At 42.3% G+C, this 143,412-nt stretch overlaps 7 protein-coding genes and 1 long non-coding RNA gene across 8 annotated transcripts in view; 2 read left to right on the top strand and 6 right to left on the bottom strand.

Annotated features, from left to right (window-relative positions):
• Positions 1 to 3,841, bottom strand: part of LOC120061381 (14-3-3 protein beta/alpha-2) — a 4,270-nt gene extending 429 nt beyond the window's left edge. Inside the window, exons 1-6 of the mRNA XM_039011157.1 lie at positions 3,749 to 3,841; positions 1,886 to 2,187; positions 1,662 to 1,785; positions 1,290 to 1,453; positions 875 to 970; positions 1 to 631 (exon numbers count right to left, since the gene is read on the bottom strand). The exon at positions 1 to 631 is cut by the window's left edge and continues 429 nt beyond it. Of these exons, the coding sequence (XP_038867085.1) occupies positions 575 to 631; positions 875 to 970; positions 1,290 to 1,453; positions 1,662 to 1,785; positions 1,886 to 2,179 (735 nt within the window). The 5' untranslated portion in view covers positions 2,180 to 2,187; positions 3,749 to 3,841 and the 3' untranslated portion in view covers positions 1 to 574. The remainder of the gene's footprint in view (positions 632 to 874; positions 971 to 1,289; positions 1,454 to 1,661; positions 1,786 to 1,885; positions 2,188 to 3,748) is intronic.
• A 22,623-nt stretch (positions 3,842 to 26,464) lies between these two features.
• Positions 26,465 to 27,803, bottom strand: LOC120061392. Its single transcript, XR_005478325.1, has 2 exons — positions 26,965 to 27,803; positions 26,465 to 26,573 (listed from the first exon to the last, which is right to left on the bottom strand). It is a non-coding gene; the product is annotated as an uncharacterized LOC120061392 (long non-coding RNA).
• A 555-nt stretch (positions 27,804 to 28,358) lies between these two features.
• Positions 28,359 to 29,849, top strand: LOC120061385 (protein BTG1-like). Its single transcript, XM_039011162.1, has 2 exons — positions 28,359 to 28,784; positions 28,932 to 29,849. Exons 1-2 carry the CDS (start codon positions 28,667 to 28,669, stop codon positions 29,276 to 29,278), a joined length of 465 nt encoding a protein of 154 aa, XP_038867090.1. The 5' UTR covers positions 28,359 to 28,666; the 3' UTR covers positions 29,279 to 29,849.
• Positions 29,850 to 32,973: 3,124 nt separating this feature from the next.
• ognb (osteoglycin, paralog b) lies at positions 32,974 to 35,747 on the top strand. Its single transcript, XM_039011155.1, has 6 exons — positions 32,974 to 33,177; positions 33,572 to 33,653; positions 33,955 to 34,119; positions 34,246 to 34,448; positions 34,643 to 34,735; positions 34,910 to 35,747. The coding sequence occupies exons 1-6, from the start codon at positions 33,079 to 33,081 to the stop codon at positions 35,078 to 35,080; spliced, it is 813 nt and encodes a 270-aa protein (XP_038867083.1). The 5' UTR covers positions 32,974 to 33,078; the 3' UTR covers positions 35,081 to 35,747.
• LOC120061387 (small integral membrane protein 4) lies at positions 35,626 to 36,909 on the bottom strand. The gene is made up of 2 exons (XM_039011164.1): positions 36,582 to 36,909; positions 35,626 to 35,971 (listed from the first exon to the last, which is right to left on the bottom strand). Exons 1-2 carry the CDS (start codon positions 36,736 to 36,738, stop codon positions 35,880 to 35,882), a joined length of 249 nt encoding a protein of 82 aa, XP_038867092.1. The 5' UTR covers positions 36,739 to 36,909; the 3' UTR covers positions 35,626 to 35,879.
• A 39,296-nt stretch (positions 36,910 to 76,205) lies between these two features.
• On the bottom strand, positions 76,206 to 118,818 carry LOC120061375 (coiled-coil domain-containing protein 71-like). Its single transcript, XM_039011147.1, has 2 exons — positions 118,649 to 118,818; positions 76,206 to 78,765 (listed from the first exon to the last, which is right to left on the bottom strand). Exon 2 carries the CDS (start codon positions 78,736 to 78,738, stop codon positions 77,677 to 77,679), a length of 1,062 nt encoding a protein of 353 aa, XP_038867075.1. The 5' UTR covers positions 78,739 to 78,765; positions 118,649 to 118,818; the 3' UTR covers positions 76,206 to 77,676.
• Positions 118,819 to 125,042: 6,224 nt separating this feature from the next.
• Positions 125,043 to 127,972, bottom strand: kctd6b (potassium channel tetramerization domain containing 6b). The gene is made up of 3 exons (XM_039011158.1): positions 127,831 to 127,972; positions 126,859 to 126,978; positions 125,043 to 126,603 (listed from the first exon to the last, which is right to left on the bottom strand). The coding sequence occupies exons 2-3, from the start codon at positions 126,883 to 126,885 to the stop codon at positions 125,917 to 125,919; spliced, it is 714 nt and encodes a 237-aa protein (XP_038867086.1). The 5' UTR covers positions 126,886 to 126,978; positions 127,831 to 127,972; the 3' UTR covers positions 125,043 to 125,916.
• A 788-nt stretch (positions 127,973 to 128,760) lies between these two features.
• Positions 128,761 to 140,079, bottom strand: abhd6b (abhydrolase domain containing 6, acylglycerol lipase b). The gene is made up of 8 exons (XM_039011552.1): positions 139,955 to 140,079; positions 139,361 to 139,517; positions 139,084 to 139,197; positions 138,769 to 138,901; positions 138,485 to 138,642; positions 129,541 to 129,595; positions 129,260 to 129,360; positions 128,761 to 128,940 (listed from the first exon to the last, which is right to left on the bottom strand). The coding sequence occupies exons 1-8, from the start codon at positions 140,077 to 140,079 to the stop codon at positions 128,761 to 128,763; spliced, it is 1,023 nt and encodes a 340-aa protein (XP_038867480.1).
• Between the last annotated feature and the right edge of the window lie 3,333 nt (positions 140,080 to 143,412).

Raw genomic sequence — 143,412 nt, 5'->3', positions numbered from 1 at the left:
AGAATTGAACTGTTAGTTAAATACAGGATTGAACTGCGTGTCAGAACTTCAAAAGCAAGCAATAGTGGAGTGGGGAAGAAAATGCAACACTTAGCATCACAGTGTTAGGTGAAAATTAACTGCCAGTTTAATAACCATACGATAAAACCTTCAAATACCATGACGAATCACACTAAAAAAAAATGACCATAAAAAAAAAAAAGAATGAAAAATGTTTAACCAGCTAGGTAGGACAAAGAAATGAAGGAAAGATGATTAGAATTCACAACCCCCCGGCCCCCAACACAAACAGTCACACACAGGCGCACAGACATATGATCTAGCACGCGCGCACACAAACAAAAACATGGACTCACTACTCAATACAACCACATTATTTTCACAAACAAAATGACAACCTGCTAACAACTGAACATTACCCTGTCGCCTCAGTGACCTGAGAGGGTTAAACTAGTTGGTCAGGAACAATTCGGGCTGCTTGTCATACAGAAGGGGGAGGGGCTGATGGAGTGGAGGGGGATGTTTATAAGCCGTTTGTGTTTAAGAGTGTAGGTGGATTAACAGTGCAATTCCATTAGTTTTCCCCTTCTCCGGTCTCTCCTTCGTCTCCCTGGTTTTCCGATGTCCACAGCTGCAAAGAGAGGTAAAGATGTGTTACATTATATTCCCCAAATTGCATTTGGTACTTTCCACGTTAGAATGAATAAAAATTTAAAAAACAGTGCCATAGCAATTTACAAAACAGATGCATATAACTGGAACCATCAATGAAATTACTATTGAATAAATGACAATACAAGAGAAAGATGTAGCAAACCATTTACTATTTATACAAAAAATGTGATTACATAAATAGGAGACAAACAGAACTTACAGTCAGGTTGTCCCTTAGTAGTTGCATGATCAAGGTGCTGTCTTTGTAGGAATCCTCGTTTAAGGTGTCAAGTTCAGCGATGGCTTCATCAAATGCCTGTAAAGAGTAAATTACACTAAGAATAGGATGCAAAACTGCCACCAGCTATTCCAGAATCGACTATACAAATGTACACTGCCATTAATCATTTTGGTTAAATTGTGGCATGCAGAAATAACTGTAGCAGGGGTGCCATTTTAAATCCAATTTCATTTTTTGAAAACTGAGCCAAAGTCCCTTCATACAAATGCAGAAACTGTCAAGACAAGACATGCTACAATGGCTCTGCATGCTTTGAGTGAAGCTCTGTGCTATTGATTGTCTTGGGGGTAAAAGATGAGGTTGCATGACTTGGCACTTGAAGTCGCTCTCTCACCGTTTTGGCCAGGGTGCAGGCCTTCTCTGGGTTGTTGAGGATTTCATAGAAGAACACAGAGAAGTTGAGGGCCAGGCCGAGCCTGATGGGGTGTGTGGGCTGCATCTCCTTCTTGCTGATGTCGAAAGCATCCTGGTATGCCTGCTGGGAGTTATCCACTGTGGCTTTAAAAAGGAACAAGGAAGAAGATGAGTTTGAGCAATGCCATGATTCCAACATGCACTTAGCGCATTTCATCACATCTTTAGAGAATATTTTAACATATTCCTGTATGCACACATCTGATCCATTAGGAGTTTCACGAGTCATGACGATGTGATTTGGTGCATTGTTCCATTTTATGTAACTCTAAATGAACTCTTGCTTACTTACTCTTCTTTGCGTCTCCAGCTGCTACCTCAGACAGGTATCTATAATAGTCGCCTTTCATTTTCAGGTAGAACACCTTGCTCTCAGCTGCAGTCGCATTGGCAATTAGGTACTTGTCAAGAAGTCCCTGAAATACATTTTTTGTTGTTGTTGAAATCAGCATATCTGCCTAGAGAGAAATGTAAAAAGTCCCCTTTCACAGGGTAGACCACAACAGTTATTCTTACCAGCACGTCATTGCAGATGTCCTGCAACTCGGTCTCAATCTTCTCCCGGTACTCCTTGGCCATGGCCTGCTTCTTCTCGTTGCCCTCCGTCTTCTGCTCGATGCTGGAGATGACGCGCCAGGATGAGCGGCGTGCCCCCACCACGTTCTTGTAGGCCACTGACAGCAGGTTGCGCTCCTCGTTGGAGAGTTCCCCGCCCTGCTCCGTCACAGACTTCATGGCCCCGGCCATGTCGTCATAGCGCTCTGCCTGCTCAGCGAGCTTAGCCTTTTGTACTAGGTCGTTCTTGTCCATTTTTCAGTCTGTGTGAGAAAGAAACATAGTAAGGTGGGACTTTTTCTTCTGGTCTTATGTCTGTGCAGATGAAGGAAAGGACTATTGAGATTAGATATACCTATGTCATATAACTGGTCAATTACAGCATTTATTCAAACTGCTGAGAGGAGACACCTGCAAGAGGGGGCAGTAGGTTCCTTCTTGGTTAGATTCGGACATTCTTATAAATTCATGGCTAGGGGAGTATTATATCGCCTACTTTCATACTACCTTTTGGGCCATGATTATGCAATTTACTATGAATTCAAATACGAATGCAATTGAATGTAGCTCGTACTAGTAGCTAAAACAGGAAGCTAGCCTAACGGTTAGAAGCGTTTTGCCAGTAACGGAAAGGTCTACTATGACTGCACCTATCCAGTGTGTGTGATTTTTTATATATATAAATATATTGTTTACACTCGGCCTTCATTTTTTACTGGTGCATGGCCGCTGTTGTACGAGTCCGAATACCATACAACTTCGTCATGGTGGTGTGTTCCTGAAAATGTTCTCGCAAGGAACTTGTCTAGTACTGTGGCAGCAATGCGTGGGGCCGTTGGGCTACCTAGCTACATGTCGTCGAGTTAGATAGCTAACGTTAGCTAGTTACTCCAGCTAGCCAATTCTGACAGAACAACCAATCGACCTTTCGATATCTCTTCACCCGCCCCAAATCACTAAATATTATTTAGTCTCGATAGTTAGATATTGGTTTGCTATCTGACGTTTTAGTTATTACTAGCCAAATTAATACTTGATTAAAACGGTGTCTGGATGGCGGAGATTTGCCTAGCTAGCTTCAGCTAACTAACGACGTTGCGGTAAAACGCTTGATGTAGCTTACTAGCTGGCTAGCAAACGCGACGGCACTTCTCAAACGGCCTAACTTTGGTTTACATTATTGTTAAACGAAACCATAATTTAACGTAGAAGGCTAACAGATAATTGTTTCCTTATATGTGTAGCGTTGCCAACAATCTACACAATTATCCCGCTAACGTTGCGGGTCAGATTGTGACATTATTACCGAGCCGCAAAGGCCTGTGCCCAGCCTGCTAGCGGATAGCTAGTAGGGATGTTAGTCGAGAGATCAGCTAGTAGCAGCTAAGCACGTCAGAAGAGTGGAGAATGTCAAATAATGGCTAGCGGGAAAGTAGCAAGCTAACTTTCGCTAGCTGAAAAATACGATGTTCAAGGGTTATCGACTTCTCGTATGTCCATTTATATAGGGACCAGTCAATTGTTATTTTGTACTACGATGTAACGTTATCCAGCTTCTAACGAGTATCTTACAGTTAGCTAACGATTTTCAGTCGCGTACATGGCCTAGGTCAGCAAGCTTGCAAGAACAAAGTGTCATGATTGCCAGTTAGCAAGTCCTTGTTCGGCCCACTTCAGAGGAGCGCTGTCTGATTTAGCGAGCTAGCATGATGGCTAACGAATATAATTACACCGAAACGAATATACTGTGTAATATTTAACACAATAAATAAAGACCTAACACATAAATGCACTTTCATCGGGTCCCCGATTATACAAACTCACAATATTTACGGCTCTAATTCCTGTTTTATTTCTCTGAAAGATGCAGCCTCCGTCCTCCGTCTCGCTCCTAGAATCGTTCAGGGCAGTACCACTTCCGCTATATTGACGCTTCTGTTTCCTCTAGCTAGCTAACTACATGTCAAACCGAGACTTCAACCTTTGACAGACATTACATCTATTGGTTTTAATCAGGTTTATTAAGCTACCTACTATGTTTTATTATCAAAGCACTCAATGGGAGAGACTCAATCTCTTATTTAAACCAGTACAGTGCAGTGTGTAGCAAGAGAAACAGCTGTACACATCTCTTCAATGTAGCACTGAATTCAATGCATGTTGGACCCATTCTATGGATGCACCTGCCACTGGACATTGGAAGAAGTTATACTTCCCTATGACTAATAGTTGAAGGACAAATCTCATCACAGCTTTGAAAAATTGTTGAAAAATACATGAGATTTGAAAAATTGTTGAAAAATACATGAGATTTGAAAAATTGTATAAAAAGAAATGCACTAGCAATTGGCCAGTGTTTTAAGATATACCAAGGCCAGGTGTCTTTTTGCACTATAGATCAGCTTGCACACTCCTACATACTGTACTCTACTCATTGCAGTGTATGTGCAATTGACATTCAGGGCATTTTACAGTGGAGCATGTTGAGCCTGTATGAGTCAATATGACTCAAAGCTAAATAGACATGCTTTGGAATGTGGATGAGCAGAGTGGCAAACAGTGTTCAGTATCTTACAATGACTTCATTTCAAATAATACAGTTGACTCATACATGTACATTGCATAAGTGCAGTGCTGTTCATCAGTCATTTTGCCTGCTTTGGTTTTGTGCATGCCCCAAGTTATTGCATGATCAGGGGTCCAATGTAGAACAGTTTAGCACTTGGTGAAGAATGCATGACAGCCTGAAGAAATTCATCCTGTCCCCAAGGGCCTTCACAGTGTCATACAGGAGAACCATTGAGAGCATACTGTTGGGCTGCATCGCAGCCTGGTACGGCAACTCCACCACCGCTGACCGGATGTGCTACAGAGGGTGGTACACTCAGCCAATCACACCATTGGGTGCACACTGACTGCCCTCTAGGACACCTACAACACCATGTGTTGCAGGAAGGCAAAGAAGATCATCAGGGACCCCGCACCGACTGTTCTCCCCGGTTCCATCACTCAGGCGCAGGCAGTATAGGAGCATCATGGCAAAAACTGAAAGACGATCCAATATCTTATACCCCGAGACCGTCAGGCTGCTGAATAGCCCCCACTGGTCAGCCACCTGCTCCCCCTGTCACCCTTCGCTGCTCCCTATGAACATCCCCCACCTCAACAGGCCCTGCCCCCACCTAATGGACATTTATTGTGCTGAATAGCCACCACTAGTCAGCTACTTGCTCCTCCTCCACCCAGACTTGACCTGCACTGTTGGAACTCAAAACTTAAGATTTTCACTGTACCTTACAACCCTTTGCATGTGACTAAAACTCTCTAGTGTCCAACTTCCATTCATATACACAACCTATCATACGTATTCACCCCCCCTTGGGTTTCCCCCACATTGTGTCAAAGTTTGATTAAAATGTATTTACTTGTCATTTTTCTTTTCAAAACTCTTCAAGCTGTCAAGGTGTTGGGGATTATGACTAGACAGAAATGTTCAAGTCTTGCCATATATTTTCAAACAGATTTAATACAAAACTGTAACTTGGCCACTCAGGAACATTCACTGTCTTCTTGGTAAGCAACTCCAGTGTAGATTTGACATTTTGTTTTAGGTTATTGTCTTGCTGAAATCTAGGATTTTGCCAGTCCTTAGCTCCATCCAATTTCTTTTTATCCTGAAAAACTCCCCAGTCTTTGCCGATGTCAAGCACACCCATACCATGATGCAGCCACCACCATGCTTGAAAATAAGGAGGCAGTTAATGAGTGTAATGGATTTTCCCCAAGCATAAGGCTTTGCATTAAGGCCAAAAAGTGTTTTACTTTGCCGTGTTTTCCCCCCTCAGTATTACTTCAGTGCTTTGCTGCATACAGGATGCATGTTTTGGATTATTTGTATATGTGTATTCTTTTCATTCTGTCATTTAGGTCATTACTGTGGAGTCACTATAATGTTGATCCATCCTGTTTTCTCCTATCCACAGCCATTGAACACTGTAGCCGTTTTAAAATCACCAATGGCCTCATTGTGACATCCCTGAGCAGTTTCCTTCCTGTCCTTCAGTTCAGAAGGATGACTATCTTCAATTTGTCTGGGTGGTTTAATACATCATCCACAGCATAATTATTAACTTGACCATGCTTAGATATTCAATGTCTGATTTGTTATTGCTACCCATCTACCAATTACTGCCCTTCTTCTTGAGGCTTTTGAAAAGCTCCCTGGTCTGTGGTTGAATCTGTGCTTGAAATTCAATACTTGACTTAGGGACCTTACAGATGTGTGTATATTGGGGACAAAGGAAGGGGTAGTCATTAAACAATCATGTCAACCCCTATTATCTGAGTGAGTCCATGTAATTTATGTGATTTGTTAATCCAAATTTTACTCCTGAACAACTATATTTTAGTTATTAAATTTGTAAAATTGTAGAATTTAATTTTAACATTAAGAGTATTTTTCGTATATCAATGACAAAAAAAAAATCTATTTCAATCCCACTTTGTAACGCAACAAAATGTGTAAAAATCCAAGGGGGTGAATACTTATAACCATCGGGGTATGTAATTAATCACCCTCCCCTTCCTTACCACAAAAACAATATGGTCATTGGAAATGCATTTTATTGATTACACATGTGTATGTTAAGTATTTGCACATAAAATGTGTACAGAATGTTTGTGCGATAATATACCAGTTTTCCTAACACCTGTCCTATTTTGATTCAGTGCTGTCAATCATGAAGCCTGACCTCAAAATAACTGGGGAAAAAACCTTGAAATTGTTGACCACAGTAAAAAAGAAAAAGATATACAGTTGAAGTCAGAAATTTACATACACTTAGGTTGGCGTCATTAAAACTAGTTTTTCAACCACTCCACAAATTTCTTGTTAACAAACTATAGTTTTGGCAAGTCAGTTAGGACATCTACTTTGTTCATGACAAGTCATTTTTCCAACAATTGTTTACAGATTATTTCACTGTATCACAATTCCAGTGGGTCAGAAGTTTACATACACTAAGTTGACTGTGCCTTTAAACAGCTTGGAAAATTCCAGAAAATGATGTCATGGCTTTAGAAGCTTCTGATTGACTCTAATTGGAGGTGTACCTGTGGATGTACTTCAAGGCCTACCTTCAAACTCAGTGCCTCTTTGCTTGACATCATGGGAAAATCAAAAGAAATCAGCCAAGACCTCCACAAGTCTGGTTCATCCTTGGGAGCAATTTCCAAACTCCTCAAGGTACCACGTTCATCTGTACAAACAATAGTACGCAAGTATAAACACCATGGGACCACGCAGCCGTCATAGAGATGAACGTACTTTGGTGCGAAAAGTGCAAATCAATCCCAGAACAACAGCAAAGGACCTTGTGAAGATGCTGGAGGAAACAGGTACAAAGGTATCTATATCCACAGTAAAACGAGTCCTATATCGACATAACCTGAAAGGCCGCTCAGCAAGGAAGAAGCCATTGCTCCAAAACCGCCATAAAAAAGCCAGACTACGGTTTGCAACTGCACATGGGGACAAAGATCATACTTTTTGGAGAAATGTCCTCTGGTCTGATGAAACAAAAATAGAACTGTTTGGCCATAATGACCATCGTTATGTTTGGAGGAAAAAGAGGGAGGCTTGCAAGCCAAAGAACACCATCCCAACCGTGAAGCACGGGGGTGGCAGCATCATGTTGTGGGGGTGCTTTGCTGCAGGAGGGACTAGTGCACTTCACATAATATATGGCATCATGAGGTAGGAAAATTATGTGGATATATTGAAGCAACATCTCAAGACATCAGTCAGGAAGTTAAAGCTTGGTCGCAAATGGGTCTTCCAAATGGACAATGACCTCAAGCATACTTCCAAAGTTGTGGCAAAATGGCTTAAGGACAACAAAGTCAAGATATTGGAGTGGTCATCACAAAGCCCTGACCTCAATCCTATAGAACATTTGTGGGCAGAACTGAAAAAGCGTGTGCGAGCAAGGAGTCCTGTAAACCTGACTCAGTTACACCAGCTGTCAGGAGGAACGGGCCAAAATTCACCCTTATTGTGGGAAGCTTGTGGAAGGCTACCCGAAACATTTGACCCAAGTTAAACAATTTAAAGGCAATGCTACCAAATACTAATTGAGTGTATGTAAACGTCTGACCCACTGGGAATGTGATGAAAGAAATAAAAGCTGAAATAAATCCTTCTCTCTACTATTATTCTGACATTTCACATTCTTAAAATAAAAGTGGTGATCCTAACTGACCTAAGACAGGGAATTTTTACTAGGATTAAATGTTAGGAAATGTGAAAAACTGAGTTAATGTATTTGGCTCAGGTGTATGTAAACTTCCGACTTCAACTGTATATATAAGAATACTTCGCAAAATGTCAGAGGATGAAATGGGGGGTAGATTAAAGAAAATTGAATAATTAAGTCAATAATCCTGGGAGGAGTATACCGGTAGTGATTGAAAGCAGTGGATGAAGTTGAGTTGTCTTATTTTGGTGGTCTGTATGCTATCTATCTTCCAGCTCTTCAAAAAGTGAGCACCTGTGTCTCTTCATGTAATAGACCAATGGTACCTAGATTCAGACCCCATGAGTAGCTGTAGAGAAAAAGAAAACATACCGTCATTGGCATCCATCACAAGTATCAACGGCATTAGATAAAAAATGTATGACCTAGTTGCCCAACAAAGTAGGCAGCTTAGAGAACTATAATTGAGAGCCACACACTTTCAGTACCATTAATTTCCTCTGATCGTGCTCAGGTTCTGCTGTCCACCTCAGGAAGGTGCAGACATCTTTGGCCACCTGGCTCATAGTGGCTGAGGTGCCTGTGGAGCGATGTCATTAGGAAAAAGGGTTGCCGTTGAACATGCCCAGTGCATATCTAGTGGTTTTGTACAGGTGTGTGATATCCTAGTCTGATAAAGAGAAGAGTCTAATCTACACACAATGTAGACCACTCACCATCCTCAAACTAGAACCTTGTTGTAGATGGGAGGAGCTAAGCCAATGGCCTTGCCAGGGAAATTACGATTGTAGTAGAGGTCCTCTCTCACGTCGACCCCTGCAGGTGGTCACAGTACCCTGTCAGTAAGGAGAACACATAGTTCTCTCCTCCATGTCTGCAAGGAAAGCCGGAGGCAGATTGTGAATACTGCACACTCATAAGACCATTTCCTTCACAACTGTCCTTTTTTTTAAATTTCACCTTTATTTAACCAGGTAGGCCAGTTAAGAACAAGTTCTCATTTACAACTGCAACCTGGCCAAGATAAAGCAAAGCAGTGCGACAAAAACAACAGTTACCCGTGGGATAAACAAACGTACAGTCAATAACACAACAGAAAAATCTGTATACAGTGTGTGCAAATGAAGTAAGGCGGTAAGGCAATAAATAGGCCATAGTGGCGAAGTAATCACAATTTAGCAAATAACACTGGAGTGATAGGTGTGCAGATGAGGATGTGCAAGTAGAAATACTGGGGTGCAAAAGAGCAGAAAAACAAATATGGGATGAGGTAGGTAGTTGGTTGGATGGGTTATTTACAGATGGGCTGTGTACAGCTGCAGCGATCGGTAAGCTGCTCTGACAGCTGGTGCTTAAAGCTAGTGAGGGAGATATGAGTCTCCAGCTTCAGTGATTTTTGCAATTCGTTCCAGTCATTGGCAGCAGAAAACTGGAAGGAAAGGCGGCCAAAGGAGGAATTGGCTTTGGGGATGACCAGTGAAATATACCTGCTGGAGCGCGTGCTACAGGTGGGTGTTGCTATGGTGACCAGTGAGCTGAGATAAGGCGGAGCTTTACCTAGCAAAGACTTATAGATGACCTGGAGCCAGTGAGTTTGGCGACGAATATGTAGTGAGGACCAGCCAACGAGAGCATACAGGTCGCAGTGGTGGGTAGTATATGGGGCTTTGGTGACAAAACGGAGGGCACTGTGATAGATTTAATCCAATTTGCTGAATAGAGTGTTGGAGGCTATTTTGTAAATGACATCACTGAACTCAAGGATCGGTAGGGTAGTCAGCTTTACGAGGGTATGTTCGGCAAATAGGAAGCCGATTCTAGATTTCATTTTGTATTGGATGCTTAATGTGAGTCTGGAAGGAGAGTTTACAGTCTAACCAGACACCTAGGTATTTTTAGTTGTCCACATATTCTAAGTCAGAACAGTCCAGAGTAGTGATGCTAGTCGGGCGGGCGGGTGCGGGCAGCGATCGGTTGAAGAGCATGCATTTCGTTTTACTAGCATTTAAGAGCAGTTGGAGGCCACGGAAGGAGTGTCTTATGGCATTGAAGCTTGTTTGGAGGTTTGTTAACACAGTGTCCAAAGAAGGGCCAGATGTATACAGAATGGTGTTGTTTGCTTAGGAGGTGGATCAAAGAATCACCTGCAGCAAGAACGACATCATTGATATATACAGAGAATTGAACCCTGTGGCACCCCCAGAGACTGCCAGAGGTCCAGACAACAGGCCCTCCAATTTGACACAGTGAACTCTATCTGAGAAGTAGTTGGTGAACCAGGTGAGGCAGTCATTTGAGAAACCAAGGCTGTTGAGTCTGCCGATAAGAATACGGTGATTGACAAAGTCGAAAGACTTGGCCAGGTCGATGAAGACGGCTGCACAGTACTGTCTTTTATCGATGGCAGTTATGATATCTTTTAGGACCTTGAGCGTGGCTGAGGTGCACCCGTGACCAGCTCGGAAACCGGATTGCATAGCGGAGAATGTACGGTGGGATTCGAAATGGTCGGTGATCTCTTTGTTCACTTGGCTTTCGAAGACTTTAGAAAGGCAGGGAAGGATGGATATAGGTCTGTAACAGTTTGGGTCTAGCGTCTCCCCCTTGGAAGAGGGATGACCGCAGCCACTTTCCAATCTTTAGGAATCTCAGACGATACGAAAGAGAGGTTGAACAGGCTAGTAATAGGGGTTGCAACAATGGCGGCGGATAATTTTAGGAAGAGAGGGTCCAGATTGTCTAGCCCAGCTGATTTGTAGGATCCAGATTTTGTAGCTCTATCAGAACATCTGCTGTTAGGATTTGGGTGAAGGAGAAGCGGGAGGGGGTGGCTTGGGCCAGTTGCTGCAGTGGGTGCAGAGCTGTTGGCCGGGGTTGGGGTAGCCAGGTGGAAAGCATGGCCAGCCGTAGAGAAATGCTTATTGAAATTCAATTATCGTGGATTTATCGGTGGTGACAGTGTTTGCTAGCCTCAGTGAGGTGGGCAGCTGGGAGGAGGTGCTCTTATTCTCCATGGACTTTATAGTGTCCCAAAACTTTTGTGAATTAGTGCTGCAGGATGCAAATTTCTGTTTGAAAAAGATAGCCTTTGCTTTCTTAACTGACTGTGTATATTGGTTCCTGACTTCCCTGAAAAGTTGCATATCGCGGGGACTATTTGATGCTAGTGCAGTGCGCCACAGGATGTTTTTGTGCTGGTCAAGGGCAGTCAAGTCTGGAGTGAACCAAGGGCTATGTCTGTTCTTAGTTCTACATTTTTTGAAAGGGCATTCTTATTTAAGATGGTGGGGAAAGCACTTTTAAAGAGCAACCAGGCATCCTCTACTGACGGGATGAGGTCAATATCCTTCCAGGATACCCGGGCCAGGTCGATTAGAAAGGCCTGCTCGCAGAAGTGTTTTAGGGGACGCTTGACAGTGATGAGGGGTGGTCGTTTGACCACGGACCCATAACGGACGCAGGCAATGAGGCATTGATCACTGAGATCCTGGTTGAAGACAGCAGAGGTGTATTTAGAGGGCAAGTTGGTCAGGATGATATCTATGAGGGTGCCCATGTTTACGGATTTGGGGTTGTACCTGGTAGGTTCATTAATAATGTGTGTGAGATTAAGGTCATCTATCTTAGATTGTAGGACGCCCGGGGTGTTAAGCATATCCCACTTTAGGTCACCTAACAGTACGAACTCTGCCGATAGATGGGGGGCAATCAATTCACATAGTGTCCAGGGCACAGCTGGGAGCTGAGGGGGGTCCATAACAAGTGTCAACAGTGAGGGACTTATTTCTGGAGAGATGGATTTTTTAAAAGTAGAAGCTCGAACTGTTTGGGCATAGACCTGGATAGTATAACAAAACTCTGCAGGCTATTGCAACTCCGCCCCCTTTAGCAGTTCTATCTTGATGGAAAATGTAATTGGGGATGGACATTTCAGAATTTTTGGTGGCCTTCCTAAGCCAGGATTCAGACACGGCGAGGACATCAGGGTTAGCAGAGTGTGCTAAAGAAATGAATAAAGCAAACTTAGGGAGGAGGTTTCTGATGTTAACATGCATGAACCCAAGGCTTTTACGGTTACAGAAGTCAACAAATGTGAGTGTCTGGGGACACACAGGGCCTGGGTTAACCTCTACATCACCAGAGGAGGAGTAGGATGAGGGTACGGCTAAAGGCTATAAGAACTGGTCGTCTAGTGCGTTGGGAACAGACAATAAAAGGAGCAGATTTCTGGGCGTGGTAGGATATATTCAGGGCATAAGGTACAGGCAAGGGTATGGTAGGGTGTGAGTACAGTGGAGGTAAACCTAGGCATTGAGTGACAATGAGAGAGGTTGCATCTCTGGAGGCGCCAGTTAAGCTAGGTGTGGTCTCCGCATGTGTGGGGGGTGGGACAAAGGAGCTATCTGAGGCATGTTGAGCGGGACTAGGGGCCCCGCAGTAAAATAAAACAATGAGAGCTACCATAAACAACAGTATACAAGGCATATTGACATTAGAGAGAGATGCATAAAGCAATCACAGGTGTTGATTGGGAGAGCTAAGACAACGGGTAAGACAACAAAGGGTAAACAGCTAAGACAACAACAACGGGTAAATGGCGATGAATGGGCAGAGAGGGTCAGTTAGCTACACACAGGGCTTGAGTTCGAGGCTGGGGCAGACAGATAAACAAAATTAAGTACCGTGTTAATGAACAGTCCAGCAGGCATCAGCTGTGTAGCCGAGTGATCATAGGGTCCAATGAGCAGCAATAGAGGAAACAGGGAGCTGTTCGGTAGTCGTTACTACGCTAGGCGAGCGGGAGTTCAGAAAGCTAGCGGGCCGGGGCTAGCAGATGGGTCTTCACCGACAGAGGCCGGTTGAGAACACATAGGCTGAATTACGTCAGCAGACCAGCAGTGATGGATCGGCGGGGCTCCGTGTCGACAAAGGGTCCAGGCCAATTGGCAAGAGAGGTATTGTAGTTGGTGTACATCGTTTGCTAGCTGAGAGATGGGCCTAGCTCGAGGCTAACTGGTGCTTGCTTCTGGACAAGGCCGTTAGTCACAATAGCCACTCGGTAGCAGCTAGCTAGTTGCGATGATCAGGTGTGATGGTCCAGAGCCTGCGGCAGGAATCCGGTAATGTAGTGGAAAAAAGCAGTCCGATATGCTCAGGGCTGATATCGCGCTGTGCAGACTGGCAGGTATTATCCGGGCTAAATCGGCTGGTGTCTGAGCTAAAGGTAAAGACCACCAGCAGTGGCTAACAATGACTAAATAGCTAGTAGCTAATTAGCTGGCTAGCTTCTTATGGAGGTTCCAGTTATAAGGTCTAAAAAATATCAGATCCGTACCACATTGGGTGAGGCGGGTTGCAGGAAGGTATATTTAATTCTCAAATGAAAAAAAAAATGTGATTTCAAAATATTGAAATGCACACAAAAAAAAACAGAATATTTACACTGGACAAAAACAAACATGTCTTACTGCTACGTCATCTTGGATTCGTCCTTCAGCTATTCACTTGTGCTTATAATCTATAAAGGCAGCAAAATTGGCGAAATGGGCCATAACAGGTAGGGTTAGGTGAAAGCTACAAATGTCCCTAGATTCAAAGCAAGGAACTAAACCTGTGTAAACAGTCATATGTACATTTTAGATCTTGCTTGGGGTGAACCTATTTTAAGCAGCCTACAGAATCACCTGGCATTGACTATGTAGCTGAGGTCAGGGGGTAGGGCGCCATTGTTCGACACACAGGCAGCCTCTGGGTTGGGGTATGACTTGGGGAAGTAGTCCGACAGCTTCCCTTGACGTGTCAACATCTCTACAGAGTCGTCAGGGCCATCTACGTGGAAAAAATGTTTAGCATCAACATTCATTTTTTTAATTTCTCATTAGTAGTTATAAAAACAGCTGATTACTCTATTTTGGAATGTATGCTTAAGTAACATAAGTCAGTTAATCTCACCTTTTAAGCAAGCACCTTAACTTCAGCCTATGTCTGCGAGACTTCAACAAGGTTTCGGAAGGCCATGTATTCCATACTATGACAGGCAGAAAACACATGCTTGTACACCTGATATCCAAGTCAGATACTGTGGGACAAAACAACAGAGGCATGAGAGAATTGTGTAACCTCAACGTGTTTCTCAGGGAGCCATGTAAACATCCCCTCACATGAGTGATAATAACATAAAGGAGGTGATCTAACCTGGCATGATCAAGAGATGACAGCATGCCACTGAGTCCATGGGTAAGCTGGTGGGTGAAACTCCAGATCTGAGGCGTTCACCGTCGGGTGAAGCATCTGAGCAATACTGTCCCTCCTGCAGTCAACACACCCAACGACGATAGGGCCATCTTTCCTCTGGACAGACTGGCAAAAGACATGTTGCTTGCCTGTGGAAAAGGTGAAATCAAGGTGAATGTCAGTAGGCTACATACAGGGAAGAAAAGGGTGAATAGATAGCTTGGTCTTTTAGTTAAAAAATCCATGTCCTCAGCTTTTACATAAGACAACCACTGTAGAGCACTACCAATATAACTGAGTTTCAAACAACTTAACTTGAGCTAGAGACTTGACTTGTTGTTAGAGTTCGCTAGCTATAGTAGTAGCTAGAGGTCCTATTGGCCCATCTTCCTAGCTAGTTAGCTAGCTAGCCAGGAAACTAATGTTACCGGTGAGATGACCTTGCGATATTCAAAACAAAATTCCATTACAAATCCAATATTATCCAATAGAGAAAGTCTGTAATTAAAATATAGCTAAGATTACCTGATTAGTTATGACGACATTCTTCAGAAGAGTTCTGCTGCTACAACACACAACTATCCCATGAACCGCAATGCTTGCACCCTGCTTTATTTTGCTCTGAAAGTTTCCTTCCCTCTGCTTAGTGCAGCGTGAGTATGTCCACCAGGTGGTGATCAAGGGGAGTTACCAAACAATCACAGTGACATAACTGTCCTTCGGCTTCTTCTGTAACTGCACTGTTACTGGTTAAGTCTATAACGACACGTCTGACACCCAAATCGATATTTCATTTCAGAATGTATAAACAATTTGGTATGGGTCAGTTTTAGGCTTTTGCTAGTCGGTTTAAGCGTCAGCTGGCATTATATATTTTATCCCACTGTTACTGTAACCAGCCATACATACCAATGGCTGAGACTAATATAGATCTCCGCAAACTCAAACAAGGACGTGACAAAGAGAAGAGTTTTGAGTTGCGTTCAAATACTCATACTAACAGTACTATTTTTTTGTGACGTAAATTGAGTATGTCGTATGCTTATTGGATATAGTTAGTATGCCAAAAGTTCCCGGGTGTCGTACTTCATTCGCGAAAATACAAAGTATACAAACAGTGGACACTATTTCCGTGTTTTATGGCCCATAATACAATTCTTCCTAAAAATGGGCGTGGCTTCACTATGTTTTCAGATTTGAAAAAAATGTCGGGGGAAAATGCAGCCGAAATCCGACAAGAGCGGATACAATTTCATTGCTTTAACTAATTATGACAAATGTTAAGAAAATATTGAGCAATGTAATAAAGTAATTACTTTTCAAATAAGTTACGCTACATGTTATGTTGGCTACGCTGTCCTTAAAAACCGCAAAGCATATCATTACTGCAGTAGGTAGCTAGCTACATAACGTTAATTGGCTATTAATACATCGAACTTGCCAGTATATTAACTATATGCTATCTAACTAACTACCCAACGTTTATTGACTTGATTATTCACGTCATTCTTAGCTAATTGGTAAATGGTACATTCACTATTGTTATTGCGTCAACCAAATCTGGTATCAGGATAAATGTGATGCAGAGTCACCGAATACACTATAAGTACTTTTATTAAACTCAAGCGATAAATGGTAAATGCAATTTTCGTATATACGGGTTCTCTGTATCACCACGCAGGGCAGAACAGAGAACTAACTTATTCATACAGAGTTCTTCTTATATACTAAGACAGAGTTAGTTCCCGCTTCTGAGCTGGCCTGTCAAAGTAGAGGCTGAGCGTGGTCTAGACTCGCTCAACCTATCGTTGGCGCACAGGCTGGTCCCAGCCCCCAGGTGCTCCAACTGTCCAGCGTTGTTGCTCTAGATTACGCACCCACATCCTAGAAACTGAGGTCACAAGCTTGGTTCCTGTTTTTCGTGTCCTCACTTATCACAGACAGTTCTGCAACATTGTTGAGCTATTTACACCTGCATAGAAAACATACTGTTCCCACTCAAGGTTAACCACAGCCTCTCAGCACACTATCTGGGGCAAAATGTTACTTCCAGCACACACTCACACCCCCATGATAGGCCAAGCATATTTTCACACTATCTACTCCAATTTCAGAGTACTCGAGTCTGTCAGAGTGCAGAATAACTGATTATTTTTTTGTTTAACTAGGCAAGTCACACATTTTTTATTTACCGGCCAAACCCAGACAACGCTGGGTCAATTGTGCACCACCCTATGGGACTCCCAATCACAGCCGTTGTGATACAGCCTGGATTCGAACCACGATGCCTGTAGTGATGTCTCTAGCACTGAGATGCAGTGCCTAAGACCACTGCGACAATCGGAAGCCCTCACGCTCAACACCTGTTGAAAATGGCCTGTGTTGGCAAAAAAAATGCGTAATTAAATTGTTGCAAGCAGCACAGTGACTGTCACCAATGCTCTGGATAACATGAAAAAAGCCTAACCAGCTCTGCTTGGGGGAGTAAAATGGTCAGAGTGAGGCCTTCTCTCATTTGTATCTGGAAGTAGCTAGCTTGTGTGCTTGACTGCTGTTGTGACGGACATTGGATCAACCCCTACACCTCGACCAAAGCGTACAGTATGCGCTCCGAAAGGGAAACGCTCTGAATTTACAAACACACCCAAAATGTATAGCTAGTCATTTGTTATGCTAACAAGCTAGCAAGAGGTTGCATAGCAATAGCATCAACTTCCGGTAAACAGGAGTAGCACTAGTATGCTCAACTGAAAGGATACCGTGCATTTACAGTATACTAAAATGAACTAATAGTATGTTTATTCAAACAGCTATTGTGAAATCTCACTGTGTGAGTGCCTTCTACCAGGCCCAGGCTTGGTAGCTGGCATGTGTGCATTCAAGCCCTATTGTGACCGACTAGGTTTGAACTCAGGTCTCGAGACACAAGATCGTGTTTGATGCTGAATGTAAGCATAGGCATTAGCTCAGGGAGCTAATTAACCCATGAATGAGGTTCTCATGAAAACATGCCCTTTCAACCTCCTCCTTCTCGCAGAGACCATGAGTTTGAGTCAAGTACACAATACTTTTAGCTGCTTGGCTAAAGATTATTAAAGGCATTAGATCAGGAAGTCCACAGGTCATACGGATCAGTTTTGGATTAAATAAATATGTAAAACGATTACCCATTTTAGATTATATTGCCAACCCAAACTGTACTGTGCTGGCTTGGATACATTTTATTGTCAGATTGTCCTTTCCAGCATGTTTCCAATTGTGGTGTATGCTAAACCAGGGGATAATGACTGCCCCTCTCATTGAAGCCACTGAAATACAAGGCCAACCGTGGTACTGCAGGCAATGTTTGCAGAAAACAGGATCCTCCATTATAGTGAATGGGGAAATGGCCATTTTCGTGGTCAATTTTCATGTAAATAAAAACATTTACCGAAGACAATCATTGTACCAATAATTGCTTTGAATATACCAGATGTATGTCATTGAACCCATTATTTAGTGTAACATTTCAGCATGTCAAACAAAATTATGAAACTAGCTTGCTAAAAAAAAATATAGAAGATATTGACTTTAGCATTGGCAAGTTGGCTTAGTCTCGTAGTGAGGACCCTAATAAAATGGAAATTGCTTCATAAACATATTTTGGGGAATTCTGAAACGTATTGAAATAAATGATCAAACTATAAAACTAGCTAGCCACCTATGGGTAACTGTAGCTAGCTAGCTGCCTAACAGGAGTGCTAGATAACTCCCTCCATGAGACTCCATCTTAACTGTCTTAATTTGACTTCAATGTGCTATTGAGTCTCACATAGAAATAAAATCTAATTGTATTTGTCACATGGGCTGAGATGCTTTCAAGCCCTTAACCAACAATGCAGTTAAAAAAATAATAATAATGAATTTTGTCACATGATCAGTGTCCATTATATTTACAGTCATTGGCATAAACAGAGGCAATAAAACAGAGCAAAGAATATTTATGGTGGGCTGTCTATCTCAATTCAATTTCAATTTATTGGCATGGGAAACATATGTTTACATTGCTAAAGCAAGTGAAATAGATAATAAACAAAAGTTAAATAAACAATAAAAATGTACAGTAAACATTACACTCACAAAAGAATAAAGACATTACAAATGTCAAATGATGTCTATGTACAGTGTTGTAATGATGTGCAAATAGTTGAAGTACAAAAGGAAAAATAAATACACATAAAAATAGGTTGTTTTTACAATGGTGTTTGTTGTTCACTGGTTGCCCTTTTCTTGTGGCAACAGGTCACAAATCTTGCGGCTGTGATTCCACGCTGTGGTATTTCACCCAATAGATATGGGAGTTTATTAAAATCAGATATGTTTTGGAATGCTTTGTGGATCTGTGTAATCTGAGGGAAAAATGAGTCTCTATATGGGCATACATTTGGCAGGAGGTTAGGAAGTGCCACTCAGATTCCACCTCATTTTGTGGGCAGTGTGCACATAGCCTGTCTTCTGTTGAGAGCCAGGTCTGCCTTTGGCGGCCTTTCTCAATAGCAAGGCTCACTGAGTCTGTACATAGTCAAATCTTTCCTTAATTTTGGGTCAGTCACAGTGGTCAGGTATTCTGCCACTGTGTACTCTCTGTTTAGGGACAAATATCATTCCATTTTGCTCTGTTTTTTTGTAAATTCTTTCCAATGTGTCAAGTAATTCTCTTTTTGTTTTCTCATGATTTGGTTGGGTCTAATTGTGTTGCTGTCCTGGGGCTCTGTGGGGTCTGTTTGTGTTTGTGACTAGCTTTCTCTGTAGGTGATGGCTTTGTTATGGAAGGTTTGGGAATCGCTTCCTTTTAGGTGGTTGTAGAATTTAACGTCTCTTTTCTGGATTTTGATAATTAGCGGGTATCGGCCTAATTCTGCTCTGCATGCATTATTTGGTGTTTTACGTTGTACACTGAGGATATTTTCTTTGGTTTTTGCATTCTTCATCAAACCATTTGTCATTGTTGTTAATTTTTTTAGGTTATCTGCTTGACATTTTTAGATTTGAAAGGGAAGCTGAGAGGTCAAATATACTGTTTAGGTGTTCTACTGCCAAGTTTACTCCTTCACTATTACAGTGAAACATTTTGTCCAGAAAATTATTTAGAAGGGATTGAATTTGCTGTTGCCCAATTGTTTTTTGGTAGATTTACACACTACTTTCCTTCCATCTATAGTATTTCTTAATATTATTCAGTTCCTTTGGCTTTGATGCTTCATGATTGAGCATAGCTCTGTTCAAGTAGAGTGTGATTTTGTGTGATCTGATAGGGGTGTCAGTGGACTGACTGTAAACACTCTAAGAGACTCTGGGTTGAGGTCGGTGATAAAGTGGGTTAGAGTGGGTTAGGCCTGCTCTAATTAGCTGTTTAAAGGCTGTTTAAATCCAGGATGGTGGTGGGCCAGGTAGACATTAGGTTTTGAGGCACAGTCTCACGAAGTTCTTGCATTCACCCGCTGTATGGTGACAGGGTGAATGTCTTTTTGTGGTAGCAGGTTGGAGATGTGCGTTGGGGAAAGTGAAATAAGCTTTTTCAGTCACTCCCTTGAGTGCTGTGGCCACCCTTTCCTGCTAGGCCCTCAGGTGATTTGTGCCTGTGTAACAGTATAACTTTAGTCCGTCCCCTCGCAAACCAGGGACCCTCTGCACACATCAACAACAGTCACCCACGAAGCATCGTTACCCATCGCTCCACAAAAGCCGCGGCCCTTGCAGAGCAAGGGGAACCACTACTTCAAGGTCTCAAAGCGAGTGACGTCACCGTTTGAAAGGCTATTAGCGCGCACCACCGCTAACTAGCTAGCCATTTCACATCGGTTACACCTGTGTGAATTATGATGTGGCTGGGGGACCTTAGTCTGTCCTCTGACAACAGCTCCAGGGCATGCCTAGTGTTTGGGCACCAGAGTTTAGTCACTTTGTGTTTGGGAAAATGTTTAACTTCTTGAATGTATTTGCCATTTGAGTCAATGAGGAGCACAATCTCTGGCTTTTGTGTGTCCTCAGTGGATGTGTGGGGGTTGTCAAGAGAGCTATCAGGGGAGCTGACAGGGGGGCTGTTAGCGGGGGGTGTCTTTTGGGTTGGTGTGTCCTGTGTTGTCTGTCCCGTTGTGGTGTTGAGGATGTGGTCCGGTTCTGAGGTCGGCTGTTCTGCTGGCTTCTCTGGGGGAGTGTCTTGCTCTCTGTCACACCTCAGCTTTCTCACCTCCTTCAGTGCCAGGTGTGCCTCTTCAAGTTCTCTCACCTCAGTCCGTAGAGCAGCCAGCTCTCTCAGACAGCCGTCCATCTCCACCTTCTGCCCTCCGGGTCTTGTTGGGGGTGTGTTGTTGTGCTGGTCTGTTTTGTGAGTTTGTTCTGTCTGGATTGTGTGGGCTAGCTCTCTGAGCTCCACCATGTCCCTCTCCAGCTCTGTGAATTTATCCCTCTCAATGATGGAGGAGCAGTGCAGTTGTTTGACCTGGGTGTGTTTAGTACTGGGTGGGGTGACTATCCTCATCTGCAGGACCGTTTGAAGAGGTGTGATCAGACTCACTCAGGATGGGGGCTCACTCAGCATGGGGGAAACTCTCCTGCCATTGTTAGGCTCAATGATTTTCACACTTCTCACTTCAGTGCTAATTGAAGTTGAAGTTGTCAGTTCTGTCCTGGTAGCTTAGTAGCCTAATTTATTAAGCTTTATATAACAACATTACCTAGAGATTATTGTATTTTACTTTTTGGTTTCAAAAGTAGGTTCAGACTTAACATTACTCACTCAGTTTAGTGTTGGATGGTTTTTCTAGGTTCTGCTGTGTTTCTTCTGCATGTTTTGGTTTGTTAGAAGTTTTTTCTTGATAGTCCTTGGTAGTAATAGTCCATTCAGGTAATTTTGTCCAAAATCAAGGTTTTAGGTATGGAATTTGGATTTTGATTGAAGGTTTTGATGTTGAGGTTAGTATCCTTTATAAGTGCTTGTGAAAAAAAAAAATCTGCTTTTATCCAACTATCTAATTCTATATTTTTGCAGAAGAACTCAGGAGCCCATGAGCTCACCCTCTCTCAATTCAATTTAAGGGCTTTATTGGCATGGGAAACATATGTTTACATTCCCAAAGCAAGTGAAATAGATAATAAAAAATAAGATCATAAAAAATAAATAGATAATAGAGCTCTCTCTCACTATGAATGTGTTATCAGGTCGGCATAGTACAGCTTGGCTGGGTCAGTTCAGTAGCCTGAAAAGGGTGTGCCATATTAGGTGTATGCCTTGCTTTAGTTTAGAAATAGTACAGTGCAGCAAGAAAGAGCTTTTTGGCCTGAGTTGTAAAATGTGGTACTTGATGTAGTACATTTTTTTAAACACACAGGTGGCGCTGTGATTGAGTTCTTCGATTGAGGTGCTGCGTCACCATAGAGAAAGAAGCTTTGTGACGTCATTTAAACAACGTTTGGTCTGATTAGTAGATGTGGCTTAATGACGCAAAAATAATGTTTAGCAGCAAAGGGGTGAAATTATCATATTCTATGTACATTAAAATAATTATCTGAAAATGTTTTATATTGTTGATAATTGGATATGGAGAAGGGCGAGCCGGTCAAGGATCGATTCAGACAAGGTGATAAATTGTATGACAAGCGACAGTTTAATTATGAGTAAAGATATCTGGTACAAGCGTATACGGTCTCGTTCCTTCGGCTCATAGAGAACCTCCAGAAAAAGCCCAGATAACAGAATGCATAGACATTTTATACAACACAGAAAGTAGGTTGAGTCTGGAAGTTCTGGTCCTTTGGTTGGTTCTGGACAGGTTGTTGTCTTCTCAGATTGGTCCTGATGAGCTGGGCGTCATCCTTCTGAGTCTTATAGCAAAAGTTCTTTGTTATCAAATGTTCAGCTAAGCAGGAGATTTTGTGTGTGCGTAGTCAGCCCTCTGTCCTTGAGTATGTGTGTGTGTCTCATTATCTCGTGAAATGCGGACCCAAGCACTCTTTTGATCAAGGCCTTTCCTTATCAGTGTTTATGAAGGGTCTGTGCCAGCCATCTGTCTTTGGGTGTGTGTGTGGTTCTCTATATCTGTTTATAAGTTTGTGAGAAACCCTGCTTAAAAAGAAGTTAGTTATAACAATGTAATAGCAATATGCTTGTGTTATTTTAAATGGTATTTATTACAAATCCCCCTCTTCACGTCTCATAAGAGACGTGACAAAAGCTAGGACAAAAGCTATAAATGGCAAAATTAGAGTAAACTTTATCAGAAGATAAAGTTTTGATTCCCTCTCTTCACGTCTCACAAGAGACGTGACATAAACTTTAAGCGAATCCAGGCACAAGAAGGGAAACTTTTTCCAGAAGAAAAAGTTTTGATTCCCTCTCTTCACGTCTCCTAAGAGACGTGACATAAACATGGGATCAAGCAGGAGTAGTATATGCAGAAACTTTCTTGAAGAGAAAGTTTCATATGCCCTCTCTTCACATCTCCTAAGAGACGTGACATAAACTAGGTAAGAGTAAGAAAAGCAAAAGTAAACAACCAGGGAAACTTTCTCAGAGAGAAAGTTTTAATTCCCTCTCTTCACGTCTCAAAAGAGACGTGACAAAAAATAGCTAAGACAAGCAGAGACAGGGAACTTTTTCAGAAGGAAAAAGTTTTGATTCCCTCTCTTCACGTCTCAAAAGAGACGTGACAAAAATAGCTAAGACAAGCAGAGACAGGGAACTTTTTCAGAAGGAAAAAGTTTTGATTCCCTCTCTTCACGTCTCAAAAGAGACGTGACATAAAAAGCTAGATCATGTTAAACCCTCAGGTCCATCCCTTTCTTCAACCTGTACCAGGTGGGCTCGTCGCCACCCGGGAACTTGAAACCTTCACAACAGGGAGGACAAACATATCTTTTTATTCATTCGACAACATCAACTACAGCGAACCAAGGGTCCCCCTCTGTCAGGCCCACTCTCCTGCGAAAGCTTGATTTCGTATCAGCCTCTCCAACTGGAGCATCAAGCAGCGGCATCATACCATAGGCCCTTTCCACATCTGTAACAGACTTCTTCAAACAAGGTATGATACAGGCATTACGGAACATGAGCATATTAAAAACAACAACTTAGGGTCAGAAATCCAGTAATCATCACTGTAGTGTACTTACCAAACCAACCACCCAGCCAGGGGAACAGTCCACTCTCCTCCACACCTGCAAGACCCCTCACCTCCACCGATAACCTTGCCAACTCACTCAGAGCTTTTGAAATGCTCCCATCCGGACCAGTATTGTTAGGGACAAACGTCTAACACTGTTCTCCAAACATTTTACATACACCTCCCTGGTCGGCCAGAATCATGTCCAGTGCTAGTCTACTTGGTCTACTGGTTTGAGAGGTAGCATCCAATTGTTCAGCCACCCCCGTAAGTGCTGTGTGGGTGTATTTAACAAATCATCATTAATTATAGTAGATATAATTGATCCAGGCATTATGCTTAGCATCAACAATAGCTGGGCCAATGATGGGCATCAGATGCCACAGGCCATCATTCCTGTTTAATGTCTGGAATTCGTGGGGGACCCCTATTGGGACCCCCAACAGGTTGGTGTGGATGTTATCTGTACTCTTGGACCAAGGAGCGTCACGTTTCTGCCGTCTCCTGGGTTGGTCCCAAGCCTCTGACATGTGCAGCTCCCAAAAGTTGGTTAGCTGTAACCTCAATAATAGGCAACGGTGTTTATCAGACTGGCCAAAACACATGTTCCCTGATAATCTCCTTTCAAAATGTGGTCAACCGCCTGGCAGGTCCACACATCCACCATACATCAGCAACACCTCTAGTTAATAGTGACATTAGTGATGCAGGCAGCAGTAGGGAACCTCCCATAGTCCATACCTCTACCTGTACCAGTGTTACAGCTGTAATATCCCCCATATGCCTTAACCCCCATGGTGTCTTCTGGGGACGGACTTCTGGGAACACAAGACTCAGAGTTTTACACAGGGTTGAATTTGGCTTAAACTTTCCAATATGCACATCCAACCTTCCCCCTTACTTAGGGCAAATGGGTGAGCAGCCAGAATAGGTCTGGCATGTCCACATACGACACAGTCCTTTTTATTAAGTGTTTTGTAGGTCAACCACATATTCTCCCTTCCCTCATAACCAGTTTCAGTCCCCAATTGGTCACTATCTGAGATGTCTTTTACATTTATTACCTATACCAGATTGTAGAGTTCAGGTGATGGCGTGGGACTTGGTCTTGAAGTGGTGGAGGAGGCCGGCTGAACCTGGTCTGTTGGAACTGGTGGTGGTTCTGGCAGCACTGCGATGGTAACATCCCCATCGTATCCTAAACAGACAACTCAGGACTACAAGCAATCCTGTAAAGCCCCCTCCTCTCCCAGAGAACACATCATCAGCCAGAGATCAAGCAACACTTTCACTTCTATGAACAAACACAGTGAGGAAAGGTCGGGGGCAGGGAATTCTTCATTAAGGAGTTGATCCCCGAACTCTATTAGTAACGGTTCTTCTCCTTAACTCTGTGATCATTCGGCAGTGTCAGTGTGTCTCACCCTCCAAGTGCGATATGCCCCCAGGTCGGGTGAATCACCTTCTCCTTTAATTCACCTGTAATGCATAAAATCTTGGACATACAGGTTTGGTTAATAAACAGTTTGTCATTTGTTCTATCTGATTATATATTTAACTTCTATGTCTATTTTTTAGCTAGAATTTTTAATTTTAAATTAGTTTATTATCCAATAGGCCCCATCCTATCCTAGACCACAATGTACCCCTCCCCCGTTTGATACCTGGCTCTGCCCAGGTATCAACCTTACCTATTCTAAATAATGACTTAGTAAAATATTCTTATGTTCTACATTATTATGTAGGAGCGCCCCTTTCATTTTCCACATGTCCAATTCTCCCTTTTGTCTCCATTCAGTAACTGTTATCTACCCATTCTGTTATCTCTGTCCTGGCGCCCCCTTCCAAAACTCCCTTCTCTGCTCTCAAACCTTCAAGGTCTCAGCAGTGCGGGGAGGGCCACTCTGTCTGCCCTTTCCCTTATCTGTCTGTAGCTTGGTCCCAAACATTAACTAAGTGTCTCACTGTTTTGACTTTATCTAAAATCATGGATTTAAAATTAACAACATGTCTTATAGTGTCAATCTCTAAAGTCCTTACATAACCTTAATAAACCTATCTCTATCTTCTTATGGCCAAAACAAATGCTAACCATATAAATTCCTTTCTTTACTAATAAGCTCTCTATCACTTCTATTTCCATGCCCTATAGGCTTAAAATATCTCCTGTTCAAACCAATTCAATAACAGCCCATTCAAAACCGGCGTGCTCCTGGCAGCTCCCCCTCTTGGACCTTGCGAACCTGGGTAGAGAGTGCTACAGAGAGTTCCGTCAGTTTCCTTACATAATCAGTCATACCTATCTGGTGTACATCAAGAGCGGGCATATGACCTCCCTCTCTTGGTGGTCCTTTCCTTCTTAAACAAATGACTTTTATTCTTTTCTACCTCCCTGTCTCTAGCTTCCTGCACTGCCTCTCTCAGTCCGCCTTCCATCGTACTCAGTTGGACCCTGCTTGGCGGTCCCCCTCCTAGATAACCTACCTGTGTCTATCTCAACTTCAATCCCTCCCAAACCTTCTTTATAGTCTTCCACTGTTCTTTTCCCCCTGACCTGTCTTGTAGCTTTTGATCTAGAAAATCGTTAAATTTAAGCTTGGGAGTATTTGGGGTCGTCATATTGTCATGTATTTTATATTTTAACTTTTATCTCTATATTTTAAATCATCTGATTAAATTTCATCACTATATTTAGACTATCTGAATATACTTAGCCCGTCACTGGTAAATACCCGTGATGAATTCTTGGAGACACGTACTCTGTCTTATCTCAGAGTTCCTCCCTCGTACACTCGGAATTTAATTTTTCTATGTATCGTTTGTTTATCAGGCGTTGTGGAACGTGCAAAATTTCTCAGTCCTAATAATATTCTTTCTCAGTTTAAACCAACACCAATAATTTTTTACATGTATACATTAAACATTTAAATTTTTCCCACTATGAACATTACCCTTTAGACGTTGAACACTTAGACTTTAGACATTGGAAACATTACACTTAAACATTGAACATTTTTCAACCTGGCGCCTACAAACACAAATAGACTATTCTTCACCGGACAATCGCCCGGACTATTGAATAAGTCTAGCCTACTCCTCACCGGACACAAGCCGGACCATACTAATAGGTCTTGACAAACTTTACCCCACTCGTCACCGGTCACAGCCGGACTATATGAATGGGGATGGAACAAGCCTATCCTTCACCGGCTGAATAGCCGGACTATTGAATAGTGCCTATCCCAATTTTAAGCCTACCCTTCACCGACTGAATAGCCGGACTATTGAATAGTGCTTACTATATTCCTCACCGGTCACAAGCCGGACTATACGAATAGATCTTTTTATCACATTAAGCCTATTCCTCACCGGTCACAAGCCGGACTATATAATAGCGCTTTTAACACACAACCTGGCGCCTACAAACACAAATAGACTATTCTTCACCGGACAATCGCCCGGACTATTGAATAAGTCTAGCCTACTCCTCACCGGACACAAGCCGGACCATACTAATAGGTCTTGACAAACTTTACCCCACTCGTCACCGGTCACAGCCGGACTATATGAATGGGGATGGAACAAGCCTATCCTTCACCGGCTGAATAGCCGGACTATTGAATAGTGCCTATCCCAATTTTAAGCCTACCCTTCACCGACTGAATAGCCGGACTATTGAATAGTGCTTACTATATTCCTCACCGGTCACAAGCCGGACTATACGAATAGATCTTTTTATCACATTAAGCCTATTCCTCACCGGTCACAAGCCGGACTATATAATAGCGCTTTTAACACAAATTAAGCCTATTCCTCACCGGTCACAAGCCGGACTATATAATAGCGCTTAAGACTTACAAATTATTCCCACATATGTTCACTTCACTGTCGTTCACATGTCATCTATGCTCATAAATTTAAACAAGAATTCTTACCCAGACTCGGTACCACTGATCGAAATTTGGAAGAACTATACGACAATATGCAAAGTTTGATTTAACAGGTCTTGCTTACCTTGTTTATGGTCGACCAGAAGATCAGTTTCCCGAGTTGAGCAGAACTGTCGTCCTCCCCCCCAAAAGATTTCACCTGTCCTCCGTGAACCGTCCTTTCACCAACTCGCCCTCTCCCACCCAAATCAACCACTCTGGACCGGGTCTCTAGACAACCATCCTCTGCTACCAAGTTTCTGTTGATAATTGGATATGGAGAAGGGCGAGCCGGTCAAGGATCGATTCAGACAAGGTGATAAATTGTATGACAAGCGACAGTTTAATTATGAGTAAAGATATCTGGTACAAGCGTATACGGTCTCGTTCCTTCGGCTCATAGAGAACCTCCAGAAAAAGCCCAGATAACAGAATGCATAGACATTTTATACAACACAGAAAGTAGGTTGAGTCTGGAAGTTCTGGTCCTTTGGTTGGTTCTGGACAGGTTGTTGTCTTCTCAGATTGGTCCTGATGAGCTGGGCGTCATCCTTCTGAGTCTTATAGCAAAAGTTCTTTGTTATCAAATGTTCAGCTAAGCAGGAGATTTTGTGTGTGCGTAGTCAGCCCTCTGTCCTTGAGTATGTGTGTGTGTCTCATTATCTCGTGAAATGCGGACCCAAGCACTCTTTTGATCAAGGCCTTTCCTTATCAGTGTTTATGAAGGGTCTGTGCCAGCCATCTGTCTTTGGGTGTGTGTGTGGTTCTCTGTATCTGTTTATAAGTTTGTGAGAAACCCTGCTTAAAAAGAAGTTAGTTATAACAATGTAATAGCAATATGCTTGTGTTATTTTAAATGGTATTTATTACAATATCTCAAGTTATTTCTTTATTTTCATTAGATCCAATCAAATTATCGGACGTTTGGTAGGTGCCAAATTGTAACTCCTAACCCGACATTGTCTCAGTGAATTATTGTGGCTTTCGTTTTCCAACTGACGTTAGCGTTTACAACTCGACAAAAGAAAGACCAACGGCAACTGGTTGTCTCTGGACCTTGTTGTGTAGCCTTTGTTTCAACGGAGGAAAGTCTACATTTTGCTTGATATTTCGGATATAGAGCCAACTTGGGCTCGTTGCTATTCAACGTCTGGCTGGTGAGATGAATAGCATCTAGCTTCGAAAATGAAAACTGAAGTCTCAACAGCGGCCAGTTTTGTTGCCAGATTGCTGAGAGCAACTGGATACTTGTCAGAAGACTTACTGAAAGAGTTCACCCATTCTTTGGAGGAAGCTTTAGGAGGTAGAGTATGTAGCTAGCTATGTAAAAGCCATTGTTGTGTTGTTGACATTTCAGAGCCTATAGACTACTACTTAGTTACTATTAAGCAAACTAGCTTAATTACCAATGTGCTGGGTCTAATGCTTTGCTCTCATTGCCCTCTTACAGAGCACTACCAACACCACTGGTTCCCCCAGGCTCCATGCAAAGGCTCGGGGTACAGATGTCTCAGGATCAACCACAAAATGGATCCCTTGATTGGCCAAGCAGCTTGCACCATTGGACTCACTCGAGAACAACTCTTCTCACTCCTGCCCAGTGAACTGACGATGTGGGTCGATCCGTACGAGGTGTCCTATCGGATAGGAGAGGATGGCTCCATCTGCGTCCTCTACGAGTCCACTCCACCAGTGCCAACTAATGCCAACACAACAGACATGGTCAGCTGCAAGGAAGTACTGAGATTTGGAAGGCCAAGCCCCTCCAATTCTTTCATGATGACCGTCTCAAGCTAATATTTTTTTATGTTCAGAGCTTTCTCTGTGCACTTCTGTATCAGTTCTGCCCCACATTTTGATGTAATTAATTAAGACATTAAAAGGGATTCTTAGGGATTTTGCCAATAAGGCCCTTTTTCTACTTCCCTAGTGTCAGATTAACTTGTGGATACCATTTCTATATATCTGTCAGGTATGAAGGAAGTTAAAGCTAGTTTTGTAAGCCAATGCTAGCTAGTGTTGGCACAATGACTGGAAGTTTATGGGTATCTGTTAGCACGCAAGCAGATACCATAGACTTCCAGTCGTTAGCAACTTCCTTCAAACTGCATGCAGAGACATAAATGGTACCCACGATATCATCTTACTCTGGGGAAGTAGATAAAGGGCTTCATGGCCAAAACCCCAAAGTATCCCTTTAAAGATTTTAGTATTACTGCCACACCCTGTTTGTTTGTTGTGACTCATGAAAATGATCAATTGTTTTCCATGAGTTCCATGATCTGTAACTTAAGTACTGTCCTGAAGCAAAACTTGTATAGATTTATATTACAATTAGTTGTATTTGTAATAAATTCCTCAAAAGCAATTGTTCTGCCATGGTTTCTCTATCAACAATGGTCTCGTGTTGGGCAGGATCATGGTTGTGTTCAGTAGGCACGAAAATGGGGAAAATGCATGTTCTTATTGGACATTCATTCCTTCTGTTTAGTGCCCACACAACCCAGTTGATTGAGGCGTCTGTATGTTACAGAGGGTAAGGCTGCCATTGTAAGCTCAGGTGTATTCATTACTCCAATTGTTGCAAAATGTTTTGCTACAAAACAAGTTTCTATTGGAGAAATTCTGGTAGGTCTCCTTGTTTCATTCCGTTTGCAGTCGTTTGGATAGTAAACAGTTTCCGTTGAAAGAAGTAATGAATACACCCCGGGTGTTGAGATCAGGTTATAGATAAGATGGCGGGATATTTAGGTCACCTGGAGCCTGAGCTGCAGCTGACTGAACATACTGACCCCATGTATTAGCAAATTGTATTAGAGGTTCTGGTCTTCCATCCCTTCACGAAAGGCAAGGGAGCAGTGACATAAGCATGTTTGACCACTCCAACTTAGGGGTCAGTATCGCACAAAGGCACTCAGTAGATTTATGAATAACACAGATTTTGTAATGATAGTGAAGAGTGAAATGGTGGCAGGGAAATGAGCACAGGAGGAGCACAATGGACGGTGTAACCCTACACCTGCAATGAGGTTGAGAAATGTCATTTCTAGAGCAAAAAAGCAAAAAGAATGACTAAGACGGACAGTAATTGGTCAGGAAGAAAACCAGCACACACTCGAGGAATGAAGCTTGGGAAGTAAACTGAAGCTTCAGATTCTCATCGACAAAGCAGATGTATGATAAACAGCTGCTAGCAATTGTAGAATACTTTTTAGGGGAACATATTTGCCGTTGCATACCATCAGAGATGACTTTGTCCTTTCTTTTGGTTTGGTATTTCCATCTACATTTAGGCCGACTGCTCTCAACAGGAGTGAAACAATATGCTTTTTGTCTAAAACAAATCATTGATCGGTAATAAGCATAATATAAAATGACAAAAAGCATTTGTTTTGGCTGGTTTGTTGTCCCCGAGGTGAGATGATATGGACCCAAAAGGCTTGAATTTCTGCTCTTGCCAAAGTAACTCGTTTATCATTAATTTGATCTGTTACAGCAATGAACCATTTCCACATACTTACCTTTTTTCAATAAGACAGGCAGTCATAAAAGGGCAGCACAGTTTCAGTGTCTAGGTACGACTTGTCCTGTGCAGCAGATTCTACAAAGACTCCCATTAAACCTCTTTATGTCTAAAGCAGACTTCAGTGAAAGTACACCTCTGTTTAAGTAATCAAATCATATCCACATGCTCATGGAGGCCAAGATTCTAAAGTAGCAAATAAATGGGGAATAAACTATGGTGGGAAAATGGTCAGTCACACCTCCACAAAAACTATAGAAGCATGGTTGTATCTACTGTATCACATATTAACATGATATGTCTCACTCTGGGAATTCACTTCTAGGACCACACATCTACTTTATTAAAAAATGGCCAAAGTTCTCATCTCATCACCTTTGAATATAAGTGAGATTGCTTTGCAAAAGTGCACCGAGAGTATGATGAATATAATAATGCTAATAATAATCGAAATTACACCAAATTGTTATTGCATTAAAATGATTTTAAATATATCACATAAACCATGCCAATTGGAAAAATGAGGCATGGAAAAACATGAGAACAGCCAGAGGAGAACCTTGTATATCTTTTCATGGAAAATGGAGCGAAATGTAGGAAAACTGTCAAGGTACTTAGGATGAGGAATGTTTTTAATTTGTAAAGAAGCAAAAGAGAGATAGTTCAATTGTTTATGTGTACAGCCTAGTTTGAGCGCAACAGTTTAAACAAGCCTTACACATACTTTTAGGTATGCATTTGTCTTAATATTGGCTGCTCCCATAGTTGGACAAGCTCTCAAGTAAAACTGTTTTTCTCACATGAACTAAGTTTGAGAAACTAGATGGACACCTGCACTCTGAAAAATTATAGGAGGGGCAGACAGTAGACGCTGACTTGTAACAAACGCTTCTACACAAAACATTTCCAAATAAAACCACGAGAGACCAGGGGAAACATTTTTGTTGGAGTTTTAAGTCAGAAAGGGAGGTGTTAGTAAGAAGAATACATTCCTTTCTTCATTGCTTGCTTTGGCATTAGATTTTATAATCACTTCATGCAAAAGAGTTCTGTCCAAAATTCCAGTAATCATATCCCACTGCTCTTTACGTTTAAGTTCTCTCTCTCTCTGCACTCTGTCCACACCAGTCAGTATTTTCCAGATAAATAGTTCTTGTTTTTAAAGGCCAGCCTTTTTCCATTAACTTTTTCCAACTTTTTTTCCGACATACACAGCACAGGGGTTTGCCAGTCCATCCAAAATGGACAAAGGTCTTCTTTTTATTTCAAAGTGAACCTTTCCAACATAATGGTTGAATGTATAGGGATGCAAGGGTCTCTGACAACAAGTTGCATAAAAACAATAATAAGGCAAACAAGTGGGTGTTATATGCGTTTTACGCTCTTGATATACATGTTCATTTTACACTCTTGATATACAAGTTCATCTTTTCATCACTTTATAACACTTTCTAGTCCATAACATCCATAACAATTGGCGTAATGAATACACCTGAGCTTACAATGGCAGCCTTACCCTTTGTAACATACAGACGCCTCAATCAACTGGGTTGTGTTCAGTGGGCACTAAACAGGAGGAATGAATGTCCAATAAGAACATGCATTTTCCCCATTTTCGTGCCTACTGAACACAACCATGATACTGCGCAACACGAGACCATTGTTGATAGAGAAACCATAACATCCATAACATAACGGTTTGTTACAAGAAAAATAAATAAAGATATGTTTGGCTTAAAACCATTAGAGTTGAATGTTTTATTTTCAAATGTTATGAACCGGTGTGGTTTAACCTGAAATGACATGCATCCAAGGCCTACTGTCAGATTTCACAATTTTCTAAAACATGCCAATTTCCAAAAGCTGTCAAAACTGACGAGATGAGAAGGCTACTTTGACAGCAAATATTGGGTTAAGGTTTGTTTCCTAGTCTTACTTAATACTTCACTAGCAGCTTTTCTTTAAAACTGGATGGAAAATTCTCCTCCTGCTCACTCAGATCTCAGCCCAGTACTCACAGCCCTACCCCTCTGTCCTCAGTATTGTTCTGCTCCTATCCCAGCTGTTAGACACAATGATAGACCTGAGGACTTTGTTTTTCACCATTATTCTGGTACCGTGGATGCTCTCTTCTGCAGCAAGAAATGGATACATGGAAGCAAGGAAACCTAAGGTAATTTTTGGAAGTGCATATCTTTTGTAAATGTTTTTGGGAAAATTCATGATTATTTGATTTTGTTTAGAGTTTATGAGAATGTATTTTTGAGGCAGGATCCATATCTCTAAAAACTTAGCAGAATCTATAATACAACTATAAAGCTTAAAGTTTGCATATGAGAGTTGTAAAAGTCCCACACACCAGGTGCCAAACCCTATCCCTGCCTAAATGATGACTCAACATACATTATTAGTCTGTGAAGACTATACATTGGTGTCTGAGATTATAAATACTTGCTTAGCAGATAATCAGACCGTTAGTAAAACTCAGTTGGTGTGAAATAAAATAGCCAGCTTATGTCTTCTCTTGTGAGGTGATCTGGAGACATTTCTTCTAAACAATTCCACAGAAAGAGGTTGTGACCATCCCAGACTATGACACCGCTGGAGACTCAGATACAAGCCCAGCAGCAGCTCCGAAAGATGAGGGTGGTGAGTTTATTATCTCGAGACACACTGGAGAAAAGGCGTTCACAATCACTTATTTATTAAGGCCATATGCTAGGTCTAATGAGCTGTTTTCCCCTTTGTGAATGCATTAAACAACCACTCATTACAGCAGGAATGTTACATGTAGTGCCCTGTTGACTACTATGGCACACGTTTATGTTAGGTTTCTATAAAGAATGAAGAGAGATGAATACAGGGAGGGATTACTTGGCTGATCGATAGGAAAACTTGGAAGTCATTGCTGAAGGAGAATGCATTTAAAGGACATGACTATGGATTTCAGAGCTGCCCACGTGCCTACTGTGTGTGTGTCTGACTGGGTCAGTATACTGTGAGGAGGTCTCCCCTGAGATGACAGCAGTTCCATCCCTGCCCAAGGAAACTGCCTATCTCTACGCACGCTACAACAAAATCACAAAAATCACCAACAAAGACTTTGCAGACATTGGTTAGTGATTAGAGTAGCTTTGCAACACTGTGGACTTTAAAAGAAAACATTAATATGTTATTCACTTATCACTCAAACTTTTTTAGTGAACCTTCTCTAAAGTTTATGGTCTTTAACATTTTATAGCAACTTTGAGAAGAATCGATCTGACTGGGAACCTCATCTCTGAGATAGAAGACGGCGCTTTCTCAAAGCTTGCCCTCCTTGAAGAGCTCAATCTCTCAGAGAACAAGCTGGCCAAACTACCCATGTTACCTGCCAAACTCATATCCTTCAATGCCAATTACAACCAGCTTAAAACCAAGGGTATAAAGTCAACCGCTTTTAAGGTAAGCCAGGAAGTCAGTCCAAGATTCTGGAGCAAACACTATATATATTTTTTTACATACAGTAACATTTTACAGTCTGAGTAATGGTTGCATTGAATGTCAATAGAATTTCAACAACAAATTCTATGCCAAACATGAATCTTACCTGAAATACACTGTAGTATGTAAACAAAACATCAAATCTCTTTTCTCAGAAACTCACCAAGATGGCGTACCTCTACCTTGGCAATAACGAGCTGGAGGCGATACCACAACTTCCAGAGAGTCTCCACATTGTGCACCTATATGTCTGTTTACAACTTTGCTTCCCACATCAATAACATTTAGACAAATATGTATCTTTCACCTAACAACACATTTTAGAGTATAAATGCAGGTGCAGGCAAATGCATAATTGTAAAAAAACGAAACAATAAAAGTTTACCAACCAACATCTGTCTTCTAATCTACTCCGCCTGCAGAACAATAAGATCACCACGCTATCAGATGAGACCTTCTGCCAAGGCAACAACACTCAGTACATCAGAGCCAACATGGAGGAGGTGAGACTGGATGGCAACCCTCTGATGCTGGCCAAGCATCCCAACAGTTTTGTTTGCCTCAGGGCTCTGCCCATTGGACCGTACCACTGAACCAGTGGGATAGTCTAGGGAGGACCACAATACTACAGTGAGGGGTTCCCTTGTGAAAAGGGCCAACTAATGTAATACACAAGTCAATAGACCATAGCACAGCAGTGGCATGTAATATGAGAAGTGTGTACTGGTATGTTACAATATACAGCAGAGCTATGTAATATGAGAAATGTGTTTGTTTTGTAAGTTACAATTGAATGTCTCTTAGGTCAATCTTACCAACCATGATTGGCTAAATTGGTGCCCTCTTAAGTAGGGCAGGAGTTCTCTTACACAACATAACTATATGCACAATACTCTTTTGACCATTTTTTATCAATGTTTTATATTTCCAATAGCACATCTGGAAATCGCATCAGTTGCATTCATCTACTTTTCAAGTAATAATTGCTAATAAATGTACATAAAGTCTAACTACAATTTGCTAACATTTGAAACCGTTTACCTATATTTTAAATGGGTATAACATGTAATTTGCCGTAAATGTTTATATTCATTTATCAGAATAAAAACAATATAAAATGATTCAAACGACACTGCGATGCCTCCACTGAGTAATGTAACTTTTATTAGACAAATACCACATTGTCACATTTGGCTCTGAAAAATGTTTCAACCAAGCTCAGTATCACAAAGAGTACATAAATAAACATTTTTTCCCATACATTAAATATCAGTCTTTTGAACCATCCAGAAATTTTTGCCTCAAGTCCATTGCATTGCAAACACCAGTGTTTGTGTCCCGATCACATCTCAAGTGTTCTACTTCCATTATAGTGGCTACTGGTTCAGTAATTCACTTGGCTACTGGTTTAGTAAGTACAATCAATCCATCCTCGATCTTCTGCTGGTATTCCCTCTCTGACTTCTTTCTTCTGTAGACATCATCTGAGGGAGAAATGGAGATGAATGAAACAGGGGATGGGTTAACTGAATCTATAATAAATAAATAAATATTAAACTGTTTACAGTAGCTCAACCATTGACTTAATTGCACAATCTTAGTTTGTTGAAGAGGACCAACAGACTTGTATTGACTGTAACCTCAGCAGTAGCCCAAGTTGTCTGAATCCAATTTATACTACAGTGTCGATTTCAGAGGAAAAACTGGAGCAGGGTTTGAATGAGTGACCCTTTGGTTACAGGACAAACACCATAAAAGCCTGGGATCTTGTGGCAGAGGTAGTACTCACATTGGGAGGCCACAGGCACACTCCCTTCTATGCATCCACACACAATGTATCTCCATTAAAAGACCTGACATATCAAGGACTATCCCACTGTTGACACCACTATAGTGAACAACCTGAATGTGGGTTAAAACAGAAACGTACAGGGCCACTGCACTAACGTTAACCACCCGTGTTACAACAGTAGAAGTCTGGGATCTTGGCAAAGCAGCAGTACTACTGTACGTACATCCACATACAGTGATGCTTCAATCGTGTTCGCTAGTTTGACAGTGCAGATAAAGTCAGCCAGAGGTTTGAATACTTACAGAATGTCTCCCTTCCTATCCTCACGTTGATCATGACCCATTCCATCACACCTCCAATACAGAAGAAGACGGGCAGAAATCTGTACACTCCAAAGCGACGTTTCCCTGGCACAAGACTCAGGAAGTACTTGATATTTTGACTCTTCCTCTGAAACATTATCTCTTCTGTTCCCCGTGTTTTAACACTCACAGTATTTTCAATGACCTAAGTAGCAAGCAAGGTAGCATACCGACTAAGTAAAATGCCGTTAATGATCTCTTATGTTACTTACTTTATTGCATACCATGCATGGCGACTTTGTCCTTTACCACTGTCTTTATCACGATGCTGCATAAGACAAAATGGCGTTACAGACGTCATATATTTAAGCGTTTTCATTGGTTCACGTGACGTCACGCTCTTACCAAAGATATTCAACTACCAACAAGACATCCAACTACTTACCCCCTTACCAAAGACTATCAACCACCATCAAGATAGCTTGATGTATGAGATGAGGGGTTATACAGGCTTATGACAAGTCTTACAATGTATTATAACCACATAACACAATAATGGATGAATATCCTAAATATATAGTTTTTAAAATATTTAAATCGTTTTCCTTCGTCCTGAGTGTAATATCTATTTTTGTCATAAGGTGTACACAGGGGAGACACCAGGTGCAGGCAGGGTAGAATTTCCTCTATTTCAGCAATTATTGAGCGTATCTGATACCACCTGTTCAGGTGGGTTGGTTTTCCAATGGAGACTGTGCATCCCTCAGAGGATGCAAATAACTGGCCTTTGTGTGCAGTGTACCTGAAAGAGCATATTTGGTTAAAGCAGTTGTCTACCAGACCAACAAATGTATTTTTGTCTGAGAACAATTCATCCTTGCAAGCTTTCAAAAAGGTATGAAATATAATAACACTGAAAACACAGGTCAGTGCACAAGTTAAAAAGAAGCTTGTAGTGCAATACAAAGCCAATAAATCTGCGCTGATATCAAGCTTCTGCACTACCTTCAAAATATTAAAGCATCCAGGTTAAAATGTGGCACAAATAATGCACACCTGGTGACTTGGCTCATTGTCTCTATTTAGATGGCACTACTAAAACAGTATTTAGCCAAATGTCAGAATATTTCATCTTCTCAAAATACCTTGTTACTTATCTATGATATAAATATGTTATATATCAAATTAATATAATTGATGGAGTTTTAGAACCTCTGATAAACCCAGACTATTTTTGAAGCATAATGAGCCTCTGTCTCTCTGGGGTACACTGGCACAGACAGGTTATCTTCCTCACATCCCTAATCTGTATCTCAGGGGTATGCTGACATAGAAAGGTTGCCTTCCTCATTTCCCAGAGAAAGATCTATAATCACCAACCTCAACACCTTAGAGAGGGATGTGCAAAAAATGTGAAAGGGTTTATATAGCCTCCTAGTGTCATAACTCATACATGACAACTGCCCACCATGCGAAAATTAACAGCCTGGTCTCGTAGACTAGACGTAACGTAGTAAATGTAAATATAGGACACTCAAAATAGTATGCTATTTTATGTTGATATGGTTACATACGACATATGGTTACTTAAAAAACACTAAAGCAGGGTGGCTGGTCGGTGTGGATGAGTAGGGGTTGTCGTGTCTTTGGCTATGCCGGATTAAGTGATATGACATGCTATTCTATAAAATCATTTCTCTGTAATTAATATTACCTGATTAAGCTAATCAGGTAAATAATTAACTAGAAATTTGGGGCACCATGAAATAATGTTTATAGAGCTGTTATCTTCCGAATAAACTCTTAAAGACCTGGTAATCTTTTACCTCAATAGCAGTCAATATTTAATCGTCACCCTATTTAGTCTCATCTGAAAGTGTCACGCCCTGACCTTAGAGATCCTTTTAATTCTCTATTTGGTTAGGTCAGGGTGTGACTAGGGTGGGCAATCTATGTTTTCTATTTCTTTGTTGGCCTGATATGGTTCCCAATCAGAGGCAGCTGTCTATCGTTGTCTCTGATTGGGGATCATATTTAGGCAGCCTTTTCCCACCTGTAGTTTGTGGGATCTTGTTTTTGTGTAGCTGCCTGTGAGCAGCCCAGAACGTCACGTTTCGGTTTCTTCTGTATTGTTTTTGTTGAGATTCATATTTATTAAACATGTGGAACTCTAAGTACGCTGCGCCTTGGTCTATTAATTCAACCAACGATCGTGACAGAAAGTTGTAAATTCTTGGTTATCTTCATGAGCCCTGGCTAACAAGTTGAATCAGCAATACAAAATTTGGTTTAATTTATTTATTTACTAAATACCTAAATAATCACACAGAATTACAACTACACAGAATGGATCATACATTGATTACAAATTATGTCATGAAGGAAAACGTCCCTAGCGGACGGAACATATATGACGGCTGGTTACACAAATAAAGGGGGTTGGGTTTGAATGAAAGAGCAGGAAGACTGAGGAACAAAAAGGGTTTTGTGTCTCTATCGGGCCGTAGGCAGCTATGCTATCGTAAATACAGTATTTTATGCATTTCTAAATAACCGCCCATTTGGAAAAGGAAAATGCAATAAATATTTACTCTGAGCTGCACTTCGATCGTTTGGTCGTAGATGGAAGGCCGGGTTGTCCTTGAAGAATAGAATGGCTACTTGGTAGTACCGTCGTCTTGTGGTAGAATGGATACTCTGTCCGTCCTCTCCTAGCCCACGTTTAGCGTGCGGAGAGGGTATCACTTCTGGAGTGAATAAGAGTTCAAAGTTCATACCAAGTTGCCATACTTTTAAGCTCGTGCTATATTCTGGCTGGTATAGTCGAAATTCATCCTTTCGGCGTGTCTATCGTCACCTTCACATTGACATTCAATGCTAATTTTGTTAGGTTCTTGCTGAGGTTGGCTTAGTTCTGTAGGTGGTCTTTGTCCTTTCAACGTGGGGACCGCAAGTCCTCACGTCCTTGGAACAGGAAGTTTAATTTTTGTCAACGGGTTTATACAGTGGTGAAAGAAGGGCGTGTTTCATAGTTTACAACCAAAGTCTGTTCACTTGGGCGGGTTCTCTGAGTGAGCAGAGTTTACTCTGACAACCAATTCTCTCCTTTAGAAGCTAAAATTACATTTAAACATTTAAATTGCACAACAATAACATGTGAATCTGAACTAGAATGTGTCGACTTTCCAAGATACAGTTTGTCGTCCTATCAGTAATAATGTCTCAGACACCAACTGATCTGACACCATATTAATTAAGTACCAACGCATATTTTCAACTGGTTGGATTACCGAAATATGGTTCAGTTTCCCACCTTTTGATGTTACCAGACTCTAAGTTAACAAAGGGATTTTCAATAGTCACATCGGTAGAGTAGGGAGAGGAAGAAGGGGAAAGGTATTTATGGGGGTCATAAACCTCCCCAACAGGCCAACGTCATGACAGGGTATAACAAGAACATCTAGAAAGCCAAAGGTTGCAACTACTTAGCATGTTAGCTAACCCTTCCCCTTAACCTTAACTCTTTTAGCTAATCTCTCCCCTAACACTTTAACCTAACTCCTAAACTTAGCTTGCAACAGTATGCCTACACAGCTGAGCAAGTGACAATAAGCAGAAGCGTCCAAGTATCTTGAAGGAAAACTCCACAAAAAACTATTTTCTATTAGTTTCATTAGCCTAGCCCATTGTTGATATAGTACCAATATATTTTGCAAGTCAGCAATAAACGTTAAGATATAACTTTCAAAATACATAAATATAGCCAGTATGATGCATTTTGGCATCATAAAAGGACTGTCCATCTATGATATCAAAATTATAATTTCAACCATGTTGAGGCTATATAGTGTTTGTTTACATTTACTTTGTTTACAAACATTGGAGTAAAACGAGCTTATATTGGTTTCTGATGGGGTAAGACAGTTGAAATAAGTTATATTCTTCAAGAATCAATGGGTAGATATGAATTTATATCTCCAAAAATGGATGTAGCAACTGCTGATTGCCCCTTTAAAACTTCTTAAGGCTAGGGGGCACTATTTTCACGTCCGGATGAAAAGTGTGCCCAAAGTAAACTGCCTGCTACTCAGGCCCTGAAGCTAGGACATGCATATTATTAGTAGACCTGGATAGAAAACACTCTGAAGTTTCTAAAACTGTTTGAATGATGTCTGTGAGTATAACAGAACTTATTTGGCAGGCGAAACCCCGATGACAAACCATCCAGGACAAAAACATTTTGAAGTCAATGGGAATCTAGAATTCTAAGGCAGTTGCTTGCAGTTCCTATCGCTTCTACTGGATGTCAACAGTCTTTAGAAATTGGTTGATGTTTTGAAATGAAGAAGTAGCCCTGTTCAGAACGAGGGTCGAGTGAAGTGTACTGTTGTGGTTGAGGTATGTGACCTAAAAGCTCGCTCCACTTTGTTTTCCTCCGGTATTGAACACAGTTTATTCAGTCTTAAATTTGATTGATTATTTACGTTTAAAAATACCTAAAGTTGGATTAGGAAAGTTGTTTGAAATGTTTGGATCAAGTTTACAGGTAACTAATTAGATAATGTGTAGTCATGTTGCGCAAGTTGGAACCGGTGTATTTTCTGAATCATACGCGCCAAATAAATGAACATTTTGGATATATAACGACAGAAATTATCGAACAAAAGGACCATTTGTGATGTTTAATGGACATATTGGAGTGCCAACAGAAGATCTTCAAAGGTAAGGCATGCATTATATGTTATTTCTGACTTTTGTGTTGTGCCTGGCGGGTTGAATTATGATTTTCATGTGTATGTTTGCTGGGGTGCTGTCCTCAGATAATAGCATGGTTTGCTTTCGCCGTAAAGCCTTTTTGATATCTGACACTGTGGCTGGATTAACAAGAAGTTCATCTTTAAACCCATGTATAACACTTGCATGATTTATTAATTATTATTATGAGTATTTCTGTTTTTGAATTTGGTGCGCTGCTATTTCACTGGGTGTTGTCAAATCAATCCCGTTAACGGGATAGGTGCGCGAAGGGATCACTAAGTTAACAGTCACAATATATATCCTTATAGTGACAGCTCATGAACGACACTAGGTAAATCATTATTAGTATTGCTGCTGTCGTGGAAATTACCACCAGGGACACCTGCAGTCAATCTTAAATGAATCATTATTAACAGCAAGCTGGAGAGGTTCCAACAAACTCAATGCACCATAGTACACGTCAGTCAGGAGCTCCATCAGGGCAGTCCTGTTAGTTCTTATATACTGCTTACACAGACAAGTTAAATTTGCATGAATTACATTATTTATCATTAACTTTTGGTTCATATATGTGACCGACCAATACCTCATGAGGCTTCTTCTCTCCAAGCTTAGACCTTGAAACAGATATCCCTTTCCCTCCTCAAAACAATGTTCCGGGCGTACTGCCAATTTGCCTATACTGATAGTGAGGATTCCCTCCCAGCACGATCAATCAGTCACTTGCATGAACCCAGCCAAATTGGTTATTAGAAAAGCACAAACATTTGTCCATAATGACAACGCAAAACTGGTTATTTATTTTTGCAAAATATTTATTTTTATATATCACATTTACATAAGTGCCCAGACCCTTTACTTAGTACTTTGTTAAAGCAGCGATTACAGCCTCGAGTCCTCTTGGGTATGATGCTACAAGCTTGGCACACCTGTATTTGGGGAGTTTCTCCCATTATTCTCTGCAGATCCTCTCAAGCTGTCAGGTTGGATGGGGAGTGTTGCTGCACAGCTATTTTCAGGTCTCTTCAGAGATGTTTGATTGGGTTCAAGTCCGGGCTCTGGCTGGGCCACTCAAGGACGTTCAGAGACTTGTCCCGAAGCCACTCCTGCTTCATCTTGGCTGTGTACATAGGGTCATTGTCCTGTTAGACTGGGATGAAGGTTCATCTTCCGAGGTCCTGAGTGCTCTGGAGCAGGTTTTCATCAAGGATCTCTCTGTACTTTGCTCCGTTCATCTTTCCCTTGATCCTGACTAGTCTCCCAGTCCCTGCCTCTGACAAATATAACACAGCATGATGCTGCCACCACCATGTTTCACCGTAGGGATGGTGCCAGGTTTCCTCCAGACGTGACGCTTCGCATTTAGACCAGAGTTCATTCTTGGTTTCACCAGGCCAGATAATCTTATTTCTCATTGTCTGAGTCTTGAGGTGCCTTTTGGCAAACTCCAAGCGGGCTGTCGTGCCTTTTACTGAGGAGTGGTCTTCTATCTGGCCACTCTACCAAAGGCCTGATTGGTGGAGTGCTGCAGAGATGGTTGTCCTTCTGGAATGTTCTCCCATCTCCACAGATGAACTCTGGAGCTCTGTCAGAGTGGCCATGGGGTTCTTGGTCACCTTCCTGACCGAGGCCCTTCTTCCCCGATTACTCAGTTTGGCCGAGCAGCCAGCTCTAGGAAGAGTCTTGTGGGTTCAAAACGTCTTCCATTTAAGAATGATGGAGGCCACTGTGTTCTTGGGGACCTTCAATACTGCAGAATTTTTTTGGTACCTTCCCCAGATCTGTGCCTCGACACAATCCTGTCTTGGAGCGCATCAGACAATTCCTTCGACCTCATGTCTTGGTTTTTGCTCTGACATGCACTGTCAACTGTGGTACCTTATATAGACAGGTGTGTGCCTTTCCAAATCATGTCCAATCAATTTAATTTACCACAGGTGAACTCCAATCAAGTTGTAGAAACATCTCAAGGATGATCAATGGAAACAATGCACCTGAGCAATATTTTGAGTCTCATATCAAGGGGTCTGAATAGTTATTTAAATAAGGTATCTTTTTTATATAAATTTGCAAAAATGTCTATAAACCTGTTTTTGCTTTGTCATTATGTGGTATTGTGTAAAGTTTGAGGATTTATTATTTTATTTTTTTAGAATAAGGCTGTAACGTAACAAAATGGGGAAAAGTGAAGGTGTCTGATTACTTTCCGAATGCACTGTATGCTTCATTACACGATTTCATTTATGGATTTTGGCAATGACATTTCAGCTGGAGCTTTTGACGCGAGTCGTATGTTAATGACAGATCGGTATCTCAATGCATTTTTTGTCTAAATTACTATACATTTCGCAGTTTGCAGACCTCCACAATTAGCCTGATACTCCAAATGAACAATTTTGGACAAGCCTAAATCAATTACGAGCACGGTTGACCCCTCCCCCGGCACTCATTCTTCTGGCGTTTCTTCATTTTCTTCTTTAGATAGTATTTCAGTTTGTCCTCCCAATGGCACATGTTCAAAGTGGATGGCCCTTGATAATAATCTGATTTTCCCACGCAGACAAATCACCCACCTGAGCCGCCACTGTCCTTTACGGTCCATTATGTCTTGTCTATTTTCCTACCAAGTACACCAGCAGCATGAGAGAAGTTTGGACAGGTTCTCTCTCCATGCTCACTCCACGGGGACTCATGTCGCACTCCTGAGAGAAAAGGCATGAGAGAAAGCTCAGTTGATAGCTTCAACTGGATGCTGTGTTACAGGTTGCTGGCTTGGACTCAGGAAGAAGAGGTGAAGGACCACAGTGAACGCCATTGTTGCTATTACTTCAGATGGTTAGAGGTGGTGAGGCTCACTGTTCTTGGTTGAATTATTCCTTCCGTGCATCGAGATACCATCTGTGGTCACCTTCGCCATAACATTGAGAGAGGACAGACCAGAACAGTTTAGTTAGGGCATTTCTGATTCAGGAAATCCAGACAAACTATTTACTGTATGACAAATTATTACTTCTAACAATATTCTTAATACAAATGTCTAAGACAAATGTTAAAGAGAACAACACACAGTTGAAACCATTTTTGCAAATTGGCTTATACTCCCCTATCATCTTGGCGATCTCATTGCAGTTACACGGTCAAGGAGTTAGAGGGCTAATCCTTAGGCAGAAATCACGAACATCCAGCAGACCCAATCTGGTTAGATTTCTATTGAAACAAGACAAAAACAACATATATCGTGATTCATGCATCCCAAAAAAACACAACAGTCATGGTACGAATCACACATAGGACTATTGAGAAAATATAAACATCTTCCTAATTATCTGTGTTTACATACTACATTTAAATCTCATCCAATGTCTCTAGACTTTCTAGTGAGGGTCAGGCCTCCCAGAAAGTCAGAACAGATGTCAGAGGTTATTCAACCCATTAAGTTAGTGTTTCTTTCCCTTTTCTTTCCCTGTATCTCAGACTCTGTGACATTTCAAACATTGTGTATCAGGTTTACATTTGGTTTTTCAGTACATTTCTTATCAAGAGAATTTACATGTGTGTAACCAAAACACTGACAATAAATACTTCAGAAAATGTAATGTGTGTACCCTTTAACTTCTCTAGGGTAGGGGGCAGCATTCGGAATTTTGGATGAAAAGCATGCACAAATTAAACTGCCAGCTACTCATCCCCAGAAGATAAGATATGCATATTATTAGTAGTAAGTTTCTAAAACTGTTTGAATCATGTCTGTGAGTATAACAGAACTTATTTCGCAGGCGAAACCCCGAGGACAAACCGTTCAGATTTCTTTTTTTTTTTAGGTCACTCTCTTTTCATTGGGAAACCAGATTTCTAAGGGACCTGCTTGCAGGTCCTACCGCTTCCACTGGATGTCAACAGTCTTGAGAAATTGGTTGAGGTTATTCCTTTGTGTAATGAAGAAGTACGGCCATCTTGAACGAGAGTCACTCGAGGTGTCCTGTTTGTTAGAGGCGCGAGACCAGAAAGCTAGCTATAGTTGGTTTTAATCCTGTATTGAACACAGATCATCTCGTCTTCAATTTTATCGATTATTAACGTTAAAAAATACCTAAAGTTGTACTACAAAAGTAGTTTGAAATTTTTTGGCAAAGTTTACAGGTAACCTTTGAGATATTCTGTAGTCACGTTTGAGCAAGTTGGAACTGGTGTTTTTCTGGATCAAATGCGTCAAATAAATGGACATTTTGGATATATATCGACGGAATTAATCGAACAAAAGGACCATTTGTGATGTTTATGGGACATATTGGAGTGCCAACAACAGAAACACGTCAAAGGCATTAATTATATTTTTATTTCTGCGTTTTGTGTCGCGCCTGCAGGGTTGAAATATGCTTATCTCTTTGTTTACAATGGTGCTATCCCCAGATAATAGCATCGTTTGCTTTCGCCGAAAAGCCTATTTGAATTCTGACATGTTGGCTGGATTCACAACCAGTGTAGCTTTAATTTGGTATTTTTTCATGTGTGATTTAATGAAAGTTTGATTTTTATAGTTATTTTTATAGTTTTGAATTTGGCGCTCTGCATTTTCTCAGGCTTTTTGCCAAGTGAGAAAGTGGCGTCCCGCCTAAACTCAGATTTTTGGATATAAATATGAACTTTACCGAACAAAACATACATGTATTGTGTAACATGAAGTCCTATGAATGTCATCTGATGAAGATCATCAAAGGTTTGTGATTAATTTTATCTCTATTTCTGCTTTTTGTTACTCCTCTCTTTGGCTGGAAAAATGGCTGTCTTTTTCTGTGACTTGGCTCATACCTAACATAATCGTTTGGTGTGCTTTCGTCGTAAAACCTTTTTGAAATCGGACACTTTGGCTGGATTTACAACAAGTGTATCTTTAAAATGGTGTAAAATACTTGTATGTTTGAGGAATTTAAATTATGGGATTTCTGTTTTGAATTTGGCGCCCTGCAGTTTCACTGGCTGTTGACGAGGTGGGACGCTACTGTCCCACATACCCTAGAGAAGTTTTAAGATGCATCCTTTCTAGCCTGTGAAAAACCCACAAAAAACAAAATAAACCCCACACAATAAATGAAACACAGTATTAACACCACTAACAAATATTCATGACAGGTTGGTTTGTGTGTGGTTGCTGGCGTGTGTGGTAAAAACAAACAAAATGGGCAGGCCTTACATAATTTGGGAGCTCCCTTAACAGCTGGATCTGGGTACCTTCATACTGTATAGTACACAGTCTCACTAACTGCTCTCTTAAGGCACCTGCCTCATGAAGCCTTTCAAAGGGAGAGATACAGAATCATTGGTAAACTTGGTAGTGGACATTCATCAGTTCTGGAAGATTTTTATTTTATTTTTTAAACTTAGTTTTCACTATGCTACATCTGTCAGTCCTAAGAATTTTTAATATTAGTCAAGCTTACGGCATCTTAGGCAGGAAGTCTAGATAAAACTATGCATATACAGAACCATATTTCAGACATCAGATGATACAGTGTCCCGTCAAGCAGAACAGGCACCCAGAGCCCTTTCTTGTAATCTTATAATTTTGACCTTTTCTGTACTGACTGTCCCTGTGACAACTTGTCAAAATATTAAACCTATTGTTTAACAAATCTTTTAGGTCCTTCAGAAAGTTGGTGCTGGCTTATCAGCTCAATATTCGGTACTAAAATCATTTTCTTGGATCTACTTCAATTTGACACAGTTCCACGTAATGGAAACAGATTGTTTAAGATTACATTAACTTCTTACGTAACTCACTGGTGTTACCCAAACTATAGAATTAAGTAATAACTGGAAATGGTCAAAAACGTCTTATTCAATTATTCATACCTGTGTCCCACTATGTCCCTTACAGACTGTTTGAGTTTAGTGAGTAGCCTTAAGTTTAGTTAACATGTTTCTACATGTTCAACAACCATTGGTTCTATTTAACAGGGCAGGGACCACCCTGAAATTCTCAGAATACTTTTTGTGCAAGTTGTATATTATTATTTTCTTCAATTGTTACAAATCTTTAGTAACCCATTATACTCTTCTTCACAAATTCCTCCTGTAAACTAGTGTTCTATTCATACAGGGTTTAAATATTTACACTAGTGCTCTACTACTATAGCATATTTTTCGGGAATAGTACTCTCTCCTTTCATATCATCGCATCACCCAGGATCCCTATATAACGTTATAAAACACTTCAACGGTTCTTCTAGTCTCCCCAGTCTCCATATTACATACGCCTCTTGGAAGAGGGAACGCAACACCCTGCTACATCTCAACTCTCCGTGGAGTGAAAAAGTATGTAATCATAGGTGCGGGGAAGGACGACAGAGGCAGAGAAAAATAAGGTTTACAGGGAATTTATTCCTCCTTGTGTGTGGGGAAAAGGGGCTGGACGGAAAAAAAGCAAAGAAAGTACAAATTAAATAGTCCCCTCTCCTACCTTACCTGCCTTCCCACTTCTTACCTAACCTTTAGCACCACCTGGCGTGCTAACCAAAATACAGGGGGTGGTCCACCCAGGTCTTACCTAGTGTGCATAGACATATTAAATACTACGGGTTATGTATGCCCGCAGGCCTCTTGCGTAAGCACTCCCAAGGTGCGTTCCCCTTCCTCCCCTGGGAACAAGTGAAACAGAACTAAGTCCTATTGGCATACACATACCGCTGAAGGAGCGGCTACAAAATAATATCCACAACTTTTACTGACCGCCACAACAATCAACACAGGACATAAAAAGAAGCTCTCTCCCCTGGGGAAGGAACACTGGCTTTTATCAAGCTGTTGAAGGAGTTGGTAATTGCAGAGACAGTTGTATCCCCTGACGTTAGAGGGAGGGGTCAGAGCTCCAATCTGCGATGGGGCCGACCAATCAGCTGCTTAGAATCGAGGAAGCCATTTCCTGAAATACATACAAATCCACAACACAGAAACTGGGGAACGTAACATGCCCACCCCAAAACCTGCAATCTCCCAGTTTGAAACAACAAAAACCAACACGCATCCCCAGTTACTAAACCTGTGATAAAGCATCGGCGATCACGTTCGCCGTACCCTTCACATGGTGAATCTGTATATTGTATCCCTGTACAATCAGAGCCCACCGCATAAGGCGGCAGTTCTGAATGTACATTTGCCTAAGAAACACTAAAGGATTATGGTCCATGAAGACCAGAACAGGCAATGCACTGGAGCTCACATATACTTCAAAGAACTGAGAGGCCAGCAATAAAGCCAGCATCTCTTGTTCAATGGTGGAGTACTTTCACTGACAGGACTTGAACTTACGGGAGAAGAAACAGATGGGACGATCCACTCCCTCCTCATCTTCCTGCAAGAGAACCGCACCCACCCCCACTATACTAGCGTTTACCTCCAACTTTTAAAAGGTTTGTCAAAGTTGGTGGCGGCAAGCACTAGGGCACTACAAAGTAGCACTTTGGCGGACTCAAAAACATAGTTACATTCCTGGGACCACTTAAATGGTACTTTGGGACTGAGCAGAGATGTAAGGGGAGCAACTACCATCAAAGAAATCTTACAGAATGTACGATAGTACCCTACCATCCCCAGGAATCTGCGCAACTGGTGGTGAATCGTGGGAGCAGGAAAAGCAACAATTGTTTCCACTGTCAGTTATTGGGCTCACTTGACCTCGTCCCACCTGCTTCCCCTGGGAACAAGTGAAACAGAACAATTTAAATTAACCAAAAAAACTAAGTCCTATTGGCATACACATACCGCTGAAGGAGCGGCTACAAAATAATATCCACAACTTTTACTGACCGCCACAACAATCAACACAGGACATAAAAAGAAGCTCTCTCCCCTGGGGAAGGAACACTGGCTTTTATCAAGCTGTTGAAGGAGTTGGTAATTGCAGAGACAGTTGTATCCCCTGACGTTAGAGGGAGGGGTCAGAGCTCCAATCTGCGATGGGGCCGACCAATCAGCTGCTTAGAATCGAGGAAGCCATTTCCTGAAATACATACAAATCCACAACACAGAAACTGGGGAACGTAACATGCCCACCCCAAAACCTGCAATCTCCCAGTTTGAAACAACAAAAACCAACACGCATCCCCAGTTACTAAACCTGTGATAAAGCATCGGCGATCACGTTCGCCGTACCCTTCACATGGTGAATCTGTATATTGTATCCCTGTACAATCAGAGCCCACCGCATAAGGCGGCAGTTCTGAATGTACATTTGCCTAAGAAACACTAAAGGATTATGGTCCATGAAGACCAGAACAGGCAATGCACTGGAGCTCACATATACTTCAAAGAACTGAGAGGCCAGCAATAAAGCCAGCATCTCTTGTTCAATGGTGGAGTACTTTCACTGACAGGACTTGAACTTACGGGAGAAGAAACAGATGGGACGATCCACTCCCTCCTCATCTTCCTGCAAGAGAACCGCACCCACCCCCACTATACTAGCGTTTACCTCCAACTTTTAAAAGGTTTGTCAAAGTTGGTGGCGGCAAGCACTAGGGCACTACAAAGTAGCACTTTGGCGGACTCAAAAACATAGTTACATTCCTGGGACCACTTAAATGGTACTTTGGGACTGAGCAGAGATGTAAGGGGAGCAACTACCATCAAAGAAATCTTACAGAATGTACGATAGTACCCTACCATCCCCAGGAATCTGCGCAACTGGTGGTGAATCGTGGGAGCAGGAAAAGCAACAATTGTTTCCACTGTCAGTTATTGGGCTCACTTGACCTCGTCCCACCTGCTTCCCCAAGTAAGTCACAGTAGCCTTCCCAAACTCACACTTGGCCAAATGGAGGGTTGGAACGTCCTGAAACACATTGAGAAAACTATTTATCAATAGGATAAGATCATTTGTTTGATCGTTATCCAAATGTTCCATTTGAGAGGGTAACTTTTTCAGCATCTCCGAATTACATAAGCGTTCACACTGCTGTAACGTATGGCGTAACTCCAACCCGTCCTCCTTATCCTCCTCTAGGTCCCAGCCAGGCTTCAGCACCACCGCAGCCACACTGGAGATGGCGGGCTGGACCGGCTTACCTGAGGAGCTGTCTGGAGAGTCACACATATAATACGCTTTCAGCATGTTAACATAACACACACGGGAAGAACGTCTATGATCTGGGGTCTTTATCACATAATCGGTGTCACTGAGTTTCTTTTCGACAAGAAATGGCCCAGAAAAACGTGCCGACAGAGATGAGCCAGGGACTGGCAAAAAAACTAAAACTTGATCCCCAATGGTGCAAAAGAACGTCCAACAGCCTCTTTGTCATAATGTAATTTCATGCGTTTTTGAGACTAGGAGAGAGACTTTTGGGCAAACACGCATGTGGCGTGCAGCCTCTCCCGCATCTTACTGACATAATCCAACACATTTTTAGGGGCGCTACTGGGTGTAGGAGACAGGATATGCTCCTTCAAAACTTTTAGCGGACCCCGTGTTGTTGTGTCCAAACACAAGGTCAGCAGGGCTAAACCCTCAGGACTCTTGTATTGTTTCCCTGATAGCAAATAGGACAAATGGCACCCCCTCGTCCCAATCGGTACTGGCATCCATGCAATACTTGCGTAGCATTGCCTTAAGTGTCTGATGCCAGCGTCTGAGGTCCCCTTGACTCTCCGGATGATACGTACTGGTGACCTGATAGGAAATACACAGCGTCTTTAACACATTTGAGAACAGTTTTGGCATAAAGTTGGTTCCTTGATAAGATTGGATTACTTTAGGGAGTCCAAACGTAGAGAAGAACTTAACTAGTGCCTTCACCACAGTCTTAGCCGTTATAGTACGGAGAGGGATAGCCTCTGGGTATCGAGTAGCACTGCACATTATTGTTAGTAAGAACTGGTTACCTGACCTAGTTTTTGGCAACGGACCTACACAATCAATTATCACTTGTTCAAATGGTTCCCCCACCACAGGAATCAGGCAGAGCGGCGCACGAGGAACTGTTTGATTCGCTTCCCAGTGAGTTGACAAACATGACATGTTTTACAAAATTGGACAACTTCAGACATCAAACCGGGCCAGAAAAAAATGTTGAAGGACTCGGTTATAAGTCTTCGTGATCCCTAAATGTCCAGACCACGCCTTGTCATGGACAGAACCTACTGTCGGAACAGTGTAGGAACAACCACTTGAAGCCCTTCACTCCAGTCACTGTTATGAGCTGCCCATTTATGCATCAAAACTCCTGCTTCCATAAAGTAGGCGGTCTCCCTAGTTTTAGCTTACTCAATGGAAATTACCGAAGCAAAACACTTGAAGACTGAATGTCAAAAGGGAGACACCAATCACCTTCTCGGGGGTGACAGACAAAAGAATGTTATGTAATTGGGGCGCGATTTCGTTTTCCCCTGCCTTAGTTTTTTTACGGGGGTAAAAACTGTCGGCCTTGCAGAAGGAATACTCAGTGCATTGTCTTCAACCTCAACATTCTCAAAAATGGAAATAGACAAATCCACCACATCTCGCAGCTTGTGAGATTGTGCCCTCGTTAACACACAAGCAGGAAAAACATGGGGAAATGCTTGAACCAAGTTATCATCTGCAGTTTTGATTTCTGGGTTGTCTACTACTTCTCACACAGAAGACACGTTACCACCAGCGATATCGTTCCCAAGTAGCAATGTGACTCCTTTTACTGGCAGTGTAGACACTACACCAACATGGAAACGTCCTGATACCAGTCTAGACACTAAATGGACCCAGTGTAATAGTACAGGTACGGTTTTTGTCTCTATACCCTATAATGACATGCGCGCCACAATACGTTTCAGGGGACCAGGGTAAAGCATCAGTAACGATTACTGACTGCGATGCCCCGGTGTCTCGTAAGATTTGTATGGGCTTTTGATTAGCTTATTCTCCAGTTAAGGAAACAACCGGCAGAGATAAACGGAGCATGGAAAGGATCCGGTTTCCCAAATGCTGAATCAATAAGTTGGTCCAGCAGATGAGCCACAAATTGGACTAAACCCAGCCTTTTAAATTTAGGGTATGGTGATAGGGACTGTTTAGGTTTACTTTTCAAAACCGGGCAGTCTGCAATCACGTGACCCTTTTGGTGACAGTAAAGACATTCACGGATTTTGTGCTAAGGCTTTTGTGCTAAGGAAAAACGACTTGAATGAGGCACAGGTGACGTAATCGTTCGGCCTTCAAAACGAGGCCCACCAAACACAGTCTTGTGTGTCAGAGTGTACTCATCTGCCAACACTGCTGCTTGGGCCAATGTCGCCACTTTCTGTTAATTTAAATGAACTACAATTCTATCAGGCAGGTTGCTTTTAAAATCCTCCAACAGCATAAACTCCAGAATATCAGCAAAGGTGTTAGCTTTGGTGGCTGAACACAAGTGATTAAACAGAGACTCTTTGTCCCTAGAAAACTCAACAAAAGTACGGTGAGAGGGTTTTTTGTGGTTCCTGAAGTGCTGCCTAAATCTCCCAAGTCTACCCAATCTTCCCAACTCTCCAGTCTCCCAATCCTCTCCAAATCTCCCCAGACTTCCCAAATCTCCCCAGACTTCCCAAATCTCCCCAGACTTCCCAAATCTCCCCAGACTTCCCAAATCTCCCCAGACTTTCCAAATCTCCCCAGTCTACCCAAATCTCCCCAGTCTACCCAAATCTCCCCAGTCTACCCAAGTCTCACCAGTCTTCCCAAACCTCTCCAGTCTCCCAAACCTCTCCAGTCTCCCCAGTCTTCCAAATCTCCCCACTCCTCCAATCTGAAAGTATCACCAGTCTTCCAAATCTCCCAGCCTCCCAAATCTCCCAGTCTCCCCAGTCTCCCAAATCTTCCAGTCTCCCCAAATTCTTCAGCCTCAAAAATCTCCCCAAATCTCCACAGTCTTACCAAATCTCCCCAATTCTCCCGTATTCCAAAATCTCTCATGTCTTCCCGGTCACACAGTCTCCCAAACCTCTCCAGTCTCCCCAGTCTCCCCAATCTAACCAGTCTTCCCAGTCGTCAAAATCTCCATCTCACCAGCCTCCCAAATCTCCCAGTCTCCAGTCTTCCAAGTCTGCCAAATCTCCCAGTTACAGTCTACCAAATATGTCCAGTCTCGCAAATCTCCCAAATCTCCCCAGTCTCCTAAATCTCCCCAGTGTTCCAAATTTTTCCCAATTCTCCTGTTTCCCAAAATCTCATCCAATCTCCTCAGTCTTCCAAATCTCCCCAGTCGTCCAAAACTCCCAGTCTCCGAAGTCTCACAGTTACAGCCTCCCAAATCTCTTCAGTCTTTGAAATCTCCTAAATCTCCCCAAATCCCCCCAGTGTTCTAAAATCTCAAATGTTTTCCAAAATCTCCCCAAACCTCCCCATTCTTCCCAGTCTCCACAAATATCCCCAGTGTTCCAAATTCTTCCATATTCTCTAGTTTTCCAAAATCTCTCAATCTCCCCAGTCTACCAGGTCTTCCAGTTTCCCCAGTCTTCCCAAATCTCCATAGCCTCCCAAATCTCCCAGTCTCAAATCTCTCCAATCTCTCCAGTCTTCCCAAAACTCTCCAGTCTTCCCAAACCTCTCCAGTCTTCCCAAAACTCTCCAGTCTTCCCAAATCTCCCAGTCATGCCAGTCACACCAGTCTCCAGATCTCCCAGTATCCCCAGTCTCTCAAATCTCCCCAGTCTCCCAAATCTCGCCAGACTCCCCAGTCTCCCAAATCTCGCCAGACTCCCCAGTCTCCCAAATCTCGCCAGACTCCCCAGTCTCCCAAATCTCGCCAGACTCCCCAGTCTCCCAAATCTCGCCAGACTCCCCAGTCTCCCAAATCTCGCCAGACTCCCCAGTCTCCCAAATCTCGCCAGACTCCCCAGTCTCCCAAATCTCGCCAGACTCCCCAGTCTCCCAAATCTCGCCAGACTCCCCAGTCTTCCAAATCTCGCCAGACTCCCCAGTCTTCCAAATCTCGCCAGACTCCCCAGTCTTCCAAATCTCGCCAGACTCCCCAGTCTTCCAAATCTCGCCAGACTCCCCAATCTTCCAAATCTCGCCAGACTCCCCAATCTTCCAAATCTCCACAGACATCCAAATCTCCCCAGTCTTCCAAATCTCCCCAGTCTTCCAAATCTCCCCAGTCTAACCAAATCTCCCCAGTCTAACCAAATCTCCCCAGTCTAACCAAATCTCCCCAGTCTAACCAAATCTCCCCAGTCTAACCAAATCTCCCCAGTCTAACCAAATCTCCCCAGTCTAACCAAATCTCCCCAGTCTAACCAAATCTCCCCAGTCTAACCAAATCTCCCCAGTCTAACCAAATCTCCCCAGTCTCCCAAATCTCCCCAGTCTCCCAAACCTCCCCAGTTGTGTAAATCTCCCAGTCTTCCAATTCTCCCCAGCCTTCCAAATCTAACGGTCTCCCAGTTACAGTCTCCATAAATATCTCCAGTCTCGCAATTCTCCCAAATCTCCCCAGTCTCCCAAAGCTCTGTTACACAGCTTCCAGAATCTCTCCAGTCGCAGTTTCACTGTACCAACCATGTGTACTTAGACTTACATGGCTTGGTCTTTGAGACAAGCATATGCTACTGGCAGGATCAACCAGGTAGCCACTCACAACATAGAGGTTGTACCTGGGCACACTAAGCAGAGAACGGTCAGGGCACGGTCTCGCAAATCTCCCCAGTCTTCCCAGCATCCCCAGTCTCTCCAAATGTCCCCAGTGTTCCAAATTCTTAGCTCCCCAGTCTACCATAGCTCCCCAGTCTTCCCATATCTAGAATCGGCTTTCTATTTCGCAACAAAGCCTCCTACACTCACGCCGTCAAACTTACCCTAGGAACAGACTATCCTACCGATCCTCGACTTCGGCGATGTCATCTACAAAATAGCTTCCAATACTCTACTCAGCAAATTGGATGCAGTCTATCACAATGCCATCCGTTTTGTTACCAAAGCGCCTTATTCCACCCACCACTGCCACCTGTATGCTCTAGTCGGCTGGCCCTCGCTACATATTTGTCGCCAGACCCACTGGCTCCAGGTCATCTACAAGTTTATGCTAGGTAAAGCTCAGCCTTATCTCAGCTCACTGGTCATGATAACAACACCCACCCATAGCACGCGCTCCAGCAGGTATATCTGACTGGTCATCCCCAAAGCCAAAACCTCCTTTGGCCTCCTTTCCTTCCAGTTCTCTGCTGCCAGTGACTGGAACGAATTGCAAAAATCGCTGAAGCTGGAGACTTACATTTCCCTCACTAACTTTAAACATCAGCTATCTGAGCAGCTAACCGATCACTGCAGCTGTACATAGTCCATCTGTAAATAGCCCACCCAATCTACCAACCTCATCCCCAAATTGTTTTTATTTACTTTGCTGCTCTTTTGCACACCAGTATCACTACTTACACACCATCATCTGCTCATCTATCACTCCAGTGTTAATCTGCTAAATTGTAATTACTTTGCTACTATGGCCTATTTATTGCCATACCTCATGCCATTTGCACACTGTATATAGACTTTTCTTTTCTTCTATTGTGTTGACTGTACGCTTGTATATTCCATGTAACTCAGTGTTGTTTCTGTCACACTGCTTTGCTTTATCTTGGCCAGGTCGCAGTTGTAAATGAGAACTTGTTCTTAACTCGCTTACCTGGTTAAATAAAGGTGAAATAAAAATATCACCCCAGTCTCCCCAAAATGTCCCCAGTCTCCCCAGCCTCCACAAATCTCCCCAGCCTCCACAAATCTCCCCAGCCTCCACAAATCTCCCCAGCCTCCACAAATCTCCCCAGCCTCCACAAATCTCCCCAGCCTCCACAAATCTCCCCAGCCTCCACAAACCTCCCCAGTCTTCCCCAGTCCACCAAACCTCCCCAGTCGTTCCAAATCTCCCCATTCTTCCAAATCTCTCCAGTCTTCCCAGTCTCCCCAAATATCCTAGTTAGTCTCCCAAACCTTTTAAGTCTTCCCAAATCTCCCATCTTCCAAATCTGCCAGTCTTCCAAATCATCTCCCAGTCTCCGCAGTCTTCCAAATATCAGTCTCCCCAGTCTTCCAAATCTTCCAGTCTTTCCAAATCTCAAAGTTAGTCTCCCAAGTCTTCCCAAAACACCCAAATCTCCCGTCTCCCAAGTCTTCCCAAGTCTCTCAAACCCCTCATACTTCTCCGTCTCCCAAGTCTCTCAAACCCCTCATACTTCTCCGTCTCGCCAGTCGTTCCAAACCTCGCCAGTCGTTCCAAACCTCGCCAGTTTTCCAAATCAGCCAGTCTCCACAGACTTCCAAATCTCCACAGTCTACCAAATCTCCACAGTCTACCAAATCTCCACAGACTTCCAAATCTCCCCGTCTTTCAAATTCTCCCGGTCTCGCCCGTCTTTCAAATTCTCCCGGTCTCGCCCGTCTTTCAAATTCTCCCGGTCTCGCCCGTCTTTCAAATTCTCCCGGTCTCGCCCGTCTTTCAAATTCTCCCGGTCTCGCCCGTCTTTCAAATTCTCCCGGTCTCGCCCGTCTTTCAAATTCTCCCGGTCTCGCCAGTCTTACAAAGCTCCAAAACCATTCCAGTCTCCCAAATCTTCCCCATCTTGCAGTCTTCCAAATCTTCCAGTCTTTTCATTTATCCAAATCTCCCAGTTAAAGTCTCCCAAATATCTCCAGTCTTCCAAAGCTCCAAAATCTCCCCAGTTTACTAAATCTCCCCAGTGTTCCAAAATCTCCCCAACTGTCCCGTATTCCAAATCTCCTAAAATCTCTCCAGACTTTCCAGTCTCCACAAATATCCCAGTAACAGTCTCACAAACCTCTCCAGTCTCCGAAATATCCCAAGTCGCTCAAATCTGCCATTCTCCCCAGTCTCCAAGTCTTCCAAATCTCCCCAGTCTCCAAGTCTTCCAAATCTCCCCAGTCTCCAAGTCTTCCAAATCTCCCCAGTCTCCAAGTCTTCCAAATCTCCCCAGTCTCTCAGTCTTCCAAATCTCCCCAGTCTCTCAGTCTTCCAAATCTTCCAAATCTCCCAGTCTTCCAAATCTTCCAAATCTCCCAGTCTTCCAAATCTTCCAAATCTCCCAGTCTTCCAAATCTCCCAGTCTTCCAAATCTTCCAAATCTCCCAGTCTTCCAAATCTCCCAGTCTTCCAAATCTCCCAGTCTCAGTCTTCCAAATCTCCCCAGTCTCAGTCTTCCAAATCTCCCCAGTCTCAGTCTCCCAGTCTTCCAAATCTTCCAAATCTCCCAGTCTCAAAGTCTTCCAAATCTCCCAGTCTTCCAAATCTCCCAGTCTTCCAAATCTCCCAGTCTCAGTCTTCCAAATCTCCCCAGTCTCAGTCTCCCAGTTTTCCAAATCTTCCAAATCTCCCAGTCTCAAAGTCTTCCAAATCTCCCCAGTCTTCCAAATCTCCCCAGTCTTCCAAATCTCCCCAGTCTTCCAAATCTCCCCAGTCTTCCAAATCTCCCCAGTCTTCCAAATCTCCCCAGTCTCAGTCTTCCAAATCTTCCAAATCTCCCAGTCTTCCAAATCTCCCAGTCTTCCAAATCTCCCAGTCTTCCAAATCTCCCAGTCTTCCAAATCTCCCAGTCTCAGTCTTCCAAATCTCCCCAGTCTCAGTCTTCCAAATCTCCCCAGTCTCAGTCTTCCAAATCTCCCCAGTCTCAGTCTTCCAAATCTCCCCAGTCTCAGTCTTCCAAATCTCCCCAGTCTCAGTCTTCCAAATCTCCCCAGTCTCAGTCTTCCAAATCTCCCCAGTCTCAGTCTCCCAGTCTTCCAAATCTTCCAAATCTTCCAAATCTCCCAGTCTCAAAGTCTTCCAAATCTCCCCAGTCTCAAAGTCTTCCAAATCTCCCCAGTCTTCCAAATCTTCCAAATCTTCCAAATCTCCCAAATCTCCCCGTCTTCCAAATCTCCCGTCTTCCAAATCTCCCGTCTTCCAAATCTCCCCAGTCTTCCAAATCTCCCCAGTCTCAGTCTTCCAAATCTCCCCAGTCTCAGTCTTCCAAATCTTCCAAATCTCCCAGTCTCAGTCTTCCAAATCTTCCAAATCTCCCAGTCTCAAAGTCTTCCAAATCTTCCAAATCTCCCAAATCTCAAAGTCTTCCAAATCTTCCAAATCTTCCAAATCTCCCAGTCTTCCAAATCTTCCAAATCTCCCAGTCTTCCAAATCTTCCAAATCTCCCAGTCTTCCAAATCTTCCAAATCTCCCAGTCTTCCAAATCTCCCAGTCTTCCAAATCTTCCAAATCTCCCAGTCTTCCAAATCTCCCAGTCTTCCAAATCTCCCAGTCTCAGTCTTCCAAATCTCCCCAGTCTCAGTCTTCCAAATCTCCCCAGTCTCAGTCTCCCAGTCTTCCAAATCTTCCAAATCTCCCAGTCTCAAAGTCTTCCAAATCTACCCGGCCTTCCAAATCTCCCAGTCTTCCAAATCTCCCAGTCTCAGTCTTCCAAATCTCCCCAGTCTCAGTCTCCCAGTCTTCCAAATCTTCCAAATCTCCCAGTCTCAAAGTCTTCCAAATCTCCCCAGTCTTCCAAATCTCCCCAGTCTTCCAAATCTCCCCAGTCTTCCAAATCTCCCCAGTCTTCCAAATCTCCCCAGTCTTCCAAATCTCCCCAGTCTCAGTCTTCCAAATCTTCCAAATCTCCCAGTCTTCCAAATCTCCCAGTCTTCCAAATCTCCCAGTCTTCCAAATCTCCCAGTCTCAGTCTTCCAAATCTCCCCAGTCTCAGTCTTCCAAATCTCCCCAGTCTCAGTCTTCCAAATCTCCCCAGTCTCAGTCTTCCAAATCTCCCCAGTCTCAGTCTTCCAAATCTCCCCAGTCTCAGTCTTCCAAATCTCCCCAGTCTCAGTCTTCCAAATCTCCCCAGTCTCAGTCTTCCAAATCTCCCCAGTCTCAGTCTCCCAGTCTTCCAAATCTTCCAAATCTTCCAAATCTCCCAGTCTCAAAGTCTTCCAAATCTTCCAGTCTCAAAGTCTTCCAAATCTCCCCAGTCTTCCAAATCTCCCCAGTCTTCCAAATCTCCCAAATCTCCCCGTCTTCCAAATCTCCCGTCTTCCAAATCTCCCGTCTTCCAAATCTCCCCAGTCTTCCAAATCTCCCCAGTCTCAGTCTTCCAAATCTCCCCAGTCTCAGTCTTCCAAATCTTCCAAATCTCCCAAGTCTTCCAAATCTTCCAAATCTCCCAGTCTCAAAGTCTTCCAAATCTTCCAAATCTCCCAAATCTTCCAAATCTCCCAGTCTTCCAAATCTTCCAAATCTCCCCAGTCTTCCAAATCTCCCCAGTCTTCCAAATCTCCCCAGTCTTCCAAATCTCCCCAGTCTTCCAAATCTCCCCAGTCTTCCAAAGTCTCCCCAGTCTTCCAAAGTCTCCCCAGTCTTCCAAAGTCTCCCCAGTCTTCCAAAGTCTCCCCAGTCTTCCAAATCTCCCCAGTCTTCCAAATCTCCCCAGTCTCAGTCTTCCAAATCTCCCCAGTCTCAGTCTTCCAAATCTTCCAAATCTCCCAGTCTCAAAGTCTTCCAAATCTCCCAAATCTCAAAGTCTTCCAAATCTTCCAAATCTCCATCTTCCAAATCTTCCAAATCTTCCAAATTTCCCAGTCTTCCAAATCTCCCAGTCTTCCAAATCTTCCAAATCTCCCAGTCTTCCAAATCTCCCAGTCTTCCAAATCTCCCAGTCTTCCAAATCTCCCAGTCTTCCAAATCTCCCAGTCTTCCAAATCTTCCAAATCTCCCAGTCTTCCAAATCTCCCCAGTCTCAGTCTTCCAAATCTCCCCAGTCTCAGTCTTCCAAATCTCCCCAGTCTCAGTCTTCCAAATCTCCCCAGTCTCAGTCTTCCAAATCTCCCCAGTCTCAGTCTTCCAAATCTTCCAAATCTCCCAGTCTCAAAGTCTTCCAAATCTCCCAAATCTCAAAGTCTTCCAAATCTTCCAAATCTCCCAGTCTTCCAAATCTTCCAAATCTCCCAGTCTTCCAAATCTTCCAAATCTCCCAGTCTTCCAAATCTTCCAAATCTCCCAGTCTTCCAAATCTCCCAGTCTTCCAAATCTCCCAGTCTTCCAAATCTCCCCAGTCTTCCAAATCTCCCCAGTCTTCCAAATCTCCCCAGTCTTCCAAATCTTCCAAATCTCCCAGTCTTCCAAATCTCCCAGTCTTCCAAATCTCCCAGTCTTCCAAATTTCCCAGTCTTCCAAATTTCCCAGTCTTCCAAATTTCCCAGTCTTCCAAATTTCCCAGTCTTCCAAATCTTCCAAATCTCCCAGTCTTTCAAAGTCTCCCCAGTCTTCCAAATCTCCCCAGTCTCAGTCTTCCAAATCTCCCCAGTCTCAGTCTTCCAAATCTCCCCAGTCTCAGTCTTCCAAATCTTCCAAATCTCCCAGTCTTCCAAATCTTCCAAATCTCCCAGTCTTCCAAATCTTCCAAATCTCCCAGTCTTCCAAATCTTCCAAATCTCCCAGTCTTCCAAATCTTCCAAATCTCCCAGTCTTCCAAATCTTCCAAATCTCCCAGTCTTCCAAATCTCCCAGTCTTTCAAAGTCTCCCCAGTCTTTCAAAGTCTCCCCAGTCTCAGTCTTCCAAATCTCCCCAGTCTCAGTCTTCCAAATCTCCCCAGTCTCAGTCTTCCAAATCTCCCCAGTCTCAGTCTCCCAAATCTTCCAGTCTCAAAGTCTTCCAAATCTTCCAGTCTCAAAGTCTTCCAAATCTTCCAGTCTCAAAGTCTTCCAAATCTTCCAGTCTCAAAGTCTTCCAAATCTTCCAGTCTCAAAGTCTTCCAAATCTCCCCAGTCTTCCAAATCTCCCCAGTCTTCCAAATCTCCCCAGTCTTCCAAATCTCCCCAGTCTTCCAAATCTCCCCAGTCTTCCAAATCTCCCCAGTCTCAGTCTTCCAAATCTCCCCAGTCTCAGTCTTCCAAATCTCCCCAGTCTCAGTCTTCCAAATCTCCCCAGTCTCAGTCTTCCAAATCTTCCAAATCTCCCAGTCTCAAAGTCTTCCAAATCTCCCAAATCTCAAAGTCTTCCAAATCTCCCAAATCTCAAAGTCTTCCAAATCTCCCAAATCTCAAAGTCTTCCAAATCTCCCAAATCTCAAAGTCTTCCAAATCTTCCAAATCTCCCAGTCTTCCAAATCTCCCCAGTCTTCCAAATCTCCCCAGTCTTCCAAATCTCCCCAGTCTCAGTCTTCCAAATCTCCCCAGTCTCAGTCTTCCAAATCTCCCCAGTCTCAGTCTCCCAGTCTTCCAAATCTTCCAAATCTTCCAGTCTCAAAGTCTTCCAAATCTTCCAGTCTCAAAGTCTTCCAAATCTCCCAGTCTCAAAGTCTTCCAAATCTCCCCAGTCTTCCAAATCTCCCCAGTCTTCCAAATCTCCCCAGTCTTCCAAATCTCCCCAGTCTTCCAAAGTCTCCCCAGTCTTCCAAAGTCTCCCCAGTCTTCCAAAGTCTCCCCAGTCTTCCAAAGTCTCCCCAGTCTTCCAAAGTCTCCCCAGTCTTCCAAAGTCTCCCCAGTCTTTCAAAGTCTCCCCAGTCTTTCAAAGTCTCCCCAGTCTTCCAAATCTCCCCAGTCTCAGTCTTCCAAATCTCCCCAGTCTCAGTCTTCCAAATCTCCCCAGTCTCAGTCTTCCAAATCTTCCAAATCTCCCAGTCTCAAAGTCTTCCAAATCTCCCAAATCTCAAAGTCTTCCAAATCTCCCAGTCTTCCAAATCTTCCAGTCTTCCAAATCTTCCAAATCTCCCAGTCTTCCAAATCTCCCAGTCTTCCAAATCTTCCAAATCTCCCAGTCTTCCAAATCTCCCAGTCTTCCAAATTTCCCAGTCTTCCAAATTTCCCAGTCTTCCAAATCTTCCAAATCTCCCCAGTCTTTCAAAGTCTCCCCAGTCTCAGTCTTCCAAATCTCCCCAGTCTCAGTCTTCCAAATCTCCCCAGTCTCAGTCTTCCAAATCTCCCCAGTCTCAGTCTTCCAAATCTTCCAAATCTCCCAGTCTCAAAGTCTTCCAAATCTCCCAAATCTCAAAGTCTTCCAAATCTCCCAAATCTCAAAGTCTTCCAAATCTTCCAAATCTCCCAGTCTTCCAAATCTCCCAGTCTTCCAAATCTCCCAGTCTTCCAAATCTCCCAGTCTTCCAAATCTCCCAGTCTTCCAAATCTCCCCAGTCTTTCCAAATCTCCCCAGTCTCAGTCTTCCAAATCTCCCCAGTCTGTCTTCCAAATCTCCCCAGTCTTCCAAATCTCCCCAGTCTTCCAAATCTCCCCAGTCTTCCAAATCTCCCCAGTCTTCCAAATCTCCCCAGTCTTCCAAATCTCCCCAGTCTTCCAAATCTCCCCAGTCTTCCAAATCTCCCCAGTCTTCCAAATCTCCCCAGTCTCAGTCTTCCAAATCTCCCCAGTCTCAGTCTTCCAAATCTCCCCAGTCTCAGTCTTCCAAATCTCCCCAGTCTCAGTCTTCCAAATCTCCCCAGTCTCAGTCTTCCAAATCTTCCAAGTCTTCCAAATCTTCCAAATCTTCCAAGTCTTCCAAATCTTCCAAATCTCCCAGTCTCAAAGTCTTCCAAATCTCCCAGTCTCAAAGTCTTCCAAATCTCCCAAATCTCAAAGTCTTCCAAATCTCCCAGTCTTCCAAATCTCCCAAATCTCAAAGTCTTCCAAATCTCCCCAGTCTTCCAAATCTCCCCAGTCTTCCAAATCTCCCCAGTCTTCCAAATCTCCCCAGTCTTCCAAATCTCCCCAGTCTTCCAAATCTCCCCAGTCTTCCAAATCTCCCCAGTCTTCCAAATCTCCCCAGTCTTCCAAATCTCCCCAGTCTCAGTCTTCCAAATCTCCCCAGTCTCAGTCTTCCAAATCTCCCCAGTCTCAGTCTTCCAAATCTCCCCAGTCTCAGTCTTCCAAATCTTCCAAATCTCCCCAGTCTCAGTCTTCCAAATCTTCCAAATCTCCCAGTCTCAAAGTCTTCCAAATCTCCCAAATCTCAAAGTCTTCCAAATCTCCCAAATCTCAAAGTCTTCCAAATCTCCCAAATCTCAAAGTCTTCCAAATCTCCCAAATCTCAAAGTCTTCCAAATCTCCCAAATCTCCAAATCTCCCCAGTCTTCCAAATCTCCCCAGTCTTCCAAATCTCCCCAGTCTTCCAAATCTCCCCAGTCTTCCAAATCTCCCCAGTCTTCCAAATCTCCCCAGTCTCAGTCTTCCAAATCTCCCCAGTCTCAGTCTTCCAAATCTCCCAGTCTTCCAAATCTTCCAAATCTCCCAGTCTTCCAAATCTTCCAAATCTCCCAGTCTTCCAAATCTCCCAGTCTTCCAAATCTCCCAGTCTTCCAAATCTCCCAGTCTTCCAAATCTCCCAGTCTTCCAAATCTCCCAGTCTCAGTCTTCCAAATCTCCCAGTCTCAGTCTTCCAAATCTCCCCAGTCTCAGTCTTCCAAATCTCCCCAGTCTCAGTCTTCCAAATCTCCCCAGTCTCAGTCTCCCAGTCTTCCAAATCTTCCAAGTCTTCCAAATCTTCCAAATCTCCCAGTCTTCCAAATCTCCCAGTCTTCCAAATCTCCCAGTCTTCCAAATCTTCCAAATCTCCCAGTCTTCCAAATCTCCCAGTCTTCCAAATCTCCCAGTCTTCCAAATCTCCCAGTCTTCCAAATCTCCCAGTCTTCCAAATCTCCCAGTCTTCCAAATCTCCCAGTCTTCCAAATCTCCCAGTCTTCCAAATTTCCCAGTCTTCCAAATCTTCCAAAGTCTCCCCAGTCTTTCAAAGTCTCCCCAGTCTTTCCAAATCTCCCCAGTCTCAGTCTTCCAAATCTCCCCAGTCTCAGTCTTCCAAATCTCCCCAGTCTTCCAAATCTCCCCAGTCTTCCAAATCTCCCCAGTCTTCCAAATCTCCCCAGTCTTCCCAGTCTTCCAAATCTCCCAGTCTTCCAAATCTCCCAGTCTTCCAAATCTCCCAGTCTTCCAAATCTCCCAGTCTTCCAAATTTCCCAGTCTTCCAAATTTCCCAGTCTTCCAAATCTTCCAGTCTCAAAGTCTTCCAAATCTCCCCAGTCTCAAAGTCTTCCAAATCTCCCCAGTCTTCCAAATCTCCCCAGTCTTCCAAATCTCCCCAGTCTCCCCAGTCTTCCAAATCTCCCCAGTCTTCCAAAGTCTCCCCAGTCTTCCAAAGTCTCCCCAGTCTTCCAAAGTCTCCCCAGTCTTTCAAAGTCTCCCCAGTCTTTCAAAGTCTCCCCAGTCTTTCAAAGTCTCCCCAGTCTTTCAAAGTCTCCCCAGTCTTTCAAAGTCTCCCCAGTCTTCCAAATCTCCCCAGTCTGTCTTCCAAATCTCCCCAGTCTCAGTCTTCCAAATCTCCCCAGTCTCAGTCTTCCAAATCTTCCAAATCTCCCAGTCTCAAAGTCTTCCAAATCTCCCAGTCTTCCAAATCTCCCAGTCTTAAAGTCTTCCAAATCTCCCAGTCTTCCAAATCTCCCAGTCTTCCAAATCTTCCAGTCTTCCAAATCTTCCAAATCTCCCAGTCTTCCAAATCTTCCAAGTCTCAAAGTCTTCCAAATCTCCCAGTCTCAAAGTCTTCCAAATCTCCCCAGTCTCAAAGTCTTCCAAATCTCCCCAGTCTTCCAAATCTCCCCAGTCTTCCAAATCTCCCCAGTCTTCCAAATCTCCCCAGTCTTCCAAATCTCCCCAGTCTTCCAAATCTCCCCAGTCTTCCAAATCTCCCCAGTCTCAGTCTTCCAAATCTCCCCAGTCTCAGTCTTCCAAATCTCCCCAGTCTCAGTCTTCCAAATCTCCCAAATCTCCCAAATCTCAAAGTCTTCCAAATCTCCCAAATCTCCAAATCTCCCCAGTCTTCCAAATCTCCCCAGTCTTCCAAATCTCCCCAGTCTTCCAAAGTCTCCCCAGTCTTCCAAAGTCTCCCCAGTCTTCCAAAGTCTCCCCAGTCTTCCAAAGTCTCCCCAGTCTTCCAAAGTCTCCCCAGTCTTCCAAAGTCTCCCCAGTCTTTCAAAGTCTCCCCAGTCTTTCAAAGTCTCCCCAGTCTTCCAAATCTCCCCAGTCTGTCTTCCAAATCTCCCCAGTCTCAGTCTTCCAAATCTCCCCAGTCTCAGTCTTCCAAATCTTCCAAATCTCCCAGTCTCAAAGTCTTCCAAATCTCCCAGTCTTCCAAATCTCCCAGTCTCAAAGTCTTCCAAATCTCCCAGTCTTCCAAATCTTCCAATCTTCCAAATCTTCCAAATCTCCCAGTCTTCCAAATCTCCCAGTCTCAAAGTCTTCCAAATCTCCCCAGTCTCAAAGTCTTCCAAATCTCCCCAGTCTTCCAAATCTCCCCAGTCTTCCAAATCTCCCCAGTCTTCCAAATCTCCCCAGTCTTCCAAATCTCCCCAGTCTTCCAAATCTCCCCAGTCTTCCAAATCTCCCCAGTCTTCCAAATCTCCCCAGTCTTCCAAATCTCCCCAGTCTTCCAAATCTCCCCAGTCTTCCAAATCTCCCCAGTCTCAGTCTTCCAAATCTCCCCAGTCTCAGTCTTCCAAATCTCCCCAGTCTCAGTCTTCCAAATCTCCCCAGTCTCAGTCTTCCAAATCTTCCAAATCTCCCAAATCTCAAAGTCTTCCAAATCTTCCAAATCTCCCAGTCTTCCAAATCTCCCAGTCTTCCAAATCTCCCAGTCTTCCAAATCTCCCCAGTCTTCCAAATCTCCCAGTCTTCCAAATCTCCCCAGTCTTCCAAATCTCCCCAGTCTCAGTCTTCCAAATCTCCCCAGTCTCAGTCTTCCAAATCTCCCCAGTCTCAGTCTTCCAAATCTCCCCAGTCTCAGTCTTCCAAATCTCCCCAGTCTCAGTCTTCCAAATCTCCCAGTCTTCCAAATCTTCCAAATCTCCCAGTCTTCCAAATCTTCCAAATCTCCCAGTCTTCCAAATCTCCCAGTCTTCCAAATCTCCCCAGTCTTCCAAATCTCCCAGTCTTCCAAATCTTCCAAATCTCCCAGTCTTCCAAATCTCCCAGTCTCAGTCTTCCAAATCTCCCCAGTCTCAGTCTCCCAGTCTTCCAAGTCTTCCAAGTCTTCCAAATCTTCCAAGTCTTCCAAATCTTCCAAATCTTCCAAGTCTTCCAAATCTTCCAAATCTCCCAGTCTCAAAGTCTTCCAAATCTCCCAGTCTTCCAATCTTCCCATCTTCCAAGTCCCCCGTCTTATCAAAGGTCTTCCCATTCTTTCCCCCCCCAAAAAAAAAAAAAAAACGAAAAGAAAAAGAAAAAAAAACATAAATAAACAGCAAAAAATTTCTCTCCCCCTCCTCCCCCCCCAGTCTCAGTCTTCCAAATCTCCCCCAGTCTCAGTCTTCCAAATCTCCCCAGTCTCAGTCTCCAAATCTCCCCAGTCTTCCAAATCTTCCAATCCCAGTCTTCCAAATCTTCCAAATCTCCCAGTCTTCAAATCTTCCAAATCTCCCAGTCTTCCAAATCTTCCAAATCTTCCAAATCTCCCAGTCTTCCAAATCTCCCAGTCTTCCAAATCTCCCAGTCTTCCAAATCTCCCAGTCTTCCAAATCTCCCAGTCTCAGTCTTCCAAATCTCCCCAGTCTCAGTCTCCCAGTCTTCCAAATCTTCCAAATCTCCCAGTCTCAAAGTCTTCCAAATCTCCCAGTCTCAAAGTCTTCCAAATCTCCCCAGTCTTCCAAATCTCCCCAGTCTTCCAAATCTCCCCAGTCTTCCAAATCTCCCCAGTCTTCCAAATCTCCCAGTCTTCCAAATCTCCCAGTCTTCCAAATCTCCCAGTCTTCCAAATCTCCCCAGTCTTCCAAATCTCCCCAGTCTTCCAAATCTCCCCAGTCTTCCAAATCTCCCCAGTCTTCCAAATCTCCCCAGTCTTCCAAATCTCCCCAGTCTTCCAAATCTCCCCAGTCTCAGTCTTCCAAATCTCCCAAATCTCAAAGTCTTCCAAATCTTCCAGTCTTCCAAATCTTCCAGTCTCCCAAATCTTCCAGTCTCCCAAATCTTCCAGTCTCCCAAATCTTCCAGTCTCCCAAATCTTCCAGTCTCCCAAATCTTCCAGTCTTCCAAATCTTCCAAATCTCCCCAGTCTTCCAAATCTCCCCAGTCTTCCAAATCTCCCCAGTCTTCCAAATCTCCCCAGTCTTCCAAATCTCCCCAGTCTTCCAAATCTCCCCAGTCTTCCAAAGTCTCCCCAGTCTTCCAAAGTCTCCCCAGTCTTCCAAAGTCTCCCCAGTCTTCCAAATCTCCCCAGTCTTCCAAATCTCCCCAGTCTCAGTCTTCCAAATCTCCCCAGTCTCAGTCTTCCAAATCTCCCCAGTCTCAGTCTTCCAAATCTCCCAAATCTCAAAGTCTTCCAAATCTTCCAGTCTTCCAAATCTTCCAGTCTCCCAAATCTTCCAGTCTCCCAAATCTTCCAGTCTCCCAAATCTTCCAGTCTCCCAAATCTTCCAGTCTCCCAAATCTTCCAATCTCCCCAGTCTTCCAAATCTCCCCAGTCTTCCAAATCTCCCCAGTCTTCCAAATCTCCCCAGTCTTCCAAATCTCCCCAGTCTTCCAAATCTCCCCAGTCTTCCAAATCTCCCCAGTCTTCCAAATCTCCCCAGTCTTCCAAAGTCTCCCCAGTCTTCCAAAGTCTCCCCAGTCTTCCAAATCTCCCCAGTCTCAGTCTTCCAAATCTCCCCAGTCTCAGTCTTCCAAATCTCCCCAGTCTCAGTCTTCCAAATCTCCCCAGTCTCAGTCTTCCAAATCTTCCAAATCTCAAAGTCTTCCAAATCTTCCAAATCTCCCAGTCTTCCAAATCTTCCAAATCTCCCAGTCTTCCAAATCTTCCAAATCTCCCAGTCTTCCAAATCTTCCAAATTTCCCAGTCTTCCAAATCTTCCAAATCTCCCAGTCTTTCAAAGTCTCCCCAGTCTTCCAAATCTCCCCAGTCTCAGTCTTCCAAATCTCCCCAGTCTCAGTCTTCCAAATCTTCCAAATCTCCCAGTCTCAAAGTCTTCCAAATCTCCCAAATCTCAAAGTCTTCCAAATCTCCCAGTCTTCCAAATCTTCCAAATCTCCCAGTCTTCCAAATCTTCCAAATCTCCCAGTCTCAAAGTCTTCCAAATCTCCCAGTCTTCCAAAGTCTTCCAAATCTCCCAGTCTTCCAAAGTCTTCTAATCTCCCAGTCTCCCAAAGTCTTCTAATCTCCCAGTCTTCCAAAGTCTTCTAATCTCCCAGTCTTCCAAAGTCTTCCAAATCTCCCAGTCTTCCAAATCTTCCAAATCTCCCAGTCTTCCAAATCTTCCAAATCTCCCAGTCTTCCAAATCTTCCAAATCTCCCAGTCTTCCAAATCTTCCAAATCTCCCAGTCTTCCAAATCTCCCAGTCTTCCAAATCTCCCAGTCTTCCAATCTCCCAGTCTTCCAAATCTCCCAGTCTTCCAAATCTCCCAGTCTTCCAAATCTCCCAGTCTTCCAAATCTCCCAGTCTTCCAAATCTCCCAGTCTTCCAAATCTCCCAGTCTTCCAAATCTCCCAGTCTTCCAAATCTCCCAGTCTTCCAAATCTCCCAGTCTTCCAAATCTCCCAGTCTTCCAAATCTCCCAGTCTTCCAAATCTCCCAGTCTTCCAAATCTCCCAGTCTTCCAAATCTCCCAGTCTTCCAAATCTCCCAGTCTTCCAAATCTCCCAGTCTTCCAAATCTCCCAGTCTTCCAAATCTCCCAGTCTTCCAAATCTCCCAGTCTTCCAAATCTCCAGTCTTCCAAATCTCCCAGTCTTCCAAATCTCCCAGTCTTCCAAATCTCCCAGTCTTCCAAATCTCCCAGTCTTCCAAATCTCCCAGTCTTCCAAATCTCCCAGTCTTCCAAATCTCCCAGTCTTCCAAATCTCCCAGTCTTCCAAATCTCCCAGTCTTCCAAATCTCCCAGTCTTCCAAATCTCCCAGTCTTCCAAATCTCCCAGTCTTCCAAATCTCCCAGTCTTCCAAATCTCCCAGTCTTCCAAAGTCTCCCCAGTCTTCCAAATCTCCCCAGTCTTCCAAATCTCCCAGTCTTCCAAATCTCCCAGTCTTCCAAATCTCCCAGTCTTCCAAATCTCCCAGTCTTCCAAATCTCCCAGTCTTCCAAATCTCCCAGTCTTCCAAATCTCCCAGTCTTCCAAATCTCCCAGTCTTCCAAATCTCCCAGTCTTCCAAATCTCCCAGTCTTCCAAATCTCCCAGTCTTCCCAGTCTTCCAATCTCCAGTCTTCCCAGTCTCCCAAGTCTTCCCAGTCTTCCCAGTCTTCCCAGTCTTCCAATCTCCCAGTCTTCCAAATCTCCCAGTCTTCCAAATCTCCCAGTCTTCCAAATCTCCCAGTCTTCCAAATCTCCCAGTCTTCCAAATCTCCCAGTCTTCCAAATCTCCCAGTCTTCCAAATCTCCCAGTCTTCCAAATCTCCCAGTCTTCCAAACCTCCCAGTCTTCCAAATCTCCCAGTCTTCCAAATCTCCCAGTCTTCCAAATCTCCCAGTCTTCCAAATCTCCCAGTCTTCCAAATCTCCCAGTCTTCCAAATCTCCCAGTCTTCCAAATCTCCCAGTCTTCCAAATCTCCCAGTCTTCCAAGTCTTCCCAGTCTTCACAGTCTTCCAAATCTCACAGTCTTCCAAATCTCACAGTCTTCCAAATCTCCCAGTCTTCCAAATCTCCCAGTCTTCCAAATCTCCCAGTCTTCCAAATCTCCCAGTCTTCCAAATCTCCCAGTCTTCCAAATCTCCCAGTCTTCCAAATCTCCCAGTCTTCCAAATCTCCCAAATCTCCCAGTCTCCCAAATCTCCCAGTCTCCCAAATCTCACAGTCTTCCAAATCTCACAGTCTTCCAAATCTCACAGTCTTCCAAATCTCACAGTCTTCCAAATCTCCCAGTCTTCCAAATCTCCCAGTCTTCCAAATCTCCCAGTCTTCCAAATCTCCCAGTCTTCCAAATCTCCCAGTCTTCCAAATCTCCCAGTCTTCCAAATCTCCCAGTCTTCCAAATCTCCCAGTCTTCCAAATCTCCCAGTCTTCCAAATCTCCCAGTCATCCAAATCTCCCAGTCATCCAAAGTCATCCAAAGTCTTCCAAAGTCTTCCAAAGTCTTCCAAAGTCTTCCAAAGTCTTCCAAATCTCCCAGTCTTCCAAATCTCCCAGTCTTCCAAATCTCCCAGTCTTCCAAATCTCCCAGTCTTCCAAATCTCCCAGTCTTCCAAATCTCCCAGTCTTCCAAATCTCCCAGTCTTCCAAATCTCCCAGTCTTCCAAATCTCCCAGTCTTCCAAATCTCCCAGTCTTCCAAATCTCCCAGTCTTCCAAATCTCCCAGTCTTCCAAATCTCCCAGTCTTCCAAATCTCCCAGTCTTCCAAATCTCCCAGTCTTCCAAATCTCCCAGTCTTCCAAATCTCCCAAATCTCCCAGTCTTCCAAATCTCCCAAATCTCCCAGTCTTCCAAGTCTTCCCAGTCTTCCAAGTCTTCCAAATCTCCAAGTCTTCCAAATCTTCCAAATCTCCCAGTCTTCCAAATCTTCCAAATCTCCAAGTCTTCCAAATCTCCCAGTCTTCCAAATCTCCCAGTCTTCCAAATCTCCCAGTCTTCCAAATCTCCCAGTCTTCCAAATCTCCCAGTCTTCCAAATCTTCCAAATCTCCCAAATCTTCCAAATCTCCCAGTCTTCCAAATCTCCCAGTCTTCCAAATCTCCCAGTCTTCCAAATCTCCCAGTCTTCCAAATCTCCCAGTCTTCCAAATCTCCCAGTCTTCCAAATCTCCCAGTCTTCCAAATCTCCCAGTCTTTCAAAATCTCCCCAGTCTCAGTCTTCCAAATCTCCCAGTCTTCCAAATCTCCCAGTCTTCCAAATCTCCCAGTCTTCCAAATCTCCCAGTCTCAAAGTCTTCCAAATCTCCCAGTCTTCCAAATCTCCCAGTCTTCCAAATCTCCCAGTCTTCCAAATCTCCCAGTCTTCCAAATCTCCCAGTCTTCCAAATCTCCCAGTCTTCCAAATCTCCCAGTCTTCCAAATCTCCCAGTCTTCCAAATCTCCCAGTCTTCCAAATCTCCCAGTCTTCCAAATCTCCCAGTCTTCCAATCTCCCAGTCTTCCAAATCTCCCAGTCTTCCAAATCTCCCAGTCTTCCAAATCTCCCAGTCTTCCAAATCTCCCAGTCTTCCAAATCTCCCAGTCTTCCAAATCTCCCAGTCTTCCAAATCTCCCAGTCTTCCAAATCTCCCAGTCTTCCAAATCTCCCAGTCTTCCAAATCTCCCAGTCTTCCAAATCTCCCAGTCATTCCAAAGTCTTCCAAAGTCTTCCAAAGTCTTCCAGTCTTCCAAAGTCTCCCAGTCTTCCAAATCTCCCAGTCTTCCAAATCTCCCAGTCTTCCAAATCTCCCAGTCTTCCAAATCTCCCAGTCTTCCAAATCTCCCAGTCTTCCAAATCTCCCAGTCTTCCAAATCTCCCAGTCTTCCAAATCTCCCAGTCTTCCAAATCTCCCAGTCTTCCAAATCTCCCAGTCTTCCAAATCTCCCAGTCTTCCAAATCTCCCAGTCTTCCAAATCTCCCAGTCTTCCAAATCTCCCAGTCTTCCAAATCTCCCAGTCTTCCAAATCTCCCAGTCTTCCAAATCTCCCAGTCTTCCAAATCTCCCAGTCTTCCCAGTCTTCCAAATCTCCCAGTCTTCCAAATCTCCCAAATCTCCCAGTCTTCCAAATCTCCCAGTCTTCCAAATCTCCCAGTCTTCCAAATCTCCCAGTCTTCCAAATCTCCCAGTCTTCCAAATCTTCCAAATCTCCCAGTCTTCCAAATCCTCCAAATCTCCCAGTCTTCCAAGTCTTCCAAATCTCCCAGTCTTCCAAATCTCCCAGTCTTCCAAATCTCCCAGTCTTCCAAATCTCCCAGTCTTCCAAATCTCCCAGTCTTCCAAATCTCCCAGTCTTCCAAATCTCCCAGTCTTCCAAATCTCCCAGTCTTCCAAATCTTCCAAATCTCCCAGTCTTCCAAATCTTCCAAATCTCCCAGTCTTCCAAATCTCCCAGTCTTCCAAGTCTTCCAAATCTCCAAGTCTTCCAAGTCTTCCAAATCTCCAAGTCTTCCAAGTCTTCCAAATCTCCAAGTCTTCCAAATCTCCCAGTCTTCCAAATCTCCCAGTCTTCCAAATCTCCCAGTCTCCCAAGTCTTCCAAGTCTTCCAAGTCTTCCAAATCTCCCAGTCTTCCAAATCTTCCAAATCTCCCAGTCTTCCAAATCTCCCAGTCTTTCAAAGTCTCCCCAGTCTTTCAAAGTCTCCCCAGTCTTTCAAAGTCTCCCCAGTCTTTCAAAGTCTCCCCAGTCTTCCAAATCTCCCAGTCTTCCAAATCTCCCAGTCTTCCAAATCTCCCAGTCTTCCAAATCTCCCAAATCTCCCAGTCTTCCAAATCTCCCAGTCTTCCAAATCTCCCAGTCTTCCAAATCTCCCAGTCTTCCAAATCTTCCAAATCTCCCAGTCTTCCAAGTCTTCCAAATCTCCAAATCTTCCAAATCTCCCAGTCTTCCAAATCTCCCAAATCTCCCAGTCTTCCAAATCTCCCAGTCTTCCAAATCTCCCAGTCTTCCAAATCTCCCAGTCTTCCAAATCTTCCAAATCTCCCAGTCTTCCCAGTCTTCCCAGTCTTCCAAATCTCCCAGTCTTCCCAGTCTTCCAAATCTCCCAGTCTTCCAAGTCTTCCAAATCTCCCAGTCTTCCAAATCTCCCAGTCTTCCAAATCTCCCAGTCTTCCAAATCTCCCAGTCTTCCAAATCTCCCAGTCTTCCAAATCTCCCAGTCTTCCAAATCTCCCAGTCTTCCAAATCTCCCAGTCTTCCAAATCTCCCAGTCTTCCAAATCTCCCAGTCTTCCAAATCTCCCAGTCTTCCAAATCTCCCAGTCTTCCAAATCTTCCAAATCTCCCAGTCTTCCAAGTCTTCCAAATCTCCCAATCTTCCAAATCTCCCAGTGGTCCAAGTCTTCCAAATCTCCAAGTCTTCCAAGTCTTCCAAATCTCCAAGTCTTCCAAATCTTCCAAATCTCCCAGTCTTCCAAATCTTCCAAATCTCCCAGTCTTCCAAATCTCCCAGTCTTCCAAATCTCCCAGTCTTCCAAATCTTCCCAGTCTTCCAAATCTTCCAAGTCTTCCAAATCTTCCAAGTCTTCCAAAGTCTCCCCAGTCTTTCAAAGTCTCCCCAGTCTTTCAAAGTCTCCCCAGTCTTTCAAAGTCTCCCCAGTCTTTCAAAGTCTCCCCAGTCTTTCAAAGTCTCCCCAGTCTTTCAAAGTCTCCCCAGTCTTTCAAAGTCTCCCCAGTCTTTCAAAGTCTCCCCAGTCTTCCAAATCTCCCCAGTCTTCCAAATCTCGCCAGTCGTCCCAATTCTCGCCAGTCGTCCCAATTCTCGCCAGTCGTCCCAATTCTCGCCAGTCGTCCCAATTCTCGCCAGTCGTCCCAGTCTACCCAATTAGTCTCCCAAATATCTCATCTCATTCTCCAAAATCTCCCATCTCCTAAATCTCCCCAGTGTTCCAAAATCTCCCCAATTCTCCCATATTGCAAATCTCCGTTATTCTCCCAAACCATTCAAGTCTCCCCAAATATCCCAGTTATTCTCCCAAACCATTCAAGTCTCCCCAAATATCCCAGTTATTCTCCCAAACCATTCAAGTCTTTCCAAAACTCCCAACCTCCCAGCTAGTCTCCCAAACCTCCCCAGTCTTCCAAATCTCTCCAGTCCTGCCAGTATCCCCAGTCTCTCCAAATGTCCTCAGTGTTCCAAATCCCTCCCAATTCTCCCGTTTTCCAAAATCTCCCATCTACTCAGTCTTCCCAAATCTCCCAGTTACAATCTCCCAAATATCTCCAGTCTTCTCATTCTCCAAAAACTCCCCAGTCTCCTAAATCTCCCCAGTGTTCAAAATCTCCCCAATTCTCCCATATTGCAATTCTCCAGTCTTCCCAGTCCCTCCAAATATCCCAGTTAGTCTCCCAAACCATTGCAGTCTCCCAAATCTCCCCAGTTTTCCCAAATCTCCTGTGTTATCAAATCTCCCCCGTCACCCGAATGGATTCTATAGTCTTGCTGCTTCTATACTTAGGTATTCACATCCACACCACCAGCAATGATCACAGTGCAGCCAGCCTGAGAGGTACATATGTTTGAGGAAAGCTGTGTCCGGTGTAATCAATAAACAGCACTCACCCATTAGACTCTCAAGCTTCTCCTGTCAGTGCTCACTACCTGTAGATCAACGGGCGGTGGTGGACAAAACCCCTAGATAATGTTATAGATTGAAAAACTCAGCTCACACAGAACTGGTTGGGGTATTCATTCAGACACCTTTTTCACATCAGAGCTAGTCCCGACAACTCTCATTCACTCAGTACTTAACAGTAATATCTCATCTAAATTTCAATCTTATTATTCCAAATGTAATTTGTTGAACTCAGCTTCCCACTTACCTAAATTACAAATCTCTTAGAACTAATAATATAAAATAACGTGCTCAAAAACACGTTGTGCAATTACCAGTGGCTGCAGACCACGTCGACACTTCAAATAAATGCCTAGAGAGCTGTCAGCGGGACTTTTCCATGGTACCGTTACTGCACTCACTCTAGTCTTGTTTATGAGACAAGCTCTAGCCTTAAGACTAATGGTACCTTCATTTTTGTTTAGTTTTATAATAAAACATTAATTAAAACATTTGTTATTTTTTATTGACTTACAGAAATTCAGTTGCAGTGTCCCTCAATTGTCTGTGGATGATGCGTCCCCTCCTGGGCAGCTCGCAGTAAGGGTCTGGTCGGGTCCTTGTCTTTTGGTCAAACGGGAATTTCGCCTCACGCTTCATAAAGTGCACCACCGGTTTTCCCTCGCAGACCCTTACTGGAAAGCTCCGCAGGCAGAACCAATCATTTAGTTTGTGACGCCAAATTGTCGGACACCTGAGGTCAATCTTAAATTAATAATTCTATATTAACAGCACGCTGGAGCGGTTCCAACAAACTCAATGCACCATAGTACACTACACGTCAGTCAAGAGCTCCATCAGGGCAGTCCAGTTCTTATATACTGCTTACATTATTCATAAATCACCATTAACTTTTGGTGCATGCATGTGAGCGACCAATACCTCATGAGGCTTCCCTCTAAGCTTAGACCTGGAAACTGAGATATCCGTTTCCGTCCTCAAAACAATGTTCTGGGCGTACTACCAATACTGATGAGGACTCCTCCCAGGCACGATCAGTCAGTCACTTGCATGAACCCAGTCAAATTGGTTATTAGAAAAGCAAACATTTTCCTTCACACTGCTATTGACCAACTGGGTTCGAACCCACGTCTCCTGTGTGTGTCACAACACTATGTAGGCCTAAGTCTGTCTAGGATTTAGCTTGAACGAATGTAACTGTTCAGGTTTCAGGCAAAAGTACCAGTCATTGGGCCTCCCGAGTGGCGCATCAGTCTAAAGCACTGCAGGTCTTGAGGCATCACTACAGACCCGGGTTTGATTCCGGGCTGTGTTGCAGCCGGCCGCGACCGGGAGACACGAGGCAACGCACAATTGGGCCAGCGTCGCCCGGGTTAGGCCGGCTGGGATGTCCTTGTCCCATTTCGCTCTAGCAACTCCTGTGGTGGGCCGGTCACATGCACACTGACACGGTTGCCAGTTGTACGTTGTTTCCTCCGACACATTGGTGCGGCTGGCTTCTGGGTTAAGCAAGCAGTGTGTCAAGAAGCAATACGGCTTGGCAGGGTAGTGTTTCGGGGGACGCATGGCTCTCGACCTTGGTAAGGGAGTTGCAGCGATGGGACAAGATTAACTATCAATTGGATATCACGAAATTGGGGAGAAAAAGGAGTAAAAGTAAATAAAAAGGTACTAGTCATCACACAAACATGGTTATGAGTAGAATGACCCATTATTAAAATGTAAATGCCAGGTAATCCAGAGAAAGTGGTCAAAATGCTTTATTTTACAGTTCAACAGTAATTCCCAACACACAATGACCATAACATGTTAACAGATATCTTTGTTAAGTATCATTGTGGTTCATACAAAAAGTTTTTTTTTTTTAAGTTGTTTTTAAATAGATATAAATTAAGCTACATTGAACATGAAATGTATCGCTACCTCTTCACATACCTAAAAGTGCCTCAGACATTTTATTCAAAGCATGTGTGATTTAGAATATGTAGCTAACAGAGACAACCTTTCAGTTTGGGTAAAAAAAAAAAAAAAAGTGCAATTGAGAAGCACCAAAAATATACATTTGGCACATGAAAATCAAAGCAAGTAAATGTAACCCGAAGCCAAAAAAGCTTTACTCTGCCTTCGATTGAGAATGGAAAGGTCAAGGACGGATAAATCAAATCAGTTGAACCTAATGGAGAGGAGGATACTTGAATAAAATAAACCAACTGGCATACTTCCTCCAATTACAGAAACAAACAAGGCCTAAATATCAAATTTCAAAGCTATAAAATGCTTTAGGAATAGTTCTAAATGTCAGATAATACACAATATAGGCTAGAGCGTTTCCTCCAGAGGCTTTAAAAACACTGAAAACTCTTAAATAAGGCCATGTAAATTCTTCTACAAATTAAATACAGATAATGGAATAAAATGCCTTAACTTTGTACAAATGAGAATAAAAGCCATAAAATGTTAACATATAGCTAGGAACTCTTAACTGTCATGTCCAAAAAGATAAACCTTTATAACACATCAGGAAAACACCATTTCAATTGCTTCTTTAATCGAACATACAGTAGAAATGACATGACTAAAAAGTGATGTATATAAAATATCTGTAATATTCTAGCAAATGAATGCTGCATAGTTATACATGACATGGCTTCATTATCAGATGTTTGTATCATTTATAAAACAGATGAAGGAAATTTCACAGTGTCCCAAAAACACACATGTAAAGAAGGATATACTGCAGGTACAGGTACACAATGGATGTCCCCAACTCATATGGGGACATCCATTGTGCCTCACACTTCACCATTCCATCACTCAACAGTCAAGGGGCAGTCTATAGTATGTGCAGTGTAAACAATACTTTAAACCATATTTTTGGATGTTTAGGCAATAACCCAGCGTCCCCTTTTCTAAACATATTAACAGAAAGAAATAGGATTTTCCAAATCTCCAAAAAGCATCCCAAACAATCCCAATACTCCTAATCTGAGCACAGCTAAAAGACAAAGCACTGCCTTGACAAGATGCAACTGATGAAATTTACATGGAGGACAAAAGGACTTTAAGGCTGTGTTCACAGACAAATTCAAAATATTTTTCCCGCAATTATTGGTCTTTTGGCCAATCTGATCAGATCTTTTGCCAATAATTGGGTAAAAAAACAAAAACAGAATTGGGCTGCCTGTGTAAACGCAGCCAAATATATTACGGGCCGGTCACATTGGGTAGGCAATAAGTGGTTGAATTTCTATGACCGGTGACAGGTTAACTCGCAGGATCTTCTGGGCTTTCCTCCTCACCTCCTCATCGGTGATCGAGTCATCAACCTTGATCACCTTGAACCTCAGGTTGTTCTCACTCAGTCTAAGGTCTTCGGACTGCTCTTTGACCAGCCAGACCTCATTTCTGGACCTCTTCACACAGAGTTTGTCTTCAGCCTCGTCAGTCCTTTTCCTTTTCTGGTCCCTCCAGCAAGGCATTCCGTTGCATTCCTTCAAAACCCGGTCGTTTTGCAGTATGGCAGGCACTCCGATGATATTGACTGGGCAGGGCAAAAAGTTCACTCTCCTCAAAGTGACAGATTTTGCTGAGTTTCCGGTACCTTCCGAAGGCTGTACTTGGGTACCTGTTAGAGATAGTGGTCGATGAGTGTTGGGCACAGTCACCTCTCCTGACCATACACCTGTGTGGAACTGCAGTCTCGCTGTGTGGCCTGTAGAGGGTCCAGTGATGTTGGTCAGTCTTATGTATGACTGCATCTGAACAGGCACAACAGCCAAGGCTGGTGGTTTCGAGAGGACCGTCTGTTTGAGAGACTCCTTTGACAGATTTGTCAAAATAATTGTGGGTTGATTCTTCAGGACGACTTTTGCTGCTGCACTTAACAAAGAATAGTTGATTTCAGTCTTCTTGCCATGGGGTTTTCTACCCTTCTTTTTGCCAGTCTTTTGAACCTTTGAGACAGCAATGTCCAGTGTGCTTTGTGTCTTTATTACAGGCCTCAGTACTGCAGTACAAGACCTGTAACCATAAACATCTTTGCTTTTAAGTACAGTAGGTTTGTGACCTTCATCTTTGAGTCCCTCAATAAAAGTGGCCAGTTCTTTCTCAGTATCAAAAAGGTCTTTTGACATAGGACTGAACGCTTTCAGAGTCTCCAGTAGAGTAGTTTGGCCAGCTGAGTTGAAACGTGACCATGACTGGACAACCTTCTCTGTGGCTTCCTTACAATTCATGGCATATACCATCTGTTCTGTAATCTGTAGCATTGGTAGCATTGGTGAAACTCGCGTCCGAGATCAGCCCTGTGGGCAAAAAGAGAATAAACAAACATAAAAATGTAGACTTCATACTCAACTTCTGTAAATCATTGACATTCAAAAACATGGATAAGGGAAATCTCAGGTTAAGGTTTCTGATCAGGTAGGCTAACCCAACATTCAACGTACCACCAAAGTGACTACAAACAAAGCTGTATTCATAATCTTTCTGAAGAGGGAGACACACAAACTCTGAAATAAACTTGTTACATCAGTGGTTTTGTTTCTTTAAAAGAGCTTTTCCTATTTTAAACAGATTCAAAACATCTAAATAATTGTGGAGGTCCGTGGGGCGACGCACAATTGGCATAGCGTCGTCCGGGTTAGGGAGGGTTTGGCCGGTAGGGATATCCTTGTCTCAGTATGTAAAATGTAATAAAATGTATGCACTCTACTGTAAGTCGCTCTGGATAAGAGCGTCTGCTAAATGACTAAAATGTAAATGTAAATCTACCAACCATGGGTGACTAACATTAGCTAAAATTCAGTGAGGCAATTTCCACCATAGACTTTAAATGATAAATTGACAATTCCAACTGGAATTCATTTTTACATAGAGATTTCTTATTGAAATTAGCTCCAAAAAACACGACATAACATTCCAGTAATATTTAATATGAGAAAATGTAAAATTGAGAGTTTGCCCCTTGATTGTTTTCATTCAGATCTGATTGGCAAAGCCTCTGCCACAAAAACAGGTGTATGACTTTTGTCACATAACAAAGTAGGCTAGCTTCTGATTCAACTTACGGTGGATGCGGCATGTCAAAACGGAATGTAGAAACAGGAATATAACTTTGCATTGCTTTGCTGCAAGTTTGTGCGGCAGCTGTACCGCTGCCAATGCTTACTTAGCTCAGACTGGAAGTCCTCGTGATCAGCTAGCATGCTAGCTGATCCCAAAGACATCCAGTCTTTGCGTTAACTCTAGTTTGCATTGGCACACAGAACTACCTCTAAAAAGGCTTCTACAAGCTGCACTCCATTGATCTACGTGCGTGCACGTGAGTGGAGTAAGGTTTTTTTGGGCAGCGGACTCTATTCGTTGCATTCCACCCAGAGGTGAAGTCCGCCTTGTGTAGTGTATATCCACTAGGGGGCTTGGGAGCCAGAGTAGCTAACCAAGCAAGAGGGGCCAAGGCACTCTTTTTGACTAGCCACGGAAAACGTTTGAACTTCCGGATCAAGAGTTACAGTATATGCCCGTTTACAAAATACTAGCCACATGTCTGGCTAGACTGGTGTTCTATGCTTTCGACACTACTTTTTAGCCACAGAAAAAATATTTTTTTTTGGAATTGCTAGAGCTTGAACAGCAAGAACTTGAACTGCTATTACTACTCAGGAGTATGGAGAAAAAAAGGACTGAGAAAATGGCAAGTTCGTTCCATGAAGACCACGAGAGGGGATGACGAAGAACGCACGTCTCTTGTTCAACCTACGCGAAGCATTGATGAGGAACGACATGTTCAAATAAAATGTTATTGGTCACATACACATGGTTAGCATATGTTAATGCGAGTGTAGCGAAATGCTTGTGCTTCTAGTACCGACCGTGCAGTAAAATCTAACAATTTCACAACTACCTTATACACACACAAACATATAAATTTATGGATGAGCGATGGCCGTGCGGCATAGGCAAGATGCAGTAGATGGTATAGAGTACGGATATACATGAGTTGAGTAATGTAGGGTATGTAAACATTATAAAGTGGCTTTGTTTAAAGTGACTAGTGATACATTTATTACATGCAATTTTTTATTATTGAAGTGGCTAGAGATTTGAGTCCGAGTGGCTGCTGCCAACAGTGATGGCTGTTTAACAGTCTGATGGCCTTGAGATAGAAGCTGTTTTTCAGTCTCTCGGTCCCAGCTTTGTTGCACCTGTACTGACCTCGCCTTCTGGATGATAGCGGGGTGAACAGGCGATGGTTGATGTCCTTGATGATATTTTTGGCCTTCCTGTGGCATCGGGTGGTGTAGGTGTCCTGGAGAGCAGGTAGTTTGCCCCCAGTGATGCTTTGTGCAGACCTCACTACCCTCTGGAGAGCCTTGCGGTTGTGAGCGGAGCAGTTGACGTACCAGGCGGTGATACAGTCCGACAGGATGCTCCCGATTGTGCATCTGTAAAAGTTTGAGTGTTTTTGGTGACAAGCCAAATTTCTTCAGCCTTTCTTCCCCACACTGTCTGGGTGGACAATTTCAGTTTGTCCGTGATGTGTACACTGAGGAAGCTTTCCACCTTCTCCACTACTGTCCCGTCAATGTGGATGGGGGGGGTGCTCCCTCTGCTGTTTCCTGAAGTCCACAATCATCTCCTTTGTTTTGTTGACGTTGAGTGAGGTTATTTTCCTGACACCACACTCCGAGGGCCCTCACCTCCTCCCTGTAGGCCGTCCCGTCGTTGTTGGTAATCAAGCCTACCACTGTAGTGTCATCTGCAAACTTGATGATTGAGTTGGAGGCGTGCATGGCCATACAGTCATGGGTGAACAGGGAGTACAGGAGAGGGCTGAGAACGCACCCTTGTGGGGCCCCAATGTTGAGGATTAGCGGGGTGGAGATGTTTCCTACCTCCACCACCTGGGGGCGGCCCATCAGGAAGTCCAGGACCCAGCTGCACAGGAAGGGGTCGAGACCAAGGGTCTCGAGCTTAATGACGAGTTTGGAGGGCACTATGGTGTTAAATGCCGAGCTATAATCGATTAACAGCATTCTTACACAGGTATTCCTCTTCTCCAGATGGGTTAGGGCAGTGTGATTGCATCTTCTGTGGACCTATTGGGGCTGTAAGCAAATTGGAGTGGGTCTAGGGTGTCACCTGTTTACCGGACGTGCTACCTGTCCCAAACATGCCGTTTTCAACTCTCTAGAGACAGCACGAGCAGTAGAGATGCTCTGAAGGATCGGCTATGAAATCCCAACTGACATTTACTCCTGAGGTGCTGACCTGTTGCACCCTCGACAACCACTGTGATTATTATTATTTGACCCTGCTGGTCATCTAAGAACATCTTGGCCATGTTCTGTTATAATCTCTACCTGGCACAGCCAGAAGAGGACTGGCCAACCCTCAGCCTGGTTCCTCTAGGTTCTGGACTTTTAGGCTGGGATTCTGTACAGCATTTTGTGACATCAGCTGATGTAAGAAGGGCTTTATAAATACATTGATTGATAGGGTAGAGGTGATATGATCCTTGACTAGTCTCAAAGCACTTCATGATGGAAGTGAGTGCTACGGGGCGATAGTCGTTTAGCTCAGTTACCTTAGCTTTCTTGGGAACAATGGTGGCTCTCTTGAAGCATATGGGAACAGCAGACTGGGATAGGGATTGATTGAATATGTCCGTAAACACACCAGCCAGCTGGTCTGCGCATGCTGAGGACACGGCTAGGGATGCAGTCTGGGCCGGCAGCCTTGCGAGGGTTAACACGTTTAAATGTTTTACTCATGTTGGCTGCGGTGAAGGAGAGCGCGCAGGTTTTGGTAGCGTGCCGTGTCAGTGGCACTGTATTGTCCTCAAAGCGAGCGAGGAAGTTGTTTAGTTTGTCTGGGAGCAAGACAATGTCTGAGACAGCGCTGTTTTTGTTTTGTAATCTGTGATTGAAATTAGACCTTGCCACATACATCTCGTGTCTGAGCCGTTGAATTGTGACTACTTTGTCTCTATACTGACGCTTAGCTTGTTTGATTGCCGCGGAGGTAATAGCTACACTGTAGTCGGTCGCCTTGCCATGATTTAAAAGCAGTGGTTCGCACTTTCAGTTTAGCGCGAATGCTGCCATCAATCGACGGTTTCTGGTTGGGGAAGGTTTTAATAGACGCTGTGGGTACACCATCACAAATGCACTTGCTTATAAACTCAATACATCAATGTTATTGTCTGAGGCTATCCGGAACACATCCCAGTCCACGTGATCGAAGCAATCTAAGATTCAGACCTGAGCATGGGCGTTTCCTGTTTTAGTTTCTGTCTATAGGCTGGGAGCAACAAAATTGAGTCGTGGTCAGACTTGCCAAAGGAGGACGAGCTTTGTATGCGTCACGGAAGTTAGAGTAGCAATGATCCAGAATGCTGCCAGCCCGGGTCGCGCATGCCGATAAGACTTCCTAAATGTCATCAGATTAGCTTTGTTAAAATCCCCAGCTACAATAAATGCATCCTCAGGATGTAGTTTCCAGTTTACATAAAGTCCATTGAAGTTCTTTCAGGGCCGTCGAGGTGTCTGCTTGGGGGGGGGGGGGGGGATATACACGTCTGTGATTATAGTCGAAGAGAATTCTCTTGGTGGATAATGGGGTCGGCATTTGATTGTAAAGAATTCTAGGTCAGGTGAACAAAAGGACTTAAGTTCCTGTATGTTGTTATGATCACACCAAGACTCGTTAATCATAAGGCATACACTCCCGCCCTTCTTACCAGAATCAAATCAAATTTATTTATATAGCCCTTCGTACATCAGCTGATATCTCAAAGTGCTGTACAGAAACCCAGCCCAAAACAGCAAGCAATGCAGGTGTAGAAGCACGGTGGCTAGGAAAAACTCCCTAGCAAGGCCAAAACCTAGGAAGAAAGAGGTTTGTCGGCGCAATGCGTGAAGAAACTAGGTGGCTGTACCGACTCTAACGTATCCCGAGCGAGCCATGTTTCCGTGAAACAGAGAATGTTACAATCTCTGATGTCTCTCTGGAAGGCAACCCTTGCTCGGATTTCGTCTACCTTTTTTTCAAGAGACTGGACGTTGGCTAGTAGTATACTCAGGAGGGGTGGGCGATGTGCCAGTCTACAGAGCCTGACCAGAAGACCGCTCCATCTGCGGCGCTGTTTTGGGTTGCCTGCTGGGATCCGATCCATTGTCCTGGGTGGTGGACCAAACAGAGGATCCGCTTCGGGAAAGTTGTATTCCTGGTCGTAATGTTGGCAAGTTAACGTTGCTCTTATATCCAATAGTTCCTCCCAGCTGTATGTAATGAGACTTAAGATTTCTTGGGGTAACAGTAAGAAATAATACATTAAAAAACGACTGCATAGTTACCTAAGAGCGCGAGGCGACCATCTCTGCCGGCGCCATGTTGAAAGGTGTTCACTACTTTCAGATGTCTGTTGCCAGATTTTACGACTTCAGTGGCTTGCCCCTCAGATCTCGCAGAAGAAAACTCACAGCTTACCCGTAAGGGCTGCAGAAAGTCTGTCTGACCTTTCGGTTTTTGGCGAGCGGCAGCACACCAAGTATTGCTGAGAGTTGTAACTCATAAGCTAGGAATGTTTCTGCCATCGTCACAGAAGTGTGCCAGGCTATCTGGCATGTCCCGAAGGAGGATTTTGTTGCTTATCCCTCCGTGGCACACTGGGCAGATTGAGGATTGTTGGACAGAAAACAAGTTCGGTTCCGAGATCCGGCAAACCTGGGCAGCGATTACTACAACGGCTTTTTGCCAATGGTCCTGATGGCAGTCTGCGATGCAAGGTACGAACCATATCCAGGTAGGATACGCTAAATACATGTGACTATACACACACACAATCCAACCAGGAAGTGGGAGTTCTGAGGTTTGTAGTTTTTCAACTCTTGGTCTATCAAATACAGTGTCTATGGGGTCATATTGCACTTCCTAAGGCTTCCACTAGATGTCAACAGTCTTTAGAACCTTGTTTGATGCTTCTACTGTGAAGTGAGGGCGAATGAGGGGGGATTGAGTAAGGTCTCCCCCAGAGTGCCACGAGCTGACCATGCGCGTTCATGTGAGAGTTAGCTTGAGTTCCATTGCATTTCTGAAGACAAAGGAATTATCCGGTTGGAACATTGAAGATTTGTTAAAAACATACTAGAGATTGATTCTATACTTCGTTTGACATGTTTCTACGGACTATAACGGAACTTTTTGACTGTCTGCTCCCAGTGATCGCGAGTCATGAATTTGGAATACTGGGCTAAACGCGCTAACAAAAAGGAGGTATTTCTACATATGATGAACTTGATCGAACAAATCAAACATTTGTGGAACTGGGATTCCTGGGAGTACATTCTGATGAAGATCAAAGTGTATATTTATAATGCTATTTCTGACTTCTGTTGACTCCAACATGGCGGATATCTGTTTGGCTTGATTTGTTGTACTCAGATTATTGCATGGTTTGCTTTTTCCGTAAAGTCTTTTTGAAATCTGACACAGCGGTTGCATTAACGGGATTGCAGCCATAAGAAGTTAACGGGATCGATATGACAACAGCCAGTGAAAGTGCAGGGCGCCAAATTCAAACAGAAATCTCATAATTAAAATTTCTCAAACAAAATGGTATAAGATACACGTATAAAGGTAATCTTGTTGTTAATCCCACCAAAGTGTCCGATTTCAAATAGGCTTTTCGGCGAAAGCAGAACATATTGTTAGGTTAGCAACTAGTCACAGAAAGCATACAGCGATTTTCCAACCAAAGAGAGGAGTCACAAAAAGCAGAAAGAGAAAATTCATCACTAACCTTTGATATTCTTCATCAGACAACACTCCCGGGACAACATGTTACACAATACATGTATGTTTTGTTCGATCAAGTTCATATTTATATCCAAAAACCTCAGTTTACATTTGGCTTTGCATCCAAAACATCCCGTGAATTTGCACAGAGCCACATCAATTTACAGAAATACTCATAATAAACATTGATAAAAGATACAAGTGTTATTCACAGAATTAAAGATATACTTCTCCTTAACTTCTTATGGCTGCAGGGGCAGTATTGAGTAGCTTGGATGAAAAGTGCACAGAGGTGCCCAGAGTAAACGGCCTGCTCCTCAGTCATAGCTGCCTATATATGCATATTATTATTAGTATTGGATAGAGAACTCTGAAGTTTCTAAAACTGTTTAAATTATGTCTGAGTATAACAGAACTCATATGGCAGGCAAAAACCTGAGAAGAAATCCAACCAGGAAGTGAGAAATCTGAGGTTGGTCGATTTTCTACTCATCGCCTATTGAAAACATTGTAGGATATGGATCTGTTGGCACTTCCTACGGCTTCCACTAGATGTCAACAGTCTGTAGAACGTTGAATGAAGCTTCTACTGGGAAGTTGAGCCGGATGGGAGCTGTTTGAGTCAGTGGTCTGGCAGAGAGCCAGGTCCTGATCATGCGCATTCCACATGATATCGACTTGCGTTCCATTACTTCTATAGACACAAAGGAATTCTCCGGTTGGAACGTTATTGAATATTTATGATAACAACATCCTAAAGATTGATTCTATACTAAGTTTGACAAGTTTATTCGACCTGTAATATAACTTTTTTAAGTTTGTCCGACATTCGCCTGGACCTGCACGAGCGTTTGGATTTGATTACTAAACGCGCTAAAAAAGTAGCTACTTGGACATTACCGAACAAAACAAACTTTTCTTGTGGGAGTCCTGGGAGTGTATTCCGACAAAGATCAGCAAAGTGAAGATTTATAATAGTTTTTATGAGTTTTGTTGACTGCACAATTTGGCGGGTAACTGTATGGCTTGCTTTTGTGGCTGAATGCTGTTTTCAGATTATTGAATATTGTGTTTTGCCGTAAAGCTTTTTGAAATCTGACACAGCGGTTGCATTAAGAACAAGTGTATCTTTAATTCTATGTAAAACATGCATCAAAGTTTATGATGAGTATTTATGTTATGACGTGGCTCTCTGCAATTTCTCCGGATATTTTTTTAGGCATTTCTGAACATGGCGCCAATGTAAACTGAGGTTTTGGATATAAATATGAACTTAATCTAACAAGACATATGTATTGTGTAACATGAAGTCCTATGAGTGTCATCTGATGAAGATCAAAGATTAGTGATTCATTTTCTCTATTTGTGCTTTTTGTGACTCTTTGGCTGGAAAAATGGCAGAATTTCTGTGAGTTGATGGTGTCCTAACATAATCGTTGGTGGTGCTTTCGCTGAAAAGCCTATTTGAAATCAGACACTTGTGGGATTAACAAGATTACCTTTAAAATGGTATGAGACACATGTATGTTTGATGACTTTTAATTATGAGATTTGTTCGAATTTGGCGCCCTGCACTTTCACTGGCTGTTGTCATATCGATCCCGTTAACGGGATTGCAACCATAAGAAGTTAATGTGCAGGGTCACAGGTTAGTCAACGTAATATGTACATATAGGTAGAGCTAAAGTGACTGTGCATACATAGTGAGTAGTAGCAGCATAAGAGGGGGGGGTGGCAATGCAAATAGTCTGGGTAGCCATTTGATTAGATGTTCGGGAGTCTTATGGCTTGGGGGTAGAAGCTGTTGAGAAGCCTCTTGGACCTAGACCTGGCACTCCGGTACCGCTTGCCCTGCAATAGAGAGAAGTTTATGACTAGGTGGCTGGTGGCTGACAATTTGTAGGGCCTTCCTCTGACACCGCCTGGTATAGAGGTCCTGGATGGCAGGAAGCTTGGCCCCAGTGATGTACTGGGCTGTGCACACTACCCTCTGTAGTACCTTGCGGTCGGAGGCCAAGCAGTTACCATACCAGGCATTGCTGCAACCAGTCAGGATGCTCGATAGCACAGCTGTAGAACCTTTTGAGGATCTGAGGACCCATGCCAAATCTTTTTAGTCTCCTGAGGGGGAATAGGTGTTGTCTTGCGCTCTTCGCGACTGTCTTGGTGTGTTAGGACCATGATAGTTTGTTGGTGATGTGGACGCCAAAGAACTTGAAGCTCTCAACCTGCTCCACTAGAGGCCCGTCGATGAGAATCAGAACGTGCTTGGCCCTCCTTTTCCTGTAGTCCACGATCATCTCCTCTGTCTTTATCACATTGCGGAAGGGGTGGTCCTGGCACCACACTGCCAGGTCACTGACCTCTTCCCTATAGTCCCGTCGTTGTTAGTGATCAGGCCTATCACCGTTGTGTCGTCTGCAAACAAATGGTGTTAGAGTCGTGCTTGCCAATGCAGTCATGAGTGAACAGGGAGTACAGGAGGGGACTAAGCACACACCCAAGGGCACCCCCCGTGTTGAGGATCAGCGTGGCAGATGGGTTGTTGCCTACCCTTACCATCTGGGGGCAGCCCGTCAGGAATTCCAGGATCCAGTTGTGTACAGTCCCAGGGTCCTTAGCAATGAGCTATGAGGGCACTATGGTGTTGAAAGCTGAGCCGTAGTCAATGAATAGCATTCTCACGTAGGTGTTCCTTTTGACCAGGTGGGAAAGGGCTGTGTGGAGTGCAATAGATATTACATCATCTGTGGACCTGTTGGGTTGGTATACAAATTGGAGTGGGTCTAGGGTTGCTGGGATGTGTTGATGTGAGCCATGAACAGCCTTTCAAAGCACTTCATGGCTACAGATGGGAGTGCTACGGGTCGGTAGTCATTTAGGCAGGTTACCTTGGTGTTCTTGGGCACAGGGACTACGGTGGTCTGCTTGAAACGTGTAGGTATTACAGACTCACCCAAGGACAGGTTGAAAATGTCAGTGAAGACACTTGCCAGTTGGTCAGCGCATGCTCGGATTACACGTCCTGGTCATCCATCTGGCCCTGCGGCCTTGTGAATGTTGACCTGTTTAAAAGGACTTACTCACATTGGCTACAGCAAGGGTGATCACAGTCCGGGACAGCTGGTGCTCTCATGCAATCAGTGTTGCTTGCATTGAAGCATGCATAGAAGTAATTTAGCTTGTCTGGTAAGCTTGTATCACTGGGCAGCTCGCAGCTGGGCTTCACTTTGTAGTACATAATACTTTGCAAGCCCTGCCACATCTGACGAGCGTCAGAGCCAGTGTAGTAGGATTCCACCTTAGTCCTGTATTTACGCTTTGCCTGTTTGTCTCAGGGCAAAGCGGGATTTCTTATAAGTGTTCGGGTTAGCGTACCGTTCCTTGAAAGCTCTACCTTTTAGCTCAGTGTGGATGTTGCCTGTAATCCATGGCTTCTGGTTGGGGCATGTACCTACGGTCACTGTGGGGACAATGTTATTGATGAAGCCGGTGACTGATGTGATCTACTCCTCATTGCCATCGGATAAGCCCCGGAACATATTCCAGTTTTTGCTAGCAAAAACAGTACTGTGGCTTAGCATCTGTGTCATCTGACCACTTCCGTATTGAGCGAGTCACTGGTACTTCCTGCTTTACTTTGATTGTAAGCAGGAGGATAAAATTATGGTCAGATTTGTCAAATGGAGGGCGAGGGAGAGCTTTTTACCCATCTGTGTGTGGCATAAAGGTGGTCTAGCGTTTTAAGTTTCCCTGCATTAAAGTCCCCGGCCAACCGCCTCTGGATGAGCATTTTCTTATTCGCTTTATACAGCTCGTTGAGTGCGGTCTTCACGCCAGCATCAGTGGAATGGAATGGAATGCCAATTTATCTTAACATTTCAACTGATCTGCGTGCCAGTTAGTTTACATACCCACATTTTTTGTGTGGAACAGTTTCATTTCATTTATAATAACGTCTTCATCTCAAAATCATTGTCATGTGGATAAATCAAACTTCTCTCCAAATGAAAATGATACTAACCTAAAATATAACTTCTATTGCCAACTGAGTAAAAATAGCCTACATAGAGCCAACAAATAAAAACTAACCTGCCAGTAGAAAATACCCGGATAAAAATAAAATATCCTATAAATCACATTGGCTATGTATTGCCTGTATGCACCAAACTTGAAACATTGTATAAAATCTTCTGTGCCCCTCAAGTTACCTGCACCAGTGAGCTGGGGACAGACACAGCTGTATGCTATTTGCGCAAAGGATAAGAAATCAGTGCTCGACTTGGGCAGGAGCTCACCGGAGCAGAGCACCGACATCTCAATGTTCTACTGCTTTTGCTCCTGTTCCTCTTATAGAATATTAGCTAAAACATATTGTGGAGCGCCTGCACCTAAATATAAAACCGCACCAGCACCCAAAATGAGTAAAGAAACCCATTTCAGTCCTGCAAAAAAAGTAAAATCAGGTGGACCTATTTTATGACATTTTTCCCTTTCACGCTGAGTGGTTATCAAAAGGGAGAGCGCTAGAAAGATTTTTCAAATAATTGAAAATGACAATTCCTCAATGTGATGTAAAAAGCAGACTTAAATGTGCTTGCTGTTTGAGGTGAATAAAACATGACAGAAGCTCCGAAGGTCATTAGTGGAGGTGTATTAAGACAAATCAGAAATACTATATCAGATCCCCAAATGGGCACATTTATATGGCTACATTTGAACACATGCCAGGAAGCCTATAGGCCTACTTCAAAATGTAAATCATGTGTGGGTCCTTACAACATTGACAATAGCATTCCAAACAAAAGACAATGACAAAACTCAAATGGATTGAAAAACTAAAACTTGTTTCTCACAAGTGTTGCATAGGTTGTGCGCTCTGCAAACAATGTGTCCATTCCAACAATGGTAAAAGGAATACTATTGAATGCATTACAGAAAATCCCATAACCAAACAAACATTGTAGATTAGAAATAATATGAATTAACGGTAAATGTACTATTGATATACAATGCATTTCGGGAAAAAATTTACCACCTTAGAATAAGACAAAAATATTAAATAAAACAATTAACAATCTACACACAAAACCCCATAATGGAGAAAGTGAAAACAAGTTTAGAAATTTTTGCTAATTTACTACAAATAAAAAACAGATACCTTGTTTACATAAGTATTCAGACTCTTTGCTATGAGACTCGATTGAGCTCAGGTGCATCTTGTTTTCATTAATCATCCTTGATGTTTCTACAACTTCATTGGAGTCCACCTGTCGTAAATTAAATTGATTGGACTAGATTTGAAAAAGGCACACACCTGTCTATATAAGAAGGACCCACAGTTGACAGTGCATGTCAGAGATTTTTTTAAATCATGCCATGAGGTTGAAGGAACGGTCCGTAGAGCTCCGAGACAGGATTGTGTTGAGGCACAGATCTGGGGAAGGGTACCAAAAAACATTTGCAGCATTTAACTTTAGGGAATGGCCGATTAAATCGGGGCCGATTTCAAGTTTTCCTAACAATCGGAAATCGGTATTTTTGGGTGCCGATTTGCCGGGTTTTTTTTTTCACCTTTATTTAACTAGGCAATTGAGGTTAAGAACACATTCTTATTTTCAATGACGACCTAGGCAGAACGACAGATTTTTAACCTTGTCAGCTCGGGGGATCCAATCTTGCAACCTTACAGTTAACTAGTCCAATGCTCTAACACCTGATTACATTGCACTCCACGAGGAGCCTGCCTGTGCCACGAATGCAGTAAGCTAAGGTAAGTTGCTAGCTAGCATTAAACTTATCTTATAAAAAACAATCAATGACTGTCATTGCTCCAATGTGTACTTAACCATAAACATCAATGCCTTTCTTAAAATCAATACACAAGTATATATTTTTAAACCTGCATATTTAGCTAATAGAAATCCAGGTTAGCAGGCAATATTAACCAGGTGAAATTGTGTAATTTCTCTTGCGTTCATTGCACGCAGAGTCAGGGTATATGCAACAGTTTGGGCCGCCTGGCTCTTTGCGAACTAATTTGCCAGAATTTTACGTAATTATGACAACATTGAAGGTTGTGCAATGTAACAGGAATATTTAGACTCATGGATGCCACCCGTTAGATAAAATACGGAACGGAATAAACGTTTTGTTTTCGAGGTGATAGTTTCCGGATTAGTCAAAGGTATATGGTTTAGAGAGAAATAGTCGACGCGTTATAATTCCTGTAATAACTTGCGGCTGAATTTGAAAGGGGTTCCTTCGTTATTTTACCGTTCATGTCTTCCATAGAGAATGTCTTGATCTACTTCAAATAAGGTCTGTGTTTCGTGCAGGCTTAAACCGCCTCGACGTTTTGATACCCGTGTAAATCTCACTAGGATAAGGTAACGTTTGTCAACATATTTTCATAAATCCACTCTACAATTTTTTTTATCTTCGCTTATATTTAGCCAATATTGATCAGAGTTACCTTGTCCTATGGATATCTACACAGTTATAAAATTGGCACGGTGATGTAAGCCTACACGAAACAGACCTTATTTTAAGTGAATCTAAAAATATCCTATGCAATAAATGAAGGAACTGCTTTTCAGATTTTGCTAGGTGTCATGGGAATTATGACTCGCACTTTGGTTGTCAATTCTTACCATGCCCATTATTAAAATAGGATTTCCTGCATATAGAAATTAAGGTTTTTGTTTTCAACATTCATCACAAGTAACTTAAACTCTTTTTATTCAAACAGTTGAGAGTATGTCTCCTAAGCAGACTCCAGTATCATTGTCACTTCAGAGCTGTGTGCGTGTGTGTATTTATGTATTATATTAAGTTAAAATAAGTGTTCATTGAGTATTGTTGCAATTGTCATTATTACAAAAATGTGTGTGTATATGATATATATTTTGTTTAAATTTTTATTTATTTATTTATTTATTTTAATCGGCATCGGCTTTTTTTGTCCTCCAATAATCGGTATCGGTATTGAAAAATCATAATCGGTCGACCTCTAGATAGGGGGCAGCATTTTCACTTTGGATGAATAGCGTGCCCATAGTGAACTGCCTCCTCTGTCCCAGATGCTAATATATGCATATTATTATTACTATTGGATAGAAAACTCTGAATTTTCTAAAACTGTTTGAATTATGTCTGAGTATAACAGAACTCATATGGCAGGCAAACTTCCAAACAGGAAGTGGAAATTCTGAGGCTGGTTGTTTTTCAACTCATCGCCTATTCAAATCCCAGGAAGATATGGATTTGTTTGCACTTCCTACGCCTTCCACTAGATGTCAACAGTCGGTAGAACGTTGAATTAAGTTTACTGTGTTGTGGGGCCGGATGAGAGGGGAATGAGTCAGTGGTCTGGCAGATTGCCAGTTCCTGGTCACGCGCATTCCACATGATATCGCCTTGCATTCCATAACTTATACAGACACGAATGAATGCTCCGGTTGGAACGTTATTGGATATATGATAACATCCTGAAGATTGATTCTCTACTTAGTTTGACAAGTTTATTCGACCTGTGATATAACTTTTTGAAATTTTCGTCCGACTTTATGGGTGACTTGCACGAGCGTTTGGATATGTGTACTAAACGCGCTAGCAAAAGTAGCTACTTGGACATACATATGACATTATCGAACAAAACAACATTTTGTCGAACTAGGATTCCTGGGAGTGCAATCTGATGAAGATTATCAAAGGGAATATTTATGATGTAATTTCGTATTTCTGTTGACTCCATGGCGGAGAAATGTTTTTATCCGAGCGCCGTCTCAGATTATTGCATGGTGTGCTTTTTCCGTAAAGTTTTTGAAATCTGACACAGCGGTTGCATTAAGAACAAGTGTATCTTTATTGTATTCTATGTAAAACATGTATCTTTCATCAAAGTGTATGAGTATTTCTGTTATTAGATGTTGCTCTCTGCAATTTCTCCGGATATTTTGGAGGCATTTCTGAACATGGCGCCAATGTAAACCAAGATTTGTGGCTATAAATATGCACATTATCGAACAAAACAAATGTATTGTGTAACATGTCATATGAGTGTCATCTGATGAAGATGTTCAAAGGTTAGTGATTAATTTAATCTTTGTTTCTGTGACTCCTATCTTTGGCTGGGAAAATGGCTGTGTGTTTTTTGAACTTGGTGGTGATCTAACAATCATGTTGTATTTTCGCTGTAAAGCTTTTTTTATTTTTTTTTACATCGGACACGATGGGTAGATTAACAAGATGTTTATCTTTCATTTGCTGTATTGGACTTGTTAATGTGTGAAAGCTACATATTTCGGAAAAATATTTTTGAATTTCCCACGCTGCCTTTTCAGCGGAATGTTGTGGGGGGGGGGGGGTTCCGCTAGCGGAACGTGTCCTAGAAAGGTTAACCTTTGAATGAAAGATAAACATCTTGTGAATCCAGCCAACATGTCCAATTTTTAAAATGTTTTACAGCGAAAACACAACATATATTTGTTAACTCACCACCAAATCCCAAAAACACAGCCATTTTCAGAAATGCCTCAAATATCCAGAGTAATTACAGAGAGCTATGTCAAATAACAGAAATACTCATCATAAACTTTGATGAAAGATACATGTTTTACATATAATTAAAGATACTGGTTCTTAATGCAACCGCTGTGTCAGATTTAAAAAAAAACTTGACGTAAAAAGCACACCATGCAATAATCTGAGGCGGCACTCAGAAACATTTCTCCGCCATGTTGGAGTCAACAGAAATACGAAATTACATCATAAATATTCCCTTACCTTTGATGATCTTTCATCAGAATGCAGTGCCAGGAATCCTAGTTCCACAATAAATTGTTATGTTTTATAATGTCCATTACTTATGTCGAATTAGCAACTTTAGCTAGCATGTGTAGTACATGTCCAAACACTTGCGCAATTGAACGCAAACGGACGAAAACTTCAAAAAGTTATTACAAGTCGAATAAACTGGTCAAACTTAGTTGAGAATCAATCTTCAGGATGTTATCATATACGTAGGAGTGGCTTCGGTACAAGTCTCTGAATGTCCTTGAGTGGCCCAGCCAGAGCCCGGACTTGAACCTGATCGAACATCGAGAGACCTGAAAATAGCTGTGCAGCAACTTTGCACATCCAACTGGAGAGCTAGAGAGGATCTGCAGAGAAGAATGGGACAAACTCCCAAATACATGTGTGCCAAGCTTGTGGCATCACACCCAAAGGTGCTTCAACAAAGTACTGCGTAAAGAGTCTGAATACTTATGTAAATGTGATATTAGCAAAAAAATACAAATTAATTAAACTATTTCTAAAAACCAGTTTTTAGTTGAGGAAAATAAACAATTAACTCAATTTTAGAATAAAGCTGTAATGTAACAAAATGTGAAAAAGGTTAAGGGGTCTGAATACATTCTGAATGCACTATGTAATGGTGAAATGATATACACTAACAATTCACACAATTAAGTTGTGAAACAATGAATGTGCACAGCGGCGGGAGAGCGCGCATTCAGAAGCGATTAGTGCATTGTGCATCTGGGCGGCATGGTCAATCTGATGTCTGCATTGTCCATACAGACTTTACGGTGATACGGCCTCTGCAGAAGTCAGGGAATTCATACTTCTTGCACATTGCAGAGCAGTGCAGAGCTGTTGTCAAGGAAGTGAGTTTATGTATCGCACCCACCTACCAATGATAATGTGGAGCTATACAAAGCCCTCCACATGGTTACAACATTTGGGAACCGCATGGCGATGCTGTACAGAGCTCAATTTGGCATCTGCATGCCTCCGGAGGCACCGCAATTGCGTCACACCCTCCATATGTTGCCACCGACCAGATTTTCAGATCTAGACTAAAAGATAATTTATGCTTGGCCTCCAACAATGGATTAGTTCCCTCCTGGACAAATAAAAAAACATTTCTATTATTTATCTATCTATCTATCTATCTATCTATCTAGATATATAACAGCCTATGGACCAAATAATCTACTAATTTCAGTCAGCACTACATTGCACTGTGTAAGAAGCCTGCAAGTACATGACTTTCATTCACTGGATTTGGATTTTATTCGATTTTGCACACACAATAATTTATAGTACTTTTCCAACCTTTCTCAAATGGCAAATGTATCTTGAATGTAAAAAAATATATATATACAAATAAGAGGCCACAGGGAGTAGGCAAAAAAAAAAAAAAAAAAGTAAAGCAGTCGTCTACGACTGGAGCTGTAGTGTAACTGGCGTCGGGAGAAGGACGGGTGGGCTGTGTGAGGGAAAACAGCATGTGAATGGCACGAGCAGGACTGCTGCTTGGCAAAGCGGTCCATTGCAGCAGTCCCATGAATGAGGGACGCCAGTCTCCTCAGTTCATTTTATGTAGTACCCAGTTAGCACTATCTGAACAGCGTGCAAACAATGTGATTTTAGAAGAATTTTTTACAAAAAAATTTAAATGTTACTTGACACATGCCACCCTCAGCGTCTGAGTGTTCCATGATACTCTACCTGCTGAATTACCGTTAGTGATTTCAGCCAAAGAAATCCTCACTAAGTTTGTAAGTAGAGTCTCCAGTAGTAAAGGTCTGTGTCTGAAAGAAACTTGGCATTGAAGAAAGCACCGGCACAAGCGAAATCAATGGGATCTCGAGTTCGCTACACACTTTGAAAAAATACGCGATCAAACAAAGCTTTGGATGTCCATGATCACATGGTTGACATTTGACACAAGCGTTGGTACTTTTGTATGCTGGCATTTGAATTTCGTCCCCCCTCAGATCAAATATACATTTATTTGTCACATGCGCCGAATACAATCTCTCTCCTTACCGTGCAAGGCTTACTTACAAGCCCTTAACTGCATTGTTGGTTAAGAAAATATTTACTAAGTAAACAGAAAGTAACAAAGCAATAATGAGGCTGTATACAGGATGTACCGGTACCGAGTCAATGTCCGTGGGTACAGGTTAGTCAAGGTAGCATGTACAGTACGGGGGAGGGGAAATGCAAATAATCCAGGTAGCCATTTGATTAACTGTTCAGCAGTCTTACGGCTGGGGGGGGGGGTAGAAGCTGTTAAGGAGCCTTCCGGACCTAGACTTGACACTCCGGTACCGCTTGCCATGCAGTAGCAGAGAGAACAGTCTATGACTAGGGTGGCTGGAGTCTTTGACAATTTTCAGGGCCTGCCTGGTATAGAGGTCCTGGATGACAGAAAGCTTGGCCCCAGTGATGTACTGGGCTGTACGCACTACCCTCTACTGCGGCGGGATGCCGACAAGTTGCCTTACCAGGCGGAGATGCAACCAGTCAGGATAATCTTAATGGTGCAGCTATAGAACTTTGAGGATCTGAGGAGCCATGACATTTTTTCAGTCTCCAGAGGGGGAAAAGTTGGTGTCATGCGCTCTTCACAACAGTCTTGGTGTGTTTGGACCATGATAGTTTGTTGATGTGGACAACAAGGAACTTGAAGCGCTCAACCTGCTCCACTACAGCCCTGTCAATGAGAATTGGGGCGTGCTCGGCCCTCCTTGTTCTGTAGTCCACGATAATCTCCTTTGTCTTGATCATGTTGAGAGGTTGTCGTTCTGGCAACACACTGCCAGGTTTCTTACTTCCTCCCTATAGGCCGTCTCATTGTTGTTCATGATCAGGCCTACCACCGTTGTGTCGTTGGCAAGGATACAGTTGAAGGAGTTTAGTCCCAGGGTCCTTAGTTTAGTGATGAGCTTTGAGGGTACTATGGTGTTGAACGGTGTAAAAAGGCAGTGTGGAGTGCAATGGAGATTGCATCATCTGAGGCTTTGTATGCAAATTGGAGTGGGTGTCAGGTTTCTGGGATGATGGTATTGATGTGACCCATGACCAGCCTTTCAAAGCACTTCATGGCTACAGACGTGAATGCTAAGGGTCGGTAATCACTTAGGCAGGTTACCTTGGGTACAGAGAGTATGGTGGTCTGCTTGAAACATGTAGGTATTAAGAGACTGTCAGGGAAAGGTTGAAAATGTAAGTGAAGACCCATGCTCGGAGTACACGTCCTGGTAATCTGTCTACTCCTTGTTAATGTTAACTTCTTTGGGATAGGGGGCGCTGTTTTCACTTTGTAAAAAATCGTTCCCAAATTAAACTGCCTCGTACTCAATTCTTGCTCGTACAATATGCATATTATTATTACTATTGGATAGAAAACACTCAGAAGTTTCTAAAACCGTTTGAATTATATCTGTGAGTAAAACAGAACTAATTTTGCAGCAAACTTCCAGACAGGAAGTGAAAAATCTGAAAACGAGGCTCTGTTTCAGGGCCTGCCTATTCAATTGCCTAATATTTATCGATATGCATGCACTTCATACGCCTTCCACTAGATGTCAACAGGCAGTGGAAGGTGGAATGGGGTGTCTAGCTTGATCTGAGGTCAAACAAGAGCTTTTGGAGTGGCAGGTCAGGAATTTCCTTTCTCTACCTAGGCGCGCGAAGCACCTCCATATTGTCTTCTGATAAGCGTTCGGTATACACGGCTAATATCTCCGGCTCTGATTTTATTTGATACATGTGATAATAACATCGTAAAGTATGTTTTCAACCGAGTTATCAGATTATTCAACGTTTATTGGGACTTTTGGAGTTTTCCGTTCTTTGCGTCGAGAGAAATTGGGAACGTCATCAATATTGGCTAGCATTGTGGCGTGAATTCGACAGGTGAAAAGGACATTCTAAAACCAAACAACGATTTATTCTGGACCTAGGATTCCTTGTACAAGATTCTGATGGAAGCTCAGCAAAAGTAAGAACAATTTATGATGTTATTTCGTATTTCTGAGGAAAATGTTATTTCTATTCTCCGCCGTTTTGGCGGGCGCTGTCTCGCAATAACGCAAGCTGTTTGTTATGGTAAAGTTATTTTTAAAAATCTAACACGGCGGTTGCATTAACCTTCAATAGGGGGTGCTGTTTTCACTTTGTAAAAAAGGTGTTCCCAAATTAAACTGCATCGTACTCAATTCTTGCTCGTACAATATGCATATTATTATTACTATTGGATAGGAAACACTCTCTAGTTTCTAAAACCGTTTGAATTATATCTGTGAGTAAAACAGAACTCAAGTTGGAGCAAACTTCCTGTCGGGAAGTGAGAAATCTGAAATCAGGCAATCTGTTCTAGGGTCAGTTTATTAATTTGCATGTATTCTATTGGTCGACATGCACTGCATACGCCTTCCCCTGGATGTCAGCAAGCAGTGAGAATTGGAATGGTGTTGCTAGGCAGATCTGAGGCCATATAAAGGGTTTTGGAACGTGGGGTGCACTCTTTTCAACGTTCGCCATGACGCAAGACAGACCTCAGGAATGCATTCTGAAAAGCTCTCGTTATAGGAGTGAGATATATCCGGCTCTGATTTTATTCGATATAGGTGTTAAAGACATCCTAATGTAGTTATTTTAAACAGAGTTATATCAGTATATTGCGATTTTCGGATATTTCTTTGTGCTGCGTTATAGTGAGTTGGGCACGTCTGGGCCACATAGGAATTAGCAGCAAACATTAGCTAAGTTGAAGACGGCAATCTACAACCGAGCAACGATGATTCTGGACAAAGGACAACTTGCCCAAGATTCTGATGGAAGCTCATCAAAAAGTAAGAACTATTTATGATGTTAATTCGTTGTTCTGTTGAAAAATCTTGACCTACTATTCCGCCATTAATTTCGGTGCGGTCTCGCTTTAACGCACGCTGTATGTCGTAGTAACGTTAATTTTAAAAATCTAACACAGCGGTTGCATTAAGAACTAATGTATCTTTCATTTGCTGTCCAACCTGTATTTTTTAGTCAAGTTTATGATTAGTTATCGATTAGATTAGGTGCCTCTCCCAAGATTTCTCCCGACATTTTGTTTGCAGCTTGGCTACTATTCTCATTGTATAACCATGATTTGTGCCGCTAAATATGCACATTTTCGAACAAACTCTATATGTATTGTGTAATATGATGTTATAGGACTGTCATCTGAAGAAGTTTGAGAAGGTTAGTGAAAAAATTAATATATTTTGCTGGTTTATTCGTTATCGCTATTGTTGGCTTGAATCAATGCTGTTGTGTGGTTGGCTATTGTAGTAAGCTAATATAATGCTATATTGTGTTTTCGCTGTAAAACACTTAAAAAAATCTGAAATATTGGCTGGATTCAGAAGATGTTTTTCATTTGCTGTACACCATGTATTTTTCATAAATGTTTTATGATGAGTATTTATGTATTTCACGTTGCTCTCTGTAATTATTCTGGCTGCTTTGGTGATATTTTTGATGGTAGCTGCAATGTAAAACTATGATTTATACCTCAAATATGCACATTTTCGAACAAAACAAATTTATTGTATAACATGTTATAAGACTGTCATCTGATGAAGTTGTTTCTTGGTTAGTGACTATTTATATCTCTATTTGGTTGGTTTTGTGATAGCTACCTATGCGGTAGAAACATGGTGTAAATATGCGGTTGAGTCTTTGGCTATTGTGGTTAGCTAATAGAAATAGTGTTTGCTGTAAAACATTTTAAAAATCGGAAATCATGGCTGGATTCACAAGATGTTTATCTTTCATTTGCTGTATTGGACTTGTGATTTCTTGATATTTATATGCTATTATTTACTTGTGGCGCTATGCTAGGCTATGCTAGTCAGCTTTTACTGATGAGGATGGGTGTTAAGTAAAGGTTAAGGTCTGAAACTTTTTTTTCTGCCCAGTATGAGAGGAGTTGCAGGATTTATTTAATAAACCGTTTTCCATAAAGTTAGAGCGAATTAAGATGGAATCTCGACGTAATTTATAATGTCGTACAAAGCGGTATCCATCAAACTAATTATCATTGCGTGATTAATGTGATGTAGTAAAGTAATTGAAATGCGTTGCATGAGAAAACAATCTACTTTTATTAAAAAAGGCACAAGATCTGTTTCCTAGTCAATGAATGTCGATTTTACTCTTTGACTGCTAATCTATTCATTTGGCATGTGAGAATCATCGCCGGAGTAACGCTTGGACCTTTAAATTAGGGCTATTTTCTGGGAATTTTCTCGGTAGTACGTGCCTGTTTTTACGACTACAGACAATTGTAAAGTGGGTTTATTTGCGGGGAGTCTGTCATTCAAATAGCATTGGTGGTGCCGTGGTAGAATTTTTGCCCTCCAAGCTGGAGACCCGAGTTCGGTTCCCAGCCAATGCACTGACTAAAATCTGAGTTCGATTGTAATTCAACTATTGGTATGTTTTGCTTGGAAAGATACGGTCACTAGTGTTTGTATAAGATATAAACTGAACGTTTTAATAGCTTGTTTGGTTCAAATTGAAAAGGGATAAATTGAATTTAAGATTGTTTTTGTTAAATTGAGACTAATTCATTCAAAATAATAGCGAAGCAAGACAGTGGCTGTTGCCTAAATGATCTGCTGGAATAACGTATTGGGAATGGAGTCATTTAATTACTGTATCATAGAGGAGACAGTTACCTAAATTAAAGAAATTCTAAATAATAGCGGAGATAATGGCGATAGAGTGGTGCACACTGAAATGTTTTTCATTCTTATGGATTGACTGACATATGTTATAAATTTGGCGCTGTACGTGTTATTTTTAAAGTCTTGGACATTTCATAAGTGGGAAGAGGAAAGAAGAGAAAGTTGTAAAGTTTGGTTTTAATCTTACGATAGAGGTAAGGCAGAACGTTGAAAGGAGAGGGGTTATATTTTTGCCCACTGGAAAGAAAGAAAAAGGATATGTTAAGCTGAAAGTGATTCAGGTGTGAATAAGGAAACATTGTGATCAATTTTTCTGATAAACTAAGAATCAATAACTGATTGTTTAGGTAACACGTGAATTTGAGCAGGAAGTTCATGTATTCTAACATTGTAATCCGTTTCCATTACGTGGAACAATGTCAGGTCATTAAAGTTGATTGCAGTTTGAGTAATTTTTTACAGGGACAGTGCACAATAATCACAGTTTGTGTCTAATGGCAGGGTATTCCAGACGTGGGAAGCTCTCACACTGAAAGCAGATTGACTAAAGGTGCTTTTCCTTAAGGGAACTATACAGTCATCTCTCATGGCGGATCTTGTGGATCTGCTGCCATAAGGTTTGGGTTTTCTGTTCAACAAAAAGTACTGAGTAAAGGGGGAGCCTGGACATTTAGAATCTTGAATACAAGATAGGCGTCAGTGTATTGCATAAGATTTTTTCCAACTCAGGAGCTTATGCTTTCTATAGCTATTGGGTTTCCTATCAAGTACTTTGAGAGCCTGTTTGCAGACAGACAATGGGTTTTAATGTTGAACAGCAAGCTTGGGCCAAACTAGTAAGGTAGTATGTTAAGTGGGAGAGTATCATAGATTTGAAGTATAGTTTTGTTACCTCTGTAGTCAAAACAATTTCATATGTTTTGGAAATGAGCTAGGTTGAATTTGGTTATTTGAGTTACCTTTATTTGCTTTTTAAAAGAGAGGTTGGAATCAAGTATGATGCCTTGGTTCTTAAAATCAGATACCACCTGGAGCTTTTCCCCTGATACATAGACATCTGTCTCAGGGGCATCAGTTGTTTTCTTTGTGAGGAACATGCACTTTTTTTTTTATTGAGATGCAAACATGAGTCTCTGATCAACTTTGTCATCTGAACCATTACAGTAGTGATTTCTTGTGTAGCTTGTTTGTTATTTGCATGCATTTATCACTGTATCATCTACATACATTGGAACTTCAGACCCTGTACAGAGAGAAGGAAGATCATTAATGTACGAGCTGAACAGTATTGACCTTTGGGGAATGCAAACCTTGTGGATATGAGTGGGAAAAAGTTCATTTTGATTTTTACGCTGATGAGACAGCACCAACTTTTGAAAGATTTTAGATTTGTTAAAAATCAGGATAGTTTTTACTAAACATAACAGGTTGAAACAATTAGATTGCTGGAAAGGGGTTATGGGTTTGTTTGTTTATTTTAGGTGTTGATTTTACTTAATTAAACATTGTATTATCTGATGTGTTTGAGTGGGATTCTTTCTTCCGGGACAGATGGAAGTTACCTAAAGTATGTATGTTAAAGGGGACATGGGAGAACACAGTCTACATTTTTATTAAATTTCACCGATTCCTTACGCTGAGAAATGTACTACATTTGCGACAGAGGGGGAAAAAATACAATTATCCTGGTATCATTACTATCTAAATGTATCTAAGAGTAGTGTATGTTCAAGTAAACATACATATACATTGGTGTAGGTTAAAATGTATGATTTGAGGTACAGTGGAATTATCATTCGTTTTAGTTTAGTTAACTTTTGAGTTTGAATCGGTGTAGTATAATGAATGCTAACGAAGTGTTTTTGTTGTTTTTCTGGGAAAATGGGGGTGTCATTGTCGCTCTTTGAAATGTTTCCTGGGACTATAATCTTGGGGAGCGTGAGTGAGTGAGGCCGTAAACTACCACAATGAAAAGGCCTGGAAATGTTTGTTTTTACCTTACGGTTTGCAAATACTCAAAACAAATGTGTTGTGTGTGGGTGTTTTAAAAATACTGTTTGATTTGTTTTAATAATTTCCTTTGGGTTTGGTGAGTTTTTCATTTGTTTTAGAGCCAAGGTATCTTAAATGAGCATGCACGCACATGGAATTTGAGTTTTTATTTGAGTTAATTAAACACGTGAATTCTTTTGATAAAGGAATGTTCTGGGAAACTGGGATACAACATGTAGGAAATGTTTGACTATTTTTGTAATTTGTCTAATATAGTAAGAAACACTTCTTTGAAGGGTTTTGTATGACCTATGACCTTTATCATGACTTTACGTTGTGGCTTGATCACCCTCATTGGAAAGCCATTTGGATAATGGTTTATGGTCATTTGTAATACTGATTAAGGTAATTAGTGTAATTGATATAGTTCTTAGTTAATATGGCTAAGGGTAGGCTGCTTCAACCTCTCTGGGATATGTGGGACGGTAGCGTCCCACCTGGCCAACATCCAGTGAAAATGCAGAGCGCCAAATTCAAATAAATTGCTATAAAAATGTAACTTATGAAATCATACATTCAAAATACCAAATTAAAGCTACACTTGTTGTGAATCCAGCCAACATGTCAGATTTCAAAAATGCTTTACGGCATAATTTTTTTATTATTTCCCCCCCCCCCCCCCCAAGATGGCGTAGCAGTGTAGATGTGTTTTTGTTTTGTCCTCTCGTGTACGTTTGTATTTTTCGTATTTCTTGTATATATTTTAATTTTTTTTCTATCTTTTCGATTTTTAATTCGATTATACCTTCCGGTAACCTACCTCACCCAATGTGATACGGAGTCGCTATTATTTTTTAACTTTGGAACACATTCAAGAACCCCCAGTAGCTAACCAGCTAATCAGCTACAAGCTATTTAGTCATTTTTAGCCGCTGCTAGCAGCTTTTACCTTCTGCACAGACACCAGCCCTGTTATTAGCCTGGATATTACTCACCAATTTACCAGCATCGGACTGTCTCTCCACAACAACGCCGGATTCCTGCCGTAATCCCTGAGCCACTACTTCTGATGCTAACGCCACTGCCACGAAGCTAGCACCAGTTAGCAAACACAATTCTACAATACCTCTTTCGCCATCGCCATCCGGCTTGGATTCTCTGTCGACACGACCACGTCTGGTCTGCAGACGAATACCCCATCCGCTGTGCCCTCAACCGGCCTCCGTCTGAGCAGACCCCCTCCGTCTGAGCAGACCACCCCCCGGGCTACTAACTTTAAACGCCGCGTGCTAGCGTAGTGGCGGCTTCCCTGCTCCATCTACGGCTGCCCCCTGGACACTATGATCACTTGGCTACATCGCTGATGCCTGCCGGACTGTCCATTAATTCACGGTACTCCATTCTGTTTATTTGTGTTTTAACTCAGGCTCTGTGTGTAGTTAATCCGACCCTCTCTGCCTAGTCGTCGCCATTTTTACCTGCTGTTGCTGTGTTAGCTGACTAGCTGCTGTTCTCACCTGTTGTTTTAGCTAGCTCTCCCAATCAAGACCTGCAATCACTTTATGCCTTACTGTATGTCTCTCTCAAATATCAATATGCCTTGTATACTGTTGTTCAGGCTAGTTATCATTGTTTTGGTTTTCAATGGACCCCGTAGTGCCACTCTCCGTACCTCCTTTGTCCCACACATGCGGTGACCTCACCCATTGAGACCAGCATGTCCAGAGACACAACCTCTCTTATCGTCACCCAGTGCCTGGGCTTGCCTCCGCTATACCCGTGCCCCACCATACCCCTGTCTGCACATTATGCCCAGAATCTATTCTACCACGCCCATAAATCTGCTCCTTTTATTCCTTGTCCCCAACGCTCTAGGCGACCAGTTTTGATAGCCTTTAGCCGCACCCTCATCCTACTACTCTTCTGTTCCTCGGGTGATGTGGAGGTAAACCCAGGCCCTGCATGTCCCCAGGCACCCTCATTTGTTGACTTCTGTGATCGAAAAAGCCTTGGCCTCATGCATGTCAACATCAGAAGCCTCCTCCCTAAGTTTGTGCTAAAGCGGTGAGTAAGACACTCTGCCAACCCTGATGTCCTTGCCATGTCTGAATCCTGGCTTAGGAAGGCCACCAAAAATTCTGAGATTGCCATACCAAACTATAACACTTTCCGTCAAGATAGAACTGCCAAAGGGGGAGGAGTTGCAATCTACTGCAGAGATAGCCTGCAAAGTTCTGTCATACTTTCCAGGTCTATGCCCAAACAGTTCGAACTTCTAATTTTAAAAATTAATCTCTCCAGAAATAAGTCTCTCACTGTTGCCGCCTACTACCGACCCCCCTCAGCTCCCAGCTGTGCCCTGGACACCATCTGTGAATTGATCGCTCCCCATCTAGCTTCAGAGTTTGTTCTGTTAGGTGACCTAAACTGGGATATGCTTAACACCCCGGCAGTCCTACAATCTAAGATAGATGACCTCAATCTCACACAAATCATCAAGGAACCCACCAGGTACAACCCTAATTCCGTAAACATGGGCACCCTAATAGACATTATCCTGACCAACTTGCCCTCCAAATATACCTCTGCTGTCTTCAATCAAGATCTCAGCGATCACTGCCTCATTGCCTGTATCCGCTACGGGTCCGCGGTCAAACGACCACCCCTCATCACTGTCAAACGCTCCCTAAAACACTTCTGCGAGCAGGCCTTTCTAATCGACCTGGCCCGGGTACCCTGGAAGGATATTGACCTCATCCCGTCAGTTGAGGATGCCTGGTCATTCTTTAAAAGTTACTTCCTCACCATATTAGACAAGCATGCTCCGTTCAAAAAATGCAGAACTAAGAACAGATATAGCCCTTGGTTCACTCCAGACCTGACTGCCCTCGACCAGCACAAAAACATCCTGTGGCGAACTGCAATAGCATCGAAGTGCCCCCGCGATATGCAACTGTTCAGGGAAGTCAGGAAAGCAAAGGCCAGCTTTTTCAAGCAGAAATTTGCATCCTGTAGCTCTAACTCCAAAAAGTTCTGGGATACTGTAAAGTCCATGGAGAACAAGAGCACCTCCTCCCAGCTGCCCACTGCACTGAGGCTAGGTAACACGGTCACCACCGATAAATCCGTGATAATCGAAAACTTCAACAAGCATTTCTCAACGGCTGGCCATGCCTTCCTCCTGGCGACTCCAACCTTGGCCAACAGCCCCGCCCCCCCCCCCGCCCCCCCCCCCCCCGCTGCTACTCGCCCAAGCCTCCCCAGCTTCTCCATTACCCAAATAGCAGATGTTCTGAAAGAGCTGGAAAACCTGGACCCATACAAATCAGCTGGGCTTGACAATCTGGACCCCCTATTTCTGAAACTGTCCGCCGCCATTGTCGCACCCCCTATTACCAGCCTGTTCAACCTCTCCTTCGTATCATCTGAGATCGCCAAGGATTGGAAAGCTGCCGCGGTCATCCCCCTCTTCAAAGGGGGAGACACCCTGGACCCAAACTGTTACAGACCTATATCCATCCTGCCCTGCCTATCTAAGGTCTTCGAAAGCCAAGTCAACAAACAGATCACTGACCATCTCGAATCCCACCATACCTTCTCCGCTGTGCAATCCGGTTTCCGAGCCGGTCACGGGTGCACCTCAGCCACGCTCAAGGTACTAAACGATATCATAACCGCCATCGATAAAAGACAGTACTGTGCAGCCGTCTTCATCGACCTGGCCAAGGCTTTCGACTCTGTCAAACACCATATTCTTATCGGCAGACTCCGTAGCCTCGGTTTTTCTAATGACTGCCTTGCCTGGTTCACCAACTACTTTGCAGACAGAGTTCAGTGTGTCAAATCGGAGGGCATGCTGTCCGGTCCTCTCGCAGTCTATGGGGGTACCTCAGGGTTCAATTCTCGGGCCGACTCTTTTCTCTGTATATATCAATGATGTTGCTCTTGCTGCGGGCGATTCCCTGATCCACCTCTACGCAGACGACACCATTCTGTATACTTCTGGCCCTTCCTTGGACACTGTGCTATCTAACCTCCAAACGAGCTTCAATGCCATACAACACTCCTTCCGTGGCCTCCAACTGCTCTTAAACGCTAGTAAAACCAAATGCATGCTTTTCAACAGTTCGCTGCCTGCACCCGCACGCCCGACTAGCATCACCACCCTGGACGGTTCCGACCTAGAATATGTGGACATCTATAAGTACCTAGGTGTCTGGCTAGACTGCAAACTCTCCTTCCAGACTCATATCAAACATCTCCAATCCAAAATCAAATCTAGAGTCGGCTTTCTATTTCGCAACAAAAGCCTCCTTCACTCACGCCGCCAAACTTACCCTAGTAAAACTGACTATCCTACCGATCCTCGACTTCGGCGATGTCATCTACAAAATAGCTTCCAATACTCTACTCAGCAAACGATGCAGTTTATCACAGTGCCATCCGTTTTGTTACTAAAGCACCTTATACGACCCACCACTGCGACCTGTATGCCCTAGTCGGCTGGCCCTCGCTACATGTTCGTCGTCAGACCCACTGGCTCCAGGTCATCTACAAGGCTATGCTAGGTAAAGTGCCGCCTTATCTCAGTTTACTGGTCATGATGGCTACACCCACCCGTAGCACGCGCTCCAGCAGGTGTATCTCACTGATCATCCCTAAAGCCAAAACCTCATTTGGACGCCTTTCCTTCCAGTTCTCTGCTGCCTGCGACTGGAACGAATTGCAAAAATCTCTGAAGTTGGAGACTTTTCTCCCTCAACAACTTTAAACATCTGCTATCCGAGCAGCTAACCGATCGCTGCAGCTATACATAGTCCATCGCTATATAGCCCACCCAATTTACCTACCTCACCCCCCATACTGCTTTTATGTATTTACTTTTCTGCTCTTTTGCACACCAGTATCTCTACTTGCACATGATCATCTGATGATTTATCACTCCAGTGTTAATCTGCTAAATTGTAATTATTCGATTTATTGCCTACCTCCTCATGCCTTTTGCACACATTGTATATAGATTCTCTTTTTTTCTACCATGTTATTGACTTGTTTATTGTTTACTCCATGTGTAACTCTGTGTTGTTGTCTGTTCACACTGCTATGCTTTATCTTGGCCAGGTTGCAGTTGCAAATGAGAACTTGTTCTCAACTAGCCTACCTGGTTAAATAAAGGTGGGAAAAAAAAATATAATAACAATGCTATTATCTGAGGATAGCAACCAAGCAAACAAACAGACCATCATATTTCAACCCTCCCGGCGTGACACAAAACGCAGAAATAAAGATATAATTCACGCCTTACCTTTGACGAGCTTCTTCTGTTGGCACTCCAATATGTCCCATAAACATCACAAATGGTCCTTTTGTTCGATTAATTCCGTCGATATATATCCAAAATGTCCATTTGGCGCGTTTGATCCAGAAAACACTGGTTCCAAAGTGACTACAAAATATCTCAAAAGTTACCTGTAAGCTTTGTCCAAACTACTTTTGTAATATAACTTTAGGTATTTTTTTACGTAAATAAATCGATAAAATTGAAGACGGGATGATCTGTGTTCAATACCGAAGGAAAACAATGTGTAGCATGCTTTCTGGTCACGCGCCTCTAACAAACAGTACACTTCACTGGAGCCTCATTCTGAACATAGCTACTTCTTAATTTCTCAAAGGTAAAACACCTCAACCAATTTCTAAAGACTGCTGACATCCAGTGGAAGCGATAGGAACTGCAGGAAGGTCCCTTGGAAATCCAGATTTCTAATGAAAACCCATTGAAAAGAGAGTGACCTCAACAACAACAAAAATGGTTTGTCCTCGGGGTTTCGCCTGCTAAATAAGTTCTGTTATACTCACAGACATGATTCAAACCGTTTTAGAAACGTCTGTGTTTTCTATCCAAATCTACTAATAATATGCATATATTAGCATCTGGGACTGAGTAGGAGGCAGTTTACTCTGGGCACGCTTTTCATCCAAACGTGAAAATGCTGCCCCCTATTCACAAGTTAAGTCTATTTTCCTATGACCATATGGGTAAACTCATTTTTCTTTGGAGTTTCAGAGTAGTGATTTTATTTGATTAGGTTATTTGAAATGTTGTTTTATCTTTTGACCAGTAGTAGTGTTGTTTTTTCTCACATTACTCTCATGAGAGCTCTGTGTTAAATGGGGCCTTCAGTTCTTTGAGGTTTTGGATTGAAGTTTATACACCTTGAGTGATATGTGAAGGAGTATATTGTATTGTTGTTTGTTCTGTTCTATTCCCGATGGGTTATAGGTCTAACTTCCTGATCCTTTGGCTCTACGATGGAGTTGACAGTGTGATGGGGAGTATAAGCCAATTTGAAAGAATAGTTTCAATAGAATGTGTTATTCTCTTTAACATATGTTTAGACATGTGTATTAAGAATAATTGGTAAAAGTAATAATTTATCATGTAGTTAATGAACTGAACTAAACTGTTGTTCTGATCTGTTCTTTCGAGGTTATCATGAAAAGTGAGATCAGACGGTATCTTAATGCATGGAAGAAATAATTGGACCGAACAGTGTGTGTACCTCAAAACCCCTTCTAACTGGCTGAAGAGACAAAAGGCGTTGAATAAGGCCCTGTCTGAACCACTTCTACCGAGAGAAGGGAGCCGAGCCAGAAATCGGTGTATAGTATTTGATCTAAGCTATCAACTGCTGAGTCCACGTGGAGTGAGCATGAAGAGAGATCTGTTCTAAACTTATGTTGCTGGTATATTGGTTGACGAATGGACAAGACATAATGGGTGGTAAAGGTGAGACATTGAAATTGGGACATTATCATGGGCCATCCACTTTGTACTGTAAAGCTATCTGAAGAAGAACGAAAAGGACGCCAGAAGAATCAGTGCCTGAAGGAGGGGGTTGGTCAACTGTGCCCCAAAAATTTAGACTTTTGGGGTATCAGGTTGATTGTAGAGGTCTACACCACATAAAATTAGTGATTTAGATGAAGAATGCATTGATACTGATCTGTATTATAATCGTGATAAAAAAGTTAATAGTAGAGTTATGGGTTAATTATACTGGATGTTATTATAAATGTACATTCTGCCAATGTTGATGTGTGTTAAATTTAGTTTTTTATTTTGAGTGATAGGAACAATTTGAATCACTGAGCAATGTCATTTAAAAAAATGTTGGTTGGATAATTAACTGGGTTCTAATTATGACTTTATTTGGAAATTGAATGATTTTTAAAACTGAAGAACTGTTTTGATTGTTATGAACTAAAGATGTTGACGCTATCATAAGCATGCCATGGTGAATGGAGAGGGTGAACTCTGATTTGGAGAGTGAAATTGATCCTAATCTATTTGATCTATTGGCATTGCCTTATAAATAGTGGAATCATGATGCTTGTCTTGGGTCATGTTCATTAGGCACCAAGGGGATACATTTTATTTTAACTATGAGTCATTACCTGGATTTGTACAACAGGAAATGCTCATTTTTGTTTCTGGAATGGAAATAGTCATTTCCAACATACTATGCTGATCCATAGGAGTGTGATAGATAACTAAAGCTTATTTTATTAAACTCCATTGTTGCATGCACTGCATTATGCATGAACTTCTCTGGGATATGGGGGGACGCTACTGTCTCACTTGGCCAAAAGCCAGAGAAAATGCAGAGTGCCAAATTCAAATTAATTACTATAAAAATCAAACTTTCATTAAATCACACATGAAAAAATACCAAATTAAAGCTACACTGGTTGTGAATCCAGCCAACATGTCAGAATTCAAATAGGCTTTTCGGCGAAAGCAAACAATGCTATTATCTGGGGATAGCACCATTGTAAACAAAGAGATAAGCATATTTCAACCCTGCAGGCGCGACACAAAACGCAGAAATAAAAAATATAATTAATGCCTTTGACGAGTTTCTGTTGGCACTCCAATATGTCCCATAAACATCACAAATGGTCCTTTTGTTCGATTAATTCTGTCGATATATATCCAAAATGTCCATTTATTTGGCGTGTTTGATCCAGAAAAACACCGGTTCCACCTTGTGAAACGCGACTACAAAATCTCAAAAGTTAACAGTAAACTTTGCTAAAACATTTCAAAGTACTTTTGGAATAAAACTTTAGGTATTTTTTTACGTAAATAATCGATACAATTTAATACGGGATGATCTGTGTTCAATACAGGATTAAAACAAACTGTAGCTAGCTTTCTGGTCATGCGCCTCTAACAAACGACACAACAAGTGACCCTGATTCAAAATGGCCCTCAACCAATTTCTCAAGACTGTTGACATCCAGTGGAAGCGGTAGGAACTGCAAGAAGGTCAATTATAAATCTGTATTCCCAATGAAAATCCATTGAAAAGAGTGCCCCCCCCCCCCAAAACAAAATCTGAATGGTTTGTCCTCTTGGTTTCGCCTGCTAAATAAGTTCTGTTATACTCACAGACATGATTCAAACAGTTTTAGAAACGTCAGTGTTTTCTATCCAAATCTACTAATAATATGCATATCTTATCTTCTGGGGATGAGTAGCTGGCAGTTTAATTTGGGTATGCTTTTCATCCAAATGTGAAAATGCTGCCCCCTATCCTAGAGAAGTTATACATGTGCTTTTCACTGTTTATGGAAAATATAGCTTTGAATCTCAAACTGTAATGAGTTTTGTTTTTTTGTGGGTACGTGCAGGTGACTGTATAATAACCTTCCCAGAAAACATGCTAGAGTGCTTAGAAAATGTGTTGGGGATTGAAATAAGAGAGTGCTGAGTTTCTTGGAATGAAACTGGTCATGTGCAGGAACCCCATGCAATGAGATTGTTTTGTGACTTTTGGTTTATGGTTTATGTAGAATATATATTTATTTTCTATGTAAATGGATGTTCTCTTAAATCTTGTAATTTTCTTTTAAATTGAGAATATTCTCAAAACAGGGGATATGTCGTGGGAAATTGTGAGATTATGTTATAGTGCTTGTAAGATTATAAGCTTTGTATTGCATTAGAATGGTTGTTTTAGTCGACAGAATAGAATCTGTCGACTATTGTGTGTTCAGTGTTCCACTGAGGATGGGCCTCAGATAGCACTGACAGAGGAGATTTACGATGTCTTTGGCCAATAAAGCCTAAAGAGCATTCCAGATAGTGAGGTAATGTTTTTGTACTATGAAGTACCAGGAACGAGAATAGAACCTCGTCTTAGAGACCAAACTGAACGATAATTTATAGCTAATGCTATCTGGCTATGGGATACTCCTTTCTCAAGTAAAAGGCCCTTTGTGAAGAGTTATCTGTGGTGTGTCATGTCGACTAGGGGGGTGTATCTTGGCAATAAAAGATCTTGGTATTCTTTTATAGGCACTCAGAATTCATTATATACACTGAATTGATCCGAGAGTCAAAGGGCGATTTTAAAGCTCACATATTATTAACTTCTTATGGCTGAAGGGGCAGTATTGAGTAGCTTGGATGAAAGGTGCCCATTGTAAAAGGCCAGCTCCTCAGTCTCAGTTGCTAATATATGCATATTATTATTAGTATTGGATAGAAAACTCTAAAGTTTCTAAAACTGTTTGAATTAAGTCTGAGTTTAACAGAACTCATATGGCAGGCAAAAACCTGAGAAGTTCCACTTCCTGTTTGGATTTTTTCTGGGGGTGCCATATTTTCAACCAAGCGCTCATTGAATATAAAGAAATATGGATGGGCTTTCACTTCCTACGGCTTCCACTAGATGTCAACAGTCAATAGAACTTAGTCTGATGACTAATTTGAAGGGGATTCGAAGGAGACAGGAATGAGTAATCACTGCCATGAGGTGCCCACGCATTGAACTGGCTCGTTCACGTGAGAGTGAGCTCCGTTCCTTCTCTCAATTGAAGTCGATTTAATTCTCCGGTTGGAACGTTATTCAAGATGTATGTTAACAACATTCTAAAGATTGATTCAGTACATCGTTTGACAGGTTTCTACTGACTGTAACGGAACGTTTGGACATTGTCACGTTATAGTGGTCGCGCTTTGAGACTTTGGTTAGGGTATTTGGTGAACAATTCGAAAGTAGCTAATTTGACATAAATAACGGACATGAACGAACAAATCAAGCATTTATTGTGGACCTGGGATTCCTAGGACTGCATTCTGATGAATTCATGAAAGGTAAGGAAACATTTATCATGTATTTTCGGGTTTCTGTTGAGTCCAACATGGTGGCTAATTTGGCTAATCATCTGAGCTCCGTCTCAGATTATTGCATGGTTAAAATTTCCGTAAAGTTTTTGAAATCTGACACAGCGGTTGCATTAAGGAGAGGTATATCTATAATTCTATGTGTATTACTTGTATTATCATTTATATTGAGTATTTCTGTTGAAACGATGTGGCTATGCAAAGTCACTTGATGTTTTTGCAACTAATGAATCCAACGCCTCAATGTAAACTCAGATTTTTTTATATAAATATGAACTTAATCAAACAAAACACGCATGTATTGTGTAACATGAAGTCCTATGAGTGTCATCTGATGAAAATAATCAAAGGTTAGTGGTTAATTTTCTGTTTTTTGTGAAATTTATCTTAGCTGGAAAAAATGGCTGTGGTTATTGTGGTTTTGTGGTGACCTAACATAATCGTTTGTAGTGCTTTCGCTGAAAAGCCTATTTGAAAATTGGACACTTGGTGGGATTAACAACAAGGTTACCTTTAAAATGATATAAGACACAAGAATGTCTGAGGAATTTGAATTATGAGATTTCTGTTTTTTTGAATTTGGCGCCCTGCACTTCGACTGGCTGTTGTCATATCGATCCCGTTAACGGGACTGCAGCCATAAGAATTAAAGATGAAATTTAACTCTGACTGGTGTGTGGTTTGTAACTCTCCTCATTTGGTAAGACAGGAAATTGCCACGACACCCTCCAGCATGTCAATGCCACCAGCCATACTGCTCGTTCTGTGCGTGATTTCCTGCAAGACAGGAATGTCCATGTTCTGCCATGGTCAACGAAGAGCCCGGATCTCAATCCCATTGAGCACTTTTTTTGGATCGGAGGGTGAGAGCTAGGGCCATTCCCCCAAGACATGTCTGGGAACTTGCAGGTGCCTTGGTGGAAGAGTGGGGTAACATCTCACAGCAAGAACTGGCAAATCTGGTGCAGTCCATGAGGAGATGCACTGCAGTACGTAATGCAGCTGGTGGCCACACCACATACTGACTTATTTTTATTTTTGTTCAGGGAGACATTCCATTTGTTAGTCACATGTCTGTGGAACTTGTTCAGTTTATGTCTCAGTTGTTAGGTTCATACAAATATTTACACAAGTTTGCTGAAAATAAAAACGCAGTTGACAGTGAGAGGACGTTTCTTTTTTTGCTGAGTTTACTTTGTAAGCCCTGCCACATCTGACGAGCGTAGTCCTGTATTTACGCTTTTCCTGTTTGATGGTTTGTCTGAGGGCAAAACAGGATTTCTTAGAAGTGTTCGGGTTAGAGTCCCGCTCCTTGAACGCTCTACCCTTTAGCTCAGTGCGGATGTTGACTGTAATCCATTGCTTCTGGTTGGTGTATGTACGTACGGTCACTGTGGGATCCACGTCATCAATGCACATATTGATGAAGCCGTTGACTGATGTGGTATACTCCTAAATGCCATCGGCTGAATCCCGGAACATATTCCAGTCGGTGCAAGCAAAACAGTCATGTAACTTAGCAACTGCGTCATCTGACCACTTCCGTATTGAGAGAGTCACTGGTACTTCCTGATGTAGTGTTAGTTCTGGCTAATTACAACAAAAAAACTATTTTTTCTCTCTCTCTATCAACAATAAACACTTGTATCATAATTGTATTCGGACATTTCTCCATATCCATTACGATACTCAATTTGTCCGAGTAATCGGCACACCCCTAGGAAGCTAACCCAGTCTGTATTTTTCCTCAAGGTGCCCACCGGTTGTTATGGTAAACACCCCACCCGTCTGTAGCAAACAATATTCATGAGTTCAGTGTGCTGGTCTTTCTTATTGGTCAGTGAAATTAGTATTTTAGTGTTGTGAAAACACTTATAGTGTACATTGGCGGTCAGTGCCGTTTAGGATGAGGGAGGACTTTTTTGTTTTTGAGTATGGCGTGATTTCTATTACAGCATATTGGATGACTGTCATTCATATTACATTCACCTAACCTTTGTAACGTCGATAGGTTTGGTCTATTACATGAAACAAAAATGTTCCCTATAAATGAGGTTGCTACAACCTAGCCTACAAATGAAAATTTACAAAGTAGGTGCACAGTTGAGAGAATTTAGAAATCAAGGTGGCTGACTGACACATTCAATACCGCCTTGCACACTTGCCTGCATCGAGCTTATTTAGGGTGTAATCATTAGTCAAACAGTTTTAAACCAGAGATTCTATTGGACAAATTAAAGTATGTTTATCCCTGTTCCGATACGTTTGCTTCTGTTTAAGATACATTTTTCAACAGAGTCGCTGAAACGAATGAACCTTGATCTCTGCAAACACAGTTCACTTTCATGGCAGCCACATACAAACAGCATAATCCTTTGCTCATGTATAATTCCTTCTCGCATCTAGGCGCCCTCTTCCTCTCACCTTTTCCCTTTGCTTGTGGACCTTAGAGCACAATATAACAGCTGTCTGACCAGGTGAAAAACCTTTCCAAGTCAAACCTTCACATCCTACATAGTTGTCACCATATTAGCTAACATCATAGTCAACATAGCTAGCTTCTAGAACTAATGTGTTAATAAACCCGCTACAATCATGCAGTACAGTGAACAGCAAACAGTTTAGCAGTTACACCGGCAGGCCCCGGTGGCAATAAATTAATTAAACAAATAGAGTTCCAGTGTTGGATAGCCATAGCCAGCTAGCTAACATCCCTCTCTGAGATGGAAGTTTGAGTAGGCTAAACTAGCTAGCCGCATTGTGAAGAAATAAATATATATTAGAAGTTGACCGATTAATCGTAATGGCCGATTAATAGTTTTCATAACAATCAGAAATCGGTCATTTTGGATGCCGATTTTGCGAAAACCTGAGGAAATCCAACCCGGAAGTGCCTTTTATTTGGAAAAATCCCTGTTCCGTTGCCTGCCCCTCCATTTAAAGGGGTATCAACCAGATTCATTTTCCAATGGCTTCCTCAGGCTGTGACCAGTCTTTAGACATAGTTTCAAGCTTTTTTGAAAAAGGAGCGAGATTTATCAAAACGCGCCAGGTGTCCTTTGATTAGTTCCTGCGCGAGAGATGAAGCTCGACATTTTCTTTCTCTGTAGTATTGAATAGGTTACCATCCGGTTGAAATATTATCGATTATGTATGTTAAAAACAACCTGAAGATTGATTATAAAAAACATTTGACATGTTTATATGAACATTACGGATACTTTTTGGAATTTGTCTGCCTTTCAGGACCGGAACGGGACTGTGGTTTTCTGAACATAACGCGCAAACCAAATGGCGGTTTTTGGTTATAAAACTAATCTTTATCGAACAAAAAGAACATTTATTGTTTAACTGGGAGTCTCGTGAGTGCAAACATCCGAAGATTATCAAAAGTAAGCGATTCATTTTATTGCTTTTCTGACCAAGCTAATTTGGGGCTAGCTGTTTCTGTCTAGTGATTTGATAAACTCACAAACGCTTGGATTGCTTTCGCTGTAAAGCATATTTTCAAAATCTGACACGATAGGTGGATTAACAAGCTATGCTGTGTTTTGGTATATTTCACTTGTGATTTCATGATTATAAATATTTTTTGTATTATTTTTGAATTTGGCGCTCTGCAATTCAGCGGTTGTTTAAAAAAATGATCCCGCTAAAGGGATCCATGCGGCAAGAAGTTAACACCTTTATTTAACTAGGCAAGTCAGTTAAGAATAGATTCTTATTTTCAATGACGGCCTAGGAACGGTGGGTTAACTGCCTTGTTCAGGGGCAGAACGACAGATTATTACCTTGTCAGCTCAGGGATTCAATCTTGAACCTTACGGTTAACTAGTCCAACGCTCTAACCACCTGCCTCACGAGGAGCCCGCCTGTTACTCGAATGCAGTAGGAAGCCAAGGTAAGTTGCTAGCTAGCATTAAACTTACCTTATAAAAAAACTAAATCATAATCACTAGTTATAACTACACATGGTTGATGATATTACTAGTTTATCTAGCGTGTCCTGCGTTGTATATAATCGATGCAGTGCGCATTCGCGAAAAAGGACTGTCGTTGCTCCAACGTGTACCTAACCATAAACATCAATGCCTTTCTTAAAATCAATACACAGAAGTATATATTTTTAAACCTGCATATTTAGCTAAAAGAAATCCAGGTTAGCAGGCAATATTAACCAGGTGAAATTGTGTCACTTCTCTTGCGTTCATTGCACGCAGAGTCAGGGTATATGCAACAGTTTGGGCCGCCTGGCTCTTTGCGAACTAATTTGCCAGAATTTTACGTAATTATGACATAACATTGAAGGTTGTGCAATGTAACAGGAATATTTAGACTGATGGATGCGACTGGTTGGTAGGTGATCAAATACTTATGTCATGCAATAAAATGCTAATTAATTACTTAAATCATACAATGTGACTTTCTGGATTTTTGTTTTAGATTCCGTCTCTCACAGTTGAAGTGTACCCATGATAAAAAATTACAGATCTCTACATGCTTTGTAAGTAGGAATACATGCAAAATCAGCAGTGTATCAAATACTTGTTCTCCCCACGGTATATATAACCAGCACTCATTTTTGAAGAAATTAACATGTTCAAAACTATTGTCTTTCTCTCTTTGAGCCAACTACACCACATGTTATGCACTGCAGTGCTAGCTAGCTGTAACTTATGATTTCAGTACTAGATTAATTCTCGGATCCTTTCAGCTTTGATAGGTTGGAAGACGTCCTACGGAGCTTGTCATAATTACTGTCTAAGTCTATGGAAGGGGGTGAGAACCATGAGCCTCCAAGGTGTTGTATTGTACTCAATGTACACAGAAGAGGACGGAACACTAGCTGTCCTCCAGCTACACCATGGTGAAACCCTACAGAGTGCTGTTGAGGCTACTGACATTTATTGCAAAACAGTGTTTTAATCAATTTGGTGACTTGAAAATATTTTGTACAGTTTTATCTTTAAAGTATTACTTTTTTTACTACTTATGAAATTCTGATTAAGATGGTCCTACCCTTACTCCTCTGAGGAGCCTCCACTGACATATCATAATTAAACTTTACCATTTTGACTGTTTATAATATAAGGCACCATTTCACTCAATATAAAAGTAGTGCTGGTTGATCGCACTGAGACATTTTAAAAATCCCCTTTCTGCCTTTTCCTCTATGGAAATGTAATGGCATGACGTGCTTGATGTCATTCCGAATAATCGAAAAAGGTCGGACAGAAGAAAAATCGAACAGTGTAAAAACATTACTGTGATAGAGAGTAAACACGACTTGAATTCAGTCAGATAGCTAAGTCGCTAAGTATACGTCCCTGCGCTCGTTCGATTATTTGAGTAGGTAGTAGACACTCTAAAAGTGAGAAAAGTCATCAACATTCAAACAAGCCAAGTAGATAACGTTAGCCGGCTAGCAGCATTGTTCAGCTGGCCAGAACATTCGAAACAAGAGCCGATGTAACGTTAGCTAGCTGGCTACGTTTCTTGAGGCCAGACAGACATTCCTGAGTCGAGGAACAGGAGATAACACAATACTGTACTGACAAACCGGCGAGTAACTAACGTTATCTAGTTGTAAAGTCAGCCATTTAAACACCATGCCACCATGGCTTGCTATCATTTCCCCTCACATCATAGGTACTGAATGTGTGTAGCTACCTTTTTGTTGTGCGAACCGCTGCTCCCTTGCACCACTCAGCAGCGCCGATAACTTCAATCAAATGCGAGCAGAGCCACACTTTCTTCATACAGCAATTAACGGGAAGTGCACTCTTTGGAATATTGCTTTGACAGCTACAATTCCAGTCAAGCGTTGGCCAAAGTAAAATGGCAACCGTTGGGGGTGTTTCCGTTTTGAAGACCTGAAAGAGAAGAGGGGCGGAGTTTAGAATGCAATAGGGACGGCACTTCAAGCTAAGTACGCCCATTAGACCTTATCAGTGTCTGATCCGTGCCCAGAAAAAAAGGGAAAGAAGGCGTGATTTAGGCGTGGTCAAGAACAGGAAAGGGGTTGGGCAAATTTAAGGGGGGCGAACTTCCATGCCTTTTGTGAAAAAAAGGTAAGCAGTGAGCTAGCTAGCAATCTTTGTGAGATAATGGAGGGGTTGAAAGGACAATTTAAATTATTGCATTTTCAGTGTTAATTTAGCCATTAGATTAATATGTATTTATGTTTCTAAATTCATGAATGGGATAACGATTAAACATATTTTTTTATGTATGTTAATTTTGACATACAACAAAATGGAATGTTAGCTAGCTTATTTTAAGGGTTGAAGAATTGTTTCCGACCAAAAAGCACATGAATGATGCCGCGTTCAGATGCTAGTATGAACTTTGACATTTCCAACTTGCTAACTGGTTAAACACGACACGTGTATAACTACAACCAGTTAGCAAGTCGTGGTTTCCCAACGAGCACCTGAACGTGGCATTAAAGGATGCAGTCTTTGAAGGGGCAATAATAAAGCATTGTATTCGTTTTGTCGGCCATTTACAGAAAAATTAAGCTAGGCGATAGCAATAGAAAGAGGACCTCTGCATTAATAAGCAGCTCAATTTCACAATTTTATAATGCAACCATTCAGTGTAAAATAAAATTTAAAAAACTGACAAGTGGACTTCGATTAAGAAATTCTGGTTTAATGTAGTCAATGTTATCACCTTATCATTTGTCTAAAGGTTATAGGAATGACTGTTACAACACTGAAAAGTTTACTTATTGTGAAGCCAGGCTTTTTTAAACCTCCCCTCCCCCATTTCTCGTCTCTCCACTGTGATGACAGATGTGAGCAGAATGGCACAAAATGGCTGCCAAGAATAATCAAAATGGCTGCTACAGACTGAATATGAGGTGTAATTACTGCATAGTGCTTAAATAGTTTTTTTTTTAAATTGTATGTATTTACATAAATGTCTACATATGCTTCCCTGGAAGATAATATCTTAAATGAAACCAAGGAATGAGGAGAACCTTGATCCTACCACAGGCAACCAAGTACTTGCTGCCTGGGAGGTTGTTAGAAATTGATACAAAATTAAGGTTTCTGAAATCTAATGTTGATGTACCCCAATAAAAAGATAGTCTCTCTAGACATCCGGGTTGCTCCCACAATTTTCAATTGATTTAATGTTGCTTTCAAAACAACTCGGAAAATCGGAAAACTCGGAGCTCATTTGTCTACGAGTTTCCAAGTCGGACATTTCAGAGTTTCAGAGTTCCGAGTTGTCTTGAAAGCGGCACCGTCTGTATGTAATATAACATCAGTTTGGCATAGGAACTATGTCACTACCTTATACGCTTGAATAAAATGCAAAATAGTAGCTAGCAAAATGGAGATCACGGAGGTTATTTTTAATGACTACGTTTCACAAGTGGCTAGTTTGAGTCAACTACCTCACCAAAACCACTTAACGTTATGCCTGCAAACTTTGGTTTCGAATCGCAACGTTATCGCATGTCTGCCTCGTTATTTATTGGGAGAGTTCCATACAACCTTTTTAAGCCAGAAAAGTAGAAATCGGATTTAAAAAATGTAAAGACGGGCATGATGAAACAGAAAATGTTTAGGTAGACTTTACAAATGTCGGCAAAACACACTAGACAAGGTGGGATAATTTTGTGTGGGTAAAATGAATTATTCAAGAAATGTCGGTGACAATATTGATAGCTCAATAACTATCATATGGAAGTAAACTTGGAGTCACGCGATGACGTGTGGTGCTCCCTTTACAACTCAGGAAATCATGCAGTTTATTAGGCTACAGATTAAATCCATTATGAACTTCACAGGGTGGTGAAAATTCAAGGTGATGAGCTTGATGCTGCTTTCCAATACATATCGAGGGTCTTATTTTGGTGACATGATCATCAATGCTTGGCTTTGACACAAATGTAATCTCATGTAGCCTGTACATGCACTCTAAACAGCAGCGAGAAAATAACAGTACCAATACCAGGGTGGGCACACTGGCTATAAAACGCTTTATTTTTTACCTGAGAAACCATCAGTAGAGTTGAAAATGCGATGGAAACCCATTTAACTTGTATTCTTTATTAGGTACATGGGATTAACTGCTAAATGTATTTGTATGTGCGCTACGTCATCACGCACAGCCTGCAACAAGTCAGTTAGATGGAGACCTCTCTGGTGGGCATATTGTTTTTTGTGGATTTTAGAATATCCGCATGAAAATATGTCGCCAATTCGATGGAAAGCTAGGTTTTTAATTTATTGGAAAGGAGCAAAGCTCATCACCGTGCTCTTTCACCACCCTGTGAATTTCGTAATTTATTTAAACTATAGCCTAAAACTGCATGCTTTCCCGAGTCGTAATGGGGGGACCACACACACACACACCATATTATCGCTTGACTCGAAGTTTACTTAGATATGGTGGTTATTATATCAATATTTTAGCATAAAGACGTTTCCACCGCCATTTCTCGCATAATACGTTTTACTGACAGAAAGATCCTACCATGTAGAACGAACAAATTATCAGTCCGCATGTATAATTGTACTAAACTCTTTTCCTATCATAGATCGAATGATTTTTTTTTTTTTTATATACATTGTATGACTAGTCGCATAAAAACTGTCCAGAAAAGTGGTTAATGCCGAGGTCGGTTTTACGAGACTTAATTAAAAAATATGGAGATTTTGTAAATAAATAAAAAAACGTCTGTAGAGAAGTTGGAAGGTGAGCAAGGTGAAACGTTGAAGAAGACCGAACACTGCAGTGGGAGGGGTTATAGACAGGTGTTAAATGGGGATGGAATAGACTGACATAAAAAATAAAGATTAGAATGTGAATAGAGCAGATTTGGAAATTGAAAATTAACCCAATTTGGAGACATACCCCTTGTTGTTCACGAGGTCAGCCTGACCCTGCAACCTACATGCAGAATCCTATTCACTCATCTTTCCATATAAGGTTTGTTTTTGGAAGTTGAGTTTGTTTATAGTCAGCTGTATGCAGTTCCACTATTTGCATAAAGTACTAATTGAACCCCGGGTTTTAAACAAGGCATAAACCATTCGGTGTAATCAGTGTTCCAGATACAGTAAATGGAGCTGACAAGATTCAAGTGTTTCCCTGTTGCACAACATTAATGCTGCATTCATAACATCTCGTAAATTCGAAAATACCAGCATATGACTGGGGAAAATCCACTTGAACGCCCCTCCAACTGGTAATTACTAGTGGGAAACTTGTCTATCATCTCTGAGCTCGGAATTCTCCCACATGTGGGGTAGCAGGCAGCCTAGTGGTTAGAGTGTTGGACTAGTAACCGAAAGGTTAGATCGAATCCCCGAGCTGACAAGGTAAAAATCTGCTGTTCTGCCTCTAAACAAGGCAGTTAACTGTTCCTAGGCCGTCATTGAAACTAAGAAATTGTTCTTAACTGACTTGCCTTTTTTAAATAAAGGAGGGGAAAAACAATAATTTGTTTGCAAGTGTAACTGGTGTGAAATAGCTAGTAGTGTTTCAATTGGGCAGCTTTTGTGGAGCAATACAGTAGGTAAATGCTTTGTGGGACGCAGTTGTTCAGAGGGTCCCTGGTTCGAGCCCAGGTTGGGGAAAGAAGAGGGACGGAAGCAAAACTGTTACATTGTGGTAAAAAAAAGAGTTAAATTCTGATCGCCGTTCGTGGTGAATAAAGTAGCACTACCTAATACTTCAATGCATTTTTTCGCAAAAGGTGGGTAAACCCTTGTGCAAAATAAAAATATATTATGTAAATGGTGTTTATTTCCCTCCACTACACTGTTTGTGAGCATGATAGCTGTACTTTTAGGTTATGGTTGACGCAGCTTGTTTGCCATTCGCCAATTGGCGTTCTCAACAAGTTCAAAACGAGTTCAAAGCATCTCTCCTTCCAGAGAGACATCAGGGACCGTAACATACACTGTTTCACAGAATCATGGCTCTCTCGGGATATACTGTCCCAGTCCATACAGCCAGATGGGTTCTCAGTACATTGCGCAGGCAGGAATAAAGAACTCTCTGGGAAGGCAGTATTTCATGATTAACTACTCATAGTGTGATTGTGATAACATACAGAAACTCAAGTCCTTTTGTTCACGTGACCAAGAATAATAGATGGCTGCATTCGCGCAAAACTGAAAGCGTGAACTAGTGCATTTAACCGTGGCAAGATGACTGGGAATATGGTCGAATAGTGTAGTTACTCCCTCCGTAAGGCAATCAAACCGGGAAAACGTCAGTACAGACACAAGATTTATGTGGCAAGGTTTACAGACAATCACTGATGCTACCAAATACTAATTGAGTGTATGTAAACTTCTGACCCAGTGGGAATGTGATGAAAGAAATAAAAGCTGAAATAAATCATTCTCTCTACTATTATTCTGACATTTCACATTCTTAAAATAAAGTGGTGATCCTAACTGACCTAAGACAGGGAATTTTTACGAGGATGAAATGTCAGGAATTGTGAAAAACTGAGTTTAAATATATTTGGCTATGTAAACTTCCGACTTCAACTGTATTCAATCTCTCCCTATCCTAGTCTGCTGTCCACCATTGTTCCTGTACCCAAGAAAGCAAAGGTAACTGAACTAAATGACTCTGCAACTGGGTCCTGGACTTCCTGACGGGTCGCCCCCAGGTGGTGAAGATAGGAAACAACACCTCCACTTCGCTGATCCTCAACACAGGGGCCCCACAAGGGTGCGTGCTCAGCCCCCTCCTGTACTCTGTTCACCCATGACTGCGTGGCAACACACACCTCCAACTCAATCACCAAGTTTGCAGACGACACAACAGTAGTAGGCCTGATTACCAACAATGACGAGACAGCCTACAGGGAAGAGGTGAGGGCCCTGGCAGAGTGCTGCCAGGACAATAACCTCTCCCTCAACGTCAACAAAATGAAGGAGCTGATCGTGGACTTCAGGAAACAGCAGAGGGAGCATGTATCTATCCACATCAACGGTACCGCAGTGGAGAAGGTAGAAAGCTTCAAGTTCCTTGGCATACACATCACTGACAATCTGAAATGGTCCACCCATAAAGACAGTGGTGAAGAAGGCCCAACAGCGCCTCTTCAACCGCAGGAGGCTATAGAAATTTGGCTTGGCTCCTAAGACCCTCACAAACTTTTACAGATGCACAATTGAGAGCATCCTGTCGGGCTGTATCAACGCCTGGTACGGGAACTGCACCGCCCGCAACCACAGGGCTCTCCAGAGGGTGGTGCGGTCTGCCCAACGCATTACCGGGGGTACACTGCCTGCCCTCCAGGGCACCCACAGTACCCGATGTCACAGGAAGCCCAAAAAGATCATCAAGGACATCAACCACCCAAGCCACGGCCTGTTCCCCCCGCTATCATCCAGAAGGCGAGGTCAGTACAGGTGCATCAAACCTGGGACCGAAAGACTGAAAAACAGCTTCTATCTAAAGGCCATCAAACTGTTAAATAGCCATCACTAGCCAGCTACCACTGGTTAACTCAACCCTGCACCTTAGAGGTTGCTGCCCTATATCCATAGACATGGATTACTGAATTACTGGCCACTTTAATAATGGAACACTCGTCACTTGAATTATGTTTACATACTGATTTACTCATCTCATATGTATATACTGTATTCTATTCTTCTGTATTTTAGTCAATGCCACTACGGCATTGCTCGTCCAAATATTTATATATTTCTTAGTTCCATTATTTTACTTTTGGATTTGTGTATTGTTGTAAATTGTTAGATACTACTGCACTGTTGGAGCTAGGAACACAAGCATTTTGCTACACTCGCAATAACATCTGCTAAATATGTGTATGTGATCAATAAAATGTGATTTGGTGTGAACGCACACAACTCGTTGCTCCCAGTTTACAAGTAGTTTCTTTAAAAAGTTCCCCACCTGTTATGAACACAGCATTACCGATCTGATTCAACTCACCAACTAATCACCAAGCCATTGATTAATTGAATCAGGTGTTTCTGACTAGATAAAAAAAATTGCTTACCCTGGGTACTATTGAAGGTAGGCTAAACCAAGAATATTCCCATCTATGAAACAGATTATGACAAATTGATTTATTTGTAGGATAGACCAACTAGAGCTGGGACGATAAACCGAAAATGATCGACACCGACCATACCGATCACTTATCGCAAGTATTTTACTGAGATCGTTCATTACAAGAAATCAAATTTGATCAAATAAGTAGCCTATACCAGAGAAATGTGAAGATTGAAATGAAATAAGTTTGCTAATATGGGTGATTGTTAATGGGACAATTGATGGTTCAACCATTAAACTAGTAGTAGTAGTTTAAAGGATATTTTTTTTAAATGGTGGTGCACATGGTTATAAACTTAAACTTATCTTGCTATTTATCATTATTGCATCAATTCAGGCAATGGCGCTATGTTTTGTTGTCCATATCCCCCAGCTCTAAGACCAACTACATCACTGATGACATGAGCTCTAGAATGTTGAAATATAATACTTCATATTGAACATGCAATAATGCCTGGACTCTCAATTGCACCATGCAGATATCGTAACCATATGCAATTTATGCCTAAACAGACAACATTGTTAACATTCAGATAAGACAGATGTATCCATATATTTACAGAAGAACTTGATTATTATGCATTATTTTATTTTCACAATCAAAGTGTGTTTATAGTATTAGGGCATGAATCTATCACTTGTTATTTGCACCTTCTCTCTTCCATTGTGAAGGATGAACCTATTATAGGATATTGTCTTATACACAGTGATTTCATATCATCATGGCAATGAAATCTCATTACAACCAGACCAACCAGCTTCTTTTTTTCTTTCAACAATACCATAATAATGTCAATAAGTTGCCATTTTAGAACGACGATGATGAAAACTGTATGGAAGTGACTCCATAGACTACAGCTGTGGCACAGTCAGTCTTCTACTTTGCGAGCCGGTCTGCAGAATGTCCAGTGGTGCTCCACTGTATTCTCATTGGCTCGCTCGCTCATGTGATGCACTCGAGTGTTCCGGATGGTGAAGCCCTGCTTCATGATGTAGTCCATTAGGTGAACCCTGAGGGTCACTTCCTGGTGGTAGTCACACGGTCCAAAAGTGAAGGACACCTGGAAGTCTCTTGTGTCCATCATGTGTTTGTTCCACTTGGTGAAATTTTTGCAGATTCCCTCCAGCAGGGCTTGCACCTTGGTTGTTATGGTGAGCTGTGTGATAATGACGGCCACTGGGTTTGAATACTTGGATAGTTTCCGTGTGCTGGACAGCTCCACCACCTGCTCAAAGATGTCCAGAGGGTAGAGCGGCTTGGGTTCATTGAGGCAATGGATCAACGGTTCGATCAAGTAGAAATCTGCCTCCTTCCTCAGGAGGTCAGTTTCAGTGAAGTCCACAGGGAGCGTGAGCTCGGACGTACGTAGGAAGTTCAGCACGTACCGGAAGAGCGTCCCATCGCGGTCGATGAAGTAGTTTCCCTGGGCGTCCCGCGTTGTGGGAAAATCCCCACGGAACATGGCGCCCAGCATGGAGTCTGGGTACCGCTGCAGGGTTGATAGGGAGGTGGTGTACAGGTGGCCCCCCACATTCAAGGTCACTGGGTTAGTCATCTACAGAGTGAGAAATTGACAAATTATACATTAGCATTCTGGAATTAGACAAGAACATGAATATAGCTATATGAATGAATCAAGAAACAACAGCAAGATATGTTGAACAAAAACATCTGGCAATGCATCAAACATATTTAATTCTAACCACTGTGGTACTGGTCAACATACTCATCTCAGTAGCCATCAACATTACTCTTAATCTGCACTGAATTTTAAGGTAGCCTTGACTTCAGGTTGTCATGTGTTACATACCCTATGGCCCCAGTCTCCATTCTCCATTTGTAAACAGAAAAGCCCACTTCAAGATCAAACCCAGAAAGGCTGCTGATATGATCAGAAACTTAGTGCAGTATGTCTTGTCTTCAATATCACCTGGGAATACAAGTCACAAAGCAAGATATGTCATCATATTGACACGGGTGTGTTCAGCAAAGTCAGGTGAGTTGGCTTGGTCAAAGACTGCAAAACAAGCTCCGAACTGCACCTGCCAATTCACGATTTGCTTAAGACCAAACGTCTGTGACGAGTTTATTCATAGAATCAAAGATCATGCTTCACTCAACAAGAGAATCGACTTACATATTGATCAGCTTGAGGTTCGACAAAGCCTGAGCAGTTATTGTTAGATACCCATCACAGATGCCTTTGAACCTTCGAATTAGCAGGGAATTTATAATGTTGTGATTTTCAGGCAGATCCATGTGTGGACAGACTGAGGCCAATTTAGTGATTTCCCAAAATGAAGCAAAGAATGACAGATTTTGAGCATGAAAAACTAAAATGTGTTTTGCAAAGTTAAATAACTAGCTACAGTACTGTTGATGTGACCTGTTAGTACAGAAATAAATGAGAACACAGTCAAATACATTGCACCATTAACGCACGTACTACATACAGTGTGACGCCATTGATGCAGAAAAACACGTCCAGCGCGAGCACGGATGCAGATGCGCAACCCCACATCATCAACTGGCTAGCTGCTAGTAGGCTATATTGGCAACGTAGACATCAAGAGCTACGATTTGGAGAGTTAACTAACGATCGATGGCATTGTATTAAACACTCGTTTGAAATTGCATTGCAAAGGCTTATTTTGATATGCTCGCTATTGTATTTTGGGGTTAAACAACCAACCAATTAGCTTCTGTTAGCTTGCTAGTTAGCACAAATTACAGCTGTTATATTTAGCTATCTAAAGTGGTCGATAGCATTAAAAAAACATACCTGTATGTGAAAGGTTACCCTTATTATTTCATCGATTCTACATGTTCGTTTAAAAGCTATCTAGACTTATATTTTGCTCTCATCAATGTTGGCTGCAAGGTGATGAATGGTGTCCTATCGCTGTTCCCGATGCCCAGGGTACAGGGTCGTCACTAGTTACCACAGCGACAAAATCATAAACCCCGCCTATTCCTACAATTTATCTTCTTAAAATCTGATTTAAAACCTAACCCTTACCGTAACCCTGATCTTAATCACACTGCTAACCTTATGCCTAACCCTGACCTTAAATTAACACCAAAAAGCACATTTTGGTTTATGATATTTTTTTCGATATAGCCACTTTGTGGCTTTGGTAAATAGTAAAAACCAGGCTGCAGCAAAACTAGCCAGCTAAACAAATGGACAACCAAATTCTTATGCGGGGTTCACGAAAATTACAGAGCTCTCACTTTTTTCAACATGAATGCGTGCGTTTGATCAAATAAACATCAAACACACACACAAATACATCTATAGTGACTATATTAAAACAAATTTTGATTTGGTCAAATTAACAACAAACACATACATAAATACATCTACAGTGACTAGATTAAAACACATATTTTGAGTGATGATAGAAAAGACATGGAAGTATTCTTTATTTTATGCACATAGGCTAGCTACAAACATTCCATCAGCATAGTTTGATGAAAATCAATGAAATTAGACACAGGCAGGGTTTACTAATTTAGTCAAATATCATCCAATATTGCAGGAAGAGGAAAACAACATATTTGACCAAGATATTACATGGGTGAAAAAAATACCTGAATCTGAAAATATAAGAGTTTACAGTAATTAGTTGATCGTAAAACTTTTTTTTTTTTTACATTTCAAAGTAAAATGCTTGACTAAATAATAAAACTTACATAAAGAATATATTTCTCAGGAGCGCTTCTTAATGGTTCCGCTGGTGGTACCCAGGGAGATAATAAACTCCATGATGAGTTTGGCCGTCCGGCGAGGCCTCTCCATCACCACAGAGTGGCCACAGTTCTCTAACAGGTCCACCCTGCAACCGGGCAAGGCCTCCGCCACTACCACAGCTCCAGAGACATCCACCACCTGGAGAAGAGAGCAGCTATAAGGTTACTCTTATATATAGCATTCTTTCTTTTTGATACTATTATGAAAACATGGAGGATCATATGATAATATATTATATTTAGCAGATGCTTTTATCCAAAGGTTGCATACAATTTTGACATATGGGTGGTCCTGGAAATTGAACCCACTATCCTGGCATTGCAAGAGCCATGCTCTTCCAACTGAGCTACAGAGGACCATGGGAAGGCAGGTAACTGTCAACATCATAGATGCAAAATCCCTCTCCTAAAATTGTTTAATTTGGATGCATATGCCTTCTGTCTTTTGGTATATTTACCTGGTCCTGTTTACCCCAAATGACTTGCAAAGGGGCAGTGATCAGCTGCAAATTTTCCTGTAGGGCGTATCTGGAGTTCTCACCCAATAACTCCATGAAAACTGTGGAGAGATTCTAGATTTAGCGAACCTTGTCAAAACGAGCAACCCAACATCTGTGACTATGACCTACATCTTATAATATTTAATGCATTCTTTGGCATAGACATGACAAATATTCATACAGAGAAAAATACCTCAAAACATTTGGCTATGAGACAAAGGAACAGAACAGAGACAGACCTTCTTGATAAAAATCATTGTGTGGAAGGCGAACATCCACCAGTCCTTGAAGAATCTAACATATGAAAGCAGAAAATAACAACAGTCTGATATCATTTTCTATCTGTAGGCATATGAAAGAGGAACATTAGGTAGGCCTTAATGCTTAACGATGAGTGTTTTTTGAGTTCTGTTCGGTTTTGGTTCGATTCTTTTTATTTATGATTTCAGAGCTTTTAATGCAAATTCCAAAGCCCAAAATAGTGAACATTCAATTGTCAAAACATTGAAAATATTCCATTGTCTCTGTCAGCTCCACATTGGGTAAACATCAATAGAAAATTACTATGAAATAATAAAATATTTTGGTTGTGTATATTACTTAGTTTTTATTTGATGACTTTATTATTTTTCATTCCTTAAAGTCATAATTTCATCTCCTCAGGCAGTAGCAGCCAGCCAGACAGACCATCTGACGTCATCTCTGTGCTCCCCATTCTATACTGTCTTTAGTTATCCTATTTAGCTAGGCTAGCCTGCCTAAATATGCTGCAAAGCTGTCTGACAAAATAATTTTACTAGTTCTTCAAAGTAGATAAAGCATACTTTCACGAACTGTCTCTATCCCTCTCCTCTTTGTGTTGTGTACATTCCTCTCTCATGTAATCTGTGTGTATCTAATGTAGCAGGCATTAAAGTGTATCCGTCTGTCTGAGCCGGAAAGAACAGGCGCAATGGATTATGGTCATTGTAGTTAATTAACATGTTTCTGAACTAGCTTGAATATTTGCTTAATGAAAACTACAACTCCCTCCATCCGTTCAGCCCTAGTTATTGACTTTATTCTGCTCTTGAATTAATTGATTTCTCTCCAGAGAAACAGCGTGTTGGGATCACCAAACAACAAACCAAATTAAATTAAAATACTTGAACCGACATCTGTCAATTAGTTGTTTAATAATCAAAAAAGAATAATTACGAAATGTCAGTTAATCGCTCAGCACTAGAAGGCCTAGGTTATAGCCTTTGCTAGCAATTTTGAAATATGAGCATTAATCTATAAAATTGTGCTGTTAATATTTCTATTAATATTATCTATTATTATTAATATACATTTTTTCGGACTGTTTTCCATGTTATTTGGTTAGTTCTCTTAAAAAGCACCCTAATAGATATGCAATAGACCTATTGCGCTTTGAAAGTGTGAGTGATGGGTGACAGTATTGAATTATGTTATCATACGACTGCCCATAATTCCCTCTGGCCTACACCAATTGGTGGCCAAGGGTTTGCCTTAGGACGCAAAGGTGCATCATGAGTCAAGGAGATGGTCTGATGATCTTAGTAACAACAGACCAAGCTAGATATGGGGGGAGGTTTTAGTGGGTGGAATATTAGGACAATTGGAGATTTACACAGTTGCAGCTACAGTATGCTTAACAGTGCAAATATTATGGTAAACTATATGGACACTTAATAATCATGGTGCTTTTTAATGCTAAGTTTACAAACATTAGTTGTGGTAAGTATAATTGAAACTTGGGTATCATTATGGTAAGTGGGGAAATAAGTACACTACCGGTCAAAAGTTTTAGAACACTTACTCATTCAAAGGTTTTTTTAATTTTAATTTTTTTTTTTTTACTATTTTCTACATTCTAGAATAATACCAAAGACATCAAAACTATGAAATAACACATATGGAATCATGTAGTAACCAAAAAAGTGTTAAACAAATAAAAATCTATTTTATATTTGAGATTCTTCAAATAGCCACCCTTTGCCTTGATGACAGCTTTGCACACTCTTGGCATTCTCTCAACCAGCTTCATGAGGTATCAAATCAAATCAAATTTTATTGGTCACATACACATGATTAGCAGATGTTAATGCGAGTGTAGCGAAATGCTTGTGCTTCTAGTTCCGACCATGCAGTACAATCTAACAAGAGGAAGACCAAGAGGAAGACCAAGAGGAAGACCCAGGGAAAGACCAAGAGGAAGAGATCGCCTCCGCTCAAGCCGAAAGGGAGACGTTGCTGTTAAAAAAACGGCAAAATCAAATGGTCCCCCGTGGCCTATCGCGACCAGGCCCGTGTGATCTGCCACCCTGGCCCGGCCATGACTCCGGGCCCCACAGCCTATGCCGTGTTGCGTGCCCATGACATCGCGTCCACCTTCCACCTGTTCGCCACACCGGCAATAGAAAGGATCATTTTGGACATGACAAATCTGCAGGGGGCGCGAAAATATGGCGACGGCTGGTGAGCCATGGACGCCACTGACCTGCGTGCCTACATAGAGCTGCTAATCCTACAGGCCCCAAGGTGAGGCCGCGGCCAGCCTATGGGACGCGAAGAGCGGCAGGACCATATTCCGTGCCACCATGCCGCTCAAGGTCTTTCACAAGTACTCCAGGCTGCTACGATTCGACGACCGCCAGTCGAGACCCGCGAGACTTGCGACAGACAAACTTGCAGCCATAAGAGAGGTCTGGGACCAGTGGGAGGAGCGGCTGCCAGCTCTCTACAACCCAGGGCCTGACGTGACAGTGGACGAGCAACTGGTCCCGTTCTGAGGTATTGTGTATACGTGTGTGTGTGTATATATGTATGTATAGAGAGGTATTATATGTATAACATAGCACTTATTGTCCCCAAGTAGCCGGTAATGACGCTAATCTGTTCTCCCCGCCAAAGGCTGCTGTCCTTTCCGACAGTACATTCCCAGCAAGCCAGCGAAATATGGCATCAAGTCATGGGTGGCCTGCGACGTGAAATCCAGCTACGCTTGGAAGATGCAAGGCGGCCAGCGGAGGCCCCGAGAAGAACCAGGGGATGCGCGTTGTTCTCGATCTGACAAAGGGACTGAGTGGTCACAATGTCACGTGTGACAATTTCTTCACCTCCTATGAACTCGGACAGCAGCTCCTCAAGAGGAACCTCACCATGGTCGGCACGGTGCGAAAGAACAAGGCCGAGCTCCCGCCGGCGCTGCTCGCGTCAAAGGGCAGACAGGTCTTGTCCTCAAGGTTTGCCTTCACGCCCACCGCCACTCTAGTGTCCTACCTGGCAAAGAAAAAGAAGAACGTGCTACTTCTGAGTACGCTGCACACAGAGGCCAACATTAGCGATCTCCGCGACAGGAAGCCGGCCATCATCCTAGACTACAACTGCAACAAAGGTGGCGTGGACAACCTAGACAAGGTGGTTGGAACCTACAGCTGCAGACGGATGACTGCCCGCTGGCCCCTGGTCATCTTCCACAACATCCTTGACGTGTCCTCCTACAATGCCTTTGTCATATGGCGAGAGATCAAGTCTAACTGGATTCCTCGGAAGCGGAACAAGAGGAGGGTGTTCCTGGAGCAGCTGGGAAAGGCACTTGTGAAGCCATTGATCCAAAGAAGGCAGCATCTCCCCCACACGGAAGCGGCGTCAGCACTTGTCAAAGCCGTCCAGAGTGCTACGGCTCGTCAACAACCTGAGGAGCCCGCCACTGCCCCAGCCACTGGCCGAGCCACTGACCCGCCCACTGTCCCAGCCGGGGCAAGTAAGAGGAAGAGGTGTCAGCTCTGCCCACCAAAGAAGGACTCTAAGACACACACGGTGTGCTGCAGATGTAAGAAATACATCTGCAAAGGCTGTTCACACGCATACTGTCACACTTGTGCCCATCGGGCCAAGACGGGACAGGGTGACCCGGGGACACGGGGTGTAGAAATAATACGAGGATGACGGGAGGGTTAACAGTCTGATGGCCTTGAGATAGAAGCTGTTTTTCAGTCTCTCGGTCCCAGCTTTGATGCACCTGTACTGACCTCGCCTTCTGGATGATAGCGGGGTGAACAGGCAGTGGCTCGGGTGGTTGTTGTCCTTGATGATCTTTTTGGCCTTCCTGTGACATCGGGTGGTATAGGTGTCTTGGAGGGCAAGTAGTTTGCCCCTGGTGATGCGTTGTGCAGACCTCACTACCCTCTGGAGAGCCTTGCGGTTGTGAGCGGAGCAGTTGCCGTACCAGGCTGTGATACAACCTGACAGGATGCTCTCGATTGTGCATCTGTAAAAGTTTGTGAGTGTTTTTGGTGACAAACCAAATTTCTTCAGCCTCCTGAGGTTGAAGAGGCGCTGTTGTGCCTTCTTCACCACGCTGTCTGTGTGGGTGGACCATTTCAGTTTGTCCGTGATGTTTATGCCGAGGAACTTAAAACTTTCCACCTTCTCCACTACTGTCCCGTCAATGTGGATGGGGGGTGCTCCCTCTGCTGTTTCCTGAAGTCCACGATCATCTCCTTTGTTTTGTTGATGTTGAGTGTGAGGTTGTTTTCCTGATACCACACTCCGAGGGCCCTCTCCCCCTCCCTGTAGGCCGTCTCGTCGTTGTTGGTAATCAAGCCTACCACTGTAGTGTCATCTGCAAACTTGATGATTGAGTTGGAGGCGTGCATGGCCATACAGTCATGGGTGAACAAGGAGCACAGGAGAGGGCTTGTGGGGCCCCAGTGTTGTGGGGCCCCAGTGTTGAGGATCAGTGGGGTGGAGATGTTGTTTTCTACCCTCACCACCTGGGGGCGGCCCGTCAGAAAGTCCAGGACGCAGTTGCACAGGGCGAGGTCGAGACCAAGGGTCTCGAGCGTAATGACGAGTTTGGAGGGCACTATGGTGTTAAATGCTGAGCTGTAATCAATGAACATCATTCTTACATAGGTATTCCTCTTGTCCAGATGGGTTAGGGCAGTGTGCAGTGTGATTGCGATTGTGATTGCGTCGTCTGTGGACCTATTGGGGCGGTAAGCAAATTGGAGTGGGTCTAGGGTGTCAGGTAGGTTGGAGGTGATATGATCCTTGACTAGTCTCTCAAAGCACTTCATGAGGACGGAAGTGAGTGCTACGGGGCGATAGTCATTTAGCTCAGTTACCTTCACTTTCTTAGGAACAGGAACAATGGTGGCCCTCTTGAAGCATGTGGGAACAGCAGACTGGGATAGGAATTGATTGAACATGTCCGTAAACACACCAGCCAGCTGGTCTGAGTATTGCTCTGAGGACGCGGCTAGGGATGCCGTCTGGGCCGGCAGCTTTGTGACGGTTAACACGTTTAAATGTTTTGCTCCCTTTGGCTGCGGTGAAGGAGAGTCCGCAGGTTTTGGTAGCGGTCCGTGTCGGTGGCACTGTATTGTCCTCAAAGCGAGCGAAGAAGTTGTTTAGTTTGTCTGGGAGCAAGACATTGGGGTCCGCAACGGGGCTGGTTTTCTTTTTGTAGTCCGTGATTCACTGTAGACCCTGTCACATTCCTCTCATGTCTGAGCCTTTGAATTGCGACTCTATGTCTCTATACTGACACTTAGCTTGTTTGATTGCCTTGCGGAGGGAATAGCTACACTGTTTGTATTCGGGTCATGTTTCCGGTCGCCTTGCCCTGATTAAAAGCAGTGGTTCGCGCTTTCAGTTTTGCGCGAATGCTGCCATCAATCCACGGTTTCTGGTTGGGGAATGTTTTAATAGTCGCTGTTGGTACAACATCACCGATGCACTTGCTAATAAACTCGCTCAATCAGCGTATACATCGATGTTGTTGTTCAACGCTATCCGGAACATATCCCAGTCCACGTGATCGAAGCAATCTTGAAGCGTGGAATCAGATTGGTCAGACCAGCGTTGAACAGACCTGAGCATGGGCGTTTCCTGTTTTAGTTTCTGTCTATAGGCTGGGAGCAACAATATGGAGTAGTGGTCAGATTTGCCGAAAGCAGGGCGAGGGATGGCTTTGTATGCGTATTTTCCGGATTGACTGACCAACATGTCTTAAACTTCTTATGGCTGCAAGCCCGAGGTCGGTACACCTATGACAACATCCAGCTCAAAGTGCAGGGCGCGAAATTCAAAAAAATATTTTTTTTAAATATTTAACTTTCACACATTAACAAGTCCAATACAGCATATGAAAGGTACACATCTTGTGAATCAAGCCAACATGTCCGATTTTTAAAATGTTTTACAGGGAAGACAAAATATGTAAATCTATTAGCTAACCACGTTAGCAAAAGACACCACTTTTCTAACTCCATCAGTTTCTTACTCCATCAGGTGCTATCACCAATTCGGCCAAATAAAGATATTGATAGCCACTAACCAAGAAAAAACCTCATCAGATGACAGTCTGATAACATATTTATTGTATAGGATAGGTTTTGTTAGAAAAATGTGCATATTTCAGGTAGAAATCATAGTTTACAATTGCACCCACCATCACAACTCGACTAGAATAAATACAGAGAGCAACGTGTATTACCTAATTACTAATCATAAAACATTTCTTAAAAATACACAGCTCACAGCAATGGAAAGACACAGATCTTGTGAATTCAGACAATATTTCAGATGTTCTAAGTGTTTTACAGCGAAAACACAATAAATCGTTATATTAGCATACCACATGTGCAAACGTTACCCGAGCATTGATTCAAGCCAAAGAGAGCGATAACGTAATCATCGCCAAAATATATTAATTTTTTCACTAACCTTCTCAGAATTCTTCCGATGACACTCCTGTAACATCATATTACAACATACATATAGAGTTTGTTCGAAAATGTGCATATTTAGCCACAAAAAAACGTGGTTATACAATGACAATACTAGCAAAACTAGCCTGAAAATGTCGGGCGCCATCTTTAACAGTGATCTTGTCTCATGAATAACTATTCATAAACTTGACTAAAAAAATATAAGTTGGACAGCTATCGAAAGACAAATTAGTTCTTAATGCAATCGCTGAATTACATTTCTAAAATTATCCTTACTGTGCAATACAGGGTTCGCCAAGCGAAGCTATACCAAAAAAAATGGCGGAATATGCGTTTAAAATTTTTCGACAGAACAACGATTTATCATCTTAAATATTTCTTACTATGAGGTGATCTTCCATCAGAATCTTGGGCAATGTATCCTTTCTCGGGTCTAATCTTCTTTTGGTTGAAAGATGTCCTCTTGTCCGTCGAAATGGCAACTAACGTTCGACCGGTACTGGAAACGTGCCCGGCGCTTCAAAGTGCATCACAAAGCAATGCCTCAAAATCGCACTAAACGGATATAAATTGCTATAAAACGGTTTAAATTAACTACCTTATGATGTTTTTAACACCTATAACGAGTAAAAACATGACCGGCGATTTAGAAGTGGCTAAACCAAAGCTTGGAAAGAGAGCAGGTCCGACGTCCATCGTGCGTCAGGCGCAGGGAGCAAAAGAACGGTACATCCGGTCTTTGGCCTTTTATACAGGCCCTGATTGCGCAATCGAGTTCTGTTCCACTCAGAGACATAATTCAAACGGCTATAGAAACTAGAGAGTGTTTTCTATCCAATAATAACAATAATATGCATATTGTACGAGCAAGAATTGAGTACGAGGCCGTTTGAAATGGGCACCTTTAATCAGAGCTACTCAATACTGCCCCTGCAGCCATAAAAAGTTAAAGTAGTGATTTACTGTCGTTTCACTTTGCTTATTTGAGCTGTTCTTGCCATAATATGGACTTGGTCTTTTACCAAATAGGGCTATCTTCTGTATACCACCCCTACCTTGTCACAACACAACTGATTGGCTCGAACACACCTCTTTTCGTAAACATCCGTTGAATTGTAGAGCGCCAAATTCAAAAAAAATTACTACAAATATTTAATTTCATGAAATCACAAGTGCAATATACCAAAACACAGCTTAGCTTGTTGTTAATCCACCTGTCGTGTCAGATTTTGAAAATATGCTTTACAGCGAAAGCAATCCAAGCGTTTGTGTGAGTTTATCGATCACTAGACAAAACATTACAAACACCTAGCAGCAATGTAGATTGGTCACGAAAGTCAGAAAAGCAATAAAATGAATCGCTTACCTTTGATGATCTTCGGATGTTTGCACTCCCGAGACTACCAGTTACACAATAAATGTTCCTTTTGTTCGATAAAGATTATTTTTATATCCAAAAACCTCCATTTTGTTGGCGCGTTATGTTCAGTAATCCACAGGCTCAGGCAGGTCATGAAGGGCAGACGAAAATTCCAAATAGTATCCGTAAAGTTCGTAGAAACATGTCAAACGTTTTTTCTAATCAATCCTCAGGTTGTTTTTAACATAAATAATCGATAATATTTAAACCGGACGGTAAACTGTTCAATACAAGAGATAAAGAAAATGTCGAGCTACCACTTTCGCACGCATTAACTAATCGAAGGACATCTGGCTATCCACTGACGCGATTTGATAAATCTCGCTCATTTTTCAGAATAAAAGCTTGAACCTATGTCTAAAGACTGTTCACACCCTGTGGAAGACATAGGAAAAGGAATCTGGTTGATATCCCTTTAATGGAGGAAAGGCAGGCAATGGAACAGGGATTTTTCAAAATAAGAGGCACTTCCGGGTTGGATTTCCTCAGGTTTTTGCCTGCAAAATCAGTTCTGTTATACTCACAGACAATATTTTGACAGTTTTGGAAACTTTAGAGTGTTTTCTATCCTAATCTGTCAATTATATGCATATTCTAGCATCTGGGCCTGAGAAATAGGCAGCTTACATTGGGAACGTTATTTTTCCAAACATAAAAATACTGCCCTCTAGCTTCAAGAGGTTATTGGGAAGGAAAGAAATTCCACAAATTAACTTGTAACAAGGTACACCTGTTAATTGAAATGCATTCCAGGTGACTGTCTCATGAAGCTGGTTGAGATAAATAAGTACAAATGTGCCTTTATTTGACTAGGCAAGTCAGTTAAGAACAAATGCTTATTTTACAATGACAGCCTACCCCGGCCAAACCCTCCCCTAACCCCCCTTAGACTGCTGTGCCACTCGGGAATGCCAAGAGTGCACAACACTGTCATCAAGGCAAATGGTGGGGGATGGGTTACATTTTTTTTGTTTTTAAATAAAGTAGGCCTAGACCTATGGATCAGTCTGATTACTCCACCTGTCGAGGGATCTTAAAGCGGACATGGGAGCAAAGCCTGAGCATATCCTCCATCTCCTCTGGCGTGGACGGAATCAGTGGGATGCTCAGAGTGTAATGGCTGTGCTCAAGGTCCTGCAGATGATTGTCAAATTTTGTCTCACAGGGGTATCGTATACCTAGGGAGTGAAGACATATTGATACTTTTTTCTGATCAGACTGATTTTTCCCTGAATCTCTCTCTCTCTCACACACACACACACACACACAGTGATTTCGCAATATTGTGATAATGTGTGACTGACCTGCTGGACAGATAAGGGTGATGCTACAGATTTCGGAGGGGAAGCTGGCTGCGTACACCCCTGCCACATTGCCCCCCATGGAGGTCCCGACCAGATGGAAGGGCTTCCTGTTCAGTCGAACGTTCTCCACAAACTGCATAAGGAGTACAAAATAGAAACTCTGATGCTACGACACGTGGTTACTTATTGTGACATAACTTAAGACAACTCTTCTTGTCCCCATTCGTGGTCACCAATGCAATCTTTGATTATCTTTCATGCTGTGTATCGGATGAGCGTATGTTGTTCCGATGTGGTGACAGGACCAAGACCCACCTGATGAATCCTCTTGACCTGGCCTTGGATGGAGTAGTCCTCTGAGTTGGTACGAGTGGTTCCCTCATGGCCAGGCATATCCACGCACAGTATGTGCAGGTGTTTGGGTAGATACTGCATGCCATAGATACATGTCACAAAACTTGATATTTACCTTTTTATGGGAATCAACTATACACGCTAATACCTACTATTACAGTAGTAAAGATAAACCTACATTTGTCCACAACTACTTTACCAGCACACATAATACTAGGTGATTTATGGATTATGTTACCTTGACCATAGTGAGCCATGTGTCTTTGTGAGCAGAGAAACCATGTAGCATGAGGATGGATGGTCTGAACCCTGGCTTCCCTCTGTAAGAGTAACAGAAGCGGTACCCCCCACAGTCTGCATAGCGCACCTGTAGACCCAGGGTCCTCCTCCAGTACCTATTGAGGAATTGACAAATACTGTTTCTCTTTCTCTCTGAGTCTCTCTCTGCAACATGTAGAGAGAGATGAGTGTTCTGCTCTTTTACTGTTTCTATTTTGGATTTCCCTTTTAGCAAGAGCAAGAATGTCTTTAGAGCTTTGTTATGACTCATGCTGCATGTTGCACCTGAGCAGGAAAAAGAGACGTGAATCTGACTGTGGTGTAGCGCAGGATGTGGTTATAGGGGTGCTGAAGGCTAGAATCAAGCTTTTCTACTATTATAGTGCAGTTTATTCAGTGGTGGGTGGGATCTCTTTTATGCAGATGTCTAAAGGAGGTGAAAAGGGTACAAAAAATAATCTCTCCCTTTAGCAACCTTCCTTTCTAATCCATAAAACTGTCTATAAGAATTTGACACCACACAAGAGGAGTGAAATACAGCACTATACCTTACCAGTAATATATTTTGATGAGGGCTGAGGGCCAGAGGATAAAAGAGGCCACAAAAGACAGAATAGGAATGGCCAACGTTGCACCAGCAAGGACCAACAAGTTCACCATATCTAAATCCGCGGCCATGGCTCCCCTGTTCGAAATCAACACACACGCTGTTATACACATTATGCCTACTGTATAGTTATGGGTTAGTACCAGTAGTTCTGATTTGACCTTCCCTGGGGGGGGGGGGGGGGGGGGGGGGTAACATATCAGGGGAGGGACATGGGATAATATGTAGTAGGCCTAATCAATTTAATCCTACTAAAATGGCTATAAAATGTGTAATAAATGAAGAAAGTAACTTACTTGATATGTGTTTTTTATTCTCTTTGAATAACTGTCATGGGTCGGTTTAGCATGGGAATCTACCAGAAGAGCTCAATCAGCTTCGTTGATCTGTCTGCCTAACAACCCAGTTGACCCAGATGTGAGATGCGTGGAAATTATTTATTTGCCTGGTTATCTTCTCTTGAATGTTAAGTTCAACTGGAATTGAGTACGTTGACGGCAATCCTACTAGTCACTGGTTTATAGAGAGCTCCTATTGATCTGTTGCTAAATAATTGTGTCAATTTTTTAAAGGGGACGCACACGTTTCCCTCTGTGATGTATTACAGTTCAAAGATGCCATGTTCATGACCTTTATTGCTTCACATTAGGGAAATAATTTGCTTTGTTGTAGTTGCATGTTTCACAGAATTGTTTTACAATATGACTCCAAATGTTTCTATTCGCAAGTGAATTCATATTATTCCAAATGACACATAATTCATAGAATCAGTCAATACTTATCCCTTTAACCCTATTCTTAACAGGCTGGTAGAGCATGTTGTCAGTGGACACAAATCGTCATTTGAACTTGATTGGTTAACTCCCCCAGCCCTCCTGCACCAATTTCCACAATTTGTATCCTTATTGGTTGCTGCAGTTCAGTGTTTGCAAATTGCTATTCTAATGTGGTATTCCTAATCACCATCTTTTGACTTCTCAGCCGCTTGGTAGAGCTCTGTATGTTTTTCCAGAAGAGACAGTGTACCGGAGAAACTGGGAGTCAAGAAGCAGGAGGTGAGTTTAATAATATAAGAAACAGAAGGATACAAAACAGAAGTTGCGTCTGGACATGAAACACATAACCAATACTGCCTGGGGAATGGAGGCAAGGGAGTGACAGATATAGGGGAGGTAATCAGTGTAGTGAGTCCAGGTGTGCCTCATAATGAGCCGCAGGTGCGCGTAATGATGATGCCAGGCATGTGTAATGATGATTGCCAGGACCAGTGGTTAGTAAACCGACGACGTCGAGAGCTGGAGAGGGGGAGTAGACGTGACAGACAGTTAAAGGGTTAAACATTCAGTTAAATGTGTCTATAGTCTGAGTGATGTAATTTATGCAATACAAAGCAAACTAAGTCCATTCAAAGTGTTGAAATAAAATATATAATGTAAAAAAACAAGTGTTTATAGTTTTTTTACAGTATAAAAGCATCTATTGACTAAGAACTCTAGTTGCCCAAATATAACAGAAGACTGCAATGATTGCTATACATCCAAGAATCAGATTCAGATGGATATGCATCATTTTTTTCTCTCGATGATAAGTATTATAATTAATTGCTGTAAAGAATTGCTTTCATGCACTCCATTTCCCAAACTCCTCCACTCTCCCCCTCTCCTTATAATCTCTTTGCTCTGGGATTTATGTTGTCTAGCCCCAGAATGAGACTCCTTTATGCGGTGTCAGGAGTTCACCTATGGGTCATGATAGGGGCTGTACCAAATGTTTGATGTATTATAATAATTGATTATGCTGTATTAATAGAAGGGGAGGGGTTATAAGACCCCACCCTCATTACACTTATAGGGTCCTAGACTACAGATTAACAATATATATTCATTATAGAGGTTCAGTGTTGTTCTAGAGTTGTTTTCTGGTCTCTATGCCTCTTATAAAAGAGACCCCTCTGAGAAATGTGTGACTGAGACAGAACTCTGCAGGGGAGTGTCGGAGATAAGAGACTAGTCAGACATTCCACAATAAATTAACTGGAGTGGACAATTTTTGCCTAGGCTTTAGAAAACACTGGAACTATTATATCTCTCTTGCAAGTTTATATAGCTGTATATGCATGGGCTTGGTCTGAAGAGTATAAGGTAATGACGTATGCAGTGACATCACAAGGGCTGGACTTCAGGTTTAATAAAATAACTTGGGACCTTTTATATTTTGCAGGACTTACTCAGAAACATGCATTATGGAACACATGTTTTGTGTTCCTTTACTCAACTGGTAGTAAGCACAGGGGAGGCTAAAGAATGTTTTGTACATTTTCTTTATTGTAGATTAACATCTGTCTGCAATTACATTAAAGGTTTTTGAATGATTTAATTAAAGATATTGTAATGATAATGTCACCAATGTATCAATGATTGTCAAGGAAACAAACCCCAACAGAGGCAATGGCATGGAAAGGAGACCCTGGAATATACTCCTCCCCCCACTTCAGAGCCAATATATAGCTGCCCCCTCCTTGATAACATAGTTGATATCATAGCCATTGTTGCCAAGGTGTTTGACACGTCCTCACACCACAGTGGGACCATGCAGCCCCACCAGAAGCAAGTTAACACCTAGGACAAAAGACAAGATCATAAAAATAATCAATGCATTAATGTTTTGTATACATTGTATCTTCTATATTTGTCTTAAACAATAGAGTCACTTCCGCTGCATATAGTGTGATATTGTTGGGGAAATTGACTGTTACTAAATTGAAGAGGAATTTCTCTCCCTCTCTCAGACACACACCTCAACTATTCAGTGAGATAATGAGCCCCTCCTTTACAGCTCACAGAGATTCAAGGTCATTGAGCTTCACACAAATCAAATTTTATTGGTCACATACACATGGTTAGCAGATATTAATGCGAGTGGAGCGAAATGCTTGTGCTTCTAGTGCCGACATTGCAGTAATATCTAACACTTCCAACAACTACTTAATACACACAAATCTAAAGGGGTGAATGAGAATCTGTACATATATATAGATGAGCGATGGCCGATCGGCATAGACAAGGTGCAATAAATACAGTATATACATAATGTAAGATACGTAAACATTGTTAAAGTGGCATTATTTGAAGTGTCCAGTTATCTATTTATTAAAGTGTCCAGTGATTGGGTCTCAATGTAGGCAGCAGCCTCTGAGTTAGGGATTGCTGTTTAGCACTCTGATGACCTTGAGATTGAAAAACAGCTTCTGTCTCTCGGTTCCAGCTTTGATGCACCTGTACTGACCTCGCCTTCTGGATGGTAGCGGTGTAAACAGGCAGTGGCTCAGGTGGTTGTTGTCCTTGATCTTTTTGGCCTTCCTGTGACATCGGGCACTGTAGGTGTCATGGAGAGCAAGTAGTACA

Source organism: Salvelinus namaycush, chromosome 16 (assembly GCF_016432855.1).
Source record: "Salvelinus namaycush isolate Seneca chromosome 16, SaNama_1.0, whole genome shotgun sequence".
Taxonomy (NCBI): Eukaryota; Metazoa; Chordata; class Actinopteri; order Salmoniformes; family Salmonidae; genus Salvelinus; species Salvelinus namaycush.
This window is presented reverse-complemented; position numbering and strand designations above follow the sequence as displayed.

Excerpts from the sequence above, each read along its gene's own strand:
- LOC120061385 (XM_039011162.1), top strand. The coding sequence starts at position 28,667 with ATGAAAACTGAAGTCTCAACAGCGGCCAGTTTTGTTGCCAGATTGCTG. Across the intron at positions 28,785-28,931 it reads TTTGGAGGAAGCTTTAGGAG|AGCACTACCAACACCACTGG; the intron begins GTAGAGTATGTA and ends GCCCTCTTACAG.
- ognb (XM_039011155.1), top strand. The coding sequence starts at position 33,079 with ATGATAGACCTGAGGACTTTGTTTTTCACCATTATTCTGGTACCGTGG. Across the intron at positions 33,178-33,571 it reads TGGAAGCAAGGAAACCTAAG|AAAGAGGTTGTGACCATCCC; the intron begins GTAATTTTTGGA and ends ACAATTCCACAG. Across the intron at positions 34,449-34,642 it reads TAAAGTCAACCGCTTTTAAG|AAACTCACCAAGATGGCGTA; the intron begins GTAAGCCAGGAA and ends CTCTTTTCTCAG.
- LOC120061387 (XM_039011164.1), bottom strand. The coding sequence starts at position 36,738 with ATGTTTCAGAGGAAGAGTCAAAATATCAAGTACTTCCTGAGTCTTGTG. Across the intron at positions 35,972-36,581 it reads GATAGGAAGGGAGACATTCT|ATGATGTCTACAGAAGAAAG; the intron begins GTAAGTATTCAA and ends TTTCTCCCTCAG.
- LOC120061375 (XM_039011147.1), bottom strand. The coding sequence starts at position 78,738 with ATGCTACCAATGCTACAGATTACAGAACAGATGGTATATGCCATGAAT.
- kctd6b (XM_039011158.1), bottom strand. The coding sequence starts at position 126,885 with ATGGAGAATGGAGACTGGGGCCATAGG. Across the intron at positions 126,604-126,858 it reads ATGGAGACTGGGGCCATAGG|ATGACTAACCCAGTGACCTT; the intron begins GTATGTAACACA and ends CTCACTCTGTAG.
- abhd6b (XM_039011552.1), bottom strand. The coding sequence starts at position 140,079 with ATGGCCGCGGATTTAGATATGGTGAACTTGTTGGTCCTTGCTGGTGCA. Across the intron at positions 138,902-139,083 it reads AGGTCAAGAGGATTCATCAG|TTTGTGGAGAACGTTCGACT; the intron begins GTGGGTCTTGGT and ends CTCCTTATGCAG. Across the intron at positions 129,596-138,484 it reads GCTTTAAGATCCCTCGACAG|ATTCTTCAAGGACTGGTGGA; the intron begins GTGGAGTAATCA and ends TTCATATGTTAG.